The sequence below is a fragment of the Heteronotia binoei genome, chromosome 4 (assembly GCF_032191835.1).
Source record: "Heteronotia binoei isolate CCM8104 ecotype False Entrance Well chromosome 4, APGP_CSIRO_Hbin_v1, whole genome shotgun sequence".
Lineage (NCBI taxonomy): Eukaryota > Metazoa > Chordata > Lepidosauria > Squamata > Gekkonidae > Heteronotia > Heteronotia binoei.
In genome coordinates this window covers 184,366,997-184,509,700 of record NC_083226.1, presented here as the reverse complement: position 1 = coordinate 184,509,700, position 142,704 = coordinate 184,366,997, and the positions used below count along the sequence as shown (strand labels likewise).

The following is a 142,704-nucleotide window of genomic DNA, read 5'->3' as shown; positions in this document are numbered from 1 at the left end:
GTGGCACTCTGTGAATCCACCAGAGAACCCACACAGGGGAGAAACCTTATTAATGCTCAGTGTGTGGAAAGAGATTCACTCGGAGCGGCACTCTTCAACAGCATCTAAGAACCCATAGAAGGTATGAAACAAGCAGGAAAAAAACCTATTAACTTGTCTAAAGTCAGTGAAGTACTCCAGAGAATAGATGAAAGCCCTGGAGCATTTGCTGAAAGATTAATACAAGCTTTTAGAATGTTTACGCCATTCGAACCTGAGGCTGCACAGAACCTGTGCATGGTAAATACAGCTTTTGTTGCCCAATCCTATGCTGACATTCGCAAAAAACTTTAGAAGCAAGATGGTTTTGCAGGAATGAATCTGTCCCAGCTGTTAGAGATTGCCCAGAAGGTTTATGCTAATCGGGATGTAGACCAGAGGCGGGAGGAAGAAAGGAAAATTAGGAAAAAAGCTGATTTACTGGCAGCAGCTTTGACTGGGCAGCCACCTAAAAGAGAAAGAGGGGCTCCTCGAGGGCAAGGAATGAATGGCAGAAATCAAAGAATGGTGATGACCAATTTGGATCCAAATCAGTGTGCCTTTTGTTTAGATTTTGGGCATTGGAGAAATTCATGTCCTAATCGACCCTCTCTCCGCACACAAGAAATTCAAAACGCTCCTAGACAGATGACAGGACTGGAGTTCAGAGGCCAGGGGAATAGAGGAGCCAGTGTGAGGGGAAGAGGAAAAGGCCAAGTCCAGAATGGCAGATATAGGAGAGACGAAGAAGAGGCAGTCCAGGGCTTGGTTGGGCTGGAAGGATGGGATGACTAGGACAGACCGGGCACCGACACTCCTGACCCTGCGGAGCCTATGGTCACAATTGATGTGGAGGGTCAGGAGATCGCATTTCTTGTGGATACTGGGGCTGCGCGATCTGTTGTGCCTGATAAGATTGCCCCTTCAATTTGCAAGTATATTAATATAATTGGAGCTACAGGGCATAGACAATTCAGACCACTTCTAACCAAAAGAACTTGTACAGTAGGAGGCCATGTGGTCTGTCACAATTTTGTCTATTTGCCTGATTGCCCAGTGCCACTAATGGGAAGATATTTGCTTTCCAAGTTAAGAGCCCAATTGACTTTTGAATCAGGAAGTCAAATGAACTTTGAGCTGCCTTATATAACTACAGAAGGCAAATTACATTATCAAGGTGTATATGTTCTAGAATGCCCCAGAGAGGAGGAGTGGAGGCTTCACCAATCAGCTTCTGCAATGGCCATGTCAGAAGTCTGGGTTCAACAATTTCCAGACGTATGGGCAGAAGAGAATCCGCCTGGGCTAGCAGTAAATCATGCGCCTATCAAAGTAGAATTAATCCCAGGGGCTGTTCCAGTCCGTGTCAGCAAAGGGTTCATTGAAGTTTCAAAATGATCAGACTTGTCTTTGTTAAAAACTAAGTTTCATTTATTGATAGCTACAATGTTACTCTCAGCATAGAAGCATTGGAACTGATAACGCATAGCAGGAACCATTGGCATTTATGGGCATACATCGAAGGATTGAGCCTTTAAACTACTTCTCATAATAAAACTACAGTCTGTCTCCGCAAGTAACACTTTCACACGCCTGCTTATCTTTTACATTAGATGGCTACACCCCCCTCCTGGTAGTGTCCTTGCTCGGCTCCAGGAGGCGCCTGGGAAGCTGGCCGAGCGCTTTGCACTTCAAAGACCTGGCTGACCTTTGGCATTTCAATCGTACGGAGAGCCAGTTTGGTGTGGAGAGCCAGTTTGGTGTAGTGGTTAAGTGTGCGGACTCTTATCTGGGAGAACTGGGTTTGATTCCCCACTCCTCCACTTGCACCTGCTAGCATGGCCTTGGGTCAGCCATAGCCCTGGCAGAGGTTGTCCTTGAAAGGGCAGCTGCTGTGAGAGGCCTCTCCAGCCCCACCCACCCCACAGGGTGTCTGTTGTGGGGGAGGAAGGTAAAGGAGATTGTGAGCCGCTCTGAGACTCTTCGGAGTGGAGTGCGGGATATAAATCTAGTATCATCTTCTTCTTCCAATATCTTCTTCTCCCTCCCCTCTGTACTATGCGGGCACTTGGGTTAGTAGTGCAAAGATTTATTGAGCATTCAGGTTAGTAGGCAGTAAATAAACAGTTCAGAAAACAGAGATAACTTCAATAGAACACAAGCTGACAGTCTGAAAACGCCAGCACCCGATCCTTAGGAAGGCAGTAATTGGCATCCAGAAACACCTTGACAGACTCCTTGAATATGGAATTCTTGTAGAATGTCAGTCTCCATGGAACAGTCCCCTTTTGCCAGTCCAGAAGCCGGGCACCCATGACTACAGACCAGTACAGGATCTTCGGTCTCTAAATTCTTGCACACAAACCTTGCATCCTGTCGTTCCAAACCCATATGTCTTACTGGGACTAATACCTGCCTCAGCCACTTACTTCTCAGTGGTAGATCTCAAGGATGCGCTCTTTTGTTTAAGACTGGCACTTGAAAGTCAGCCACTGTTTGCCTTCCAGTGAGGAGAAGAAAAGACTGGTAGAAAGCTACAATACACACGGACCTGTTTACCTCAGGGGTTCAAAAATTCGCCCACCCTTTTTGGTAATGCTCTCAGTAAAGACTTGAGCCGGTTCCCCACTGTGCCAGGAGAAGTTGTGTGCCTTCAGTACGTTGATGATATTCTGCTGGGGGCCAAAGACTTAGACATTCCAAGGTGCCACTGCTGCACTGTTAACACTTCTGACTGAGGCTGGATATAAAGTGTCTCAGAAGAAGGCTCAGCTATGCCAAGAGACAATGAAATTTTTAGGTTTCCATATATCCCAGGGCAAACAGCAGCTAGGCAGGGAGCGAAAAGAGACCATGTGTGCTATTCCTGCGCCTACTACCAGACGCAAGCGGAGAGAATTCTTAGGAGCAGCACAGTTCTGGAGAATTTGGATCCCCAATTTTGCCATAACAGCTAAGCCCTTGTACAAAGCCACTAACGGGGGAGAAAAAGCACCTTTTGAATGGACAGAGCAATGTCAAAATGCCTTTGAAGATTTAAAACACCAGCTCATGCAAACCCCAGCTCTGGAACAACCTGATACTGACAAGCTTTTTACTCTATATGTGCACGAGCAAGAAGGAATAGCTGCAGGCGTTTTAACTCAATTGCTGGGATCCTGGCCCAGACCAGTGGCATACTTGTCTAAGCAATTAGACACTGTAGCAAAAGGGTGGCCCCCTGTTTGCGCTCAGTAGCGGCTGTTGCAGAACTTGTAAAGGAGGCAGACAAGTTTACCTTTGGAAGTCAACTTGAAGCAAGAGTTCCCCACTATGTGAAAGTTCCCCACTATGTGAAAGTTCCCCACTATGTGAAGCAAGAGTTCCCCACTATGTGAAAGTCCAAAGGGAACTACTGGTTCACCAATGCCTGTATGTTCAGATATCAGGCACTTATGCGTGAAAATCCAAGAGTAAAAATAGTGACTGTGTCAGCTCTGAACCCAGCCTCTTTGCTGCCAATTTCTGATTATGCACTGGAGCATGATTGCTTAGAGGTTATGGAAGAAGTATTTTCCAGCCGGCCAGATCTGAAAGATGTCCCATGTTCAGATCCTTTTTTTTTTTTTTTTTCCCAAGTTTAAACGTTTATTAGAATCTTTTCATATACACCATTTATAGACAACATTGAAGAAAACTTCAGTAACAAGAAAAGAAAAGAAAAGAAAAAAAAAATCATACTTAATTATTTCTTATACATTTCTTTCCCCCAATAGTTCTTTGACCCTAAGTGGGGTGAGGACTGTGGTCTATACATCATCCATCGCCTATTATTATTCTAAACCCTTCAGATAACATGAAATTGAAATTTGTATTTGTTATATCACAATATTAATTATTTTCTAACCATAAATATAGTTTTTCCCATCTTTCTTTTGCTTTCTCTTTCGAATTACCCTTGATCATATTAGCTAAAATGTCCATTTCTACCATAGTCATAGTTTTTTGAATTATCTCCTCTCTCCTTGGGAGAGTTTTGACTTTCCAATACTGAGCAAATAAGGTTCTTGCCACCGTTATGATATATATTGCAATGAATTCATCTTCCCGCGGAATCGTATCTCTCACTAACGATAACAACATAAATTCTGGCTTCAAAACAAAATTAACCTTGAGTATTTCCACCAAAATCTTATAAATTTCCTTCCAGAATTTTTTTGACACATTACAGGACCACCATAAATGATAATAAGTTCCAATTTCCCTTTCGCATTTCCAACATAGAGGAGGTATAACTTTATTAATTTTATTTAATATGACCGGTGTTATGTGCCACCTATAGAAAAGCTTTATAAAATTTTCTCGGAGGTTTACTGGTTTGATTATCTTAAAATTATTCCTCCATAGGATCTCCCATTGTTCTATTGTAATGTTATGCTTCAGGTTCGTCGCCCACATAATCATTACATGTTTAACAGTCTCCTCTTCGAGTTTCATATGTAAAAGATAGTTATATACTTTCTTTATCAGTTTTCCGGTTTTCGCTGTTAATATTATATCAAAATCGAAATTTGATTTTGTGAATCCCTTATTCTTATCCAGACCATATTTAGCTAGGATTTGCGTCATAGTCCACCAATCTATATATAAACCACTTAATTCTAATTCCTCCTTTTTTCTTATTTTATCATTCTCGTCTAAAAGATCAATATATCTTACAATCCTCTCCGGTGACCACAATTGCGGCCGCATTGTTGCCTCCATTGGCGATATCCATCTTGGGGTTTTGTCATATATTTTTCTTCTGATTTTTATCCACACTTTCAATAATGATTTTCGTATTAGGTGACTTTGAAAATACTTTTGAGGTTTTTGGATGTACCACATGTTCGCATGCCATCCGGCCTGCAAATCGGCGCCTTCAATTGTAAGTACTCTTTTATCTTCTAAGGTAACCCAGTCAGTCAACCAAACTGCTGAACAAGCCATGTGGTATATCTCAAAATCAGGGAGGCCCAGACCTCCGTTTTCTTTTTTATCCGTTAGGTTGTTCCAACTTATTCTTGGTTTTTTCCCCTGCCATATAAAATTTTTAATCATTGCCTTTAGCCTAACAAAAAAAACATCCCTCACGGCAAAATTTGCCGTTTGAAACAAAAACAAAACTTTTGGGAGTATCACCATTTTAATAAGCGACACTCGCCCCATAAAAGATACTTTAAGATTAACCCATTTCTTAAATAGTATGTCAATTTCTTTCAATAAAGGTTCATAATTGTCTTCATAAATTGTACTGCATCTTTCTGATATGACTAATCCTAAATATCTTATTTTTTTAACTCTTTGGAAACCAGTTCTCCTTTCAAGTTCTGAGATCGCATAAGAGGTCATGTTTTTTGTTATAAATTTCGATTTGTTTATATTTATCTTTAAGCCGGCAACTCTTCCATACTCTCGTAGATGGTTTAAAACTAAATCCATCGATTCCAGGGGGTTTTTAAGAACAAAAACCATATCATCCGCATAACTTAAGATTTTATATTTTTCCCCTCTAACCTTTATACCTTCCACCTTGTTGTCTTTCCTGATTGTGTCCATTAAAACTTCTAAAGTAAAAATAAACAACAGCGGTGACAGAGGGCAACCTTGCCTTGTACCTTTACTTAGAGATATTTCCTCCGTCAAGTCACCATTGATTATTAACCTGGCAAATTGTTTGTCATAGATCGCCTTGATATTACTTACAAATTTTTCACCAAAATTAAATTTCTCTAGAAGTGCCAACATAAAAGTCCAATCTGCATTATCAAATGCTTTCTCCGCGTCAAGAAATAAAAATGCCAGTTGTTTTTGGCTGTTTTGCTCCGCGTATTCTAAAAAGTTGAATAACATCCTGGTATTTGTACGTAGATGTCTCCTTGGTAAAAACCCGGTTTGGTCAGAGTGTATGATTTCCCTTAATACCGTCTTGAGTCTATTTGAGAGAATCATCGCGAATATTTTATAATCAATGTTTAGTAGTGAAATAGGGCGATAATTCGTAATATCATCTACTTCTTTCCCAGGTTTTGGAATAAGGACTACATTGCTGTGGCGCCAAGACTCTGGAATTATGGCCCTATCCCAAACCTCATCCATTAACCCTTTAAATGGATCCAACAGATGTTCTTTAAAGGTTATGTAATATTCCGGGGGTATGCCATCCGGACCGGCTGCCTTGTTACCTTTAATTTTGTTCCACGCTTCAGCTATTTCAGCCATTGTAATCGGGCCCGACAATACATTTCTCTGGTCGTCCGTTATTTTTGTCCCAATCTTTTTCAGAAGGTATTCTCTCTGTTCATCCTCGTTTCTCTCCTCTTTGGTGTATAGTCTCTTATAAAAATCTTGAACTATTACTTTCATTTCTTCCAAAATAGAGGTATTTCGACCATTTTTATCCTTTAATGTTTTGATTATTTTCTTTTCTCTCTCTTTTCTTATCCTATATGCTAGCCACTTACCTGGTTTATTAGCATTTTCAAAGAAATATGCTTTGGCATAGGCAATCTTTTTTTCCATCTGTTCCAAATAAGCTAATTGTACTTTATGTTGTAAATTTCTAATCTCAACCCTGAGTTCCTTAAGTGTAGGATTAACTTTAAACAACCTTTCTTTGCTTTTTATTGACTCGGTCCATTTTGCAAGATTATAACTCTCCTCCCGCCTCTTTTTAGCACTATAACTAATGACCAGACCCCTGAAATAAGCTTTACTAGCTTCCCATACTGTTATCTTTGATATTTCTTTCTGCACATTTATCCGAAAATAGGAGTTCATTTCCTCCTCTATATATCTAATGAACTTTTTATCCTTCATTAAATTTACATTCATTCTCCATCCTGACTTCTTCATAATATTGTTTAATGTTAACATAATAGGGGAGTGATCGGCAATTGTGGAGGGCAAAATTTCCGTATCACGTACCTCTTTCATTAACCCTAACGTTATCCATATTGAATCAATCCTCGACCAAGATGTGTGTCTACTAGAATAATAAGTATAATCTCGCGTCTTAGGATTAAGAGTACGCCAAACATCGACTAAAGCATATTCTTCCACTAGTCTCAAAAACATTTCCGGGAGGATGTTACTCCTGTTTTTACTCCTAGATTTCTTTTTCTGATTTGTCGAATTTCTGTCCAATTCTGGATTTTCCACGGCATTAAAGTCTCCTATAATACAAAGATTGTCATACTGCACCTCGCTAACCTTAACGTATAATTCTTTATAAAAAACTTTTTGATTCTGATTCGGAGCATAAACATTGATCAACAAAAACTTTTTTGCATCTTTTATTATTTCAATTCCTTGTATTCTCGCTTCTTTTCCCTCAAAGATTAAATTCGCTTGTATACCCTCTTTTACATAAGTTACCAACCCTCTCTTTCTCTTGTCTTCCTCCGATGTAATGTATGCCTTACCTAACTTTTTGTTAATCAATAACTTCTCATCCTTTTTCCGCATATGTGTTTCTTGAATACAAAGGATATCAGCTTCAAGTTTACTTAACTGTAAAAAAATTCGTTTCCTTTTTCTGGGGGAGTTTAAACCATTAACATTAACCGAAATAATCTTTAGGTTGTTCATTATAGAATTTTTCATTATGGAATTTTTCTTAAGCAGTCTATTGAATTCTTTTTTTTTTCTGTAGTCTTGTTTCCCTTTTTATGTCTTCTGTTTGGAGAACTTCTCCTTCTTCTCGATCCTCTACATCTAGCAACTGATATTCTTTTTGTAGGTCAATTGGTATTAACTGACTCTCTCGTTCGCTTGATTTGCCGCCCTTATCATTGCCTTTATGCCAATTACTACTGTAAGTTCTGTTAAACTCCTCCAACTTCATCGTGGAGTCTATTTTGAATCTATTATTTACATACATAAACGAAAGACCCTCTGGGACTAACCACCTATAGGGAATTCCTTTTTTCTGGAGTGCCAGAGCCAAATGCATATATTCTTTCCTTCTCATCCTAACCGTCCATGGTACATCTTTCATCACCTTTATTTTGACCCCTTTTATCGTTAACTGCTGATCTCTCACTTCCTTCCACACTTTTTCTTTTAGCAACTTGCGGACAAATCTTAATTGGACCTCCCTACTAAGTCCGTTCCTTCTAGCATACGTAGTATTTACTCTGTGTACCCAGTCCAATTCTTTTTCAACCTCCGTCTGTTCTACTGACAACAGTTCCGCAAGCGCCTCACTCATGACATTAACCAAATTCTCACCCTTTTCCTCAGGTATATTTAAAAACCTCAAAACATAATCGGCTTGACTTACTTCCATTTGTATAGATTTCGTCTCAAGTTTATCCTGACTGGTTTCTAGTTCTTCCATTTTACCTTCCAACATTCTAAATTTGCCTTCTATTGATTTTGTCACTTTAACCACCTCGTTTATATCCTTCTTTGTTTCGACAAATTTGTTATCAAGATCTCCCATTTTAACTGCAAGCCCTTCTATCTGTTTTGTTAAGTCTTCCTTCATTTGGTTAAGTGCCTCTAAATAGTTTGCTTGCATGTCTTTCAATGTATCTTGTGATAATGCTGCCCCAACAGCCTTGGGTTGACCTGGTGAAAATTTTGTTTTCCCTATTTGGGACATTGTCTTCACTATTATAACACACTTAGGGTTAAGCTTATTAATATTATAATTAATTCTCTTAATATTTTTGTTAATTTTTTTTTTCTATTTCTGACAGTAAATAGACATATGTATCTATCTTGCTTTGAGCCAACCTTGAATGTTATTCTACTACTGCAACATTTTTTCCTTAGCCAACATAACTCATGACTTAACCAAACCAAAAACACAATACACACAACCTTTTCCCCCTCTTCTTCTCTTCCCAAAGTTCCTAATAAAATCCCCCGAACCGTCAAGTATCAAACTGTCTTTCAATTTTCCAATCTTGCTTTTCTCTTCCTTGCTTGTATTTTCTGTCCTCTGTCTTTATCTTATCTGTTTCACCTGATTCCGTTCCGCACAACGCCGTTTAGCCGCTCAGACTTCTCGCCTCTTCTCCCTCCTCTCCCGTCAGTGTACGTCCGTATACGTCAGCACGCAGCGCGTCGTCACCACGCCGCGTCACATTCACGAGAGTCAATTCTTTCTTTTTAACCCCTTACGCTCTTGTCCAGCCGCAAAACTCGAAAATTATTCCGACTTGGGCAAATTCCGACACTCCACTCCACCGCCTCTCTCCCACCGGTTAAACAGGCCCGCTCCCCAGCTCCGAGGCACCAGTCCTCCTCACGCGTCAGCTTCAAACGTCTGGGCCGACCGTCCTCCGACCGCGCCTCCGCTGCGCTGCGTCTCCTCTTAAATGCGACCCTCCCACAGCACCTCCGGGCGACTCCAGCAACGCGGATTCAACAGAAATCTTCTCCAAATATCGGGTAAACCGCAGAATAAACAGCTCTATCTCTGTCAGTTTCTCCTCCACCGCCCACCACCGTTCACCCCCGTTCTCCGGTGGCTGGGGCTAACTCGCCATACGGCGATTTCAACCTCGGTGTAAAGGACTGAGGTAGAACACTTGGAGGCAACACGCCTGGCCCCCACTATTCTCCTCGCTCTTTATACACACTTCCTCCTCCAACAGGAGTTTGTGCGGACCCTAGGGCCCCCCTATAAGGTTGAAATTGCGGTTTGTCTCGAGGAGCTCCCTCAAAACGCTACCGCTCCGCTCCGCCGGAACCGGAAACCCCCCCCCCCCCATGTTCAGATCCTGATGTTGAATATTATACCGATGGGAGTAGTTTTATCCAGAATGGAAAACGCAGAGTAGGATATGCAGCAGTTACTCTACAAGCCGCGATAGAGGCAGAACCTTTGCCAATTTCAACTTCTGCACAAAAAGCTGAATTAATTGCCCTTATCAGAGCACTACGATTAGCAGAAGGACCTAAAGCAAATATTTGCACAGATTCAAAATATGCTTTCATGACACTGCACGCTCATGGAGCCCTATACAAAGAGAGAGGCTTAATTACTGCAAATGGCAGGAATATCAAGAATAGTACAGAAATTTTGGAACTGCTAAAAGCTGTCTGGGCACCCCGGGACATAGCTGTCATTCATTGCAGAGGCCATCAGAAGCCCCTAAGTCCGGTAGCAAGAGGAAATCGGAAGGCAGATTTAACAGCTAAGGAGGCAGCACTAAAGCCTTATCAGGGAAGCACAGAACTTCTACCTGTTTTTCAAGTGTCCTTAACCCAATGGAGCCCTCGGTATTCACAAGCTGAGGAGCAGTGGGTTCAAACTCAAGGGGCAGTAACTAAAAGAAGAGAAGGCTGGTATGTTCTCCCCGATGGCAGAATTTATATTTCAGAAGCTGTTGCGTGGCCATTAATTCAGAAACTGCATGAGGGAACGCATTATGGGAAGACTGCACTAGAACACTCTGTGAGTCAGTGGGCATATATTAATCGTGTGAGTTCACTGACAGCCCAAGCCTCTGTACGATGTGTTACAAAGAATAATCCAAGGACGGGTCCCACTCAACTCCCTGGGAGTCAGCCAGTGGGAGCAGCACCTTAGTTGTGGATTTCACTGAGATGCCCAAAGCTGCACATTACCATTACGTGCTTGTATTTGTTTGTACAATGTCTAGATGGATTGAAGCTTACCGCACACGTACTGAGAAAGCCAATGAGGTTGTAAAAGCGTTATTGAAAGACATTGTGCCTAAATTTGGTTTACCTGTAATTATCGGGAGCGATAATGGACCATCGTTTATAGAGAAAACTGTACAGGGTGTGTCTACGTTGCTTGGTATAACCTGGAAATTGCATGCAGCCTACCGCCCACAGAGTCAGCAAAAAGTTGAAAGGGCTAATAGAACTTTGAAGAATGCCTTGTCTAAACTCTGTCAGGAAACCCATTTGCCATGGACTACAATGTTGCCAATTGCATTGTTTCGGTTGCACTGTTTGCCACACAAACGACTCCGTCTGTCGCCTTTTGAGATCGTTTATTGAAGACCCCCCCCCCCCCCCATAGTCCAAGGAGTTCGAGGTGACCTTTCAGTTGGGGAGCCTTATAAGTTTTGAGGAATTGCAAGCCTTGGGCAAAGCTGTAAAGGAGGTGAATAAGTATGTGTTTGAAACCTTGCCATATCAAATTCATTCTCCTGTACATGCTTACCAGCCAGAGGATAATGTCAGGGTAAAAAGCTGGAGGGCAAAGACCTTACAGCCTAGGTGGAAGGGCCCATTCACTGTCCTTTTAAGTTCCCCTACAGCCGTCAAGGTACAAGGCGTAGCAGCATGGATCCATTGGACACATTTAAAGCGAGCTGCAGATTGCTGGAAGGCTCAGCCAGTTCCAGGGAAACCATTAACTTTGAAACTTTATAAATACCCTACCCGGCCTTATGCCACTCAGTGAAGACTGTTAAAAGTCAAGATGCCCTGCTCCAGCCACACCTGGAAGCTGGTTGGTCCACGCACGGCTGAAGCCTGAGGAAGTCTTCTGGAGTCATACAGAGCTAGATATTCCTTTGTATTAGTTTGCTGAATTTCTTGAATTACTTATTTTTCTGTATTGAATATATTATTACAATAGTGCTATTTTGCTATAAGCATTTGCTGTAGGACTTAAAGAATCATGCATGCTTCAAAGGCTTTTATTGCTGCGCTTTTTTGCTGTATTTTTGTCAGTATGCTAATGTTCTGTGCTCAAGCAGTGATATATTAGATGCTGGGAAGGAAAGGATTCTAAACGTATGTTGCGTGTTCAATCTAGGGGAGTGCATGGAGTTTGCATAGAACCTAACACTCAGTTTGTGTAGAACGTGGAATGTCTTATTATCAAGCAAAAATAGAATACCCTGGATCAAGCAGAACAATAACCTTTAGAGGAAGTTTCCGCTGCCCAATGTCACAGTGGTGTCAAGTCTGCTTTAACTCTGGTCAAGCCTGCACTCAATCTTTGGTTCAGGAGAGAAGCATCCTGGGTAAAGCCATACTGTATGCCAATGCTGCTAGCTTGAACTCTCCTCACCCCCCTCCTTTCCTTTGTTATGTAGTTGTGCTTTGAAATGGGAATGTGTGAAAGAGATTATAGAGCCTTCTCAGGCTGGGCATCGGGGGAGGTTGGAGCCGAAAGAGACGCTCAAGGCCAAAGCAGGTCTGAGACGAAATTGTAACATCAATGTGTGAATGTGCCCTGCATAGTACCCCTCCCTCAAGAATCCCTTTGAAGTGTACCTTATATGATTGCATTCTACTGTATGATCTTTAGTCTTTCAATCTTCTTGTAGTCAAGAACCATGATATCAATAAACTAGCTACTTTGTCATCAACAAAGCCTCGTTATTGAATCCACCGACTTGACAAGTGGGTATGCTGGCCAGTTGATTTAAAGTCAAACCAGGTTAAAAAGCACAACCCTAAGCCTAAGCTACTTGTCCAGGAGAATTAAGAAAATTTTGTATAAGACTGTGTTAAATGATGCTCAGGATGAAAAATTTGTCATTCCAGAACCTGGGAGTAATCTTTTTATAGCCTTAGCTGAGCAAATAGCCGCCTCCCTAAATATTTCAAACTGTTGGGTGTGTGGAGGTCCACTCTCTCTCTCTCGGCTTGGCTTCGCGAACGAAGATTTAAGAAGGGTGCAATAGTCCACGTTTGCTGCAGGCTCGCTGGTGGCTGACAAGACCAATGTGGGACAGGCAGGTCCGGCCACAGCGGCTGCAGGGAAAAGTCTGATTTAGCGTTGGTCCTGTAGCAGTGCGATTCTTCCTCAATCTCCTTTTGTCTTCAAGACCAGCTATGCGTGTGTTCTCAAAGGAAGAGACAGCCTGGTGGATGGTGTGCCTCCATGCTTTGCGATCTGAGGCTAGGTCAGACCACTGGTGATGGTTGATGTGACAGGTGCTAAGGGATTTCTTCAGGGAGTCCTTGTACCTCTTCTTTGGTGCCCCTCTATTTCGATGGCCGGTGGAGAGTTCGCCATACAGGGCAATCTTGGGAAGGCGGTGGTTTTCCATCCTAGAAATATGCCCTGCCCAGCGCAGCTGCGTCTTCAACAGCAGTGCCTCGATGCTGGTAACCTCTGCCCGCTTGAGGACTTCAGTGTTGGTCACAAAGTCACTCCAGTGGATGTTGAGGATGGTGCGAAGGCAGCGCTGATGAAAGCGCTCAAGGAGTCGCAGGTGATGACGGTATAAAACCCACGATTCGGAGCCATAGATGAGGGTTGTCATCACAACCGCTTTGTAAACATTGATCTTTGTGCCTTTTTTCAGATGCTTGTTGCTCCACACTCTTTTGTGCAGTCGGCCAAATGCACGGTTTGCCTTTGCCAGCCTGTTGTCAATCTCCTTGTCGATCTTGGCATCTGAGGAGATGATGCACCCCAGGTAGCTGAACTGCTGGACTGTCTTCAGAACTGATTCACCCACAGTGATGCAGGGAGGGTGATAATCTTCCTGGGGTGCAGGCTGGTGGAGAACTTCTGTCTTCTTCAGACTAACTTCTAGGCCGAATAGCTTGGCAGCCTCTGCAAAGCAGGACGTCATATGCTGCAGAGCTGATACCGAGTGGGAGACGAGTGCAGCATCATCAGCAAACAGTAGCTCTCGGATGAGTTTTTCCATTGTCTTGGAGTGTGCCTTTAGTCGCCTCAGGTTGAACAGGCTGCCATCGGTGCGATAGCGGATGTAGACACCATCGTCCTCATCTAGATCTACTGCGGCTCTTTGAAGCATCATGCTAAAGAAGATCGTAAAGAGAGTTGGCGCGAGAACGCAGCCTTGCTTTACACCTGTGCCTATTGGGAAGGGCTCCGAGAGGTCGTTGCAGTGTCTGACTTGGCCTCGCTGGTCTTCGTGTAGCTGGATGATCTTGCTGAGGAACCTTGGGGGACATCCTAAACGTTCCAAGATTTGCCACAGGCCTTTCCTGCTAACGGTATCGAAAGCTTTGGTAAGGTTGACAAAAGTCACATACAGACCCTTGTTCTGTTCCCTGCATTTCTCTTGGAGCTGCCTGAGAACAAATACCATGTCGGTGGTGCTCCTGTTAGCTCTGAAGCCGCACTGGCTCTCTGGGAGGAGTTCTTCTGCAATGGTGGGCACCAGTCTGTTCAGGAGTATTCTGGCAAGGATTTTGCCTGCGATGGAGAGCAGGGTTATCCCCCGGTAGTTGGAGCAGTCTGACTTTCCCCCTTTGTTCTTGTATAGGGTGATGATGATTGCATCGCGAAAGTCCTGTGGTAATTTGCCTTGTTCCCAGCAGGTGACAAGTACTTTGTGAAGTGAGCTATGTAGTACTGTGCCCCCATGCTTCCAGATCTCTGGTGGAATTCCATCAACTCCTGCTGCCTTGCCACTTTTCAGTTGCTTGATGGCTTTAACAGTCTCTTCTAGGGTGGGGATCTCATCCAACTCTGTTTTCACCGGTTGAAGTGGGGTGAGGTGGATTGCTGAATCTTGAACTACGCGGTTGGCACTGAAGAGAACCTGAAAATACTCCGACCACCGGTTCAGTATGGATGCCTTGTCTGTGAGGAGCACTTGGCCGTCTGCACTATGCAAGGGACTCTGAGCCTGATATGATGGACCATATACTGCCTTCAGGGCTTCGTAGAACCCTCTTAAATCACCAGTGTCTGCACACAGCTGGGTTCTCTCTGCAAGCTTGGTCCACCACTCGTTCTGAATGTCTCGAAGCTTGCGCTGGAGGTTGCTACATGCAGCGCGAAAGGTTGCTTTTTTCCCAGGACAGGAGGGCTGAGCAAGATGTGCTTGGTAGGCAGATCTCTTTTTTGCCAGTAATTCTTGGATCTCTTGATTGTTCTCATCAAACCAGTCCTTGTTCTTCCTTGTGGAGAACCCGAGGACTACTTCAGAGATCTGCAGGACGGTAGTTTTTAGGTGTTCCCAGAGTGCTTCTGGAGAAGGGTCTGTGGGGCAACTGAGGTCCTCAATTCTTGACTGGAGTTTTGCCTGGAAGGCAGCTTTAACTTCGGCTGACTGGAGGCTGCCAACCTGAAACTTCCTCCGAGGGATACCTCCTCTCCTGGGTGTGGGTTTAAAGTGAAGACGGAGATTGCAGCGTACAAGACGATGATCCGTATGACATTCTGCGCTGGGCATTACTCGGGTGTGTAAGACATCTCGAAGGTCTCTCTGGCGCACCAGAATGTAGTCGATAAGGTGCCAATGCTTGGACCGTGGGTGCATCCAGGTTGTCTTCAGACTGTTCTTCTGCTGGAAGATAGTGTTGGTGATGGTGAGCTGGTGCTCCATGCAGAATTCTAGCAGGAGGCGCCCGTTGTCATTGCAGTTGCCAATGCCGTGTTTGCCAAGTACTCCTTTCCAGGCTTCCGAGTCTTTACCTACTCTGGCATTGAAGTCGCCAAGGATGATCACCTTGTCCTCTGTAGGGGTCTTCCGTACGAGGTTGCGTAGATCAGCATAGAACTTGTTCTTTTCTGCAGGATCTGCTTGAAGGGTTGGGGCATACACACTGAAGAGTGTTGCATGCTGCTTGTTTTGAAGTGGGAGGCGCATGGACATGATGCGATCTGAGTGACCTGTTGGAAGGTTTTCGAGTTTGGAGGCAATGGAGTTCCTGACCATTAAGCCAACGCCAGAAAGGCGGCTCTCAGCCTTTGACTTACCCGACCAGTAGAGGGTATAGCCAGCACCGTGTTCTTGAAGACTACCTTCCTCAGGGAAACGGACCTCACTGAGAGCTGCTATGTCGATATTCAACCTGAGAAGTTCGTGGGCAACTAGAGCAGAGCGTCGTTCAGGGCGACCACTGCCTACTGTGTCAGGCATGGTTCTGATGTTCCAACACGCTAGCTTTAGTCTTTGCACACTTTGTGAGGCAGGTGCATGCCTTTTCTTTGTTGTTATTTTTCGACCGCAAGTAAGGATGCCCGTTGACCGCGGCTAGCCAACTGGGGTGGGGGAGACGAGCTTTGTTTAGGCCACCTTTTCTAGGCCCCTCTCCGTGTGGAGCAAGCAGTGCTGTCCCTAGATAAGGCTGCTTGGTCGTTCAAGGTGCTGCCGAAAGATGCTTTCGTCTCCGGGTTAGCATCAGGCGACCAATATCCTGAACCGCCTACATGCAGGATCGGGACTGCGGCTTCCAGTGGCACCTTCCACCTGCCGTTTCGCCCCTTGCCTATCGCTGCAGGACTTGATGCGTTGTGGGTTGTGTGTGTGGATATGCCCTTCAGGCCTGCGCAGAGGAATTTTTTAGGTGAAGCGCAGTGTGCGCGGTACTGGCTCCACCCTTTCACCTGGGGGTCATCTGCCATGGCCCAGTAAGCCGGGACGCCGGCAGTGAGTCCTTCAGGTGGTAGGTGTTACATTAACGAGCTCTATCTGCCCGGGTTTGATGTTAGAGTTTTCCTTCTCTTAGGCTGACGAAGTTGGTGGGCCCAGCCTGCCCATCCGGTTATACCGCCGGACAATTCGGTCGCACCATGACGTAGCAAACTCTGTGAAAACGGGGGGGACCAGCGAGAAGGTGTTGCTACGGATGCAATAATGCAGGAGAGGCCATTGCAGTGACCATCTGCCAGGCATAGCCAGACAGTGACCACGCGGTGTTCACTACACCGGGAGAGGAGAGGCTATGTATTGCGCATGCACTTTCCCTGGGGGGGTAGGATTCCCAGAGGGAGCCCACCCCCCACCCCACCCCCCACTAATGAGTGAAAGATGGCCTTGGGTTGGCATTGAGATCTTGCCTTCTGACCTAGTCCGATGAAATAAACCTAGATCAGAGTCAATGCCAGAAGAGAGAAAGGTCTGGGAATTGCAGACTGTGGTGAATGGAGAATTACGTATTTCTCGGGCTGTTCTGTGGACAAATGGAAAGCACGTTGGGCACACTTTGTGCCATCGAACTCTGTTAGTTAACTCTACTAAGGAAAAACCGAAATGGGTAGAGGCAAAGGGCACTGTTGAAGAGGATTTCAAGCCATGGGAAAATGTTAGCAGTCTAAATAAATATTTCCATGTTGGTTCAGATTCCTCTGAGCAATGGATGGCTCCTGAAGGGTTATATTGGATTTGTGGTAAAAGGGCTTAAACACTCCTGCCCAGGAGATGGCATGGGACGTGCATAATTGGAACAATACTTCCCAGCTTCTTTCTTCTGCCATTAAATGCAGGTTCTGCTTTAGGGACCCCAGTGTTAGATCAAAACGTTCCTTGGACATCGGAGGGAAGCAGTGGGGAGATGAATGGCCCCCACAGCGGATCATTGAATACTATGGCCCAGCTACTTGGGCACAAGATGGGCCTTGGGGATACAGAACACCGGTGTATATGCTTAACCGTATTATTAGATTGCAAGCTATGGTAGAAATCATTACAAATCAAACAGCCCTGGCTTTAGAACTGTTGGCAAGACGGCAGACCCAGATGCGTGCAGCCATATATCAGAACCGTTTGGCTCTGGATTATATGCTGGCTGAAGAAGGTGGTGGCTGTGGGAAATTTAATCTCTCAAATTGCTGTCTTAATATAGATAATAATGGAGAGGCTGTACAGAATATAGCTTCTGAAATTCGTAAAATTGCTCGTACCAGTTCAAACATGGAAAAATTTGGATGCATCATGGTTTGGAAAAATTGTGGGAGATTGGAAGCGGATTTGGGAGATTGGAAGCGGAGAGCCGGTTTGGTGTGTGGAGAGCCGGTTTGGTGTAGTGGTTAAGTGTGCGGACTCTTATCTGGGAGAACCGGGTTTGATTCCCCACTCCTCCACTTGCACCTGCTAGCATGGCCTTGGGTCAGCCATAGCTCTGGCAGAGGTTGTCCTTGAAAGGGCAGCTGCTGGGAGAGCCCTCTCCAGCCCCACCCACCTCACAGGGTGATTGTTGTGGGGGAGGAAGGTAAAGGAGATTGTGAGCCGCTCTGAGACTCTTCGGAGTGGAGGGCGGGATATAAATCCAATATCTTCTTCTTATTCTTCTTCTTCTTAATTGGCATTTCCTTAGGAGGCTTAGGGTTATTGCCATGTTTAATTCCTGTTATGAGGTACAGTATTAAAAATGCTGTAAAAGCACTTACTCCCTATGAAAAAAATGCCAGCATCTTGTACATGTCTCCAGAGGAAAGGAAACAATATTTCATTAATTTGTGTAATAATAGTCATACTCTTAAATAAGCTGTCAGAGTTTGAAAGGGGGGAAATGAAGGGAAGACCCCTGAATAATTAATGAATAACTCTAGAAAATAATAAATGAAAATATACTCTTGTGTTTAAAAAGCAAAAAGGGTGTCTGATGTAATATTGAAGAAGTTGCAATGTGATAAGAACCCAGGCAGGCCTTCAGTGGGTAACAGATGTGTATTGGTGGCAGACACTCCTATAAGGAAACTCCTTGTTGAATAAAGATAAGCAGACACACTGGAATGCTGCCAGGGAGAAAGGGGAGGGGGGAAGTGAATCAGATAACGTGTAAGGGGCCGGGCTGCAGGCTCGCTTTCGCTTAAAGCTGATGGTTTGAGAAGTGTCCAGGGTTCATTATTTTTGGGAGCCTTGATGCTCAAATGAACCTTCCTATTGGTGCCAAATACTAAAATATGGCGTCGTGTTGCCTCTGCCAAGCGAGGTGTGGATGGAGGGAGGAGGCAGGGCGATGTGGCCGGGACAGCCGTGTTCCTTCCCTGGGCATCCAGTCTGCATAACACTGCTGCAGGTGGGTAGGTATGCAACCCCCCATCTGTGGCATTGCCTGGTTTCTTTAGCCCAGGACTCCTGTGGCTCAGGCCACAGTCCTCACAGTGGGGTATGCCCAGATGCCATTTGTTCCTGCTGGCCTCCTGTCTCTGAGAGGCTGGTGCCAGGGGTGTGGCCACATTAGCATGCCCCGCCCCTCTCTGCCTGGCACAGGGGAGTTGCCCGGTGCTGTGATAGGTGGGCATTGAAGTTGCTCAGGGATTCATCGTCTCTCCCTGCATTCCCCTCTCCCTTGTCCTGGAATACATGCCCACCAGTGTTCCCTCCAAGCTGAGTTAGTGTGAGCTAGCTCACAGGTTTTTAGCCTCCAGCTCACACATTTTTGTTTTAGCTCAGGAAAAATGGCCCCAGAGCATACTAATTCGTGCAGGAACTCCCAACTTTAATGCCAGTAGCTCACAAAGAAGAATTTTTGCTCACAAGACTCTGCAGCTTAGAGGGAACATTGATCCCCACCCGCCACATACAAATTTCAATTCCAGAGGGGAGGGCAAAAGGTGTTCCGGGTGGGGTTGCTAACCTCCAGGTGGGATCTCCAGCTCTCTCCCCAGGATGACCACCTATCTCCCGCTGGGAGAGACCAGCTCCCAGCGAGGAAACCCTGGCACCGAGGGGGGGGGCATTGAGGCACTGTCTCGGGTTCCCCTCCCACAGCTGGCCCTTCCCACCATGCACCCCCTCCCCCAATGCCCAGAGACTTCCCGCCCGGGAGCTGGCAGCCCCCTCCCTCCCTCAACCTGCAAGCCTGGGACTCCCCTCCAAAGCCCCCTGCCCGACACCCTCCGGCTGCTGCTCTAGAGGGGAGGGCAGGAGTGCCTGGTGGGGTTGCCAACCTCCAGGTAGGTCTCCAGTTCTTCCCCCAGGATGACCACCCACCTCCCGCCAGGAGAGACCAGCTCCCCGGGAGGAAACCCTGGCACCAAGGGGGGAGGGCTTTGCAGCACTGGCTGTCCCAGTCTTGGGTTCCCCTCCCCCAGCTGGCCCTTCCTGCCATGCACCCCTCCCCAAACGCCCAGGGACTTCCCGCCCGGGAGCTGGCAGCCCCCTCCCTCCCTTGACCTACAAGCCTGGAACTCCCCTCCTGTAGCAGGGAAATAACAAGGCGCACACTTAGTGATTGAAAACGAGATATTATCTCTCCTGACCTGGGGTCTGGGTGGGAGGAAGGGCATTCTTTTCCCAGGCAAGAGAGAGGGGCAGGCCCCTGGCCAGCACAGCATCTCCAGAGGCAGGGCCTCATGTCTTGCTATGGGGGCTGCCAGCAAGAATACGAAGCTCACCTTTTGGTGGTTAGGAGGCCCAGAAGGGAGTCCAAGGTGGGATCTAATGGGAAGACTTATTGGATGGTCCAAATGCCAAGGATTTTGGCTTCCCCTTCCCCCGCAGTGGAGAATGGAGTGGTGAGAGCCAGTTTGGTGTAGTGGTGAAGTGCACGGACTCTTATCTGAGAGAACCGGCTTTGATTCCCCACTCCTCCCCTTGCAGCTGCTGGAATGGCCTTGGGTCAGCCATAGCCCTCACACTGTCCTTGAAAGGGCAGCTTCTATGAGAGCCAGTTTGGTGCAGTGGTTAAGTGCGCGGACTCTTATCTGGGAGAACCGGGTTTGATTCCCCACGCCTCCACTTGCACCTGCTGGGATGGCCTTGGGTCAGCCATAGCTTTCATAGAAGCTGTCCTTGAAAGGGCAGCTGCTGTAAAAGCACTCTCAGCCCCACCTACCTCACAGGGTGTTTGTTGTGAGTGGGCGGGAAGGTAGAGGAGATTGTGACTGCTCTGAGACTCAGAGTATAGGGTGGGATATAAATCCATAAATCCCCCTGTCTATAATTTTTCCACTTCACAGATATATTTATTAAGCAACCAACTGCACCAAGTCACTTAGCTTTCCACTCACACAAAAGCAACCACATTTACTCTTTTCTCTCTCCTGCTTCCAATTACTGCCACCTTAACGTGTTATCATCTCATGCTTCCATTTAAAGTCCAAAATGTTTTCATTAAGTCTTCTCTCTTCCTCTTCTACCTTCCAGGGCCACAGAAAACAGTTCCACACCATCCTCTCTATGACAGCCCTTCAAGTCCTTGAAGATGGTGATCCTATCACCTCTCAGCCGCCTTCTCTCCAGGCTAAACATCCCCAGCTCCTTCAGCCTTTCCTCATGTTTATGTTGCATCTGGTTGAAAACCTGGTTGTGACATGAGTGTGCCAAGAAACGCTCTGAAAACTCATTCCTACTACTGAATCTGGGCTGAATCTGAATCACATCTGGGCTGAATCTGATGGTGACATGTCATGTGATGTCATTCCCCCCTCCCCACCCTGTTTTCCCTCCCTCTAGGCCAGACAAAGATCTCGAGGTCTGGAATATGTTGGCAGCAGGGCTTTTTTTGAAGAAAGGTTGAAGGAGCTGGGGATGTTTAGCCTGGAGAGGAGGCGGCTGAGAGGTGATAGGATCACCATCTTCAAGGACTTGAAGGGCTGTCATAGAGAGGATGGTGTGGAACTGTTTTCTGTGGGCCCGGAAGGTAGAAGAGCAAGAGGAAGAGAGAAGACTTAATGAAAACATTTTGGACTTTAAATGGAAGCATGAGATGATAACACGTTAAGGTGGCAGTAATTGGAAGCAGGAGAGAGAGAAAAGAGTAAATGTGGTTGCTTTTGTGTGAGTGGAAAGCTAAGTGACTAGGTGCGGTTGGTTGCTTAATAAATATATCTGTGAAGTGGAAACATTATAGACAGGGGGATACAGTGAATTGGTGGAACTAGATTTATGATAGTTAAACTATAAACTGTAGAAGGGACAAGGTGGGTGTCAAGCATCTGTCAGACTCTGGAAAATTACTGTACTGAAATGCTTAGCTTAAATGAATGTAATGAAATGCTTAGGCCAACTGACTCCATTTTCTAGCATATGTTACTAACCATGGGAAGAGACCTTGCATATCAAAGTAGGAGTATAGTATTTACTAACATTGGTGTGAATTCCTGTCCCGGGAACTAACAAAGGCAATTCCCCTTTGAAGATAAAATGCCTCCAGGGATGGCAGCTTGGCCATGCCTGGGAGATCAAGGACCGCATAGAGATAAGAGAAAGTAGCTGTGTGAAAAGTAACACTTCATATTAAAGAATGCCTGGGAACGTAGTTTTGTTTAGAAAACCTTTGATGTACAAGTCCTTAAAGTGACTCCTCACCGGGGAGAATGTATCAGTTCCAATCTTTCTACGCTCACAAACTATGAACTATCAAAGCCTTAAACTTTGTATCCAATGGAGTCTGGTTGATTTGAGGTTCCATCATCTGACAGCATCGATATTTCGCAATAATCAAGCGTTTGTTCTTTAATCAAAAACTTGCTTTATTGTAAAACTCCATAGCTTGCTCCAAGGACAGGTTCCTTGGAAGTAATGGCATACATAGTATTGAATAGTATCTTATAGGCAAAGTTCAAAAGGTAGGGTAACAGATAACTTCAAAAGAACAACATAAAGATGCAAATTGAGTTGAAGGTTCAAAGGCTACTCACTAGTGTCTCTTTTATGGCTAAGGAATGTTAGCTAATGACAACATCTCAATTTCTCACACATTCTCTCCGAGCTGATAAGGCACGGCTGTGTGAATCTGGGGGAGAGGCATTCTGCACCATTAATAAAAGGTTACACTAAACATCCTGGGTGCAGATGGATTTATTATGCATCCAAAGGGGGGGAAAGCAGAGGAAGAGGGAGAAGAAAGGGAAAAAGACATGAACATGAACATCTCACTGAGGTCTGAGAGGAGCAGAGCAGCTCTGATAGCTGAGACAGCTGGAAAAATTGCTGAGAATTTCTGAGTTTTGACGGACTTCATTCTAAGGTTTGTGGGGCTGCCTAAAATTCTAAGGTGTGATAGCTGGGGAACTGCTCTTTGTTTGGTTGACTGGCCTAAGGGTGAAAGAGATTGAGAATGATTGCTGCTGATTGCTGAGGAGTGCCTCTGCTCCACCTCTTTGCATTTTAACCTGCGCCTTGCCAAAGGCGCGAGCCTTTGGCGTGAGACGAAGGGCGAGAGCTAAAGGGCTCTTTGCCTGGGGGCTCCCTAAGAACCAGGAACCCAGATCCCTGATTTCCTTGTTCTCCCAATAAGGTAAGTTCCCAATAAGGTAAGTTGAGGTAAGGTAAGTTGACCCTCCAGAAGGGGAGCCACTTAAACAAACAGCATTTAAAGAGGACTGTATATTTTTATATATATATATATATATATATATATATATATATATATATATATATATATATATATATATATATATATATATATATATATATAATGAAGATAGAATGCCAGCAGGGGGTTGGGGGCTTTCCAGTGTTTTGCACTGAGTGTCACATGTATGACTATCTGCCCAAAGGACAGAAGTCTTGGGTGTGTGCTCAATGCAAGGAGCTCCTGGTCCTCAGGGAACGAGTTCGTACCCTTGAGGCCGAGGTGACTGCCCTGGAGAAGCAGAGACGGTCAGTTAGGCACATGGGAAATACTTTCGGGGGCGTATTAGATGAGCCCCGCTCTGAACGTAGCAGCCCCGTTGCTGCCAGAGAGCGTGAGGGTCGAGAGGGAACAGGGCATCGTGCTGAGGACAAGGGGAATGCGCCCTCAGAAGGGACCTCTTCTTCGGTTGGTGAGCGGGAATCCTTTCGCGCCAAGGAACCATCCCTGAACAGGGGAAGAGGGGGGGGGGGTGGGTAGTTGGTGATTCGATCCTTAGGCAAGTAGACAGCTGGGTGGCGAAACCACGTACTGACCGTATGGTGACTTGCCTGCCTGGTACGAAGGTAGCGGACATTACGCGTGTAGTAGATAGACTGATAGTGCTGGGGAGGAGCCTGTGGTCGTGGTGCATGTTGGCACCAACGATGTGGGGAAATGCAGTCGTGAGGTCCTGGAGGAAAAATTTAGGCTGCTAGGCGGGAGACTTAAGGCCAGAACCTCCAAGGTAGCCTTCTCGGAAGTGCTACCTGTTCCACGTGCAGGGCAGGAGAGACAGGCACAAATTAGAAGTCTCAATGTGTGGATGAGACGATGGTGTAAGGAGGAAGGGTTTAAGTTTGTTAGGCACTGGGATGCTTTCTGGAACAAGCGGGAGCTGTACAAAAGAGACGGTCTCCACTTGTCCCCGGATGGAACCAGGCTGCTGGCGCTTAAAATCAAAAAGGTGGCAGAGCAGTTTTTAAACTAAATCTTGGGGGAAAGCCGACAGGAGATGAAATGTCTGGTTCGGGAGGAGTCGTCTCAAAGAGATGAAGGGTTAGCTGCTATTTTTCTACCGGGTAACGGACCAGAGTTGTCCACTGTGAAGGTGACAAACAATATGGACTGTCTGCCAGAGTCTCGAGGCAGCAGGAGGAGGCAGCCTAGCTCGCCTGGGAAATTATAGATGTTTGTATGCAAATGCTAGAAGTGTTCGAAGTAAAATTGGTGAATTGGAATGTTTAGTGTTGGGAGAAAACATAGGCATTGTGGGAATTTCAGAAACTTGGTGGAATGAGGAGAATCAGTGGGACACGGTGATTCCTGGATGTAAGCTATATCGGAAGGATAGGGAGGGAAGGGTTGGAGGTGGGGTGGCTCTGTATGTCAGAGAGGATATACGGTCCAGTAAGACTGAGATCAGAGAATTAGACTCACTTTTAGAAATGCTTTGGGTTGAAATAGAGGGCCCAAAAGGAAATTTAACTATGGGAGTTTGTTATCGCCCACCAAATCAAAAGAGAGAGGACGATTATAATATGATGGAAGGCTTAAAGATAGCAGCTAAATGTAAAAACTGTGTCGTAATAGGTGATTTTAACTACCTGCAAATTGATTGGGTCAATATGTGTTCTGGTCGAGAGAAAGAGATTGAGTTTCTTGATGCTCTCAATGACTGTGCTATGGAGCAGATGGTCTCAGAACCTACCAGGGGTGAGGCGATCCTGGATTTGGTCCTAAGTAATGCCCAAGACTTGGTGAGAGATGTAAAAGTGATTGCGCCACTTGGGAGCAGTGACCATAATGTTACTGATTTCACCGTTTGTATAAATAGCGAGTTGTCCAAAAAGACCGCCACAACCACGTTTAACTTTAAAAGGGGTAAATACACTGAGATGAGGAGGCATGTGAGGAGGAAACTGAAAGGAAAGGTACATAAGGTCAAAACCCTTGGGGAAGCTTGGACGCTATTTAAAACTATAATCCTAGAAGCTCAGATAAAATACATACCACAAGTTAGGAAAGGCACAAACAGGTATAAGAAAAGGCCTGCGTGGTTAACAAACAAAGTAATGAAAGCTGTAAAAGGTAAGAAGGACTCCTTTAAGCGGTGGAAAACCAGTCCAAGTGAGATTAGTAAAAGGGAACACAGGCTGTGGAAATCGAATGCAAGACTGTGATCAGGCAGGCAAAAAGGGACTATGAGGAGCATATTGCAAAAAACATAAAGACCAACAATAAAACTTTCTTCAAATATATTAGAAGTAGAAAACCAGCCAGGGAGGCAGTGGGGCCCTTGGATGACCATGGGGTAAAAGGATTACTGAAGGAGGATAGGGAAATGGCTGAGAAGCTAAATGAATTTTTTGCCTCTGTCTTCACTGTGGAAGACGAGAACTTTTTGCCCGCCCCAGAACCACTAATTTTGGAAGGGGTGTTGAAAGACCTGAGTCAGATTGAGGTGAGAAAAGAGGAGGTCCTACAACTGATAGACAATAAAAAACTAATAAGTCACCGGGTCCGGATGGCATACATCCGAGAGTTCTGAAAGAACTCCAAGTTGAACTTGTGGATCTTCTAACAAAAATCTGTAATCTTTCATTGACATCTGCCTCCGTTCCTGAGGACTGGAAGGTAGCAAATGTCACCATCTTTAAAAAGGGTTCCAGAGGAGATCCGGGAAATTACAGGCCAGTCAGTCTGACTTCAATACCGGGAAAGTTGATAGAAACCATTATCGAGGACAGAATGAGTAAGCACATTGATGAACACGGGTTATTGAGGAAGCATGGGTTCTGCAAGGGAAGATCTTGCCTCACTAACCTGTTACATTTCTTTGAGGGGGTGAACAAACATGTGGACAAAGGAGACCCGATAGATGTTGTTTACCTTGACTTCCAGAAAGCTTTTGATAAAGTTCCTCATCAAAGGCTCCTTAGAAAGCTTGAGAGTCATGGAGTAAAAGGACAGGTCCTCTTGTGGATCAAAAACTGGCTGAGTAATAGGAAGCAGAGAGTCAGTATAAATGGGCAGTCTTAGCAGTGGAGGACGGTAAGCAGTGGGGTGCCGCAGGGCTCGGTACTGGGTCCCATGCTCTTTAACTTGTTCATAAATGATTTAGAGTTGGGAGTGAGCAGTGAAGTGGCCAAGTTTGCGGATGACACTAAATTGTTCAGCGTGGTGAGAACCAGAGAGGATTGTGAGGAACTCCAAAGGGATCTGTTGAGGCTGGGTGAGTGGGCGTCAACGTAGCAGATGCGGTTCAATGTGGCCAAGTGCAAAGTAATGCACATTGGGGCCAAGAATTCCAGCTACAAATACAAGTTGATGGGGTATGAACTGGCAGAGACTGACCAAGAGAGAGATCTTGGGGTCGTGGTAGATAACTCACTGAAAATGTCAAGACAGTGTGCGTCTGCAATAAAAAAGGCCAACGCCATGCTGGGAATTATTAGGAAGGGAATTGAAAACAAATCAGCCAGTTTCATAATGCCCCTGTATAAATCGATGGTGCGGTCTCATTTGGAGTACTGTGTGCAGTTCTGGTTGCCGCACCTCAAAAAGGATATTATAGTATTGGAGAAAGTCCAGAGAAGGGCAACTAGAATGATTAAAGGGCTAGAGCACTTTCCCTATGAAGAAAGGTTGAAACGCTTGGGACTCTTTAGCTTGGAGAAACGTCGACTGCGGGGTGACATGATAGACGTTTACAAGATAATGCATGGGATGGAGAAAGTAGAGAAAGAAGTACTTTTCTCCCTTTCTCACAATACAAGAACTCGTGGGCATTCTATGAAATTGCTGAGCAGACAGGTTAAAACGGATAAAAGGAAGTACTTCTTCACCCAAAGGGTGATTAACATGTGGAATTCACTGCCACAGGAGGTGGTGGCGGCCACAAGTATAGCCACCTTCAAGAGGGGTTTAGATAAAAATATGGAGCACAGGTCCATCAGTGGCTATTAGCCACAGTGTATGTGTGTATATAAAAAATTTTGCTGCTGTGTGACACAGAGCGTTGGACTTGATGGGCCGTTGGCCTGATCCAACATGGCTTCTCTTATGTTCTTATATGAAGCTGCCTTATACTGAATCAGACCTTTGGTCCATCAAAGTCAGTTATTCATGCCTACTTGCCTGGACCCTTTTTAGTTGGAGATGCCAGGGATTGAACCTGGGACCTTCTGCTTCCTAAGCAGATGCTGTACCACTGAGCCACCGTCCCTCCCCAAAAGTGATACTCTACTTTAATTCTGGTCTGTTTACTAGGTACAGTACTTAGAAATAGCATGCTTGACATACTGCCCCCCCTAAGATCTTCGAAGTTTGGAAGGGTGAGCATTATAAAACTTCTTTGCTAACAGAAGAAGAAGATGATATTGGATTTATATCCCGCCCTCCACTCCGAAGAGTCTCAGAGCGGCTCACAATCTCCTTTACCTCCCCCCCCCACAACAGACACCCTGTGAGGTGGGTGGGGCTGGAGAGGGCTCTCACAACAGCTGCCCTTTCAAGGACAACCTCTGCCAGAGCCATGGCTGACCCAAGGCCATTGCAACAGCTGCAAGTGGAGGAGTGGGTAATCAAACCCGGTTCTCCCAGATAAGAGTCCGGACACTTAACCACTACACCAAACAGGCCTCTGTCTATTGCCTTTTGTTGGAAGTCTCTTCTCAGTTGTAAAAACCTTGCTGCCCTTTCTCCTCCTCTCCAGCATTCACAGCTTCTTCGCCATTAAGGCATCCGCAACAACCCGGGCTTTAGGGATACCAGGAGGCTCAAAATGGAGCCGACAGCCCCAGCTCGACCCTTCTCTTGCTCCCCCTGCCTTGAGAACCCCCCGACTGGGGTCCTACTCGGTCTACCTGCTTCTGGTGACCCCAAAAGCCCATCTCCCGCAAGAGCGATCGGGAATGTGACTGCTCGTCACCATGCTGAAACTGGAAGCTTTTTGTGTAACTTCTTTCTGAGCTTTCATTGTGTAAAACAATTTTATTATTCTGTAATATATATAAATATTCATAAAACAAATTAATACCTTACATTTTCCTTCTCTCCTTCCCCCTTTCCATGACTCCCGCCAGTGTTTTCTTACTTAAATTTCTAAATACAATGTAATTTATCAATTATAGAATCTTCATATTAAAAACCTTATACCAAATAACTGAAAAATACGAAGATAAGTATATAAAAAATCCATATAAAATAATTATAAAAAAATAATTATAATCCATCTTCATTCTTATCTTTTATCTCTTATTGTAAGTAACATAATAGAAAACAAAAGAAAAGTGTTCTTTTAATTTTAGTCCATTCTTCCTCAAAACTTCAACTATTGTCAAAAACTATTTTCTGAGCTTTCAACACCTGGGTGTCTAAAGAAGCCCCTTTTCAGAGCCAGATATAGGAGTGTTTCACCCCTCTATAGTTCCTCTGAGGAAAATGACAGTCAGATCTGTGCTTCAAGCTCTTGCAACAACCTGAGCATTTATGAGGTTGCACCCTTGTGTGGACTCCTCCAGGCTAAGGAGATGTGAACTGGTCTTGAATCTCTTTCAATCGGCAGAGCCCGTCCCTGTGTTCTTCCCGGTGAGATCTATCTGAGGGCTTCAAAAATGGCTGAAGCTCCTTCCACAATCCAAGCATTTTTAACATTTCTTCCTAGTTAGGGTAAGATTTCTGTGTAGATTCAAGCTTTGCACAAGAGTTAATATAGTGTCAATGGCCTTTTGATAAGGTTCCACATACTACCCTTGTTGACAAGTGGGTAAAATGTGGTTTGGATCTTGTTACCATTAGGTGGATGTGTAACTGGCTGACAGATCGCACCCAAAGAGTGCTTGTGAGTGGTTCCTCATCCACAAGGGGAGTGCCTCAAAGATCTGTCCTGGGACCTGTTTTATTCAAAATCCTAATAAATTATTTGGATGAAGGAATAGAGGGACCATTTACTAAATTTGCAGATGATACTAAATTGGGAGGGATTGCAAATACAGTAGAACAGGGGTGGCCGACGGTAGCTCTCCAAATGCTTTTTGGCTAAAACTCCCATCAGCCCCAGCCAGCATGGCTGATGGCTGGGGCTGATGGGAGTTGTAGGCAAAAAACATCTGGAGAGCTACCTTTAGCCATCCCTGCAGTAGAAGACAGAAACAGGATCCAGGATGATCTTGAGACGCTGGAAAACTGGGCTAAAACCAATAAAATGAATTTTAACAGGGATAAATGTAAAGTTCTGCATTTAAGTAGGAAATGTTCGAAGGGACCTCCAGGGTCATCTAGTCCAACCTCCTGCACAATGCAGGAAACTCACAAACACCTCCCTCTAAATTCACAGGATCCTCATCGCTATCAGATGGCCATCTAGCCTCTGTTTAAAAACCTCCAAGGAAGGAGAGCCCACCGCCTCCTGAGGAAGCCTGTTCCATTTAGGTAGGAAAAATCCAATGCATGGTTATAGGACGGGGGAGACTTGTCTTAGCAGTAGTATGTGTGAAGAGGGGTCTTACATGAGTCAGCGTATGTTCCACTAAGACCCCTAGATCCTTTTAGCACATACTACTGCTAAGACAAGTCTCCCCCAACCTATAACCATGCATTGGATTTTTCCTACCTAAATGGAACAGGCTTCCTCGGGAGGTGGTGGGCTCTCCTTCCTTGAAGGTTTTTTGAGAGGCTAGATGGCCATCTGACAGCAATGCGGATCCTGTGAATTTAGGGGGCGGTATTTCAGAACTTCCTGCATTGTGCAGGAGGTTGAACTAGATGACCCTGGAGGTCCCTTCCAACTCTATGATTCTAAAGTTTTATATGAAGAGTAGGTGTAAAATATGAAGAAAGACCTTTTTATGGGTGTGGAGAAACGCCATCTTAGTTGGGAGGGAACATGAAACTGCTAAGCAGGCTTTGGCCTAGCCTCCTTTCATTCCACCCCCCTCCCTTCCAGAGCCAAACCAGCAACTCTAGAGGGAAAGCCTCCTAGAGCGGCAGGAAGTTCTTTTGTTCTTTGTACTGGAGTTAGCAGGAAGAGAGGCAGTTTTGCAGCTGGCCCTCCAGGAGAGAGGTGATGAGTCTGTGGGCTCCTGACTGTGCGGGCGGCCTAGTCAGGAAAAGGAGGCCCCCAGGCAGTCAGACCAAGTAAGTCATCAACAAGGCAGGGCGAGTTTCGACCAGGGACAGTAGGATGCGTTTATAACCACCTTTTCTTTGTCATGCTGTTTGCTGTGCGGGTGCTGTGCTGTGCTAACCTTTTACATGCAACTGTTTTTGTTGTGCTTTTCTTTTCTTTTCTTTTTCTCTTTTAATTAAATATTTTTGCTGTTTTGAATGCTGGCAGTCAAACTCTGTACCACATAGATCCCCAACTGCTTTAGACCACGCTGCCTTATGAAGGGGGCCCCGGGGAATGGGGAAGGCATGCAGTTGGATAAGGTGCCAATCCTCCAGGGGTTCCCCAAAGAAGTGCTGAGGTCTCTGTGATACCCAAGTACAGGGTGGCAGAGGACCTTGAGGTCGGGCCTCATAGCTGGAGAGGGGGATTGGGAGTCCTGTTCCTCTCAATCTGAACCCCTAGACTGAGCAGGTGGTGGCAGCGAGCCCAAGTGGCCGGAGGAGAAATAGCTCCCTCCAGGAGTTGGCGACTCAATAGGGAGTTGACGGGACCGGGTCTGAAGGCAGAATTGGGCCGGTTCCGTCACAATGGGGTAAGTATTTTCATTGTTTCTCTTTGTGGTGGTTCTTAGATTCTCTAGACGATTTCCATGCTGAGTTAAACTGCACATTCTGAGCATTTTTCCTCTGTATTGCCATTGAAGACTTCTATTGTTAATCAGTCTCCTATCGTTAATCAGTCACTCTGAGCACTCAAAATGTTTCTTCCCTGTTTCTTAGGTCTGGTGAACAATAGCCACTCCAAATGAATTTCTTTTCACGCTCAGAGAATTAAAAGGGTTTCTCCCCGTATGGGTTCTTAGATGCTGCTGAAGAGTGCTGCTCCGAGTGAGTCTCTTTCCACACTCTGAGCATTCATAAGGTTTCCCCCCTGTGTGGGTTCTCTGGTGGATTCACAGAGTGCCACTTTCACGGAATCTCTTTCCACACTCTGAACATTCAAAAGGTTTCTCCCCTGTGTGGATTCTTTGATGTTCTTGAAAACTGCTATTCTGACTGAATCTCTTAACACACTCTGAGCATTCAAAGGTTTCTCCCTTGTGTGGATTGTTTGGTGCCTTTGAAGACTGCTATTCTGACTGAATCTCTTCCCACACTCTGAGCATTCAAAAGGTTTCTCCCCTGTGTGGGTTCTTTGATGGTATTCAAGATGGCAACTCTGACTGAATCTCCTTCCACACTCTGTGCATTCAAATGGTTGCTCTCCCGTGTGGATTGTTTGGTGCCGTTGAAGACTGAGCTTCTGACTAAATCTCTTTCCACACTCGGTGCATTCAAAAGGTTTCTCTCCTGTGTGGGTTACTTGATGCCGTTGGAGATTGCCACTCCAACTGAATCTCTTCCCACATTCTGCACATTCAAAAGGTTTCTCCTCTGTGTGCATTGCTTGGTGCTGTTGAAGATACCCACTTGTACTGAATCTCTTCCCACACTCTGAGCATTCAAAAGGTTTCTCCCCTGTGTGGGTTCTTTGATGCTCTTGAAGACTGCTACTCTGTCTGAATCTCTTTCCACACTCTGTGCATTCAAAAGGTTTCTCTCCTGTGTGGGTTCTTTGATGCTCCTGAAGATGACTACTCCGACTGAATCTCTTTCCACACTCTCTGCATTCAAAAGGTTTCTCTCCCGTGTGGGTTACTTGATGCCGTTGGAGATCGCCACTCCGACTGAATCTCTTCCCACACTCTGAACATTCAAAAGGTTTCTCCCCTGTGTGGGTTCTTTGATGCTCTTGAAGACTGCTACTCTGTCTGAATCTCTTTCCACACTCTGTGCATTCAAAAGGTTTCTCTCCTGTGTGGGTTCTTTGATGCTCCTGAAGATGACTACTCCGACTGAATCTCTTTCCACACTCTCTGCATTCAAAAGGTTTCTCCTCTGTGTGGGTTCTTTGATGCTTTTGAAGACTGCTACTCCGACTGAATCTCTTCCCACACTCTGAGCATTCAAAAGGTTTTTCCCCTGTGTGGGTTCTTTGATGCTTTTGAAGACTGCAACTCCAACTGAATCTCTTCCCACACTCTGAGCATTCAAAAAGTTTCTCGTCTGTGTGGATTGTTTGGTGCCGTTGAAGACTGTGACTCTGACTGAATCTCTTTCCACACTCTGAGCATTCAAAAGGTTTCGCCCCTGCGTGGGTTTTTTGATGCTCTTGAAGACTGCGACTCCAACTGAATCTCTTCCCACACTCTGAGCATTCAAAAGGTTTCTCCCCTGTGTGGATTGCTTGGTGCTGCTGAAGATACCAATTTGTACTGAATCTCTTCCCACACTCTGAGCATTCAAAAGGTTTCTCCCCTGTGTGGGTTCTTTGATGGACTTGAAGATTGCTACTCTGACTGAATCTCTTTCCACACTCTGTGCATTCAAACGGTTTTTCTCCCGTGTGGATTGTTTGGTGCCATTGAAGACCGGTCCTCTGACTGAATCTCTTTCCGCACTCGGTGCATTCAAAAGGTTTCTCTCCCGTGTGGGTTACTTGATGCCGTTGGAGATTGCCACTCCAACTGAATCTCTTCCCACACTCTGCGCATTCAAAAGGTTTCTCCTCTGTGTGGATTGCTTGGTGCTGTTGAAGATACCCACTCTTACTGAATCTCTTCCCACACTCTGAGCATTCAAAAGGTTTCTCCCCTGTGTGGGTTCTTTGATGGTATACAAGACTGCTACTCTGACTGAATCTCTTTCCACACTCTGTGCATTCAAAAGTTTTCTCCCCTGTGTGAGTTCTTTGATGCTTTTGAAGATGACTACTCCGACTGAATCTCTTCCCACACACTGTGCATTCCAAAGGTTTCCCCTCTGTGTGGATTGCTTGATGCTGTTGAAGATACCCACTCATACTGAATCTCTTCCCACACTCTGAGCATTCAAAAGGTTTCTCCCCTGTGTGGGTTCTTTGATGGTATACAAGACTGCTACTCTGACTGAATCTCTTTCCACACTCTGTGCATTCAAAAGGTTTTTCCCCTGTGTGAGTTCTTTGATGCTTTTGAAGATGACTACTCCAACTGAATCTCTTCCCACACTCTGAACATTCAAAAGGTTTCTCCCCTGTGTGAGTTCTTTGATGGTATTCAAGACTGCAAGTTTGATTGAATCTCTTTCCACACTCTTTGCATTCAAAAGGTTTCTTCCCTGTGTGGGTTACTTGATGCCGTTGGAGATTGCCACTCCGACTGAATTTCTCCCCACACTCTGCGCATTCAAAAGGTTTCTCCCCTGTGTGGGTTCTTTGATGGTATTCAAGATTGCTACTCTGACTGAATCTCTTTCCACACTCTGTGCATGTAAAAGGTTTCTCCCCTGTGTGAGTTCTTTGATGCTTTTGAAGATGACTACTCCGACTAAATCTCTTTCCACACTCTGTGCATTCAAAAGGTTTCTCCCCTGTGTGGGTTACTTGATGCCGTTGGAGAGTGTCACTCCGACTGAATCTCTTTCCACACTCTGAGCATTCAAATGTTTTCTCCCCTGTGTGAGTTCTTTGATGCTCTTGAAGATGGCCACTCCTCTTGAATCTCTTTCCACACTCTTTGCAGGAAAATGGTTTCTCCCCTGTATGAGTTCTCTGATGTTCTCGAAGATTTCCAAACCTCCTGAATTTCTTTCCAGACTCTGTGCATTTGAATGGTTTCTCCCCTGTGTGGGTTCCTTGGTCCATAAGGAGCTGCGATCTACTTCTGAAGTACTTTCCACACCGAACTAATAGACTTGCCTTCATTATCCTTTGCTTAGTTATGTTACGCTTTCTTCCATCTTGATTGTCACCCATATGGCCACAGTACTTTTTCTTAGGTAGGCCTTCATAACTGCCATTTTCTTTCAAGCCTTCATTTTTAACTCTGATTGGCATTTGCTGATGAAGTTCCTCGTTGTCCTCATTTCTCTGATTTTCCTCTGCTGGAATAAATAGAGAGGCCCTTTTAGTAACTGGGAGGTTTATAAGGTCCAAAGACATCTACATGACTGCAGAAGGAAAGGATTGACAGCCTCTTGGCCTCATCCAGCCTGGATGATCTTAACCAACTTTCCCCAGAATATCTAGTATTGAAGGATACCTCACACTCCCCCAAGAGCCACAGCAGAGCTCTTGCCCAGAATGAGTTTCTGCACCTCCAAATTTCAGTCCCCAGAAGGCCGCCCTCCCTCTCTCCCTCCTTACTCAGAGGGCTTTATGATCGTTGCTCAGAAGTGAATCAGAAATCCCCTGTGCCTATTCCCTGCCTCTTCCCTTGACATAACCATAAAGGATACTCACTCTCAGCCAGCTCATTTGGGAAGGAAATATGCTCTTCGGATTCTCTTGTTGAACTCTCCAGCCTTTCTTTGGATGCAAAGCCATAGTCTGTTTCCACCACTGTCTTTATTATACTTCTCATTTCTATTGCAGAAAAAGAGAGAGAGAGAAAGAGAGAGACTGATCATTCTTATATGGGAAAGGAAAGAAAGTCAAGAGTAAAAATTCTTCTGGAAGGATGAAGTCATGATGAAGATCAAAGTAAAGGAGGAGGAGATTGGATTTATACCCTGCCATTCACTACCCAAAGGAGTCTCAGAGCAGCTTACAATCTCCTTTTCCTTCCCCTCCCCACAACAGGCACCTTGTGAGGTGGTGGGGCTGAGAGAGCTGTGACAGAAACTGCTCTTGAGAGAACAACTCTGACAGAGTTAAGAATGACCCAAGATAACTCAAACAGTTTATCCTGGAAGAGTGGGGAATCAAACCTGGTTCTCCCAGATAAAAGTCCACTCACTTAACGACTACACCAAACTGGCTATAAGGGATATGGATCTCTGAGGCAAAGCACCCCCTCCCAAAGGGCTAATGTGATTATTAAGTCACCTGGTCCAACTTTCAGGTGTTTACAATTTGTGTCTTTCTGCAGCATTGTCTTTTTCAGGGCCAGACTACAGAATGTGGCAATTGGTTAATCATGAGAACCAGTAGTGTAACCAGGAGGGAGGTGGGATTAGGAGGGTGCTGACAACCTTTGGAAGATTCCATCAAGAAGGACCCTTGATTGGGTCGTTAGGATCACCTGAGGTAAAGGTACAACGTATACTATGGGTATCGATCAGAGGGAAGCCATGCTAGTACACCTTGATATTATCCTGCTTCATCATTATGGATAGTTTTATGTAGAGTAACTTAGGCTACAGCTGGTATATTCATGCTACAAGAGATGTCATCTAATACAAAGTATTTCATGTATTAGATAGTTTAGCCGGTTTTGCGGGTCAGCCAGGCCTCAGCAGTAGTGAGGACTCCTCAGAAGCCCCCTGTAGCCAGCCGGCTGACCAGAAGGAATATGAGCTGCAGGCTTGTCAGGATTCACAGCCAACAGCTAGGGCAGAGCCACCGAAATCCTCAGCAGGTAACCCTCAGTTGGCTGTCCCCAGCCTTCCAGTATCACCCACAAAATCAGAGCGTTGCAGACGGAGGCTGAGAACAGAGCTACAGACGAGACGGCGAAGTGCGCCGTCTCCTGGCCTGATGCCAGCTGCTTGCTAATAACAAAGATAGGTAGTTGCAGGACTACTCCCAGGCACCTCGCTGCAAGCATGATCCTTAGCTGTAAGCTATAAAGCCAGCCAAGAGAGGCTGTTAGGCATGGACGCAATGTGTACGAAAGATGCTAAGCCACCAACACTACCTTGCTTGGCTTCTGGAGCCCGGACCTTGAACCAAAGAATCCTGTCTTGCTCAACTTCTGGAAACTGATACTCGTAGCCTGCAAGCCAGTGCAACTAGCTTTTCTTCCTTTTTTATTGCTGAGCTGCAGAAATAGTGCTGTTTAGCGATGTCTTATTTAAAAGGAGGTGGTGGTGGCTACAAGCATAGCCAGCTTCAAGAAAGGATTGGATAAAAATATGGAGCAGAGGTCCATCAGTGGCTATTAGCAAGTGTGTGTGTGTATTGGCCACTGTGTGACACAGAGTGTTAGACTGGATGGGCCATTGGCCTGATCCAACATGGCTTCTCTTATGTTCTTTAATGAACTTTTATATATCTAAAAAGAGGGTCTGCATTACTTGTGCACACTCTCCTCCTGTGCCCACTGAACTGGGTGCTGCTTCGGTACAAAGAGTGAGGACTCAGGGAGACCCAGGCTTCCGTTCTGCACATGACCGTTTCCAGATCACAGGCAGGTGTGTTGTAAAGTTCAGCCACAGAGAAATAAGGATTTCTGAGGGTTCTCATCCCCTTTGGCTCAAGCCAGGGCACCTTCTCCGGTTGAGGGATGGCCACAACACTGGCCTCAGTTGCCCCTGGGCAAGTACACACACACTCAAACACATGAAGCTGCCTGCTACTGAATTAGACCCTTGGTCCATTGAAGTCAGTCTTGTCCGCTCAGTCTGGCAGCAGCTCTCCACAGTCTCAGGTAGAGGTTTTTCACATCACCTCCAACCTGATCCTTTTAACTGGAGCTGCTGCTGGGGGTTGAACCTGGGACCTCCTGCGTGCCAAGCAGAGGCTCTGCCAGTGAGCCACAGTAGCGGGACAGGCCTCAAAATGCTGTGTTGCTATTGAATCTTTTGATTCATGCCTCATCACAATGGCAGCAATTTGAAGAAGATTTTGGATTTATATCCCGCCCAATACTATGAATCTCAGAGTCTCAGAGCAGTCACAATCTCCTCTACCTTACCCCTCCCCACAACAAACACTCTGTGTGTTAGGTGGGGCTGAGAGTGCTTTTACAGCAGCTGCTCTTTCAAGGACAGCTGTGTGAGAGATATGGCTGACCAAGGCCATCTCAGCAGGTGCAAGTGGGGGATCAAACCCGGTTCTCCCAGATAAGAGTCCGCGCATTTAACCACTACACCAAACTGGCTCTCAAACTTGCACCTTTGGCCCCTATGAAAGATCCTTACCCAGAAAGGCCACGCTCCCATAGTTCTCCAGCATGACTTCCCTGTACAGAGCTCTTTGTCCTGGATCCAGCAGGGCCCACTCAGCCTCCGTGAAAGAGACGGACACCTCCTCAAAGGAAAAGGGACCCTGGAAGAAAAAGCAGATTCACTCCTCAAGACATCACGCCAGGCAGAGGTGGCACCTTGGAAGGGAGTCGTCTGGGAAGGTACAGGGACGGACAGAAGGAACAGGGTTCAGAGGAACTCTCACTCACATACCTTGTAGTGGCTGCAGGAGCAAAAGCCCCACCCCCCGAAAGGAAGAGGGACCCAGGCTGTCCTCCCTCCCTGCTCATCTCCCCTACCTGGACTGGAGCTGCAGCAGTCGTTTTCACATCTCTGAAAAGAGGAACACTCAACAGCATCTCTTCACTGCTTGTTACTGAGATAAAGGAAGAAGGAAGAGTGTTTGCTTGTTTCTTCCCTGCTTCACACACCTCCCCCCCTCCCCAGGAGTCCGAAACCTTCCCTGAGCAAATTCTTTAACACTTTTTACTACATTATGGGAGAGGCAGAAGAGAAGCACCAGGGACCTAGAGCAAGTCAGAGCACTTCCTCAATAGAACAGGCTTCCTCCTCGGGAGGTAGTGGCTCTCCTTCCTTGGAGGTTTTTAAGCATAAGCTAGATGGCCATCTGACAGCAATGAAGATCCTGTGAATTTAGGGGGAGGTGTTTGTGAGGTGCCTGCATTGGGCAGGGGGTTCGACTAGATGACCCTGGAGGTCCCTTCCAACTCTTCTATGATTCTAACAGACTTCCTTTTCGGGAGGTGGTGGGCTCTCCTTCCTTGGAGGTTTTTCAACAGAGGCTAGATGGCCATCTGACAGCAATGAGGATCCTGTGAATTTAGGGGGAGGTGTTTGTGAGTTGCCTGCATTGTGCAGGGGATTGGACTAGATAACCCTGGAGGTCCCTTCCAACTCTTCTATGATTCTAACAGACTTCCTTTTCGGGAGGGGGTGGGCTCTCCTTCCTTGGAGGTTTTTAAACAGAGGCTAGATAGCCATTTGATAGCAATGAAGATCCTGTGAATTTAGGGGGAGGAGTTTGTGAGTTTCCTGCATTGGGTAAGGGGTTGGACTAGATGGCCCTGGGGGTCCCTTCCAACTCTAGGATTCTATGACCTATGAGCCTTGGGGATTTGAAATGCTGCCGACATATTTCAAACCATTGTAAGATGTGGGGCTGGCCTGGGTGGAGTGAAGGGGGTGGGGGATGTTGAAATGACATAGCATGAGATGTTACCATCACATTCACAATCTACCAGAGAGAGGGCCTTCTCGGTAGCAGCCCCCTACTGGTGGATCCAGCTACAGGAGGACGCAAGGGCCTTGAGGGACCTCGCCCAGTTCTGCAAGGCCTGTAAAAACACACTCTTCTGGCTAGCCTTTAACTGATCTAGAGTTACTGTATTGTGGGAGCAAATGTAAGAATACTGAAGCCAGCGGAAGCGAAACAACTACAAATGATCTCAGCACCAGATTGTTTTAATGATTGATTTTTAAATGGTCCTATTAATGTCATGCTGTTTTAAAATCGATTGTTTTTGTTTGTTGCTGCGAGCCGCCCTGGGCCTGCTTTGGCGGGGAGGGCGGGATATAAATAAAATCAAATAAATTCAGCCCAGATGTGACTTGAGTGCATCTGGAAACTTGAGAGTAACAGGAATGAGTTTTCAGAGTGTCTTTTGGCATGCTCATGTTACAACCAGAGACATCCATCTGCCTCAACAATGGACAGGGCCTTTTCAGCCTTGGCCCCTGCCTGGTGAACATATGAAGCTGCCTTATACTGAATCAGACCCTTGGTCCATCAAAGTCAGTATTGTCTTCTCAGACTGGCCGCGGCTCTCCAAGGTCTCAAGCTGAGGTTTTTCACACCTATTTGCCTGGACCCTTTTTTGGAGATGCCAGGGATTGAACCTGGGACCTTCTGCTTCCCAAGCAGATGCTCTACCACGGAGCCACCGTCCCTCCCCATGGTGGAATGAGCTCCTCCTGTGAGATCCAGGCCCTGCAGGATTTAATTCAGTTCCGCAGGGCCTGTAAAACAGAGATCTTTCACCAGGCTTTCAGCTGAGACAATGAATATCACCCATCACTCCTTATTGGCCTTACCCCTTTCAGTCCATCCCTGCTAGACCTGGACAAGAGGCCATATTTGTGAGGCAGAATCTGCCATTCTAGTCGCTATTGTTTTCTGAAATTTTGGATATTTTATATATATTTTAACTGATTTTAATTGTTGGTTGTTTTTATGATGTATCCCACTCTTAAGAGAACATAAGAGAAGCCATGTTGGATCAGGCCAATGGCCCATCCAGTCCAATACTCTGTATCACACAGTGGCCAAAAATTTATATATATATATACACTGTGGCTAATAGCCACTGATGGACCTCTGCTCCATATTTTCATCTAACCCCCTCTTGAAGCTGGTTATGCTTGTAGCCGCCACCACCTCCTGTGGCAGTGAATTCCACATGTTAATCACCCTTTCGGTGAACATGTACCTCCTTTTATCCGTTCTAACCCGACTGCTCAGCAATTTCATTGAATGCCCACGAGTTCTTGTATTGTGAGAAAGGGAGAAAAGTACTTCTTTCTCTACCTTCTCCATCCCATGCATAATCTTGTAAACCTCTATCATGTCACCCCGCAGTCGACGTTTCTCCAAGCTAAAGAGCCCAAAGTGTTTCAACCTTTCTTCATAGGGAAAGTGTTCCAAACCTGTAATCATTCTAGTTGCCCTTTTCTGCACTTTTTCCAATGCTATAATATCCTTTTTGAGGTGCAGTGACCAGAATTGCACATAGTATTCCAAATGAGACCGCACCATCAATTTATACAAGGGCGTTATGATACTGGCTGATTTGTTTTCAATTCCCTTCCTAATAATACCCAGCATGGCGTTGACCTTTTTTATTGCAATCGCACACTGCCTTGACATTTTCAGTGATTTATCTACCAAGGCCCCAAGATCTCTCTCTTGGTCAGTCTCTGCCAGTTCACACCCCATCAACTTGTATTTGCAGCTGGGACTCTTGGCCCCAATGTGCATTACTTTGCACTTGGCACCACTGAACCTCATCTGCCACATTGACCCCCACTCACCCAGCCTCAACAGATCCCTTTGGAGTTCCTCAAAATCCTCTCTGGTTCTTACCACCCTGAACAATTTAGTGTCATCCGCAAACTTGGCCACTTCACTGCTTACTCTCAACTCCAAATCATTTATGAACAAGTTAAAGAGCATGGGACCCAGTACTGAGCCCTGTGGCATTCCACTGCTTACCATCCTCCACTGAGAAGACTGCCCATTTATACTCACTCTCTGCTTCCTATTAATTAGCCAGTTTTTGATCCACAAGAGAACCTGTCCTTTTACTCCACGACTCTCGAGGTTACTAAGGAGCCTTTGATGAGGAACTTTATCAAAAGCTTTCTGGAAGTCAAGGTAAACAATATCTATCGGGTCTCCTTTGTCCACATGTTTGTTCACCCCCTCAAAGAAATGTAACAGGTTAGTGAGGCAAGATCTTCCCTTACAGAACCCATGCTGAGTCTTCCTCAATAACTTGTGTTCATCAATGTGCCTACTCATTCTGTCCTTGATAATGGGTTTCTACCAACTTTCCCGGTATTGAAGTCAGACTGACTGGCCTGTAGTTACCCGGATCTCCTCTGGAACCCTTTTTAAAGATGGAGGTGACATTTGCTACCTTCCAGTCCTCAGAAACGGAGGCAGATGTCAATGAAAGATTACATATTTTTGTTAGAAGATCCACAAGTTCAATTTTGAGTTCTTTCATAACTCTTGGATGTATGCCATCCAGACCTGGTGACTTATTAGTTTTTAATTCGTCCATCAGTTGTAGGACCTCCTCTCTTGTCACCTCAATCTGGCTCAGGTCTTTCAACACCCCTTCCAATAGAAGTGGTTCCGGAGCAGGCAAACACTTCTCATCTTCCACAGTGAAGACGAAGGCAAAAAATTCATTTAGCTTCTCAGCCATTTCCCTATCCTCCTTCAGTAATCCTTTGACCCCTTGGTCATCCAAGGGCCCCACTGCCTCCCTGGCTGGTTTTCTGCTTCTAATATATTTGAAGAAATTTTTATTGTTGATCTTTATGTTTTTTGCAATATGCTCCTCATAGTCCCTTTTTGCCTGCGTGATCACAGTCTTGCATTTGATTTGCCACTGCCTGTGTTCCCTTTTATTAATCTCACTTGGAGTCACTTTCCACCGCTTAAAGGAGTCCTTCTTACCTTTTACAGCTTCCATTACTTTGTTTGTTAACCATGCAGGCCTTCTCTTATACCTGTTTGTACCTTTCCTAACTTGTAGTATATATGTTATCTGTGCTTCTAGGATTGTAGTTTTAAATAGCCTCCAAGCTTCCCCAAGGGTTTTGACCGTATTTACCTTTCCTTTCAGTTTCCTCTTCACATGCCTCCTCATCTCAGAGAATTTACCCCTTTTAAAGTTAAACGTGGTTGTGCAGGTCTTTTGGGGCAACTCCCTATTTATACAAATAGTGAAATCAATAACGTTATGGTCACTGCTCCCAAGCGGTGCGATCACTTTTACATCTCTCACCAGGTCTTGGGCATTACTTAGGACCAAATCCAGGATCACCCCACCCCTGGTAGGTTCTGTGACCATCTGCTCCATGGCACAGTCATTGAGAGCATCTAGAAACTCAGTCTTTTTCTCTCGACCAGAACACATATTGACCCAATCAATCTGCGGGTAGTTAAAATCACCTATTACGACACAGTTTTTTCGTCTAGCCACCATCTTTAAGCCTTCCATCATATTATAGTCATCCTCTGTCTTTTGATTTGGTGTGCAATAACAAACTCCCATAGTTAAATTGCCTTTTGGGCCCTCTACTTCAACCCAAAGCATTTCTAGAAGGGAGTCTAATTCTCTGATCTCAGTCTTACTGGACCGTATGCCCTCTCTGACATACAGAGCCACCCCACCTGTGCGTGTCCTACAGGAAGGGCAGGCTAAAAATGGAACAAAATAACTAAGTAAAGCCACCTTGAGTTTCTCTTCTGGAAGGAAGGTGAGATATGAATATTTAAATGAATAGGAGGAATCACCATGAATTTGCGTGATCTCCTTTTTGTGGCACCACAGTGAGTGGACATGGAGTGCCACAAATTAACTCTGTGTTGCTTGAAGAAGGATTTTAATTCTCTTTCTCACCCCCAACTAGTTTCTCCCCATCAAATTCACAGTGTGCCACAGTTGCACCCAGCCACGACAGGTCTTTACCACAGCAGAGGGCATCTTGGGCCTGCTCCGTGGCCGGCACCCTCTCCCCTTGCTCCAAAGAAGCTCCTTCTGCCTCAGGAATTGCAGCTTCTGTCTTCACGGATGGTGCCCACATCTGAAACAGCAGCGAAGGAGAGGGGTAAGAGATGGAATGGAAGAGAGACCAAGGAAGAGATCTTGCCCCACTCCCAGACTCTGCACCCTCCCATCAGCAGATCTGGTCAGTTATCTGGAGGGATCAGAAATTCTCTAGTAGAAGAGTCTGCTGAAAGAGCCTGTTCAAAATCCCATTTGGATGATTAGCACTTGGACAGATGTCTGGCAGGGAACCTTTAGGAGAAGGCCAGATATCATTGCTGGAATTGGACATACCTGGATGGAGTCCCCTCACCTGTTCTGCCTGCCTCTTCTCCTCTGCCTGACTCAGGAGGAAACCTTCAGCCAGGGCCACCGCCTGGGAACTGGTCTCCGGCCCACATTCCCTGACCCAGCTCTGCATTGCCTGCGGCAGAACAGTCAGGAACTGCTCCAGGATCACCAGGTCCACAATTTGCTTCTTGGTGCGCCTCTCCGGCCTCAGCCACTGGCTGCAAAGTCTATGGAGCTGGCTGCAGACCTCTCGGGGCCCATCGGCCTCCGGGTAGCAGAATTGCCGGAAGCGTTGGCGATGTACATCTGAGATGGCAGTGAGCTGATCATGGATTACTGGCTCCAAGCATTCCCAGAATTCAACATCACTCCCGGCTTGGGTGGGATGGAGGCCTGACATTGCTGCCTTGCCAGTCCCAGGTCCTTCTGGGTTCTGCTCTTCCATCTCTTTCCCCTTCTCTCAGGTCACCTCTGACCGGGTAATGATGCTTTTAGTCCCTTGGGTATGAAGAGAGGCGTCTTTCTGGAGGAAAGCAAAGTCACAGACAGTTACAGGGAAAGTCAAAGGGAATGGAGATACAGCACTGCATTCTTCACTGCAGGGGAAGGGGAATCCAAAGTGGTTCTGGTCCTACCTTCCGGGGCCACAGAAAACCATTCCACACCCTCCTCTATATCACAGCCCTTCAAGTACCTGAAAATGGTGATCGTATCAACTCTCAGCTGCCTCCTCTGCAGGCTAAACATCCCCAGCTCCTTCAACCTTTCCTCCTAGGTCTGGGTCTCCAGACCCCTCCCCATCTTCGTCGCCCTCCCCTGGGCCCTTCCAGCTGGTCTAGACCCTTCTTCAAATGTGGGGCCCCAAACTGATCCCCATTTGTCTCCAGCTCCAGCTGCCCCTTTGTCTCTAGCTGCAGACAGAGCCAAGGTGTGGCCAGGGAGGCGCTTCCTTCCGGACTCCCTCCCCCGCCCCCCACTGCAAACGGGGTTGCCAACCTCCAGAAGGGTGTCCAGCTCTCCCCCCGGAATGACCACCCACCTCCCGCCGGCAGAGGCCAGTTTTCTGGGGGGGAAGCCCCGGAGGGTGGGAGGGAGAAGGGTGGCTGTCCCTGTCTCGGGTTCCCCCCCCAGCTGGCCCTTCCCGCCATGCCCCCCTCCCCCAATGCCCAGGGCCTTCCTTCCCGCCCGGGAGCTGGCAACCCCTCCCTCCAGCTGCCAGCCTGGGACTCCCCCCGAGGCCCCCTGCCCGACACCCTCCGGCTGCTGCTGCCTGCTGGGGTTGCCAACCTCCAGGGGGGTCTCCAGCTCTCCCCCGGGAGGACCACCCACCTCCGCGGCTTCCCGCTCCTCTTCCGCGGGCTGCAGAGCCTTCTCCGCCCCCTCCCCGCCTCCCCGGTCCTCCCGCGGCCGCTCCAGCCGCCAACTCGGTGGCTTTAACCCTCTCGGCGCTGCAGAGGGAGGAAAGGGGCGCCCCGCCGTCTCCTGCGCCGAGAGGAGCTCCGGCTGCTGCTCAGGGCTTTGGGGCTCTTCTGCACCAGATCGGGGGAGGCTGCAGGGCACGAAGGGACGGAGAGCCACGAAGCAGACAGATGGACGGTGGTTGGATGCTGCTGCTGCAGCCCTCGCCCGGGTCAGGGGAAGGACCCAAGAGAAGCCCTGTTGCCTCCCGCCCCAGCACCAAGAATGCAGAGCATCCCTGCCCCAGACAGAAGAACATAAGAGTTGGATCAGGACAACTGGCCCCTCCACTCCAACACTCTATGCCACACAGTGGCCAAAACCCCAGATGCCATCAGGAGGTCCACCAGTGGGGCCAGAGCCTCAGAATCCCTCCTGCTGTTGCCCTCCACCCCGCCCGGGAGCTGGCAACCCCCTCCCTCGACCTGCCAGCCTGGGACTCCCCTCCGAGGCTCCCTGCCCGACACCCTCCGGCTGCTGCTGCAGAGGGGAGGGCAGGAGGCGTGCCTGTGCGGTTGCCAACCTCCAGGGGGGCCCTCCAGCTCCCCCCCCGGGAGGACCACCCACCTCCTGCCGGGAGAAACCAGCTCACCGGGAGGAAACCCTGGCACCGGGGGGGGGGAGCATTGAGGCACTGGCTGTCCCCGTCTCGGGTTCCCCTCCCCAGCCGGCCCTCCCCGCCACGCATCCCCTCCCCCAACGCCCAGGGACTTCCCGCCCGCCCGGGAGAAGGCAACCCCTCTCTCCCTGCCGCTGCCAGCCTGAGACTCCCCTCCGAGGCCCCCTGCCCGACACCCTCCGGCTGCTGCTGCCTGCTGGGGTTGCCAACCTCCAGGGGGGTCTCCAGCTCTCCCCCAGGATGACCACCCACCTCTCGCCGGCAGAGGCCAGTTTTCTGGGGGGGAAGCCCCGGAGGGAGGGAGGGAGGGAGGGAGAGGGGTGGCTGTCCCCGTCTCGGGTCCCCCCCCCAGCTGGCCCTCCCCGCCATGCACCCCTCCCCCAATGCCCAGGGACTTCCCGCCCGCCCGGGAGCTGGCAACCCCTCCCTCCCTGCCGCTGCCAGCCTGGGACTCCCCCCGAGGCCCCCTGCCCGACACCCTCCGGCTGCTGCTGCCTGCTGGGGTTGCCAACCTCCAGGGGGGTCTCCAGCTCTCCCCCAGGATGACCACCCATCTCCCGCCGGGAGAGACCAGCTCACCGGGAGGAAATCCTGGCACCGAGTGGGAGCATTGAGGCACTGGCTGTCCCCGTCCCGGGGTCCCCCCCCCAGCTGGCCCTTCCCGCCATGCACCCCCTCCCCCAACGCCCAGGGACTCGACCTGCAAGCCTGGGACTCCCCTCCGGCGGCTGCGCGGCTTCCCGCTCCTCTTCCGCGGGCTGCAGAGCCTTCTCCGCCCCCTCCCCGCCTTCCCGGTCCTCCCGCGGCCGCTCCAGCCGCCCACTCGGTGGCTTTAACCCTCTCGGCGCTGCAGAGGAACGAGCGAGAGGCGCCCGGTTGGGAGCAGACCCGAACCCGGTTGCAGGACAGGAAGGGACGGAGAGGCAAGAAGCAAGCAGATGGACAGTGGCTGGATGCTGCTGCTGCTGCAGCCCTCGCCGGGTCAGGGGAAGGACCTAAGAGAAGCCCTGTTGGATCAGCCCAGTGGCCCATCCGCTCCAACACTCTGTGTTATACAGTGGCCAGAACCCAAGCACCATCAGGAGGTCCACCAGTGGGGCCAGGACACTAGAAGCCCTCCCACTATTTCCCCCCAAGCACCCAGAATACAGAGCGTCCCTGCCCCAGACAGAAGAACATAAGAGAAGCCCTGTTGGATCAGGCCAGTGGCCCATCCGCTCCAACACTCTGAGTCGCACAGTGGCCAAAGCCCTGGGGTCTTCATGAGGTCCACCAGCAGTGTCATAACCTCAGTTTCCCTCCTGCTGTTGCCCCCCCCCCACCCCAGCACCAAGAATACAGAGTATCACTGCCCCGGACAGAAGAAAATAAGAGAAGCCCTGTTGGATCAGAACTGGCCCATCCAGTCCAACACTCTGTGTCACACAATGGCAAAAAAACCCCCAAGTGCCATCAGGAGGTCCACCAGTGGGGCCAGAACACTAGAAGCCCTCCCACTATTTCCCCCCAAGCACCAAGAATACAGAGCATCACTGCCCCAGACAGAGTTCCATTTATACCCTTTGGCTAAGAGCCAGATGGACCTATGCTCCAGATGTTTATCCAGCCCTCTCTTGAAGCTGGCTATGCTTGCAGCTGCACCCACCTCCTGTGGCCGTGAATTCCACGTGTTAATCACCCTTTGGGTGAAGAAGGACTTCCTTTTATCCGTTCTCACCCGACTACTCAGCAATTTCATTGAGTGTCCACCAGTTCTTGTATTGTGAGAAAGGGAGGAAAGTTCTTCTCTTTCCACCTTCTCTATCCCATGCAGAATCTTGCAAACCTCCTCCTCTAGCACCTGGGTGGCAAAGCAGCTTGTTGGGCCCCTCAAGCTGCGCTGAGAGAGTGGAAGGTGCCGGGGGTGGGGGGGGGCGGGGAGACTCCTGGTTGATTGAGCAGCAGAGGAAAAGGAAGAAGAAGAGGAACCTCCTGATGACACTTGGGATGGCTTTTTTGGCCACTGTGTGACACAGAGTATTGGACTGGAGGGGCCATTGGCCTGATCCAACAGGGCTTCTCTTATGTTCTTATGTGACACAGAGTATTGGACTGGAGGGGCCATTGGCCTGATCCAACAGGGCTTCTCTTATGTTTAAGAAGAATTGCAGATTTATACCCCTCCCTTCTCTTTGAATCAGAGGCTCAGAGCGGCTTACAATCTCCTTCTTTTATCTTCTCCCCCCACAACAGACAAGCTGTGAGGTGGGTGGGGCTGAGAGGGCTCTCACAGCAGCTGCCCTTTCAAAACTCCTGCCCCCCTCCCATGTGTCCCGCCAACATCTTCACCTCTGTTTCCCCGGCCTCCCATCTCTACTCCCTCCCCCAAGAGGGGCTGCTAGCGCTTCTCTCCCAGTTCCACTCCCCCCCCCCCACGCCCAACTGATGTGAAAGGTCCCTTTGCTCTAAAGGAAGGTCGTAGATCGTTTGTAAAATTAAGAGGCTGGCTGGAAGATGGGGTTGCCAGCTCTGGGTTGGGAAATTCCTCGAGATTTGGGGAGAGCAGGGAGGAACCTCCGTGGGGTCTACTGCCAGAGAGTCCCCCCCCCTCCAAAGCAGCCATTTCCCCCCAGGGAACAGATCTCTGTGGCCTGGAGATCACTTGCAATTCTGGGAGATCTCCAGGCCCCTCCTGGAGGTTGGCAACTCCCAAAGGGCAGGGTGCCAGCACACTTTGCAGAATAAGTGGTATCTTGGCACTTAGACCAGAGCCTCGCTTTTTGGCTCATCACTGGAAGTGCCCGCTTTCACGCCAAATGCCAGAAAAACTGCTACCGCATATGCCTCAGTCATTCGACTTTGACCCCCCCCCTGAAATATTTACAGTGAGTCTGAGTAGAAAATGTGAAGCCAGAGGGCCTGAGGCAGCATAAGGCAGCTTCATGAGTTCATGCATTACTGGGGAGGGGCTGAGCGGTAGAGCATCCGCTTGGCACGCAGAAGGTCCCCGGGTTCCATTCCTGGAATTCCCAGTAGAACAAAGCAGGAGTCCAAGAACAACTCCTGCCCCCCCCCCCCCGCATCCCTTTATTCTGGATTGCATTAGCGTGGGATCAAAGGTTTTCTGAATGTGTTAATTTTACAATTCTGCTATTGGATTTTCACTTGGTACCACTTTGCATTCTAAACCCCACCAGCTCCATGTAGTTCTGCTCACTGTACCCCATTCCTCGTCTGGAGAGGTGTGCTTCTAGCACACGAAAACTTCCATTCTAAATAAAACGTTGGTCTTCAAGGTGCCACTGGACTCCTGCTTTGTTCTACGGGAGAGCCAGTTTGGTGTCGTGGTTGAGTGCATGGACTCTTATCTGGGAGAACCCGGCTTGATTCCCCACTCCTCCACTTGCACCTGCTGAAATGGCCTTGGGTCAGCCATAGCTCTAGCAGAGGTTGTCCTTGAAAGGGCAGATGCTGTGAGAGCCCTGTCAGCCCCACCCACCTCACAGAGTGTCTGTTGTAGGGGGAGAAGATATAGGAGACTGTAAGCTGCTCTGAGTCTCTGTTTCAGAGAGGAGGTGGGGTATAAATCTTCCGTCTCTCCCCATATGAACCCCAGAGAGTGCTGAGGTCAGCTGGAAAAAAACAGTTGAACATCCCTGGGCCAAAGGAGGCCAGATTGAAGACCACCTGGGAACGGGCCTTCTCTGTCGCAGCTCCACTACTGTGGAACCAACTCTCGGAGGAAGTGCGGGCCCTGCGATGCTTAGACCAGTTTCTCAGGGCCTGCAAGACCACTCTATTCAAATTGGCCTTCACTTAATGCTGAGATAAGATAGATACGCTGAAGATGTTATTAGCCACTGAATCTTATAAGATCTATGTTATAGCACCTTAACGTCAATTTAATATAAGCTGTTCGAATGATGTTTTAAATGATGGTTTTATTTAAATGTATTATTATGTATAATGGTTTTATTGTATATTGTACTTATGTGTTGTAAGCCCCCCTAAGCCTGCTATGCGGGGAGGGTGGGATATAAATAAAAAGTTATTATTATTATTATTTCCATTTTTCTTCTACAGCTTCAGACCAACACAGCTGCCCGCCTGGATCTTTCATAGAATCATAGAGTTGGAAGGGTCCTCCAGGGTCATCAAGTTCAACCCCCTGCACAATGCAGGAAACTCACGAATTTCTCTCCCTAAATTCACAGGATCCTCATTGCTGTCAGATGGCCATCTAGCCTCTGTTGAAAAACCTCCAAGGAAGGAGAGCCCACCACCTCCCGAGAAAGCCTGTTCCACTGAGGAACCACTTTAATGGTCAGAAAGTTCTTCCTAATGTTGAGCTGGAAATTCTTTTAATTTCAACCCGTTGGTTCTGGTCCAACCTTCTGAGACCACAGAAAACAATTCCACCCCATCCTCTCTAGGACAGACCTTCAAGTACCTGAAAATGGTGATCGTATCACCTCTCAGCCGCCTCCTCTGCAGGCTAAACATCCCCAGCTCCTTCCACCTTTCCTCCTAGGACTGGGTCTCCAGACCCCTCTCCATCTTCGTCGCCCTCCCCTGGACCCTTCCAGCTGGTCTGGACCCTTCTTCAAATGTGGGGCCCCAAACTGAGCCCCATTTGTCTCCAGCTCCAGCTGCCCCTTTGTCTCTAGCTGCAGACAGAGCCAAGGTGTGGCCAGGGAGGCGCTTCCTTCCAGACTCCCCTTCCCGCGCCCCCGACTGCAAACGAGGTTGCCAACCTCCAGGGGGGGCCTCCAGTTCTTCCCCCGGGATGACCACCCACCTCTCGCCGGCAGAGGCCAGTTTTCTGGGGGGGAGGGAGGGAGGGAGAGGGGTGGCTGTCCCCGTCTCGGGTTCCCCCCCCCCAGCTGGCCCTTCCCGCCATGCACCCCTCCCCCAATGCCCAGGGACTCCCCGCCCTTCAGCCCGGGAGCTGGCAACCCCCCCTCCCTCCCTGCAGCTGCCAGCCTGGGCCTCCCCTCCGCGGCCCCCTGCCCGACACCCTCCGGCTGCTGCTGCCTGCTGGGGTTGCCAACCTCCAGGGGGGTGTCCCGCTCTCCCCCGGGAGGACCACCCACCTCCGCGGCTTCCCGCTCCTCTTCCGCGGGCTGCAGAGCCTTCTCCGCCCCCTCCCCGCCTCCCCGGTCCTCCCGCGGCCGCTCCAGCCGCCCACTCGGTGGCTTTAACCCTCTCGGCGCTGCAGAGGGAGGCAAGGGGCGCCCCGCCGTCTCCTGCGCCGAGAGGAGCTCCGGCTGCTGCTCAGGGCTTTGTGGCTCTTCTGCACCAGATCTGGGGAGGCTGCAGGGCAGGAAGGGGCAGATGGACAGTGGCTGGATGCTGCTGCTGCAGCCCTCGGCCGGGGCAGGGGAAGGACCCAAGAGAAGCCCTGTTGCCCCCCACCCCACCCCAGCACCAAGAATGCAGAGCATCCCTGCCCCAGACAGAAGAACATAAGAGAAGCCCTGTTGGATCAGCCCAATGGCCCATCCGCTCCAACACTCCGTGTCACACAGTGGCCAAAACCCAAGTGCCATCAGGAGGTCCATCGGTGGGGCCAGGACACTAGAAGCCCTCCCACTATTCCCCCCAAGCACCAAGAATACAGAGCATCACTGCCCCAGACAGAAGAACATAAGAGAAGCCCTATTTGATCAGCCCAGTGGCCCATCCGCTCCAGCGCTCTTCTGTCACATAGTGGCCAAAACCCAGGCGCCATCAGGAGGTCCTCCAGCAGGGCCAGAACCTCAGAAGCCCTCCTACTGTTGCCCCCCACCCCAGCACCAAGAATACAGAGCATCACTGCCTCAGATAGAAGAACGTAAGAAAAGCCCTGTTGGATCAGCCCAATGGCCCCTCCACTCCAACACTCTGTGCCACTCAGTGGCCAAAAAACCCAGGTGCTATCGGGAGGTCCACCAGTGGGGCAGGACACTAGAACCCCTCCCACTATTTCCCCCAAAGCACCAAGAATACAGAGCGTCCCTGCCCCAGACAGAGTTCTATTTATACCCTGTGGCTAAGAGCCACTGATGGACCTCTGCTTCAGATGCTTATCCAATCCCCTCTTGAAGCTGGCTATGCTTGCAGCTGCCACCACCTCCTGTGGCAGTGAATTCCACGTGTTAATCACCCTTTGGTTGGAGAACCTTTTTTGCTGTCAGATAGGGTTGCCAACTCTGGGTTGAGAAATTCCTCCAGATTTGCAGAGAGCAGGGAGGAACCTCAGTGGGGTCTAAAGCCAGAGAGTCCCCCACCCCCCATCCAAAGCAGCCATTTTCCCCGAGAGAACGGATCTCTGTCGTCAGGAGATAACTGGTAATTCCAAGAGATCTCCAGGCCCCACCTGGAGTCTGGCAACTCTCACAGGGCAGGGTGCTAGCACACTTTGCAGAACAGGTGGCATCCTGCCATCTAGAACAGAGCCCTACTTTCTGGCTTATCACTGGAAGTGCCCACCTTCACGACAAATGCCAGAAAATCAACAACTGCATACACCTCAGTCATTGAACTTTGACACACACAGGAAATATTTAGAGTCTGAGTAGAAAATATTAAACCAAAGGGGCTGAGGCAGCATAAGGCAGCTTCATGAGTTCATGCATAAGAACATACGAGAAGCCCTGTTGGATCAGGCCAATGGTCCATCCAGTCCAACACTCTGTGTCACACAGTGGCCAAAAAACCCAGGTGCCATGATGAAAAATGTCAAAAAAAGGTTGTTAGACCATTGTTTCAGGTAACTGAATATTTATCACAAAATGAAAGTATACCAAATAACATTTTGTATGCTAATTTGATATACTTTAAAAGTTTGAAACCATGAAAGTTATATATATTTGACAATTTAAAAAAGGTAAAGGTAAAAGTAGTCCCCTGTGCAAGCACCAGTTGTTTCCGACTCTGGGGCGACATTGCTTTCACAACATATGAACATATGAAGCTGCCTTATCCTGAATCAGATCCTCGATCCATCAAAGTCAGTCTTGTCTACTCAGACTGGCAGCAGCTCTCCAGGGTCTCAAGCTGAGGTTTTTCACACCTATTTGCCTGGACGCTTTTTAGTTGGAGATGCCGGGGATTGCACCTGGGACCTTCTGCTTACCAAGCAGATGCTATATCACTGAGCCACCGTCCCGCCCCAAACAATGTTTTCCGTTATGTTAATACAGGCTTTGTATTTTGTTTTGTATTTTCATTTTATTTGTAAAAACAATTTTTATTATACTACAACATATTATATCACTATTTCATTTACTTCTCTCAAATAAAAGTCAATATGTTGCATCACATTGTCACCTCCCCTCCTCCCTTTCAAGACTTCCCCAGTGTTACTTACAATATAAAAGCAATAAAGGTAATTTAACATTTTTTAAAAAAATGTTTAAAAAGAAAAAAGGAACTTATACTTCTTTATGGTTATTACCTCATTCAATTAATGATCCAATATATTACTAAATTAAGTCATATTATCTATCTTATTATAATCTTTTAAGAAAGAACAAAATATTTTCTCATACTCTCATTCTTGTCTCAGTAAATTAAAAATAGCTGACAAACAAGTTAGCCATTATCAAATATCACCAAGTGTCCTTTCACTCTCCAATGTTCTTCCACATAGTTCTGAAACTTTCGCCATTCATTATTAAATTTTTCCATATCAAGTTCCCTTAGTGTTCTTGTTAATTTGTCCATTTCACTCCAGTGCATAGTTTTCATAACCCAGTCCCATTTTCCTGGAATTTTATTTTGCTTCCACAACTGCGCATACAATGCAGCTAAAAGCATGTATCAAAGTAATGTTCTGTCTTGCTTCATTTTATGATGTGTTATGTAATATAAAAATTTAATAAAAATGGAAATGGAAAGAAAAAGAACTGCTCTTGAGAGAACATCTCTGAGAACTGCAGCTGACGCAAGGTCACCCAGCAGCTGCATATGGAGTGGGGGGAAACCCAGTTCTCCCGATTAGAGTCTGTCCTCCTAATCACTATACCAGGGGTGGCCACTGGCCAATGGTAGCTCTCCAGATATTTTTTTGTCTACAATTCCCATCAGCCCCAGCCAGCATGGCTGATGGCTGCGGCTGATGGGAGTTGTAGGCAAAAAACAATCAGCAACCGTTGGCCACCCCTGCACTATACCAAACTGGTTCAGAGGGGAAAGTGAGGTCCCCCTCCCCACAAAGTCCTGGAGGGCCTGACCTAGTGGGCAGCAGCTCAGAACTGGACTTTACTTTTCCAAGGTAGAGGATGCTGAATGGGGAGAGAGGAAGGAAGAAGGTATTGTTTATACCCCGTCCTATACTCTGAATCACAGAGTCTCTCACAATCTCTTTTACCATCCTTCCTCACAACAGACACCCTGTGAGGCGGGTGGGGCTGAGAGGGCTCTCACAGCAGCTGCCCTTTCAAGGACAACTCCTGAGAGAGCTATGGATGACCCACGGCCATTCCAGCAGCTGCAAGTGGAGGAGTGGGGAATCAAACTTGGTTCTCCCAGATAAGACTCTGTGCACTTCACCACTATACCAAACTGGAAAGATGAAGACAGGGGGGCAGAAAATACAGGTTGGCTATGGGGTGGGAAGGAGAGAAAAAAGCATGAGAAAAGGAGGTCTTTCACGAAAGCGAAATATGAAACAGCGTGTGTGTGGGGGGGAATGAGATGCATCCCCCAAGTCCTTGCCCACTTAGAAATAAATAAATGCAAAAGTCATGAGATTTCCACACCTATCAAACATATCTCTTTGAATAAGGGCTCCCTCCCCCCACAAAAAATCAGTCCTTAAAGCTATCTGGCAAGGTTGGTTAGTCTGAAAAAGTAAATTAGGTGGACAAGAACATCACTATCCAACGTATTTCTCTTTTAGCTGCATTGACACACTCAAACAGGGACTTTGGTTGCTTATCCCACTACATGTATTGAACCCCTCTCCCACTGTCATTGACAGACAATCTCACCTTTTGACATACTGCTGTTTTGTTGTTTTCGCATGCTCATGCTACTCAGATCAAAGGCTTGCTCCATTTGTTAATTCTAGTATTCTGTCATTGTACCCTTTTACATTCTAAACCACTGCCTACCAGATAATTTTACTTCACTGTCATTGGTTCTTAAATCTGTACCATATTTCCTTTCCTTCCTTCACCTTCCGTAAGGTTCACATGCCAACTCCACAGATACTATTCCATTTCCACAATGCTGGATAATACTGTGTGTGTGTGTGTGCGTGCGTCTGACCTCTTAGAACTTACTGAGTCGTTGGGTAAGGAGACACAAGGTTTTCTTTCCAACCCAAATGAATCCTATCGCCTGAACTCTTTGGGCTTCAAGGTAATAACACCCAAAAAACACACACAGCAAGCTGGACCGGGGAAATGATAGGGTTGTGTAATGCCTCTCAAGAGCTACTTGTCAGATTTAAAACGTTTCTGAACTAAAGCTGCCGGTTGGTCACACGATGTTTATGCCCGTAGCAGAGAGGCTGCAGGGATCTGTTATCGCCAACTCATCCATTTCCTCACAGGATTTGGAAAAGGAAATGTTTCTGCCAGTTTTGCAGATGTCAGAAAAACTTAGATTGGCATATCACATGAAGCAGCAAGTTTCACGGGGGGGGGGGGGACCACTAAAAAAGCCCTCCTTTGTGTAACTACTTTCTGAGCCTTCAGCACCTGGGTGTCTGAAGAAGACCCTCCGATCTGATCCATTAGATTGGCCTGCTTCCGACTCAAGGCTTATTTAACAAAAATGTTATATCTCCCCCTTTCCCTGCTCAGAATCATATTAAACTACTCAATTCTTTAGTTGGCAGGATCACGCTGTACCAACTTAAATTATCTGTTTCTTTTTTAAAGTAATCCATTACAGTTAATCAAATACTGATTACATCTTTAATTACAATTATAATAAAACTTAACCATTAATTACTTCTATTTTGCTGTGGTTAAACACCCAAAACCGTTCACAGTATCTCTCAGTAATAATAACTTCTATCTTCTAGTAATTAAACATTCACACCTATACACCATGCCTCTCATACGCTCCTCTCTTCAATCATGCTTTATCATTGCATCCTACACCAATCACTCATCCATGTTAACCCAAGCACTCCAACTTCCACTCTTTATCAGTCATCCCACACTCTGTTCTATACAGTCCAGCATCTCCTGAAATGTAAAGTTCAAATAAACACGTCTTGCTGTCAGCCACTTTGAATCTTCCAACCTTGTTCTTTCTTCCTTCTTCCCGCCTTGTTCCTTCTACAGTTTATAGTTTAACTATCATAAATCTAGTTCCACCAATTCACTGTATCCCCGTCTATAATTTTTCCACTTCACAGATATATTTATTAAGCAGCCAACCACACCTAGTCACTTAGCTTTCCACTCACACAAAACCAACCACATTTACTCTTTTCTCTCTCTCCTGCTTCCAGTTACTGCCGCCTTAACGTGTTATCATCTCTTGCTTTCATTTAAAGTCCAAAATTTTTCATTAAGTCAGGAGTGGCCATCAGCCATGCTGGCTGGGGCTGATAGGAGTTGTAGGCAAAAAACCATCTGGAGAGCTAAAGTCGGCCACCCCTGCATTAAGTCTTCCTCTTCCTGTTGCTTTTCTACTCTGCGTCCACTCGCTCTAGAATAAATGCCGCCAGCCAGTTCATTTAGTGTTTTGATTTCCGCTATTCTGTCCCTTCCAGAACACTGTCCAAATAGCACAAAAGCAGCAGTCAGTCACATACAATTATTTTTACAGCCCCAAAAATCTTGCAGTCAAAATTAATTGAATAGAAAGTTTGTCTTTATAAGAATAATCAGCTATAGGTCCATCAGCAGCCGCAATCTGCCTGCTAACCAAGTATACCAAATGCTAAACCTTTAATCCATTTCAGCTGTTGCCATCATCAGTTCCAAACTTCTCCTCTTCTCCATCGCTGCACTCAGTTCACCCCCCTTTCATCGCCCGACCATACATTCCAAGCCACTGCTTATTCTTTAGCACATAGTAAACCACTTAGCTCTGTCTATTGCCTTTTGTTGGAAGTCTCTTCTCAGTTGTAAAAACCTTGCTGCCCTTTCTCCTCCTCTCCGGCATTCACAGCTCCTTCGACATTAAGGCGTCCGCAACAACCCGGGCTTTGGGGATACCAGGGGGCTCAAAATGGAGCCGACAGCCCCAGCTCAACCCTCCTCTTGCTCCCCCTGCCTTGAGAACCCCCCGACTGGGGTCCTACTCGGTCTACCTGCTTCTGGTGACCCCAAAAGCCCATCTCCCGCAAGAGCGATCGGGAATGCGACTGCTCGTCACCATTCTGAAACTGGAAGCTTTTTGTGTAACTACTTTCTGAGCTTTCTTTGTGTACAACAATTTTATTATTCTGTAATATATGTAAATATTCATAAAACAAATTAATACGAAATTAATACAGTACATTTTCCTCCTCCCCTCCCCCCTTTGCATGACCCCCACCGGTGTTTTTTATTTAAATTTCTAAATACAAGGTAATTTATCAATTATAGAATCTTCATATTAAAAACCTTATACCAAATAACTGAAAAATACGAAGATAAGTATACAAAAATCCATATAAAATAATTATAAAAAATATTATAATCCATCTTCATTCTTATCTTTTATCTCTTATCAAAAGTAACATAATAGAAAGCAAAAGTGTTCTTTTGATTTTAGTCCATTCTTCCTCAAAACTTCAACTATTGTCAAAAAACTACTTTCTGAGCTTTCAACACCTGGGTGTCTAAAGAAGCCCCTCCTCAGAGCCAGATATAGGAATGCTTCACCCCTCTATAGATCCTCTGAGGAATATGACAGTCAGATCTGTGCTTCAAGCTCTTGCCACACCCTGAGCATTTATGAGGTTGCACCCTTGTGTGGACTCCTCCAGGCTAAGGAGATGTGAGCTGGTCTTGAATCTCTTTCAATCGTCAGAGCCCGTCCCTGCATTCTTCCCTGTGAGATCTATTTGAGGGCTTCAAACATGGCTGAAGCTCCTTCCAAAATCCAAGCACTTTTAACATTTCTTCCTAGTTAGAGTAAGATTTCTGTGTAGATTCAAGCTTTGTACAAGAGTTTATATAGTATCAATGGCCTTTTGATAAGATTCCACATACTACCCTTGTTGGCAAGTTGGTAAAATGTGGTTTGGATCCTGTTACCATTAGAAGATGAAGAAGAAGATATTGGATTTATATCCCGCCCTCCACTCCGAAGAGTCTCAGAGCGGCTTACAATCTCCTTTACCTTCCTCCCCCACAACAGACACCCTGTGAGGTGGGTGGGGCTGGAGAGGGCTCTCACAGCAGCTGCCCTTTCAAGGACAACCTCTGCCAGAGCTATGGCTGACCCAAGGCCATTCCAGCAGGTGCAAGTGGAGGAGTGGGGAATCAAACCCGGTTCTCCCAGATAAGAGTCCGCACACTTAACCACTACACCAAACTGGCTCTGTAGATCTGTAGGTGGATCTGTAACTAGCTGACAGATCGCACCCAAAGAGTGCTTGTGAATGGCTCCTCATCCACAAGGGGAGTGCCTCAAGGATCTGTCCTAGGACCTGTTTTATTCAAAATCCTAATAAATGATTTGGATGAAGGAATAGAGGGATCACTTACTAAATTTGCAGATGATACTAAATTGGGAGGAGTAGCAAATACAGTAGAACAGGGGTGGCCAACGGTAGCTCTCCAGATGTTTTTGCCTAGAACTCCCATCAGCCCCAGCCAGCATGGTTGACGGCTGGGGCTGATGGGAGTTGTAGGCAAAAAACATCTGGAGAGCTACCATTGGCCACCCCTGCAGTAGAAGACAGAAACAGCATCCAGGATGATCTTGACACACTGGAAAACTGGGATAAAACCAATAAAATGAATTTTAACAGGTATAAATGTAAAGTTCTGCATTTAAGTAGGAAAAGTTGGAAGGGACCTCCAGGGTCATCTAGTCCAACATCCTGCACAATGCAGGAAGCTCACAAACACATCCCCCTAAATTCACAGGATCCTCATCAGATGGCCATCTAGCCTCTGCTTAAAAACCTCAGTCAGTCACATTTTATTTATATCCCGCCCTCCCCGCCAAAGCAGCTCAGGGTGGCTAACAGCAAGAATTTAATACATACATTGTACAATAATAATAATAATAATGAATAACATTTTAACTACAATTAATTAAAATCTATTAAAATTCTAAAAAAACATTGATGTATTTGGTGCTATAGCTAGGAAAAATCCAATGCATGGTTATAGGACGGGGGAGACTTTTCTTATGTAGTATGTGTGAAGAGGGGTCTTACATGAGTCAGCGTATGTTCCACTAAGTCCCCTAGATCCTTTTCACACATACTACTGCTAAGACAAGTCTCCCCCGTCCTATAACCATAAATTGGATTTTCCCTACATAAATGGAACAGCCTTCCTCAGGAGGTGGTAAGCTCTCCTTTCTTGGAGGTTTTTAAAGAGAGGCTGGATTACCATCTGACAGCAATGTGGATCCTGTGAATTTAGGGGGCGGTATTTCCGAACTTCCTGCATTGCGCAGGAGGTTGAACTAGATGACCCTGGAGGTCCCTTCCAACTCTATGATTCTAATGTTTTATATGGAGAGTAGGTGTAAAATATGAAGAAAGACCTTTTTATGGGGTAAGCATTTTCATCGTTTCTCTTTGTGGTGGTTCTTAGATTCTCTAGACAATTTCCATGCTGAGTTAAACTGCACATTCTGAGCATTTTTCCTCTGTATTGCCACTGAAGACTTCTATTGTTAATCAGTCTCCTATCATTAATCAGTTACTCTGAGCACTCAAAATGTTTCTTCCCTGTGAGTTCTTAGGTCTGGTGAACGATGGCCACTCCAAATGAATCTCTTTCCACACTCTGAGAATTAAAAGAGTTCCTCCCCGTATGGGTTCTTAGATGCTGTTGAAGAGTGCCGCTCCGAGTGAATCGCTTTCCACACTCTGAACATTCATAAGGTTTCTCCCCTGTGTGGGTTCTCTGGTGGATTCAGAGTGCCACTTTCATGGAATCTCTTTCCACACTCTGAACATTCAAAAGGTTTCTCCCCTGTGTGGATTCTTTGATGTTCTTGAAGACTGCTATTCTGACTGAATCTCTTAACACACTCTGAGCATTCAAAGGTTTCTCCCCTGTGTGGATTGTTTGGTGTCGTTGAAGACTGCTATTCTGACTGAATCTCTTCCCACACTGTGGAGAAACGCCACCTTAGTCAAGGTTGGTGCTTCATTGGGAGGGATCATTAAACTACTAAAGTAGGCTTTGGCCTAGCCTCCCTCCAACCCCTCCTCCCTTCCAGAGTTAAACCAGCGACTCTAGGGGGAAAGCCTCCTAGAGGGGCAGGAAGTTCTTTAGCCTTCCCCTCATTCCCTCCTCCCTTCTGGAGTTAAGCCAGCAACTCTAGGGGGAAAGCCTCCTAGAGGGGCAGGAAGTTCTTTTGTTTTATTTAGTTGAGTTAGGCAGGAAAAGGTCAGTCCGCAGCTGGCGCTGAAGGAGAAAGGTTGGTAGCCTGGGCTCCTGCCTGTGGGGGTGGCCCCAAGGCAGTCATTCACAAGGTAGGGCCAATTTACACCAGGGATGAGCAGATGCGTTTAAATCCACCTTTATTTGTCCTCTGGTTGCTATACAGGTGCTGTGCTAAACTTTTACATGTAACTGTTTTTGTTTTTTTTATTTTCTTTCTCTTCTTATTAAACATTTTTTTCTGTTTTGAATGCTGGCAGTCAAACTCTGTACCACATAGATCCCGACCGCTTAGACCACGCTGCTTTATGAAGGAGGCCCCGGGGAAGGGGGAAGGCCTGCAGTTGGATAAGGTGCCAATCCTCCAGGGGTTCCTCGAAGAAGTGCTGTGGTCTCTGTGATACCCAAGTACAGGGTGGCAGAGGACCTTGAGGCCTGGCCTCATAGCTGGAGAGGGGGATTGGGAGTCCTGTTCCTCTCAATCTGAACCCCTAGACTGAGCAGGTGGGGGCAGCGGGCCCAAGTGGCCGGAGGAAAAATAGCTCCCTCCAGGAGTTGGCGACTCAACAGGGAGTTGACGGGACTGGGTCTGAAGGCAGAATTGGGCCGGTTCCGTCACACACACTCTGAGCATTCAAAAGGTTTCTCCCATGTGTGGGTTCGTTGATGTTCTTGAAGACTGCTACTGTGACTGAATCTCATTCCATACTTGGTGCATTCAAAAGGTTTCTCTCCCATGTGGGTTACTTGATGCCGTTGGAGATTGCCACTCCAACTGAATCTCTTACTACATTCTGCACATTCAAAAGGTTTCTTCTCTGTGTGCATTGCTTGGTGCTGTTGAAGATACCCACTCATACTGAATCTCTTCCCATACTCTGAGCATTAAAAAGGTTTCTCCCCTTTGTGGGTTCTCTGATGCTCTTGAAGACTGCTACTGTGACTGAATCTCTTTCCACACTCTGTACATTCAAAAGGTTTCTCACCTGTATGGGTTACTTGATGCCGTTGCAGAGTGTCACTCCGACTGAATCTCTTCCCACACTCTGTGCATTCAAAAGGTTTCTCCCCTGTGTGAGTTCTTTGATGGTATTCAAGATTGCTACTCTGATTGAATCTCTTTCCACACTCTGTGCATTGAAAAGGTTTCTCCCCTGTGTGGATTGTTTGGTGCCGTTGAAAATGCCCACTCGTACTGAATCTCTTCCCACACTCTGAGCATTCAAAAGGTTTCTCCCCTGTGTGGGTTCTTTGATGGCCATGAAGATGGCCACTCTGACTGAATCTCTTTCCGCACTCTGTGCATTCAAAAGGTTTCTCTCCCGTGTGGGTTACTTGATGCTCTTGAAGACTGCTACTCCTACTGAATCTCTTTCCACACTCTGAGCATTCAAAAGGTTTCTCCCCTGTGTGGGTTCTTTGATGGTCTTGAAGACTGCTACTGTGACTAAATCTCTTTCCACACTCGGTGCATTCAAAAGGTTTCTCTCCTGTGTGGGTTAATTGATGCCGTTGGAGATTGCCACTCCAACTGAATCTCTTACCACATTCTGCGCATTCAAAACGTTTCTCCTCTGTGTGCATTGCTTGGTGCTGTTGAAGATACCCACTCGTACTGAATCTCTTCCCACACTCTGAGCATTCAAAAGGTTTCTCCCCTGTGTGGGTTCTTTGATGGTCTTGAAGACTGCTACTATGACTGAATCTCTTTCCACACTCTGTGCATTCAAAAGGTTTCTCCCCTGTGTGGGTTACTTGATGCTGTTGGAGAGTGTCACTCCGACTGAATCTGTTCCCACACTCTGAGCATTCAAAAGGTTTCTCCCCTGTATGAGTTCTTTGATGCTCTTGAAGATGACTACTCTGACTGAATCTCTTTCCACATTCTGTGCATTCAAAAGGTTTCTCCCCTGTGTGGGTTCTTTGATGGACTTGAAGACTACTACTCTGACTGAATCTCTTACCACACTCTGTGCATTCAAAAGGTTTCTTCCCTGTGTGGGTTCTTTGATGGCCTTGAAGTCTGCTACTGTGATTGAATCTCTTTCCACACTCTGTGCATACAAAAGGTTTCTCCCCCGTGTGGGTTACTTGATGCCGTTGGAGATCGCCACTCCAACTGAATCTCTTCCCACACTCTGAGCATTGAAAAGGTTTCTCCGCTGTGTGGATTGTTTGGTGCCGTTGAAGCTGCCCACTCATACTGAATCTCTTCCCACACTCTGAGCAGTCAAAAGGTTTCTCCCCTGTGTGGCTTCTTTGATGGCCTTGAAGACTGCTGCTCTGACTGAATCTTTTTCCACACTCGGTGCATTCAAAAGGTTTCTCTCCTGTGTGGATTACTTGATGCCGTTGGAGATTGCCACTCCAACTGAATCTCTTCCCACACTCTGCACATTCAAAATCTTTCCCCCCTGTGTGCATTGCTTGGTGCTGTTGAAGATACCTACTCGTACTGAATCTCTTCCCACACTCTGAGCATTCAACAAGTTTCTCCCCTGTGTGGGTTCTTTGATGGCATTCAAGAGTGCTACTCAGACTGAAACTCTTTCCACACTCTGTGCATTCAAAAGGTTTCTCCCCTGTGTGGGTTACTTGATGCCGTTGCAGAGTGTCACTCCGACTGAATCTCTTCCCACACTCTTTGCAGGAAAATCGTTTCTCCCCTGTATGAGTTCTCTGATGTTCTAGAAGATTTCCAAACCTCCTGAACCTCTTTTCAGACTCTGTGCATTTGAACGGTTTCTCCTCTGTGTGGGTTCCTTGGTCCACAAGGAACTGCGATGTACTTATGAAGCAGTTTCCACACTGAACGGATTTACTTGCCTTCATTATCCTGTGCTTAGTTATGTTATGCTTTCTTTCATCTTGATTGTCAGCCATATGGCCACCGTACTTTTTCTTAGGTAGGCCTTGATAACTGACGTTTTCTTTCAAGTCTTCATTTTTAACTCTGACTGGCATTTGCTGATGAAGTTCCTCGTCGTCCTCATTTCTCTGATCATCCTCTGCTGAAATAATTAGAGAGGCCCTTTTAGTACCTGGGAGGTTTGTAAGGTCCAAAGGCATCTATGTGACTGCATAAGGAAAGCATTGACAGCCCCTTGGCCTCATCCAGCCTGCCTGATCTTAACCAACTTTCCCCAGAATATTTAGTATTGAAGGATACCTCAGCCCCTCAAGAGCCACAGCAGAGCTCTTGCCCAGAATGAGTTTCTGCACCTCCAGATTTCAGTCCCCAGAAGGCCACCCTCCCTCTCTTCCTCCTTACTCAGAGGGCTTTATGCTTGTTGCTCAGAAGTAAACCAGAAATCCCCTGTGGCTCTTCCTTGCCTCTTCCCTTGACATAACCATAAAGGATACTCACTCTCAGCCAGCTCATTTGGGAAGCAAATATGCTCTTCGGATCCTCTTGTTGAACTCTCCAGCCTTTCTTTGGATGCAAAGCCATGGTCTGTTTCCACCACTGTCTTTCTTATACTTCTCATTTCTTTTGCAGAAAGAAAGAGAGAGAGAGACTTATCATTCTTATATGGGAAAGGAAAAAAGTCTAGAATAAAAATTCTTCTGGAAGGATGAAGGCGTGGTCAAAATCAAAGTGAAGAAGAGGAGGAAAAGGAGATTGGATTTAAACCCTGCCATTCACTACCCAAAGGAGTCTCAGAGCAGCTTACAATCTCCTTTTCCTTCGCAGTGGAGGACGGTAAGCAGTGGGGTGCCACAGGGCTCAGTACTGGGCCCCATGCTCTTTAACTTGTTCATAAATGATTTGGAGTTGGGAGTAAGCAGTGAAGTGGCCAAGTTTGCAGATTTTGGGGTCGTGGTAGATAAGTCACTGAAAATGTCAAGATAGTGTGCGTTTGCAATAAAAAATGCCAATGCCATGCTGGGAATTATTAGGAAGGGGATTGAAAACAAATCAGCCAGTATCATAAAGCCTCTGTACAAATAGATGGTGCGGTCTCATTTGGAATACTGTGTACAATTCTGGTCACCGCACCTCAAAAAGGATATTATAGCACTGCAAAAAGTCCAGAAAAGGGCAACTAGAATGATTCAAGGTTTGGAACACTTTCCCTATGAAGAAAGGTTAGAACGCTTGGGGCTCTTTAGCTTGGAGAAACGTCGACTGCGGGGTGACATGATAGAGGTTTACAAGATTATGCATGGGATGGAGAAAGTAGGAAAAGAAGTACTTTTCTCCCTTTCTCACAATACAAGAACTCGTGGGCATTCAATGAAATTGCTGAGCAGTCAGGTTAAAACGGATAGAAGGAAATACTTCTTCATCCAAAGGGTGATTAACATGTGGAATTCACTGCCACAGGAGGTGGTGGCAGTTACAAGCATAGCCAGCTTCAAGAGGTGGTTAGATAAAAAAAATGGAGCAAAGATCCATCAGTGGCTATTAGCCGCAGTGTGTGTGTGTTTGTGTGTGTGTGTGTGTGCGCCACTGTGTGACACAGAGTGTTGGACTGGATGGGCCGTTGGCCTGATCCAACATGGCTTCTTTTATGTTCTTATGTTCCCCTCCCCACAACAGATGCTCTGTGAGGTTGTGGGGCTGAAAGATCTCTGACAGAAACTGCTCTTGAGAGAATAACTCTTACAGAGTTAGGAATGACCCAAGGTCACTCCAACAGTTTAACCTGGAAGAATGGGGAATCAAACCTGGTTCTCTCAGATAAAAGTCCACTCACTGAACCACTACACCAAACTGGCTATAAGGGATATGGATCTCTGAGGCAAAGCACCCCCTCCCAAGGGTTAATGTCACCTGGTCCAACTTTCAGGTGTTTGCGATTTGTGCCTCTCTGCAGCATTATCTTCTTCAGGGCCAGACTACAGAATGTGGCAATTGGTTAATAATGAGAACCTGTAACCAGTAGTGTAACCAGGAGGGGGGTGGCATTAGGAGGGTGCTGACAACCTCTGGAAGATTCCAACAAGAAGGGCCCTTGATTGGGTCATTAGGACCACCTGAGGTAAAGGTAGAACGTATACTACGGGTATAGATCAGAGGGAAGCCATGCTAGTACACCTTGATATTATCCTGCTTCATCATGATTAATAGTTTTATGTAGAGTAACTTAGGCTACAGCTGGTATATTCATGCTACAACAAGAGTTGTCATCTAATACAAAGTATTTCATGTATTAGATAGTTTAGCCGGTGTTGAGGGTCAACCAGGCCTCAGCAGTAGTGAGGACTCCTCAGTACAACAGGAGCCCCCTGTAGCCAGCCGGCTGACCAGAAGGAATATGAGCTCCAGGCTTGTCAGGATTCACAGCCAACAGCTAGGGCAGAGTCACCGAAACCCTCAGCAGGTGACCCTCAGTTGGCTGTCCCCAGCCTTCCAGCATCACCCACAAAATTAGAGCGCTGCAGACGGAGGCTGAGAACAGAGGTACAAACAAGACAGCAAAGTGCATGGTCTCCTGGCCTGACGCCAGCTGCTTGCTGATAACAAAGATAGGTAGTTGCAGGATTGCTCCCAGGCACCTCGCTGCAAGCATGATCCTTAGCCGTGGGCTATAAAGCCAGCCAAGAGAGGCTGTTAGGCATGGACACAATGTGTACGAAAGATGCTAAGCCACCAACTCTACCTTGCTTGGCTTCTGGAGCCCTGACCTTGGACCAAAGAACCCTGTCTTGCTCGACTTCTGGAAACTGATACTTGTAGCCTGCAAGCCAGTGCAACTAGCTTTTCTTCTTTTTTTGTCGCCGAGCTGTAGAAACTGTGCTTTTTAGCAATGTCTTATTTAAAAGGAGGTGGTGGCGGCTACAAGCATAACCAGCTTCAAGAAAGGATTGGAAAAAAATATGGAGCAGAGTTCCATCAGTGCCTATTAGCCAGTGTGTGTGTGTGTGTGTGTGTGTGTGTGTGTGTGTCTGTGACATGATAGAGGTTCACAAGATTATGCATGGGATGGAGAATACAGAAACTCGTGGACATTCAATGAAATTGCTGAGCAGTTGGGTTAAAACGGATAAAAGGAAGTCCTTCTTCACCCAAAGGAATTCACTGCCACAGGAGGTGGCGGCGGCTACAAGCATAGCCAGCTTCAAGAGGGGATTGGATATAAATATGGAGCAGAGGTCCATCAGTGGCTATTAACCACAGTGTGTGTGTGTGTGTGTATTGGCCACTGTGTGACACAGAGTGTTGGACTTGATGGCCCATTGGCCTGATCCAACATGGCTTCTTTTATGTTCTTATGTTCTTTAATGAACTCTTATATATCTTAAAAGGGGGTCTGCGTTACTTGTGCACACTCTCCTCCTGTGCCCACTGAACTGGATGCTGCTTGGGTACAAAGAGTGAGGACTCAGGGAGACCCAGGCTTCGGTTCTGCACATGACTGTTTCCAGATCACAGGCAGGGAGAGCCAGTTTGATGTAGTGGTTAAGTGTGCGGACTCTTATCTGGGAGAACTGGGTTTGATTCCCCACTCCTCCACTTGCACCTGCTAGCATGGCCTTGGGTCAGCCATAGCTCTGGCAGAGGTTGTCCTTGAAAGGGCAGCTGCTGTGAGAGCCCTCTCCAGCCTCACCCACCTCACAGGGTGTCTGTTGTGGGGGAGGGAGATAAAGGAGATTGTGAGCTGCTCTGAGACTATTCGGAGTGGAGGGCGGGATATAAATCCAATATCTTCTTCTTCTATCTTCAGGTGTGTTGTAAAGTTCAGCCACAGAGAAATAAGGATTTCTGAGGGTTCCCATCCCCTTTGGCTCAAGCCAGGGCACCTTCTCCGGTTGAGGGATGGCCACAACACTGGCCTCAGTTGCCCCTGGGCGAGTACACACACACTCAAATACATGAAGCTGCCTGCTACGGAATTAGACCCTTGGTCCATTGAAGTCAGTCTTGTCCGCAGCTCTCCACAGTCTCAGGTAGAGGTTTTTCACATCACCTCCAACCTGATCCTTTTAGCTGGAGAAGTTGCTGGGGGTTGAACCTGGGACCTCCTACGTGCCAAGCAGAGGCTCTGCCAGTGAGCCACAGTAACAGGACAGGCCTCAAAACAATGTTTGGCTATTGAATCTTTTGATTCATGCCTCATCACAATGGCAGCAATTTGAAGAAGATTTTGGATTTATATCCCGCCCAATACTCTGAATCTCAGAGCGGTCACAATCTCCTCTACCTCCCCCCCCCCCGCAACAAACGCCCTGTGAGGTAGGTGAGGCTGAGAGTGCTTTTACAGCAGCTGCTCTTTCAAGGACAGCTGTGTCAGAGCTATGGCTGACCCAAGGCCATTCCAGCAGGTGCAAGTGGAGGAGTGGGGGGGTCAAATCCGGTTCTCCCAGATAAGAGTCCGCGCATTTAACCACTACACCAAACTGGCTCTCAAACTTGCACCTTTGGCCCCTATGAAAGATCCTTACCCAGAAGGGCCACGCTCCCATAGTTCTCCAGCATGACTTCCCTGTACAGAGCTCTTTGTCCTGGATCCAGCAGGGCCCACTCAGCCTCCGTGAAAGAGACGGACACCTCCTCAAAGGAAAAGGGACCCTGGAAGAAAAAGCAGATTCCCTCCTCAGAGATCATGCCAGGCAGAGGTGGCACCAGGGAAGGGAGTCGTCTGGAGCCGCCCTGAGCCTGCCTTTGGCGGGGGAGGGCGGGATATAAAAATAAATTTGACTTGACTTGACTTGACTGGGAAGATACAGGGACAGACAGAAGGAACGGGGTTCGGAGGAACTCTCACTCACACACCTTGTAGCGACTGCAGGAGCAAAAGCCCCCCCCCCGAAAGGAAGAGTGCCCCAGGCTGTCCCCCCTCCCTGCTCATCTCCCCTACCTGGACTGGAGCTGCAGCAGTCGTTTTCACATCTCTGAAAAGAGGAACACTCAACAGCATCTCTTCACTGCTTGTTACTGAGATGAAGGAAGAAGGAAGAGTGTTTGCTTATTTATTCCCTCCTGCACACACCTCCCCCCTCCCCAGGAGTCTGAAACCTTCCCTGAGCAAATTCTTTAACACTTTTTACTACATTATGAGAGAGGCAGAAGAGAAGCACCAGGGACCGAGAGCGAGTTAGAGCAATTCCTCAGTGGAACAGGCTTCCTCCTCGGGAGGTGGTGGGCTCTCCTTCCTTGGAGGTTTTTAAACAGAGGCTAGATGGCCGCCTGACAGCAATGAAGATCCTGTGAATTCAGGGGGAGGTATTTGTGAGTTGCCTGCATTGGGCAGGGGGTTGGACTAGATGACCCTGGAGGTCCCTTCCAACTCTAGGATTCTATGACCTATGAGCCTTGGGGATTCGAAATGCTGCCAACCTATTTCAAACCGTTGTGAGATGTGGGGCCAGCCTGGGAGAAATGAAGGGGTGGGGGATGTTGAAATGACATAGCATGACATGTTACCATCACATTCACAATCTACCAGAGAGAGGGCCTTCTTGGTAGCAGTCCCCTACTGGTGGATCCAGCTAGCAGAAGACGCAAGGGCCTTGAGGGACCTCACTCAGTTCTGCGAGGCCTGTAAAACCACACTTTTCCGGCTAGCCTTTAACTGATCTTGAGTTATAGTATTGCGGGAGCAAATGTAAGAATCCCGAAACCATCTGAAGCGAAACAACTACAAATGATAGCAGCACCAGATTGTTTTAATGACTGATTTTAAATGGTCTTATTAATCAAAGATTTCAGGTTTTCACGGCTGGCATCATCATTAGGGTTTGTAGAATCTTTCGGGCTCAAGTGCCGTGTTCTACTGGAGAAAGTTTTTCTTCCAGATGTTTCGTTCTCATCTTCCGAGAACATCCAAGTGGCGCTGCAACGCCACTGAGGATGTTCTCCGAAGCTGGGAACGAAATGTCTGGAAGAAAAACTTTCTCCAGTAGAACGCGGCACTTGAGCCCGAAAGATTCTACAAACCCTAATGGTCTTATTAATGTCATGCTGTTTTAAAATGGATTGTTTTCGATTGTTGCTGCGAGCCCCCCTGGGCCTGCTTCGGCGGGGAGGGCGGGATATAAACACCCACGCCCATACCCAGCACACACGAGCAGCAGTGGGCAGGCGAGCAAAGAGATCGGGCGAGTGACTAAGCAGAGGCGGGTGAGCGACTGGAGACCTCTGCGGCTACGCGACGTGGGCGCCGAGTAGGGGCGCAGCCGGGGCGATTGATAGTGGCGACTGGGGCTGCTACCGACGGAGGGAAGTCTGCGGTGGCGCCTCCGAAGCCATGAGCCACCCTGGTGGATCAAGGGTCCCAGACTGGACTGGCCAACTTCCACTGTGGAGCCCTAAGGTGTGACTGGGAGGCACGGGGGGGGGGGTCACCTCCCTGGACCTGCCGGGTCGCGCCAGGGGCATTGGCCGAGAACTCATGGTCCTCGTCATATGCTACATCCCACCCTCGACCGCTGCCCCCGGTGTAGCACACTGCCTGCACCCACCTTCACACTTTATTTATCTACCCAGCACCTTACTTAGCACTTTACCTATTCAGCACCTACTTAGCACAGACCTCCACTGACTTGCACTATAGCACTTTCCTTTTCAACATCCTACCTCCATCCATCCACAACCGACTATTTATAGCAAAATTTTTGCCAATTAACTCGTGATTTGTGATTATTATATTGATTGGGTTTGGTTTTTATATGTTATTTGGCAAATAAATTGAGGGTTATTAGGGAGGGATTATATTAATTATTGCCACTGATTTATAATATGTATTTTACCAATTAATATAAAAGATTTGGGGTGGGTTCAATCGGGTTGATTTGGAATTAGGATTAGTGGTGTGAAACGGATTGGGGAGTAGTTAAGGGTGATGCTAAGGGTTTTTAGAAGTGGCGGCTACGATAACAACCACCTACCACCAGCGGGGGATGACAGGCCAGGGATACCAGTGCTCATGGGGAGGGGGAGGTACGGCGGTGGGAACAGACAACGATATAAGGGAAGGGGACAGAGACCAATTAGGGCTGGGTCACCTTCCAGTCTGTGTCCCATCCCAAGGGTGGCAGGTAGTAGGGCCAGATTAAATAAATGGTGTTATGTAATGCCAGGTCCATTAATAACAAGACCTCCGTCCTCCGAGAGTTTTTAATTGAGCAGGACGTGGACCTGGCTTGCGTGACCGAGACCTGGGTACAAGAGGGAGATTTGGTAGCCCTCTCTCAAACAGCTCCCCCAGGTTACTCGGTCTTTAACCAATCGCGGACTAGTGGGCGGGGGGGGAGGAGTGGCGTTGTTCATACGTGAGGCTTACTCCTTCAGGGCACTCCCGGCTCCAAAGATCGAGGGTATTGAATGTGCTGGCCTGGCGTGGGAGGTTGGGGAGGGGATGGCGATTTGGCTGGTGTACCGTTCGCCTAGCGCACCAGCCAACGCCTTACTGACCCTGCTTGAGGCCGTGGCAGGCTGGACATTGCAGCACCAAAGGCTGATGATCCTGGGTGACTTCAACGTCCATGCGGACGACCCGACCTCTAAGCCGGCGATGGACCTAGTGTTATCCATGGCAACACTCTCTCAATTTGTCACAACCCCCACCCACCAGGCTGGTCACATGTTAGTCCTGATCTTTGCAGCCGGGGTTATGGTGGACGATATAACTACAGAAGTGGTGCCATGGTCGGACCACCTCGCTCTCAGGTCTCGTATGGACATGCTGTCCCAAACCTGCTTAGGCGACGAGCGTATTATGGCTCGCCTGCGGAGCCAAATGGACCCGGAACGGTTCCAGATGGCTCTACGGGATCCCTGGCCCTCTGGCGATTCCCTCGATGGCCTTATTGAGTCTTGGAATAGCCGGCTCTCTACGGCCATCGATGAGATCGCACCTCGGCGCCCTCTGCGACCTCGGACTAGGCTGGCTCCGTGGTATAACCCGGAATTGCGCCAGCTGAAACAGGGCCTCAGACGGCTAGAGAGGCAATGGCGGCGTACTCGTGACGAAGCGACTAGAGCATCTTATAGAGAATTTATGAGGTCCTATGAGATGGCAGTCAAGGCCGCAAAGAAGACATACTTTGCGGCTAAGATTGCGTCTGCAAATTCGCGCCCGGCACAATTATTTAGAACAATTTGGACTTTAACTACACTCCCGCAAGGCAAGCCAAATGTTAAGGAATTGGAAATAGGCTGTGAGGCTTTTGCGAAATTTTTTGCAGACAAAGTCCATTCGTTCCGCCGCGACTGCCCCGCTAAGCTGGATACAGTAAGTGGACTCGAGGCTCCGTGCCTGCCTTCTGGTTTGACCCTGGATCGTTTCGACCCCCTCAGCTTGGAGGAAGTTGACAGAATCCTCTCGGCTGCACGCCCAACAACCTGCGATCTGGACCCCTGCCCCTCCTGGTTAATTAAAGCTTGCCAGGAGGAGTTAAGATGTCCTATACGGGACATCATAAATAGATCTCTTTCAGAGGGTTTCTTTCCAACTCCCCTGAAGGAGGCAGTGGTCCGCCCTCTCTTGAAAAAAGTTACATCAGATCCGGCCGAATTGGCGCATTACCGGCCAGTCTCAAATTTGCCCTTTTTGGGCAAAGTAATAGAGAGGGCTGTGGCGTTGCAGTTGCAGAGTTTCCTGGATGACGTTTCCACCTTAGATCCTTTTCAGTCCGGCTTCTGCCGGGCCACAGGACAGAGATGGTGCTGGTCGCCCTCATTGATGATCTCTGGCGACATCTGGATCGAGGCGGTGTGGTGGTATTACTGTTGCTAGACCTATTGGCGGCGTTCAATGTGGTCGACCACCAGCTGCTGACCTGCCGCCTCACCGATGCAGGGATTCAGGAGTTAGCCTTACAGTGGCTTTCCTCTTTCCTTGAAGGTCAGGGACAAAGGGTTGCGATTGGAGAGCGGACTCAGAGGCACCCACTTAATTGCGGAGTGCCTCAGGGGGCGGTTCTCTCTCCAATACTATTTAACATCTTTATGCGCCCCCTTGCCCAGATTGCCCGGGGACATGGGCTGGGTTGTCACCAGTATGCTGACGACACCCAGCTCTATCTATTGATGGGAGGCCAAGCCGCTGATGCCCCTACGCAGCAGCCAGGCTACTAGTGGGACTACCTCGGTGGGAACACGTGTGGCCTAGGCTGCGGGAACTGCACTGGGTGCCAATTGTATACCGGGTTCGTTACAAGGTGCTGGTTATCACCTATAAAGCCCTATATGGCCGAGGACCTGCCTACCTCAGGGACCGCCTCTCTCCATATGTTCCCCAGAGGGCACTGTGCTCCAGTTCACAAAATCTTTTGGAAAATCCTGGGCCTAAGGAGGCCAAACTTAAAACGACCAGGGAGCTGGCCTTCTCTATAAAAGCCCCCCAATGGTGAAATCAGCTACCAGAGGAGGTGCGGGCCCTGCGGGACCTCAACCAGTTCCACAGGGCCTGCAAAACTGCCCTCTTCCAAGAAGCCTTTAAGATGTAACCAGAATAAATATTACGCTGCCGGATAAATAGCACCACTGTATTGTTTTAACTTTTTATAATTATTTATATTTGTACTTATATTGTTATTGATTTTATCTGTTATTATGATATCATGATTTCGTATCATGTCCTGTAAGCCGCCCTGAGCCTGCCTTGGCGGGGAGGGCGGGGTATAAATAAAAATGTATTATTATTATTATTAAATCAAATAAATTCAGCCCAGATGTGACTTGACTCTCCCCAGTGGAATGGCTCTCCCCAGGTTTGTCTGCCTTTTCTCTCTAAAGCGGCCAGCATACCTTCGGGACCGCCTCTCCCTGTATGAGCCCCATAGGTCTTTAGGATCAGTGGCCCAACTCCTCTTGGTGATACTCGGCCCCAGAGACGTCCGTCTAGCCTCAACAACGGACAGGGCCTTTTCAGCCTTGGCCCGCCTGGTGGAATGAGCTCCTCCTAGGAGATGCAGGCCCTGCAGGATTTAATTCAGTTCCGCAGGGCCTGTAAAACAGAGCTCTTTCACCAGGCTTTCAGCTGAGACACTGAATATCACACATCACTCCTTATTGGCCTTCCCCCTTTCAGTCCATCCCAGCTGGACCTGGACAATAGGCCATGTCTGTGAGGCAGAATCTGCCATTCTAGAAGAAGATGATGAAGAATAAGATATTGGATTTATATCCCACTCTCCACTCCAAAGAGTCTCAGAGTGGCTCACAATCTCCTTTCCCTTCCTCCCCCACAACAGACACCCTGTGAGGTGGGTGAGGCTGGAGAAGGCTCTCACAGCAGCTGCCCTTTAAAGGACAACCTCTGCCAGAGCTATAGCTGACCCAGGGGCATGCCAGCAGGTGCAAGTGGAGGAGTGCGGAATGAAACCCGGTTCCCCAAATAAGAGTCCACACACTTAACCACTACACCAAACTGGTTCTACTGTTTTCTGAAATTTTGGATATTTTATATATATATTAACGGATTTTAATTGTTGGTTGTTTTTATAATGTAGCCTACCCTGCGCCTGTCCTATGGGAAGGGCGGGCTAAAAATCAAACAAAATAACTAAGTAAAGCCACCTTGAGTTTCTCTTCTGGAAGGAAGGTGAGATATGAATATTTAAATGAATAGGAGGAATCACCATGAATTTGCGTGATCTCCTTTTAGGGGCATCACAGTGAGTGGACATGGAGTGCCACAAATTAACTCTGTGTTGTGTGAAGAAGGATTTTAATTTTCTTCCTGACCCCCCAACTACTTTCTATCCATTACATTCACAGTGTGCCACAGTTTCACCCAACCATGACAGGTCTTTACCACAGCAGAGGGCATCTTGGGCCTGCTCCGTGGCCTGCGCCCTCTCCCCCTGCTCCAAAGAACCTCCTTCTGCCTCAGGAATTGCAGCTTCTGTCTTCACGGATGGTGCCCACATCTGAAACAGCAGCGAAGGAGAGGGGTAAGAGTTGGAATGGAAGAGAGACCAAGGAAGAGATCTTGCCCCACTCCCAGACTCTGCACCCTCCCATCAGCAGATCTGGTGAGTTATCTGGAGGGATCACAAATTCTCTAGTAGAAGAGTCTACTGAAAAAGCCTGTTTAATCTCCCATTTGGATGATTAGCACTTGGACAGATGTCTGGCAGGGAACCTTTGGGATAAAGCTAGATATCATTGCTTGAATAGGACATACCTGGATGGAGTCCCCTCACCTGTTCTGCCTGCCTCTTCTCCTCTGCCTGACTCAGGAGGAAACCTTCGGCCAGGGCCACCGCCTGGGAACTGGTCTCCGGCCCACATCCTCTGACCCAGCTCTGCATTGCCTGTGGCAGAACAGTCAGGAACTGCTCCAGGATCACCAGGTCCACAATCTGCTTCTTGGTGCGCCTCTCTGGCTTCAGCCACTGGCTGCAAAGTCCATGGAGCTGGCTGCAGACCTCTCGGGGCCCATCAGCCTCCCGGTAGCAGAATTGCCGGAAGCGTTGGCGATCTACATCTGAGATGGTAGTGAGCTGATCATGGATAATTGGCACCGGGCAGTCCCAGAATTCAACATCACTACCGGCTTGGGTGGGATGGAGGCTTTCAGTTGATGCCTTGCTAGTCCCAGGTCCTTCTGGGTTCTGCTCTTCCATCTCTTTCCCCTTCTCACAGGTCTCCTCTGACCGGGTAATGATGCCTTGGATATGAAGAGCGGCGTCTCTCTGGAGGAAATCAAAGTCACAGACAGTCACAGGGAAAGTCAAAGCGAATGGAGATACAGCACTGCATTCTCCACTGCAGGGGAAGCCAAAGTGCTTGGCATTCCGGCCAGCCAATCAGCATGAATAAGTCATCCCATTAGATACCATTTGGGCCTCCTTTCTGCATTGAAGTAGGAAAAGTTGGCAGGGACCTCTGGGGTCATCTAGTCCAACCCCCTGCACAATGCAGGAAACTCACAAATTGTCCCTAAATTCACAGGATCCTCATTACTTTCAGATGGCCTTCTAGCCTCTGTTGAAAAACCTCCAAGGAAGGAGAGCCCACCACCTCCCGAGGAGGAAGCCTGTTCCACTGAGGAATCGCTCTAACGGTCAGGAAGTTCTTCCTTATGTTTAGCTGGAAACTCTTCTGATTTAATTTCAACGCATTAGCTCTGGTCCGACCTTCCAAGGCCACAGAAGACAATTCCACCCCATCCTGTATATGACAGCCCTTCAAGTTCTTGAAGATAGAGATCGTATCACCTCTCAGCCGCCTGCTCTCCAGGCTAAACATCCCCAGCTCCTTCCACCTTTCCTCTTAGGACTTGGTCTCCAGACCCCTCCCCATCTTCGTCGCCCTCCCCTGGACCCTTCCAGCTGGTCTAGACCCTTCTTCAAATGTGGGGCCCCAAACTGAGCCCCATTTGTCTCCAGCTCAAGCTGCCCCTTTGTCTCTAGCTGCAGACAGAGCCAAGGTGTGGCCAGGGAGGCGCTTCCTTCCAGACTCCTCTCCCCCACCCCGCCCGCACTGCAAACGGGGCTGCCAACCTCCAGGGGGGTCTCCAGCTCTCCCCCGGGATGACCACCCACCTCTCGCCGGCAGAGCTGAGTTTTCTGGGGGGGAGGAGGGGAGGGAGAAGGGTGGCTGTCCCCGTCTCGGGTTCCCCTCCCCAGCTGGCCCTCCCCGCCATGCACCCCCTCCCCAAATGCCCAGGGACTTCCCGCCCTTCAGCCCGGGAGCTGGCAACCCCCCCTCCCTCCCTGCAGCTGCCAGCCTGGGCCTCCCCTCCGAGGCCCCCTGCCCGACACCCTCCGGCTGCTGCCGCCTGCTGGGGTTGCCAACCTCCAGGGGGGTCTCCCGCTCTCCCCCGGGAGGACCACCCACCTCCGCGGCTTCCCGCTCCTCTTCCGCGGGCTGCAGAGCCTTCTCCGCCCCCTCCCCGCCTCCCCGGTCCTCCCGCGGCCGCTCCAGCCGCCCACTCGGTGGCTTTAACCCTCTCGGCGCTGCAGAGGGAGGCAAGGGGCGCCCCGCCGTCTCCTGCGCCGAGAGGAGCTCCGGCTGCTGCTCAGGGCTTTGGGGGCTCTTCTGCACCAGATCTGGGGAGGCTGCAGGACAGGAAGGGGCAGATGGACAGTGGCTGGATGCTGCTGCTGCAGCCCTCAGCCCGGTCAGGGGAAGGACCTAAGAGAAGCCCTGTTGCCTCCCGCCCCAGCACCAAGAATACAGAGCATCCCTGCCCCAGACAGAAGAACATAAGGGAAGCCCTGTTGCATCAGCCCACTGGCCCCTCAACTCCAACACTCTGTGTCACACAGTGGCCAAAAAACCCAGGGGTCCTCAGGAGGTCCACCAGCAGGGCCAGAACCTCAGAATCCCTCCTGCTGTTGTCCCCCCCCCCCCCGCACCAAGAATACAGAGCATCTCTGCCCCAGACAGAATAACATAAGCCCGGTTGGATCAGCCCAGTGGCCCATCCAGTCCAACACTCTGTGTCACACAGTGGCCAGAACCCAGGGGCCTTCAGGAGGTCCACCAGCAGGGCCAGAACCTCAGAATCCCTCCTGCTGTTGTCCCACCCCCCCAGCACCAAGAATACAGAGCATCCCTGCCCCAGACAGAAGAACATAAGAGAAGCCCTGTTGGATCAGGCCAATGGCCCATCCAGCCCAACACTCTGGGTCACATAAGAACATAAGAGAAGCCCTGTTGGATCAGGCCAATGGCCCCTCCAGTCCAACACTCTGTGTCACATAAGAGAAGCCATGTTGGATCAGGCCAGTGGCCCATCCAGTCCAACACTCTGTGTCACAGAAGAACATAAGAGAAGCCGTGTTGGATCAGGCCAATGGCCCCTCCAGTCCAGCACGCTGTGTCACATAAGAACATAAGAGAAGCCCTGTTGGATCAGCCCAGTGGCCCATCCAGATGGCAAAGAAAAATTTCAGAGTTTGTGTGGGCAGGGAAGAAAACAAGAATTAAAATGAAAATTTTAACAGATGCAAAAGAGAAAGGCGGATTTCAATTACCAGACTTAAAATTATATCATGAAGCAGTTTGCTTAGTATGGATAAAAGAATGGATAATGTTGTTAAACAAAAAACTCTTAGCGTTGGAAGGTCATGGAAATAAATTTGGCTGGCACACTTATATGTATTATGGGGGAAAAAAGATAGACGGCTTTTTTTCTCACCATTATATAAGAAAGCTTGCTAAATACATGGATGAAATATTAAGACATATGGAGATGAGAGAAAACCGTTATGGATAGTGCCAGCCGAAGTGATAAAAATAACAGCTGAGACGGGTGAAGAAAAGTGGCAAAATAGAACTGAAAACTGCTGAAGAGCTGAATAATAAATATGATTGGTTTCAAATGCAACAAATAAAAAGCTTGGTGGAGAATTACATTAAAACTGAAGGAATAAGAAAAGAGCAAACAGAAATGGAAAAAGTTCTGCTTGGAGACAACGAAAAATTAATTTCAAAATTATATAAATTATTTTTAAAATGGTCTACGGAAGGTGAAGTAGTGAAATCTCAAATGATTAAGTGGGCAATTAATGTAAATAAAGAAATACAGATGGAAACTTGGGAATATTTGTGGAAGAACTCTATGAAGCTTTCAATGTGTCATAGTATTAAAGAGAACTGTTTTAAAATGATGTATAGATGATATATGACTCCTAAGAAATTAGCAAAGATGAATAATAAGATGCCAGACAGATGTTGGAAATGTAAAAAACATGAAGGTTCTTTCTACCATATGTGGTGGACTTGTGAAAGAGCAAAAAAGTATTGGCAGATGATTCAACAAGAAATTTCTAGGATCCTGGGATATGAATTTAAGAAAGTTGCAGAGACTTTTCTGTTGGGATTACAAATGGAAAAATTTCCAAAAGAAGATAGAGCTATAATCTGGTACTTGCTTTCAGTTGCTAGGACATTATATGCGCAGTTGTGGAAGCAAGAAAAAATACCAGAGAAATGGGATTGGATTGTAAAAGTTATGACATGGAGTGAAATGGAGAAATTAACAAGAGTTTTAAGAGACTATGATTTGTAAGTTTTTAAGATGGAGTGGAAGAAAGTTCAGAAGATATGTAGAAAAAGAGTGGAAAATAAAAGGACATTGGACAATTTTTGATAATTAAGTCTTAGAAAAAAGAATATTAATTTTTGTTTTTATTAGTTAAGGGTACCTTTAAACGTTAATACTTTAAGTAAATAACACTGGGGGGGGATCAAGTAACGGGGGGAGGGGTGGGTAGAAAGTAATATATGGGATAGATAAAAGAAGTTATTAATGATGCAAGAAATATAATTTGTTACCATATGTTACCAAATAAAATTGTTTTAACCAGAGAGAAGGGGGGGTATAAATCTGCAATTTTTCTTCTTCTTCTTCTTTAGATCAACACGGCTGCCCACCTGGATCTTTCATAGAATCAAAGAGTTGGAAGGGACCTCTAGGGGCATCTATTCAAACCCCCTACACAATGCAAAAAACTCACGAATTCTTCTCCTTAATTCACAAGATCTTCATTGCTGTCAGGTGGCCATCTAGCCTTTGTTGAAAAACCTCCAAGGAAGGAGAACCCATCACCTCCTAAGGAGGAAGCCTGTTCCACTGAGGAACTACTTTAATGGTCAGGAAGTTCTTCCTAATGTTGAGCCGGAAACTCTTTTAATTTCAACTCGTTGGTTCTGGTCCAACCTTCTAGGACCAAAGAAAACAATTCCACACAATCCTCTAAATGACAGCCCTTCAAGTACTTGAAGATGGTGATCATATCATAGAACCATACAGTTGGAAGGGGCCTCCAGGGTCATCTAGTCCACCCCCTGCACAATGCAGGAAACTCACAAACACCTCCCCCTAAATTCACAGGATCCTCATTGCTGTTAGGTGGCCATCTAGCCTGGGTTTAAAACCCCCAAGGAAAGAAAGCCCACCACCTCCCGAGGAGGAAGCCTGTTCCACTGAGGAATCGCTCTAACGGAGCCAGCATCTAATGCTCCTTCTGCATGAAATTCCCCATAGAAAAGGACCTGATGGTGGGGGTGGGGTGGGGGGTTCGGGATAATGGGAAAGCCCTGGGCTGAGACGTTGCCAGTCTGAGTAGAGGCAGGCCTGGCCTGAAGGGACAGAGTGGGGTTGTCTGGTTCAGTAGAAGAAGGCAGCTTCATGAATCCATCTAGGATCGCTTCAGCTTTTGCACCTCCTTTCTTGGGCCCTGAGCATTTTGAGCACTGGTGAGATGCGGCTGTAGCCAGCCAGCCTGGGAAAGCAGCTGGGTTCAAAAGCCCAGTATATTATAGTGGATTCTATGCATCAATGAGGCGAAGTGGTAGTCAGCTCTTTATTGATTTCAGCATAGTACAGGTGAAGAAGAAGACTGAAGACAAGGCCAACAGAGCCAACTATACACACGCACACATCATGTTATGCGAAAAGGATCTAGGGGTCTTAGTGGATCATACGCTGAACATGAGTCAACACTGTGATGCGGTGGCTAAAAAGGCAAATACAATTTTGGGCTGTATCAACAGATGTTTAGTGTCCAGATCACATGATGTGATGAGATCGCTTTACTCTGCTCCGGTAAGACCTCACCTGGAGTATTGTGTTCAGTTTTGGGCATCACATTTTAAGAAGGATATAGACAAGCTGGAAGGGGTCCAGAGGAAGGCGACGAAGATGGTGAGGGGTCTGGAGACCAAGTCCTGTGAGGAAAGGCTGAAGGAGCTGGGGATGTTTAGCCTGGAGAGGAGGCGGCTGAGAGGTGATAGGATCACCATCTTCAAGTACTTGAAGGGCTGTCATATAGAGGATGATGTGGAATTGTTTTCTGTGCCCCAGAAGATATGACCAGAACCAGTGGGTTGAAATTAAATCAAAAAAGTTTCCGTCTCAACATTAGGAAGAACTTCCTGACCGTTAGAGTGATTCCTCAGTGGAACAGGCTTCCTCGGGAGGTGGTGGGCTCTCCTTCCTTGGAGGTTTTTAAACAGAGGCTAGATGGCCATCTGACAGCAATGAAGATCCTGTGAATTTAGGGGGAGGTGTTTGTGAGTTTCCTGCTTTGTGCAGGGGGTTGGACTAGATGACCCTGGGGATCCCTTCCAACTCTTCTATGATTCTAACAGGCTTCCTCCTCAGGAGGTGGTGGGCTCTCCTTCCTTGGAGGTTTTTAAACAGAGGCTAGATGGCCATCTGACAGCAATGAGGATCCTGTGAATTTAGGGGGAGGTATTTGTTAGTTTCCTGCATTGTGCAGGGGGTTGGACTAGATGACCCTAGAGGTACCTTCCAACTCAGGAGGTGGTGGGCTCTCCTTCCTTGGAGGTTTTTAAACAGAGGCTAGATGGCCACCTGACAGCAATGAGGATCCTGTGAATTTAGGGGGAGGTGTTTGTGAGTTTCCTGCATTGTGCAGGGGGTTGGACTAGATGACCCTAGAGGTCCCTTCCAACTCTATGATTCTATGATCACATCAGGGTTCCCGCACAAGCACTCTATTGGTCCATTCGAACCAGCAGGGGACCTGTGATTGGAGCAGGGCAGCAGGGATTAGATTGTTCCCAAATTCCCAAGCTCTGGTCGTCTGGCTCCAATGAGCCAGGCAGGAACACCCCATTCAGTTCTCACTGGAGTCCACACACACAACACCCGGCTTCGTCCTCCTGAAGCAGCACTGGGGGCCCTGCCATGCTTCTCAGCCCAGCCTGCCTTGCAGGGCTGTTGCAGGGAGAGAGGAGGCGGAAGATCCCCAGGGCCCCTCCCAAAACCCATAGCAGAATCAGCGTCAGTTGGAAGTCTTTGCTCGCTCCACTGAGCAGGCCCTCCTGGCAGGGCAGCGGCAGCCCAAATCCGGGGATCGGAGCCAGCCAGGGGCCACTGGGCTCTGGACTGGCTTCAGTGGTCAAGAGAGGCAGAAAGCCAAGGGGGCACCTGGCAGGATGGGGCTGCTGGCTCCCTTCCACCCTGTCGGGCTGCCCCATCTTCTCCTGCGCCTCCTCCTCTGGGCGCAGTTCTCGGGTGGGCGGGTGCCCCATTGGAAGGAGGGGGTGGTAGCCAGCCTACTGGGAGGGTGTTTCCCCCCTTTGGGGGTCAGCGAGTAGGATCTCCCAGGAGGCACGGTGGCTCAGTGGTAGAGCATCTGCTTCGTAAGGGGAAGGTCCCAAATTCAACCCCCGACATCTCCAACTAAAAAGGGTCCAGGCAAGTAGGCATGAAAAACCTCCCTTCGGACCCTGGAGAGCCATGAATGGGGCTGTGGCTCAGTGGTAGAGCATCTGCTTGGTAAGCAGAAGGTCCCAGGTTCAATCCCAGGCATCTCCAAAAAAGGGTCCAGGCAAATAGGTGTGAAAAACCTCAACTTGAGACCCTGGAGAGCCGCTGCCAGTCTGAGTAGACAAGACTGACTTTGATGGACCCAGGGGGGTCTAATTCAGCAGAAGGCAGCTTCCTATGTTCATATATATGTTCAGGAAGGCTCCTGGCTGTGCTAAAAGTGCCCCCACCCACGGCACTCCAGTTTTCTCCTGAAATCTCATGCTTTAAGGGTGAAATAACCCTCCCCCCACCTTTACATAAGCAGCACCTGAAAGGTGAGATTAGAGGAGAGCCGTGGGTTGCCCTCCATGGGCAGCGCTGGAGGGATTCCCGTCTGGAGGCGGCCTTTCCCAGCCCTACCAAAAAAGCGACCACACAGGGCAATCCCTCCTGGGCGTGCCCACTGTAAGAGACTGTTGGGATCCCCTCCTGGGCTGTTTTGGCAGGGCCGCGAAAGCCCCCCCTCCCCACCCGTGGTGACCTGAGGCCCTGCAGTGCGCCCACCAACTCTGGCAGTGCAGTGGTCTCCTAAAAAATCACTTCCAGAGACCCCAAGAAGACAAGATTTCAGGACAGCCTTCCCTTCCCTTGGAGAGGTGTGCTGTGCTGCTGGAGCGCTCCCTGGCCCAGCAAGAGGCCATTGGATTGTGCGCGTGAAAATTCACTCCTAGAGCCTTTTGCACCCTTGCCAAAACTTACTACTTCCGCCACCCCCCACCCCCCCGCTCCCTTCTATCCTAAGAGCCCACAGAATAAAACGGAGGAATCGGGAGCCTCAGGGTGACACCAGAGAAGGGGGTTAAAGTTTAAATCCCCTCCTCTAGAGGTGGGCCGCAGCGGAGGCCTGATCCCGCCATTCTATCCTATTGGCCCATAGAAAAGAATAGAGTCCTACTGCAGATTTAATGAAGCCAAAATTGTAAAAAACGCACTAAGCACAGAAAACACAAAGTCTGATTTCCCTGATGCAAATCACCATCTCTTTAATCTGAGCTGTGACCCTTCCCAAACTGAGTTTTGTTTTCAAGGGTGGCCCACTGCCTGGAGGGGGGTGGGGGCGGGGAGAGGCATTATGGGCTGTTTCACTCTTCAGATGCCCATTTCCACCTATGAAGCCTCTGGGGAAAAGACAGGATTTCCTCCCACCCTTTCAGGCCTGTTAGCAACCCCAAATGCAGATGCCTTTCCAAATTAAAGCAGTGAGATGGAATCTCTCACCCTGCTGAAAGGTCATCATCTCCAAGGAGGAATTCAAGGGGACCTCTGAAGAGTCAGAGGTGGGGAGTAACCTTGGTCCAGGGCAATCTCCGGGGCATTTCTGGTTTTAGGGGGAGGGGGAAGGAGCGGGAGGAGAGAAACTTGCTTCTCCTTCCTGGGAAAATCTGGGGGTGGGAGAAGAATCGGGATTAAGGAACGTGTTTCCCTTCCACGCGGTTCACCTGCCAACTCCAGGCAAACCATAGAAATATTGTTCACACAAAGAAATTCTCAGTCCAACCCTTCTGAAGACAGTTCACAGTACTCTTGTGAACATTTCTACGTCTTGCCTGTCCTTATTGTGATAAATATTGTATGCATTTTAGTAATTTTGGCCACAGTAACCTTTGGGTTTATGTTGTTAGTTGCAGGGTTTTCTGGATGATGCTTCTGTCCTAGACCCTTGCCAGTCCGGCTTTCGTCCGGGTCATGGGACGGAGACAGTGCTGGTCGCCTTGGCAGATGACCTCCAGCGGCATCTGGATTGAGGTGGTGTGGCGATGCTGATGTTGTTAGACCTGCCGGCTGCGTTCGACAGTCGACCATCGGCTACTGACCCACTGCCTCGCCGATGTTGGGGTTAGGGGGTTGGCCCTACAATGGCTCTCCTCCTTCCTCGAGGATCGGGGACAAAGGGTGGCAATCGGGGGTGAGCTGTTCCAGAGGCGCACACTACATTGTGGAATGCCTCAGGGAGCAGTTCTCTCACCGATGCTATTTAATATCTATATGCGCCCCCTTGCCCAAATCGCCCGGAGGCATGGGCTTGGGTGTCACCGGTATGCGGATGACACCCAGCTCTATCTAATGGACGGCCAGCCTGGCTACGTCCCAGAGAATTTGGACCTGGCACTGCAGGCCGTGGCAACTTGGTTAAGGCTGAGTGGGCTGAAACTGAATCCAGCAAAGACAGAAGTCCTTTGCCTGGGTCGGGGCACTCTGGGAAGGGAAATACCTCTCCCGGTTTTCGACAGGGTGCCGCTGAAAGTGGCGTGCTAGGTCAGGAGCCTGGGAGTTTTACTGGAGCCCTCACTATCAATGGAGGCCCTGATAACAGCCACTGCCAAGTCAGCCTTTTTCCATCTGAGGCGGGCAAGGCAGTTGGCTCCCTTCCTAGAGCGTCAGGATCTGGCAACAGTGATTCATGCAACGGTCACCTTGAGACTAGATTACTGTAATGCCCTCTACATGGGGCTGCCTCTGTGCCGAACCCGGAAGCTGCAGCTGGTACAGAACGTGGCTGCTAGATTGTTGTTGGGGCTCCCAAAGTGGGAGCACATACAGCCGGGGCTGTGTGAACTGCACTGGCTGCCAGTTACATACTGGATTCATTACAAAGTGCTGGTTATTACCTTTAAAGCCCTATATGGCTGAGGACCTGCCTATCTTAGGGACCGTCTTTCCCCATACGAACCCCAGAGAGCACTGAGGTCAGCAGAGAAGAACCTGCTGACTATCCCCGGGCCGAAAGAGGTAAAACTACACAGTACCCATGCTCGGGCCTTCTCTGTTGTGGCTCCAAACCTATGGAACCAGCTTCCGGAAGAAATGCGGGCCCTGCGGGATTTCGAACAGTTCCACAGGGCCTGCAAGACCATCCTTTTTCGGATGGCCTTCACCGACTAAAGAGAGAGACTGCTAAGTAAACTTACCATCCGTTGTAATAGCACCAGCATATTAATTTTATCAATTTTAGAATTTTAATTAGAATTTTAATTAAATTGTTAAATTAGTCTTTGTTTTAAATATTACTGTATAACTAATGTATGGATTTATGTTGTTAGCAGCCCTGAGCCTGCTCCGGCGGGGAGGGCGGGATATAAATAAAATGATGATGAAAATGATGATGATGAGAGAGGCTGCAGATATGTTATCCCAACTCATACATTTTCTCACAGGATTTGGAAAAGGAAATGTTTCTGCCAATTTTGTAGATGTCAGCAAAACTTAGATTGGCAGATAACATGAAGTAGCAAGTTTCACTGGGGGGCGGGGTTGTGTAAGTACTTGTGTGACCCTCTTTTGTGTAACTACTTTCTGAGCTTTCAACATTTGGGTGTCTAAAGAAGACCCTCCTCAGAGCCAGCTATAGGAATGTTTCACCCCTCTATGGACACTCTGAGGAATATGACAATCAGATCTGTGCTTCAAGCTCTTGCCATACCCTGAGCATTTATGAGGTTGCACCCTTGTGTAGACTCCTCCAGGCTAAGGAGATGTGAGCTGGTTTTGAATCTCTTTCAACCGGCAGAGCCCAACCTTGCATTCTTCCCTGTGAGATCTATTTGAGGGCTTTAAACATGGCTAAAACGCCTTCCACAGTTCAAGCATTTTTAGCATTTCTTTCTGGTTCAGATTTTAACATTTTTAACATTTCTTTCTGGTTCAGATTCAAGCTTTGTACAAGACCTTATACAGTGCTCTTTTTATGGGCTAAGCAATTACACCATTTCTCCATGTGGTGGTTCTCAGATCTTGTAGAAGATTTTCATCCTGAGTGAAACTGCACATTCTGAGCATTTTTCCTCTGTGGGTGTTCCGTAATGCCATTGAAGACTTCTATTGTTTGATTATTGAAGACACCTATTGTTAGTCAGTTGTAAGCTGGTCTTCCCCATGGGTTTTTAGGTCTGGTGGATGATGGTCACTCCAAATGAATCTCTTTCCACACTCTGAGAATTCGAAGAGTTTCTCTCCGCATGGGTTCTTACATGCTGTTGAACAGTGCCACTATGAGTGAATCTTTTTCCGCACTCTGAGCATTCATAAGGTTTCTCCCCTGTGTGGGTTCTCTGGTGCACTCTGAGTGCCATTCTTATTAAATGGCATTCTTATTAAAACTCTTTCCGCACTCTGAACATGGAAATGGTTTCTCCCCTGTGTGGGTTCTTTGGTGCAGTTGAAGAGTGCCCCTCTGAGTGAATCTCTTTCCACATTCTGTGCATTCAAAAAGTTTCTCCCCTGTGTGACTTCTTCAATGGATTTGAAGTGTGGAAATAAGACTGAATCTCTTTCCACATAGTGCACATTCATAAGGTTTCTCCCCTGTGTGAGTTCTCTTATGCTTTTGAAGAAAGGAAAGCACACCAAATTTCCTTCCACATGCTGAGCATTCAAAAGGTTTCTCTTCTGCATGAGTTCTCCAATGATTCTGAAGATGGCCACTCAACCTGAATTTCTTTCCACACACTGAACATTCAAAAGGTTTCTCCCCTGTATGGGTTGTTTGATGCAGTTGAAGATACCCACTCCTACTGAATCTTTTCCCGCACTCTGAACATACAAAAGGTTTTTCCCCTGTGTGAGTTTTTTGATGCTCTTGAAGATGGCTACACTGACTGAACCTCTTTCCACAATCTGTGCATTCAAAAGGTTTCTCCCCTGTGTGGGTTACTTGATGCCGTTGGAGAGTGCCACTCCGACTGAATCTCTTCCCACACTCTGAGCATTCAAAAGGTTTCTCTCCTGTATGGGTTACTTGGTGCCGTTGGAGAGTGCAACTCAGACTGAATCTCTTTCCACTCTCTGCATTCAAAAGGTTTCTCCCCTGTGTGAGTTCTCCCATGCCCCCGAAGTTGACCCCTGAACCTGAATCTTTTCCCACACCATGCATTCAAATGGTTTCTTCCCTGTGTGAGTTCTTTGATGCTCTTAAAGATGGCCACTCCTCCTGAATCTCTTTCCACACTCTTTGCAGGAAAATGGTTTCTCCCCTGTATGAGTTCTCTGATGTTCTTGAAGATTTCCAAACCTCCTGAATCTCTTTCCACACTCTGTGCATTCGAATGGTTTCTCCCCTGTGTGGGTTCTTGGGTCTAGAAGGAGCTGTGATCTATTTCTGAAGTACTTTCCACACTGAACGGATTGACTTGCCTTCATTATCCTGTGCTTTGGAAAATGTACATTCTGCTTTCCTCCATCTCGATTCTCAGCCATATGGCCACAGTACTTTCTCTTAGGTAGGCCTTGATAACTGACATTTTCTTTCACAGCAGCTGCACTTTCAAGGACAACTCCTGCGAGAGCTATGACTGACCCAAGGCCATTCCAGCAGTGGAGGAGTGGAGAATCAAACCCGATTCTTTCAGATAAGAGTCCATGCACTTCACCACTACACCAAACTGGAAAGCTGAAAACGGGGGCAGAAAATATAGGTTGGCTATGGGGTGGGAACGAGAGAAGGAAGCATGAGAAAAGGGGGTCTTTCAGGAAAGGGAAATATGAAAGAGTGTGTGTGTGGGCGGGAATGAGATGCTTCCCCCAAGTCCTTAATAACATAAGATAAGATAAAGTTTTATTTATATCCCACCCTCCCCCGCTGAAGCAGGCTCAGGGCAGCTAACATCAACATAAAAATACAATGGGTTAATAAAACATTACATTAATAGACATTAAATTAATCTTAAAACCAGTTAATACATCAATTAAAACCATTATTAATCTAGTTACCTCAAATTGAATCTGACCGTAATATTATCTTGGACGCTATATCTATCTATTGGTGTTAATGGCGGATGTTTCCTTATAGTGCACTTGTCGTTCAGCTGTTCCTAAACGGCAGTATGAAGAGGGTAGTTTTGCAGGCCCTGCGGAACTGATCAAGGTTCCGCAGGGCCCGCACCTCTTCTGGGAGCTGGTTCCAAAGTTGTGGGGCCGCAGATGAAAAGGCCCGTGTGCGGGTGTTCTGGAGTTTAATTTCTTTTGGCCCCGGGGTAGTCAATCTGTTTTTTCCTATTGACCTCAGTGCTCTCTGCGGCTCATACGGGAAGAGTCCTTGTCCACTTAGAAATAAATAAATGTAAAAGTCATGAGATTTCCACACCTATCAAACATATCTTTGAATAAGGGCTCCCCTCCATTAAAAAAATCAGTCCTTAAAGCTCTCTTGCAAGGTCGGTTAGCCTGAAAATGTGACCTGCTATAGGGTACTCAAAGTCCTTCCAAGCCTCCTGTGGATTTAATGAAGACCAACTCATTAAAAACCTGCTGAACATAGAAAACAAAGTCTGATTTGCCTGGTGCAAATAATCATCTCTCTAATCTGAGCTGTGCCCCTTCCTGAGTTTTGTTTTCTAGGGTTGCTCACAGCCTGAAGGCGGAAAAAGCATTCTCTCCTTTTAACAGAGACACGATGGGCTGTTATTTATCTCTTCAGATGCCCATTTCCACCCACAAAGCCTCTGGGGAAAGAAAGGATCCCCCCCCACCACCATTTCAGGCCTCTTAGCAACCCTAATGCAGAGACCTTTCCAAATTAAAGTAGTGAGATGAAATCTCTCACCCTGCTGCATGGTCATAATCTCCAAGGAGGAATTCAAGGGGACCTCTGAAGAGTGAGAGGTGGGGAGTTACCTTGGCCCAGGGCTTCCTCTGGGGCATTTCTGGCTCATGGTTTTAGGGGGAGGGGGAAGGAGCAGGAGGAGAGAAACTTGCATATCCTTCCTGGGAAAATCTGGGGGTGGGAAGAGAATCAGGATTAAGGAACATGTTCAGCAGTACTGCAGTACTCTGGTCAGAACTCTCTGCTCACGACCTGAGTTCAATTCCGGCGGAAGGTGGATTCAGGTAGCCGGCCCAAGGTTGACTCAGCCTTCCATCCTTCCGAGGTCGGTAAAATGAGTCCCCAGCATGCTGGGGGGGGAAGTGTAAAAGACTGGGGAGGGCCATGGCAAACCACCCCGTAAAAAGTCTGCCATGAAAACATTTTGAAAGCAACGTCACCCCAGAGTCGGAAACGACTGGCGCTTTCACAGGGGACCTTTCCTTTCCTTCCTTCACCTTCCACAAGATTCACATGCCAACTCCACAGATACTATTCCATTTCCACAATGCTGGATAATACTGTGTGTGTGTGTGTGCATGTCTGACCTCTTAGAACTTACTGAGTCGTTGGGTAAGGAGACCCAAGGTTTTCTTTCCAACCCAAATAAATCCTATCACCAGAACTCTTTGGGCTTCAAGGTAATAATACCCCAAAAACACGCACAGCAGGCTTGATGGGGGAGATGATAGGGTTGTGTAATGCCTCTCAAGAGCTACTTGTCAGATTTAAAGTTTCTGAACTAAAGGTGCCGGTTGGTCACACAATGTTTATGCCCGTAGCAGAGAGGCTGCAGGGATCTGTTATCCTCAACTCGTCCATTTCATCACAGGATTTGGAAAAGGAAATGTTTCTGCCAGTTTTGTAGATGTCAGATAAACTTAGATTGGCAGATCACATGAAGCAGCAAGTTTCACTGTGGGGGGGGGGGGGAACCACTAAAAAAGCCCTCCTTTGTGTAACTACTTTATGAGCCTTCAGCATCTGGGTGTCTGAAGAAGACCCTCCGAACTGATCCATTAGATTGGCATCTGACTCAACGCTGTCGCTAGGTATATTTGCATACCGGTTTGCCACTCTTCAACGATCTGTGAAATCACAACATGCGCTGGTTCAGGGATCCCCGGTAAGGGTGTCGATCTCTCTGTCTTACACATCTCAGACAGGCTGAGTTTATCTCCTACACCTTAATTTACTTATTTAACAAAAATGTTTTATCTCCCCCTTTCCCTGCTCAGAATCAAATTAAACTACTCAATTCATTAGTTGACAGGATCACGCTATACCAACTTAAATGATCTATTTCTTTTTAAAAGTAATTAATTTCAGTTAATCAAGTACTGATTACATCTTTAATTACAATTAGTTATAATCAAACTTAACAATTAATTACTTCTGTTTGCAGTGGTCAAACACCCCAAACCGTTCACAATATCTCTCAGTAATAATTACTTCTAATTTCTAATAATTAAACATTCACACCTATACACCATGCCTCTCATATGCTCCTCTCTTCACTCATGCTTTATCATTGCATCCTACACCAATCACTCATCCATGTTAACCCAAGCACTCCAACTTCCACTCTTTATCAGTCATCCTACATTCTCTTCTATACAGTCCAGTATCTCTCCTGAAATTGAAAGTTCATCTTGCTGTCATCCACTTTGAATCTTCCAACCTTGTTCTTTCTTCCTTCTTCCCGCCTTGTTCCTTCTATAGTTTAACTATCATAAATCTAGTTCCACCAATTCACTGTTTCCCCCCGTCTATAATTTTTCCACTTCACAGATATATTAAGCAACCAACTGCACCTAGTCACTTAGCTTTCCACTGACAAAAAACCAACCACATTACTCTTTTCTCTCTCTTCTGCTTCCAGTTACTGCCACCTTAACGTGTCATCACCTCATCCTTTCATTTAAAGTCCAAAATGTTTTCATTAAGTCTTCTCTCTTCCTCTTCCTGTTGCTCTTCTACTTTCCGTCCACTCGCTCTGGAATAAATCTCACCAGCCAGTTTCATTTAGTGTTTTGATTTCCGCTATTCTGTCCCTTCCAGGACACCGTCCATGTAGCACAAAAGCAGCAGTCACATACAATTATCTTTACAGCCCCAAAAATCATGCAGTCAAAATTAATTGAATAGAAAGTTTGTATTTATAAGAATAATCAGCCAGAGGTCCATCAGCAGCCGCAATCTGCCTGCTAACCAAGTATACCAAACGCGAAACCCTTAATCCATTCCTGCAGTTGCCGTCTTCAGTTCCAAACTTCTCCTCTTCTCCATCGCTGCACTCAGTTCACCCCCCCTTCATCGCCCGACCATAAATTCCAAGTCGCTGCATATTCTTTAGCACATCGTAAACTACTCAGCTCTCTCTATTGCCTTTTGTTGGAAGTCTCTTCTCAGTTGTAAAAACCTTGCTGCCCTTTCTCCTCCTCTCCGGCATTCAGAGCTTCTTCGCCATTAAGGCGTCCGCAACAACCCAGGCTTCGGGGATACCAGGAGGCTCAAAATGGAGCCGACAGCCGCAGCTCGACCCTCCTCTTGCTCCCCCTGCCTTGAGAACCACCCGACTGGGGTCCTACCGGGTCTACCTGCTCCTGGTGACCCCAAAAGCCCATCTCCCGCAAGAGCGATAGGAAATGCGACTGCTTGTCGCCATTCTGAAACTGGAAGCTTTTTGTGTAACTTCTTTCTGAGCTTTCAACACCTGGGTGTCTAAAGAAGACCCTCCTCAGAGCCAGATATAGGAATGTTTCACCTCTCTATAGATCCTCTGAGGAATATGACAGTCAGATCTGTGCTTCAAGCTCTTGCCACACCCTGAGCATTTATGAGGTTGCACCCTTGTGTGGACTCCTCCAGGCTAAGGAAATGTGATCTGGTCTTGAATCTCTTTCCATCGGCACAGCCCGTCCCTGCGTTCTTCCCGGTGAGATCTATTTGCGAGCTTCAAACACAATCCAAACATTTTTAACATTTCTTCCTAGTTAGGGTAAGATTTCTGTGTAGATTCAACTTTGTACAAGAGTTTATATAGTGTCAACAGCCTTTTGATAAGGTTCCACATACTACCCTTGTTGACAAGTTGGTAAAATGTGGTTTGGATCCAGTTACCGTTAGGTGGATCTGTAACTGGCTGACTGATCACACCCCAAGAGTGCTTGTGAATGGCTCCTCATCCACTTGGAGTGGAGGGACAAGAGGAGTGCCTCAAGGATCTGTCCTGGGACCTGTTTTATTCAAAATCCTAATAAATGATTTAGATGGAGGAATAGAGGGACCACTTACTAAATTTGCAGATGATACCAAATTGGGAGGGGTTGCAAATACAGTAGAACAGGGGTGGCCAACGGTAGCTCTCCAGATTTTTTTTTGCCTACAACTCCCATCAGCCCCAGCCAGCATGGCTGATGGCTGGGGCTAATGGGAGTTGTAGGCAAAAAACATCTGGAGAGCTACCGTTGCCCCCCCCTGCAGTAGAAGACAGAAACAGCATCCAGGATGATCTTGACACACTGGAAAACTGGGCTAAAACCAATAAAATGAATTTTAACAGGTATAAATGTAAAGTTCTGCATTTAAGTAGGAAAAGTTGGAAGGGAACTCCAGGGTCCTCTAGTCCAACCTCCTGCACAATGTAGGAAACTCACAAACACCTTCCCCTAAATTCACAGGATCCTCATTGCTATCTGATGGCCATCTAGCCTCTGTTTAAAAACCTCCAAGGAAGGAGAGCCCACCGCCTCCTGAGGAAGCCTGTTCCATTTAGGTAGGAAAAATCCAATGCATGGTTATACGACGGGGGAGACTTGTCTTAGCAGTAGTATGTGTGAAGAGGGGTCTTACATGAGTCAGCGTATGTTCCACTAAGACCCCTAGATCCTTTTCGTACATACTAATGCTAAGACAAGTCTCCCCCGTCCTATAACCATGCATTGGATTTTTCCTACCTAAATGGAACATGCTTCCTTGGGAGGTGGTGGGCTCTCCTTCCTTGGAGGTTTTTAAAGAGAGGCTAGATGGTCATCTGACAGCAATGAGGAGCCTGTGAATTTAGGGGGCGGTATTTCCGAACTTCCTGCATTGTGCAGGAGCTTGAACTAGATGACCCTGGAGGTCCCTTCCAACTCTATGATTCTAATGTTTTATATGAAGAGTAGGTGTAAAATATGAAGAAAGACCTTTTTATGGGGTAAGCATTTTCATCGTTTCTCTTTGTAGTGGTTCTTAGATTCTCTAGACGATTTCCATGCTGAGTTAAACTGAACATTCTGAGCATTTCTCCTCTGTTTTATATGAAGAGTAGTTGTCTTTTAGGAGTAAAATATGAAGAAACACCTTTTTGGGGGGTAAGCATTTTCACGGTGTCTCTTTCTGGTAGTTCTTAGATTCTCTAGATGATTTCCAAGCTGAGTTAAACTGCACATTCTGAGCATTTCTCCTCTGTATTGCCATTGAGGACTTCTATTGTTAATCAGTCTCCTATCGTTAATCAGTCACTCTGAGCGCTCAAAATGTTTCTTCCCTGTGGGTTCTTAAGTCTGGTGAACAACGGCCACTCCAAATGAATCTCTTTCCTCACTCTGAGAATTAAAAGGGTTTCTCCCCGTATGGGTTCTTAGATGCTGTTGAAGAATGCCATTCGAACTGAATCTCTTTCCACACTCTGTGCATTCAAAAGGTTTCTCTCCCATGTGGGTTACTTGATGCCGTTGGAGAGTGTAATTCCGACTGAATCTCTTCCCACACTCTGAACATTCAAAAGGTTTCTCCCCTGTGTGAGTTCTTTGATGGTGTTCAAGACGCCATCTCTGACTGAATCTCTTTCCACAATCTGTGCATTCAAAAGGTTTCTCCCCTGTGTGGGTTCTTTGATGGTGTTCAAGACTGCGACTCTGACTGAATCTCTTTCCACAATCTGTGCATTCAAAAGGTTTCTCCCCTGTGTGGGTTCTTTGATGCTTTTGAAGATTGGTACTCTGACTGAATCTCTTCCCACACTCTGTGCATTCAAAAGGTTTCTCTCCCATGTGGGTTACTTGATGCCGTTGGAGAGTGTAATTCCGACTGAATCTCTTCCCACACTCTGAACATTCAAAAGGTTTCTCCCCTGTGTGAGTTCTTTGATGGTGTTCAAGACGCCATCTCTGACTGAATCTCTTTCCACAATCTGTGCATTCAAAAGGTTTCTCCCCTGTGTGGGTTCTTTGATGGTGTTCAAGACTGCGACTCTGACTGAATCTCTTTCCACAATCTGTGCATTCAAAAGGTTTCTCTCCTGTGTGGGTTCTTTGATGCTTTTGAAGATTGGTACTCTGACTGAATCTCTTCCCACACTCTGTGCATTCAAAAGGTTTCTCCCCTGTGTGGATTGTTTGGTGCTGTTTAAGACGCCCACTCGTACTGAACCTATTCCCACACTCTGAGCATTCAAAAGGTTTCTCCCCTGTGTGGGTTCTACGATGCTCTTGAAGATTACTACTCCAACTGAATCTCTTCCCACACGCTGAGCATTGAAATGGTTTCTCCCCTGTGTGGGTTACTTGATGCTTTAGAAGAGCGTTACTCCAACTGAATCTCTTTCCACATTCTGAGCATTCAAAAGGTTTCTCCCCTGTGTGGGTTCTTTGATGGCCTTGAAGACTATTACTCTGACTGAATCTCTTTCCACATTCTGTGCATTCAAATGGTTTCTCACCCGTATGGATTGTTTGGTGCTGTTGAAGACTGAGCCTCTGACTGAATCTCTTTCCACACTCTGTGCATTCAAAAGGTTTCTCCCCTGTGTGGATTGTTTGGTGCCGCTGAAGATGCCTACTCATACTGAATCTCTTCCCACACTCTGAGCATTCAAAAGGTTTCTCCCCTGTGTGGGTTCTTTGATGGACTTGAAGACTGCTTCTCTGACTGAATCTCTTTCCACACTCTGTGCATTCAAATGGTTTTTCCCCTGTGTGGGTTCTTTGATGCTCTTGAAGATTGCTACTCTGACTGAATCTCTTTCCACAATCTGTGCATTCAAAAGGTTTCTCCCCTGTGTGGATTGTTTGGTGCTGCTGAAGATGCCTACGAGTACTGAATCTCTTCCCACACTCTGAGCATTCAAAAGGTTTCTCCCCTGTATGGGTTCTTTGATGCTCTTGAAGATAGCCACTCCTCCTGAATCTCTTTCCACACTCTGAGCATTCAAATGGTTTCTCCCCTGAGTGAGTTTTTAGATGCTCTTGAAGATGGCCACTCTTCCTGAATCTCTTTCCACACTCTGAGCATTCAAAAGGTTTCTCCCCTGTGTGGGTTACTTGATGCTGTTGGAGAGTGTAACACCGACTGAATCTCTTTCCACACTCTGTGCATTCAAATGGTTTCTCCCCTGTGTGGGTTATTTGATGGTATTGAAGACTATTACTCTGACTGAATCTCTTTCCACACTCTGTGCATTCAAAAGGTTTCTCCCCTGTGTGCATTGTCTGGTGCCGCTGAAGATACCCATTCGTAATGAATCTCTTCCCACACTCTGTGCATTCAAAAGGTTTCTCCCCTGTGTGGGTTAGTTGATGCAGTTGGAGAGTGTCATGCCGACTGAATCTCTTTCCACACTCTGAGCATTCAAATCGTTTCTCCCCTGAGTGAGTTCTTTGATGCCCTTGAAGATGGCCACTCTGACTGAACCTCTTTCCACACTCTGTGCATTCAAAAGGTTTCTCCCCTGTGTGGGTTACTTGATGCCGTTGGAGAGCGGAACGCCGACTGAATCTCTTTCCACACTCTTTGCAGGAAAATGGTTTCTTCCCCGTATGAGTTCTCTGATGTTCTTGAAGATTTCCAAACCTCCTGAATCTCTTTCCAGACTCTGTGCATTTGAATGGTTTCTCCCCTGTGTGGGTTCCTTGGTCCACAAGGAGCTGCGATCTACTTCTGAAGTACTTTTTACACTGAACGGACTTACTTGCCTTCATTATCCTGTGCTTTGGAAAATGTACATTTTGCTTTCTTCCATCTCGATTGTCAGCCATATGGCCACAGTACTTTCTCTTAGGTAGGCCTTGATAACTGACATTTTCTTTCAAGCCTTCATTTTTAACTCTGTCTGACATTTGCTGATGAAGTTCCTCGTCCTCCTCATTTTTCTGATCATCCTCTGCTGGAATAAATAGAGAGGCCCTTTTAGTACCTGGGAGGTTTGTAAGGTCCAAAGGCATCTATGTGACTACATAAGGAAAGGATTGATGGCCCCTTGGCCTCATCCAGCTTGGCAGATCTTAACCAACTTTCCCCAGGATATCTAGTATTGAAGGATATCTCAGCCCCTCAAGAGCCACAGCAGAGCTCTTGCCCAGAATGAATTTCCGCACCTCCGGATTTCAGGCCCCAGAAGGTTGCTCTCCCACTCTCCCTCCTTACTCAGAGGGCTTTATGGTTGCACCAAACCAAATGGCGCTCAGAAGTAAATCAGAAATCCCCCATGGCCGTTCCTTGCTTCTACACTTGACATAACATGAAGGATACTCACTCTCAGCCAGCTCGTTTGGGAAGGAAATATGTTCTTGGGATCCTCTTGAGGAACTCTGCAGCCTTTCTTTGGATGTGACACCACAGTCTGTCTCGAACAGAGCCTCTCTTACATTCCTAGCTTCTATTGCAGATTGAGAGAAAGAGAGAGAGAGAGAGAGAGGGAGAGAGAGAAACTGATCATTTTTTGGCCTTTCTTTCGTTGCGAGGTCATTGTCTTTCTCCACCATAGTCTCTCTTATATTTCTAGTTTTTTCGCAAAGAGAGAGAAAAAGAGACTGACCATTTTAATATGAGGAAGGAAAGAAACTGAAGAGTAAAAATTCTTCTGGAAGGATGGAAGTCATGGTTAAGATCAAAGTGAAAAAGAAAAAGATTTATTTATTTACGTTATATTTATATCCCGCCCATTCTGTACAGACTCAAGGCGGCTAACAGCATAAAATAGACAGTAAATAAAAGCAATATTAAAACAATAAAACAACAAAATAATCAGATAAATGGCAATGGTGCTACTTCAAACACTTCATGTAATATTTTCTTTCTCACCCGCACAGATCCTGGGCAGTTAGTAATAAAAGCGCTATGGATCCAGAAGTGGTGGCAGCCCTCTCCCATAAGATGTCATATGCCATCCGAAACAGTTCAGTCTCGCAGGCCCCGCGGAACTGCAATAAATCCCACAGGGCCCTGATGGCTTCTGAGAGAGTGTTCCAAAGTATTGGGGCCGCCACCAAGAAGGGTCTTGCTCTGGTGGAGTTGAGCCTAGCCTCCTTTAGCCCAGGGACAGCCAGATTTTGAGAGCTTGATTGCAGTGCTCTCTGGGGAACGTGGGGCAAGGCAGTCCCGCAGATAGGTAGGTCCTAGTCCATATAGGGATTAGAAGGTTAATACCAGGACCTTGAAATGAATTCGGTCCGCAACAGGCAGCCAGTGCAGCACTCTCAGCACAGTTTGAATGTGCTCCTGACAGGGAAGCCCCATTAGTAGCCTGGCTGTGTCATGGCTCAAGTCTCATATAAGGAGCGACGGCTGCCAACGTCCCGGCAGCTGGCCAGGACTCTCGCAGCCGGCTAGGGAGCAGTGCAGGGGTGATCGTAAACAGTCCAATTACTCAACACCGTAAATCAGTCCGGCCGAAGGATGAAACAGAGAGCGTAGTCACAGGAATGCAGAGGGTCGGGAGCCAGAGAAAGCAAAGCCAAATACAGTTCAAATACCTAAGCCAGTCCACAAAGCAGAGTCAAAGTCCAGAGTTTCAAGGTCAAGGTTCAAGCCGGTTCAGGAGTACACGGGTTCTCTCAGCAAGCAAGAGGGTGCAGAGCGTGGTCACGTCCCAGTAGGATCGTTCGTTGCCAGCACAGTTTGCCCTAGGGCCAAGATTACAGATATACTGTGCTGGCTTGTTATCTCATTAGTATACCGGGCTTAGATCTCTTTTCCCCCGCATGCGTGCCTCACTTCTTCTGCTTCGTATCTCCTGCCGTCTCCTTTCACGGAGCCGGCTAACAGGTGGTGGTGATTCCGGAGGGGATGAGCTGGGGCCCGGCGTGGCCTGATCAGTTCCAGGTGGCTCCTGCTGCCGGCTTGCTTCTTCGGGACTTACGTCCAGGGCTGTTAAAGGCGCCTGCTCTGAGCTAGCAGGGGCTGGGTCAGGGGCAGGCATGACACTATCCCCCCCTCAGGCCCCCCCTCACCCAAGCCGCCTGGCTTATCAGGGTAGGCCTCATGGAATCGCTGGAGCAGGTCAGGGGCATGCAGGTGGGTAGCTGGTTCCCAGGAACGATCTTCGGGGGGGTAGCCCTCCCAGTCCACTAGGTACTGGAGCTGACCTCGGTGCAGCCGGGAGTCCAGGATCTGATGGACCTCGTACTCCTCCTCATCATCCACCAAAACCGGTGGCGGAGGTGGTGGTGGAACGTTCCGGTTAGGGTCCGGCGCAGCCGCAGGTTGGAGGAGGGAGCGATGGAAGACCGGGTGTATCCGGAGGTGGACGGGAAGGCGCAGGCAGAATGCCACCAGGTTGATTTGCGCCTCGATTGGAAAGGGGCCGATGAAGCGAGCGGTTAGCTTGGAGGACCGGCCAGGGGTCCGGAGATACCGGGTAGAGAGCCAGACGGAATCCCCGACCTTGAGGGCGGCCCCTTCCTGGCGGTGCTGATCTGCGGCCTGTTTATACGCGTCTTTGGCGCGTTGGAGCTGTGCGCGCAGGAGGTCATGGAGCGCGTGAAGTTCCTCGATCCGGTTGTCTGCTGCGAGAACACCGGCGGAGGGGCCGAGCAGAGGGAAGAATCGGGGGTGCTGTCCGTAGTTGGCCGCAAACGGTGTGGTCTGCGTGGAGCTGTGTACGGCATTGTTGTAAGCGAACTCTGCCAGTGGTAGCAGAGAGGCCCAGTTGTCTTGTTGGTAACTGGTGTAACAGCGTAAGTACTGCTCCAGGGTCGCGTTGGTGCGCTCCATCTGGCCGTCGGTCTGGGGATGGTAGGCGGAAGACAAATGAAGCTCCGTCCCCAGAGCTTGCTGGAAGGCTTGCCAAAAGCGGGAGGTAAATTGCGGGCCCCGATCCGAGACAATCTGCTTGGGTAACCCGTGCAGGCGGAAAACATGGTTCAGGTAGAGCTGGGCGGTTTCCGGCCCTGACGGCACTTTAGCGCAGGGGACAAAATGGGCCATCTTGGTGAACAGGTCCACCACGACGAAGATGCACGTGTGTCCTTGGGATCGGGGTAGGTCTACAATGAAGTCCATTGACACAACGTCCCAGGGACCGGAGGGAGTAGGAAGCGGCTGCAGGAGACTGGAGGGTTTGGCAGGTATGTTTTTAGCTCGGCGGCAGACCTCACATGAAGCCACGTACCGACTAATGTCCGCTCGGACGCGAGGCCACCAAAAGTCTCTGGTCAGCAGATGGGCTGTTTTGTGTTGCCCGAAGTGGCCGGCCGGGGGTGCGTCGTGGGTGAGGCGGAGGATGCGGGATCGGAGGGGCCCTGGAGGGACGTACGACTGCTCCCGATGGTAGAGCAGCCCATCCCGGGTGGTCAGTTCTCCGGCAGGGTCTTGCTGAGGTTCCTGCAGGTGTTTTTGGGCCCAGGGGTCGGTGGCCTGACTGGCCTGTATCTCTGCAACTAAGGATGGTACAGTCAGGGTGGCGGCAAAGACCGTAGGTGGCAGGATGCTAGCCTTGGGGGCTTCTGTAGCACTAGGGGTGCCATAGTCTGGCCGGCGGGACAGAGCGTTGGCTTTCTGGTTTTGGGTGTGCGGGACGTAGGAGATGGTGAAGTTGAAACAAGAAAAGAACAGGGACCACCGGATCTGTCGCTGGTTCAGCCGGCGGGTGGTCTGCAGGTGCTCCAGGTTCCGGTGGTCTGTGAATACCTGGACCGGGTGTCTTGCTCCTTCAAGGTGGTGCCGCCAGACCTCGAAAGCCACCTTGATGGCCAAGAGTTCGTGCTCCCATATGGTATAGTTGCGTTCGGCGGTGGAGAGCTGCCGGGAGTAGTACGCGCAGGGTTGCCATGGCTGACTGGGGTCGTCTCGCTGGGAGAGCATGGCCCCGATGGCCACATTGGAGGCGTCTGCTTCCACCATGAAGGGCAAGCGGGGGTCAGGGTATCGCAACAGGGGACTGGAGGAGAAGCGGCGCTTGAGATCGCGGAAGGCCTGGTCAGCTTCCAGGGTCCATTGGAAGGGTTCTTTGGGACAGAGGAGCTGAGTCAAGGGCTTGGTTAGGTTGGCATAACCAGCGATGAACTGCCGGTAGTAGTTGGCGAAGCCCAGGAGGCGTTGGACATCCTTCCGATTCTGAGGGGCCTGCCACTGAAGGATGGCGTCAACCTTCTTTGGATCCATCTGAGTCCCTTGGGGAGAGATGATGTGCCCCAAGAACTCAACCGACAGGAGATGGAAGGCGCATTTCTCCAGCTTGGCATAAAGGCGGTGAGCTCTGAGCCGCTGTAGCACCTGTCGTACGTGTTGGACGTGTTCCTGCACAGAGGTGGAGTAGACCAAAATGTCATCCAGGTAAATAATCAGGAACCGGTCCAGCAGGTCGCGGAACACGTCATTCATGAATCGTTGGAACACGGCAGGGGCGTTTGTGAGCCCAAAGGGCATGACCAGGTGCTTGTACTGGCCATACCTGGTACCAAAAGCGGTCTTCCATTCGTCTCCGGCCTTAATACGAACTAAGTTGTAGGCCCCTCGAAGGTCGAGCTTAGTGTAAATGGTAGCCCCTTTTACGCGGTCGAGGAGCTCTGGAATCAGTGGAAGCGGGTAACGGTTCTGGATGGTGATTTTATTGAGTGCCCGGTAGTCATTGCAGAGCCGCAAGTCCCTGGTTTTCTTTTTCACGAACAGGACGGGCGAGGACACGGGCGAGGTGGAGGGTCGTAGGGCCGATGTGGGGGAAGCTGGTCGGCTTCCTTTTCGTCGAAGACGTCTGCGAACTCCTGGTAGGGAGCTGGTAGTGTGGTGGCAGCCCCCAGTTGGCTGGTGGGGAGCGAGGGGCTGGGTAGCCTATCGGGAGGCACAGTAACCGGATCTGGTTGTAGCGTGGAACATGACGTAGGGGTACCTGGAAATCGCAGGTCTCGTTGTACCCAGTCCACCTGAGGGTTGTGGGCCTGGAGCCAGGACAGGCCTAGTATGACGGGAAAACGTGGCATGCGGGCAAGGTCAAAGGTTTGTTTCCCTTGGTGTTGCTGGACCCATAGGACGAGTGGTTGAGTCTCGTGAAGGACGGGTCCAGAGCGCAGCAGGCGACCGTCTACGGCCTCGACCAGGATAGGGATCTTCTTTTCCCGGATGGGGATGCCATGTTCCTTGGCGAAGAGGTTGTCCATGTAGCAGCAGGCAGCCCCTGAGTCCAACATGGCATGTACAAAGATCCACCGGCCGTTGGGGAGCTGCAGACGAATCGGGATCAGGAACGGGGTAGGTGGTGGATAGACGGAGCTGGAGGAACTCAAGAAGGGCCCCAGGTCAGGAGCTCCAACTAGACCTGGGGCTGGCCTTTTACCGAGGAAGCAGAGCTTGTGGGGCGCTTGGATTTGGCCGGACAGGTGCTGGCAAGCTGTCACGGCTCAAGTCTCAGATAAGGAGCGACGGCTGCCAACGTCCCGGCAGCTGGCCAGGACTCTCGCAGCCGGCTAGGGAGCAGCGCAGGGGTAATCGTAAACAGTCCAATTACTCAACACCGTAAATCAGTCCGGCCGAAGGATGAAACAGAGAGCGTAGTCACAGGAATGCAGAGGGTCGGGAGCCAGAGAAAGCAAAGCCAAATACAGTTCAAATACCTAAGCCAGTCCACAAAGCAAAGTCAAAGTCCAGAGTTTCAAGTCCAAGGTTCAAGCCGGTTCAGGAGTACACGGGTTCTCTCAGCAAGCAAGAGGGTGCAGAGCGTGGTCACGTCCCAGTAGGATCGTTCGTTGCCAGCACAGTTTGCCCTAGGGCCAAGATTACAGATATACTGTGCTGGCTTGTTATCTCATTAGTATACCGGGCTTAGATCTCTTTTCCCCCGCATGCGTGCCTCACTTCTTCTGCTTCGTATCTCCTGCCGTCTCCTTTCACGGAGCCGGCTAACAGGTGGTGGTGATTCCGGAGGGGATAAGCTGGGGCCCGGCGTGGCCTGATCAGTTCCAGGTGGCTCCTGCTGCCGGCTTGCTTCTTCGGGACTTACGTCCAGGGCTGTTAAAGGCGCCTGCTCTGAGCTAGCAGGGGCTGGGTCAGGGGCAGGCATGACAGGCTGCAGCTTCTGAATCTGAGTCAAGGGCAGCCCCGTGTAGAGAGCATTACAGTAATCGATTCTTGAGGTGACCGAGGCGTGATTGCCATTGCTAAGTCGCTACGCTCAAGGTAGGGGACCAACTGCCGTGTTCGCCAAAGGTGAAAAGAAGCAGCTCTGGCAACGGCTGTTACTCGGGCCTCCATAGTTAAGGAGGACTCCAGAAGCTCTCCCAAGCTCTTAACTTTCAACGCTGGCGTCAATGGTGCCCCATTGAAGGCTGGTAGGGGAATCACCCTTCCCGGGCCTCTGCGACTTAGATAGAGAACCTCTGTCTTAGAACCTCCATATCCCACCTTTCTGAAGGAGTCTCAGAGCAGCTTATTATGCTGCGCCTTGCCAGAGGTTGAGCACATTTCAGAGAGCTGTGAGAGAGAGCATAGAAGAAGTGCTACAAGGGTGAGGTTTGGCTTTCTAAGCAGCTGGGGAAGTTGCTGAGAATTTCTGAGTTTGGGTGACTGTGCGATTGCTGAAAATTCTGAGTTTGTAGTTGCTGGGGAACTGCTGTTTGTTTGGTTTGAGTGGGCTGAAGGTGATTGTTGCTGATGGATTAGGAGTAACTGTGTTCCCCACTCTCTTTGCATTATTAAGCTGTGCCTTGCCAGAGGCGCGAGCCTTTGGTGGGAGCCGAAGGGCGAGAGCTAAAGGGCTCCTGGCCTGTGGGCTCTGTAAGGACCAGGAACCCAGATCCCTAATTTCCTTGTGTTCCCAATAAGGTAAGTAGACCCTCCAGGAGGAGAGCCACATAAACAAACAGGATTTAAAAGGGGACTGTATATTTTTGAAAAAAGCTATCATGAAGGTAGAATGCCAGCAGGGAGGTGGGGGCTTTCCAGTGTTTTGCACTGAGTGTCACATGTATGACTATCTGCCCACAGGACAGAAGTCTTGGGTGCATGCTCAATGCAAGGAGCTCCTGGTCCTCAGGGAACGAGTTCGTACCCTTGAGGCTGAGATGACTGACCTGGAGAAGCAGAGACAGTCACTTAGGCACTCAGAGAAGACTCTCGGGGACGTATTGGATGAGCCCCACTCTGAACGTGGCAGCCCCGTTGCTGCCAGGGAGCATGAGGGTCGAGAGGGAACAGGGCACCGTGCTGAGGATAAGGGAAATGCACCCTCAGTAGGGACCTCTTCTTCAGTTGGTGAGCAGGTATCCTTTTGCGCCAAGGAACCATCCCTGGGCAGGGAGAGAGGGGGGGGTGGTCTTGGTAGTTGGTGATTCGATCCTTAGGCAAGTAGACAGCTGGGTGGCAAAACCACATACTGACCGTATGGTGACTTGCCTGCCTGGTGCGAAGGTAGCGGACATTACGTGTGTTGTAGAAAGGCTGATAGACAGTGCTGGGGAGGAGCCAGTGGTCGTGGTGCATGTTGGCACAAACGATGTGCGGAAATGCAGTCCTGAGGTCCTGGAGGAAAAATTTAGGCTGCTAGGCAGGAAACGTAAGGCCAGGACCTCCAAGGTAGCCTTCTCGGAAGTGCTACCTGTTCCACGTGCAGGGCTGGAGATACAAGCACAAATTAGAAGTCTCAGTGTGTGGATGAGATGATGGTGTAGGGAGGAAGGGTTTAAGTTTGTTAGGCACTGGGATGCTTTCTGGAACAAGGGGGAGCTGTACAAAAGAGATGATCTCCACTTGTCCACAGATGGAACCAAGCTGCAGGCGATTAAAATCAAAAAGGTGGCAGAGCAGTTTTAAATCTTGCGGGAAAGCTGACAGGAGATGAAATGTCTCTGGTTCAGGAGGGCTCATCTCAAAGAGATGAAGGGTTAGCTCTTACTTTTCTACCGGGTAATGGATCAGAGTTGTCCACTGAGATGGTGACAAACAGTATGGAGTGTCTGCCAGAGTCTCGAGGCAGCAGGAGGAAGGTTGTGGGCCTAACTTGCCTGGGAAATTATAGATGTTTGTATACAAATGCTAGAAGTGTTCGAAGTAAAATTGGTGAGTTGGAATTTTTAGTGTTGGAGGCAAACATAGACATTGTGGGATTTTTTTTTTTTTTAAATTTTAAATTTCAATTTTATTGTAAAAAAAATGTTACAAACAAGAACTTAAATTATGCTTATACAAAAGTTATATCAAAGTTTGGTTTTACAAAAAAGAAGCATAGATCAATCAATTACAGAACAATAAAGTTCAACAATTCAGGAGGCAATATTTCTTCTACAGAGGCAATTGAGTTCACATATTCAAGATATGGAAACCATTTTTCAAAAAAGTTATTCTTATAGTTCGGTGTTTCCATGATTAAAAGCTGTGTGGACAATTTATCTTGCACAATAAGCTCCCTGACTTTCGCAAACCATTCATCCATAGTAGGAAGATTAGTTTTTTTCCACTTCTGAGCTACTAAAATTTTACCTGCCAGTATCAAGTAAGCAATAAGCTCTTTGCGTTGAGGAGTGGAAAAACTATCTGGCCAGAGATTTAAAAGTACTGATTCTGGTGTTGAAGGTACCATACAGCCAACTATTTCAGATATTTTCGCTATCAACCGAGCCCAATACTTTTGAATTTCCGGGCATAGCCACCAACAATGAAGAAAGTTGCCCTCCTTACCGCACCCTTTCCAACATTCCGCGTTATTATTAAGTTTACTTCGAAAATTTTTTAAAGGAGTCAAATACCAATGTGAAAGGAGTTTAAATTGTTGCGTATGAATATTGATAGCTCTGCTCTTTAAAAGAGGCGAGTTCCAAATCTGAACCCAGTCGTCTTCAGTAAATTGTGTATCGCAGTCTCTTTGCCATGCATTTTGCTGTGAGGTAGGTAGCAGCCATATTTTATCCATCAAAATTGTATAAATTATTGAAATAATGCCTTTCAAATTTGTTCTTCCTGATTTTAGCACTTTTTCAAAGTTATTCAGTTGTTTAGTTTTATAAATTAGTGGAATTACATGGTGAAAAGCCTGATGGATTTGATAGTATTGGAACCATGAAATAGTAATATGGTGTTTCTCCTCTAGTTGTTCCCTAGTTCCTAATTTACCTGCAATTGCTAGGTCATTTAACCTATATAAGCCCTTTTTTCTCCATTCCCCAAAAGTTAAAGAGGCTTTTCCTGGGACAAACCAGGTTTGCCCCAGAAATGCCATCATTGGAGAGGTTGGAGGGGCCAACTGGCCTCTTACTTTATCCCATAATTCTAAGGTAAATTTCAAATACGGGTTATGTACCTCCTGCCATCTCCTATCTTTTTTATCATTCCAAAGGACTTCATTTAAAAAGGGATGGGCAAGAGAGGACTGTTCAATTTGGGTCCAAGATATCTGCTGGGTAGGGCTGGCAAAAGACACTATATGCCGAAGGTTAGCTGATATATAATATGTATAAAGATCTGGAAGGCCTAAACCACCTCTTTTAGTAGGTCTAGTTAATAGTTGTGTGGATATCCTTGCTTTTTTCCCATTCCATAGGAATGAGAGAATTAATTTCTGCCATTTTTTAAAAAAGGTCCCAGGGATTGATATTGGAATATTTTGAAATCTAAAAAGGAATTTAGGAAACAGAAAGGATTTAATCAGATCAATTTTTTCCACCAAGGAAAAAGAAAGTTTGGCCCAGTCTATAATAGTGGAATGCATTTCTTCTGTTAAGGGGTTGAAGTTGCAGCTAAATAATTTTTGAAGGTTAGTAGGGATAAGTATTTCCAGATGTCGCCATTTCTCTTTTACCCATTTAAATGGGAAAGATTTAGAAATATTGTCCTTAGTATTATCCCCTTTATCTTCAAGATAAATGGGATATAACTCTGACTTATTGTAATTGATTACAAACCCTGAATATGTGCTAAATTTATCAATTTCTTTCATGACGTTAGTCAAAGAAGAGATTGGCTGAGATAGATAAAATACTGCATCGTCTGCAAAATAACTTGCTTTATAAACTGTTTTATTGACTTCTACACCATGAATTTCAGTGTCTGAACGAATAACATAGGAAAGAGGTTCCAAAGATAAAGCAAATAAATAAGGAGAGAGGGGGCAACCCTGTCTGGTTCCTCTATAAAGAGGGAAGTCTTTTGAAAGATAGCCATTCAAGCTAATGCTTGCAGTTGGTTTTGAATATATTGCAGCTATAGACCTTAAAAATTTAGGGCCAAAATCCATCACCTTTAATAGAGTTTGCAAATAAACTGGTTCCACTCTGTCAAATGCTTTATCCGCATCCAGTGACAATATAACTGAAGGTACTTTTCTAGCTCTACAATACGTGATGAGATTTAAGGTTTTCCTTACATTGTCAGATAACGATCGGCCCGGAATAAACCCTGTTTGATCCATATGCACATACTGATCTATTATGGCACTCAGACGACTTGCTAGTAGTGTTGAAAAAATCTTGAAGTCGTGGTTGAGTACCGAAATCGGTCGGTATGAAGTTGGGTATTCTTTATCTCTACCAGATTTATGAATGACTACCATACGTGCTTCCAACCAGGAAGGGGGTACCTTACCAGATTCCATTACATGATTACAGATGTCAACTAAGGGCTGAAGCAGACTTGTTTTAAACTTCTTATAGAATTCTACTGGGTATCCATCCCTTCCTGGAGCCTTATTATTTTTAATTAAAGAAAGAATTTTTTCTAATTCCGGAACTGTGACTGGCTTCTCAAGCAGCCCCAGATGGTCTGAGGATAGTTTTCTATTAAAATTAATGGAGTCTAAATACTGTCTTATGTCTTGGGGTTTGGGATTTGTTGTAGAGTAGAGTTGTTTATAATAGTTCACGAATACCTCCGCTATGTCTTTAGAAGAAATGACTGACTTGTTTTGCTGATTTTTAATAGAATAAATCAAGGTATTAGCTTTCTTTTTCTGTATTCTGTATTTTAATAATTTCAAAAATTTTGGAGTTTTAGTTATAAATCTCTGCTTAGCATATATAATATCCTTCTGAATTGAATCAGTCTCCAATAATTCCAATTTAGAACGAGCATTATTCAGTTTCTTCAAAGTACGTTTACCTCCCTGCTTCATATGTTTTTTTTCTAAGCTTGGTATTTCCAATTGCAACTGTAATTGTTTCTTATTTTTCTCTTTCTTACAAGCCGAAGAAAGAGAGATCAGACTGCCTCTTAATGTGGCCTTAAAGGCCTCCCACACATTCTCTTGGGAAGCACCACAGTCAGAATTAAATAAAAAATATTCTTTTATGTTTTTCTCAATTACTCCCCCCTTTCAGGAGACAAACTAAATGAACTTGTAATCCAAGAATGGTCTGATATAGTCCTAGACCCTATATCAATAGAGACCATATTTTTGACAAAAGAAGTTGAAGCTAAAATGAAATCGATTCTGGTGTAGGTGTCATGAAGGTGAGAATAATAAGTATACTCACGGGTCCCTGGATTAAATTCCCTCCAGACATCAGTGATGTTAAAAGTAGTCAGAAGTTTCCCCAGTTCCGTCATTTGAGTATGCCTAGCCTCTTTCCTTGTTTTAAAAGATTTATCAAGATTAGGGTTACCGTAATTATGCAGTTTAAGTCACAGCCAATGATAAGTTCACCTGTTTGGAAAGACTGCAAATCATTTAAAGTTGACTGTAAAAACTGGATCTGGCCTTCATTGGGAGCATATATTGATGCTACCGTTATCAAATGGCCATCCAACTTTCCTGCTACAAAAATATACCTACCATTAGGATCAATTTTAGTATTTAAACACTTGAAAACAGTAGTTTTGGAAAATAGGACCGCAACCCCCCTAGCTTTGGAGGAGCCTGTAGCATAATAGGACTGCGATATCCAATTTGATTTTAACAGCTGAGTTTTCACCTTTTTAACATGCGTCTCCTGAAGACAAATGATATTTGGTCTTTCCTTTTTAATTAGATTCGAAATTCTTTTTTGTTTTATTGGATTTTTAAAGCCTCTGCAATTCCAAGATAAAACCTTATAGTTAACTGGCATAACTACCCTCTTTTAACACTGAGGGTGCAAACAATTAAAAATGGTATCTAACAAATTATAAATGATAACTGATGTCCACAGAATAGACCTTTTAGTAGACAAAAATCAAATAACAGTTAGTTGTACTTAAAAAACCACCACACACCCCCGTCTCCAACTGGGGGGAAAGTTTCCAGTCCCTTCACTTAGGAAGGGAATATAGAGACTGAATACAAAGAGAGTCCCTATGTGGAAACAGAATATAGTTCAGGAGGCACCAAAGTAGAACTATTTAACTTTAAACCTTATATTTTCTCCCTCCCTTCCACATCAAAATTAATATCGGGCTGTTTTTTTAAAAATAAACTGTTATCGATCGCATGAAACAGCCACCTGTTACCCTAAAAGTCAAGCACTAGTAATATGAGGTCATATTAATTAAACACAGTGAAGCAACACTTATAGTATAATCTAACACATATCACAACTTTGTTCCTATTATATTAATTTCACTTATGAATTGATCTTATCATATTTTCCAACCCAAAAAGCATCAAAATGTATATTTGTCTAATCAATCTATTACCCTTATAAAACCTATAAACAGTCATTTTTCATCATACCCTCCTAATCATACTCTTATAAATTCATCCATACGTCAACACTCAAAACCTTCAAAAAATATCTAACTTCTACCTAAACATTGATTTCAACTTTGAATTAAGCTGATCATAAAATCTATTTGTATAAATAAATAAATATACACATACACACACCCATACCTACACCCACACATACATACATACATACATAAAACCAACATAGCAATAATTAATCCTATGAACTTAAAGACAATCATCTTAAACCCAATTCACACATATATTTTCTTATATTTTCAATCACACTACATCTCCCCCATTCATCACTCAACTTTCTCCCCCCACATTCTGAATTAAATCCACTCCAAATAACACACTCCTCTTACAACAAATACTAAAAGCATAAACTTCAGTTTCCAGATGGATGGACAAAAAAACCTTGCTGAGAAGAGCAACAAGATATTAGTTATAAGCAGTCATCTAATAAAGCACTTTAGCTCCAACTGGTGGGCTGTTCTCTTAGGTACAGTAAAATAAGTGATGGCAAGATTAAAATCCTTTCAAGTAGAATTATATATGGCTTGGAGCTCTTTTTCTTCCTCCTCTGGGAGTTTGATATTGAGTTGAGAGAGCACTTCTTTCCCGGTGGTTATTGAGTCAATCTTAAGTGTTGAGCCGTTTCTGTGCATGAGAATATCTGAAGCATTGTTCCATTTAAACTTGATGTTGGTTTTAAACAGTTTAGCCGCGAAAATTTTTAACCGTCTGCGTTTCTCCAGAGCCTCTTGTGAAAGATCCAGTAAAACCAGAACTCTCCGGTCATTATGCATTAGTGTTCCTTTGGATCTAACCTCCTGTAGAATCCTGTCCCTTGCTCTTGGATAGATGAACTGAACTAAGATATCCCGAGGTCTGTGTTTCTTTGCCAATGATAGGGGGCCCAGTCTATAGGCTCGTGCTATAACCGGGGATGAGCCTTCCTCCAGCGAAAGAGCACGTGCTAGCCATTTTGCCATGTATACTGATAAATCAGATCTTAACTCCACGCCCTCCTCAATCCCCCTAAACTTCAAGTTCAGATTCCTCCATCTCTGTTCCAACATAATAATTCTCTCCTCTAAATGTTGTTCTTTTGTTTTTATAGTTTGTATCTCCGTTTTTAAACCCAGAGAGGCTTCTGCTGCCTGCTCTGCCATTTTCGCGGTCACATCTAACTCCGTTGTCAACTCAGTTAACTTTTTGTTAATGGGTTCTAAACAGCTAGCAATAGCGCTTTTAAAGTCATTATTCAAATCTTGCCTTAAGAGAAGGAGTTCTCCTTTTGTTATTGAGGCAGAGTCATCATTCGTTTGCCCCAGGGTATTGCTATTCTTTGTGGCCGTCATTTTCTTATCAGAGGTCTTTCTTGCCCTCCCTGCTGCTGCTGAGTTTCCTGCACCGAAAAAGTCTTAAGCTTTCTTGCACTCCGTTTGACTTTCGAAGCCTTTTCCATTAAGATAAGCTATTTTAGCCCGATGTTTTCCAAGTTGTCGTCACAAAAGTAAAGTAGAGAGGGAGAGCACTGCAATTAAGCGTCCGCCATTGCTTCGTGACGCTCCGCCCCCCCGACATTGTGGGAATTTCAGAAACTAGGTGGAATGAGGAGAATCAGTGGGACACGGTGATTCCTGGATATAAGTTATATCGGAAGTATAGGGAGGGAAGGGTTGGAGGTGGGGTGGCTTTGTATGTCGGAGAGGGTATACAGTCCAATAAGACTGAGGTCAAATAATTAGATTCCTTTCTAGAAACGCTTTGGGTTGAAATAGAGGGCCCAAAAGGAAATTTGACTATGGAAGTTTGTTATCGTACACCAAATCAAAAGATAGAGGGCGATTATAATATGATGGAAGGATTAAAGACAGTGACTAAACATAAAACTCGTCCTCCTCATTTCTCTGATCATCCTCTGCTGGAATAAATAGAGAGGCCCTTTTAGTACCAGGGAAGTTTGTAAGGTCCAAAGCCATCTATGTGACTACATAAGGAAAGTATTGACGGCCCCTGGGCCTCATCCAGCTTGCCTGATCTTAACCAACTTTCCCCAGAATATCTAGTATTGAAGGATACCTCACACTCCCTCAAGAGCCACAGCAGAGCTCTTGCCCAGAATGAGTTTCCGCACCTCCAGATTTCAGTCCCCAGAAGGCCACCCTCCCTCTCTCCCTCCTTACTCAGAGAGCTTTATGCTTGTTGCTCAGAAGGAAACCAGAAATCCCCTGTGGCTACTCCTTGCCTCTTCCCTTGACATAACCATAAAGGGTACTCACTCTCAGCCAGCTCATTTGGGAAGGAAATATGCTCTTCGGATCCTCTTGTTGAACTCTCCAGCCTTTCTCTGGATGCATAGGCATGGTCTGTTTCCACCACTCTCTTTCTTATACTCATTTCTTTTGCAGAAAGAGAGAGAGAGAAAGAGACTGATCATTCTTATATGGGAAAGGAAAGAAAGTCAAGAGTAAAAATTCTTCTGGAAGGATGAAGTCGTGGTCAAGATCAAAGTGATGAAGAAGAGGAGGAGGAGGTTGGATTTAAACCCTGCCATTCACTACCCAAAGGAGTCTCAGAGCAGCTTACAATCTCCTTTTCCTTCCTCTCCCCACAACAGATGCCCTGTGAGGTGGTGGGGCTGAGAGAGCTCTGACAGAAACTGCTCTTGAGAGAACATCTCTGACAGAGTTAGGACTGACCCAAGGTCACTCCAACAGTTTAACCTGGAAGAGTGGGGAATCAAACCTGGTTCTCCCAGATAAAAGTCCACTCACTGAACCACTACACCAAACTGGCTATAAGAGATACGGATCTCTGAGGCAAAGCACCCCCTCCCAAGGGTTAATGTGATTATTAAGTCGCCTGGTCCAACTTTAAGGTGTTTGCGATTTGTGTCTCTCTGCAGCATTATCTTCTTCAGGGCCAGACTACAGAATGTGGCAATAGTGAGGACTCCTCAGTACAACAGGAGCCCCCTTTAGCAGAAGGAATATGAACTGCAGGCTTGTCAGGATTCACAGCCAACAGCTAGGGCAGAGCCACCGAAACCCTCAGCAGGTGACCATCAGTTGGCTGTCCCCAGCCCTCCAGTATCACCCACAAAATTAGAGCGCTGCAGACGGAGGCTGAGAACAGAGCTACAGACAAGACGGCAAAGTGCACAGTCTCCTGGCCTGACGCCAGCTGCTTGCTGATAACAAAGATAGGTAGTTGCAGGATTGCTCCCAGGCACCTCGCTGCAAGCATGATCCTTAGCCATGGGCTATAAAGCCAGCCAAGAGAGGCTGTCAAGCATGGATACAATGTGTACGAAAGATGCTAAGCAACCAACTCTGCCTTGCTTGGCTTCTGGAGCCCTGACCTTGGACCAAAGAACCCTGTCTTGCTCGACTTCTGGCACCTGATACTTGAAATCTGCAAACCACCGCAACTAACTTTTCTTCTTTTTTTTGTTGCCGAGCTGCAGAAACTGTGCTGTTTAGCGATGTTTAAAAATCTTTAATTAACTTTTATATATCTTAAAAGAGGGTCTGCATTACTTGTGCACACTCTCCTCCTGTGCCCACTCAACTGGGTGCTGCTTGGGTACAAAGAGTGAGGACTCAGGGAGACCCAGGCTTCGGTTCTGCACATGACCGTTTCCAGATCACAGGCAGCTGTGTTGTATAGGTCAGCCACAGAGAAATAAGGATTTCTGAGGGTTCTCATCCCCTTTGACTCAAGCCAGGGCACCTTCTCCGGTTGAGGGCTGGCCACAACACTGGCCTCAGTTGCCCCTGGGCAAGTACACACACACTCAAACACACGAAGCTGCTTGCTACTGAATTAGACCATTGGTTCATTGAAGTCAGTCTTGTCCGCTCAGTCTGGCAGCAGCTCTCCACAGTCTCAGGCAGAGGTTTTTCACATCACCTCCAACCTGATCCTTTTAACTGGAGATGCTGCTGGGGGTTGAACCTGGGACCTCCTGCGTGCCAAGCAGAGGCTCTGCCAGTGAGCCACAGTAACATTGTGAGGGCTATAGCTGACCCAAGGCCATTTCACCAGGTGCAAGTGGAGGAGTGGGGAATCAAACCCGGTTCTCCCAGATAACTGTCCGCACACTTCACCACTATACCAAACTGGCTCTCAAACTTGCACCTTTGGCCCCTATGAAAGATCCTTACCCAGAAAGGCCACGCTCCTAGAGTTCTCCAGCATGACTTCCCTGTACAGAGCTCTTTGTCCTGGATCCAGCAGGGCCCACTCAGCCTCCGTGAAAGAGACGGACACCTCCTCAAAGGAAAAGGGACCCTGGAAGAAAAAGCAGATTCCCTCCTCAGACATCACGCCAGGCAGAGGTGGCACCAGGGAAGGGAGTCGTCTGGGAAGGTACAGGGACAGACAGAAGGAACGGGGTTCAGAGGAACTCTCACTCACACACCTTGTAGCGACTGCAGGAGCAAAAGCCCCCCCCCACCCCCAGAAAGGAAGAGGGCCCCAGGCTGTCCCCCCTCCCTGCTCATCTCCCCTACCTGGACTGGAGCTGCAGCAGTCGTTTTCACATCTCTGAAAAGAGGAACCCTCAACAGCATCACTTCACTGCTTCTTACTGAGATGAAGGAAGAAGGAAGAGAGTTTGCTTGTTTCTTCCCTCCTGCACACCCCCCCCAGGAGTCTTAAACCTTCCCTGAGCAAATTCTTTAAAACTTTTTACTACATCATGGGAGAGGCAGAAGAGAAGCACCAGGGACCTAGAGCGAGTTAGAGCGATTCCTCAGTGGAACAGGCTTCCTCCTGGGGAGGTGGTGGGCTCTCCTTCCTTGGAGGTTTTTAAACAGAGGCTAGATGGCCATCTGACAGCGATGAAGATCCCGTGAATGTAGGGGGAGGTGTTTGGAGTTTCCTGCATTGTGCAGGGGGGTGGACTAGATGCCCCTGGAGATCCCTTCCAACTCTATGATTCCTTAGTGGAACATGCCTCCTTGGGAGGTGGTGGACTCTCCTTTCTTGGAGGTTTTTAAACAGAGACTAGATGGACATCTGACAGCGCTGAAGATCCCGTGAATGTAGGGGGAGGTGTTTGTGAGTTTCCTGCATTGTGCAGGGGGTTCAACTAGATGACCCTAGAGGTCCCCTCTAACTCTATTATTCTATGATTCCTGAGCATTAGAGCAGTTCCTCAGTGGAACAGGCTTCCTCCTCGAGAGGTGGTGGGCTCTCCTTCCTTGGAGGTTTTTAAACAGGGGCTAGATGGCCATCTGACAGCAATGAAGATCCTGTGAATTTAGGGGGAGGTGTTTGTGAGTTTCCTGCATTGTGCAGGGGTTCCGACTAGATGACCCTAGAGGTCCCTTCTAACTCTATTAATCTATGATCTATGAGCTTTGGGGATTCAAAATGCTGCCAAAATATTTCAAACCTTTATGAGATGTGGGGCTGGCCTGGGAGGAGTGAAGGGGGTGGGGGATGTTGAAATGACATAGCATGACATGTTACCATCACATTCACAATCTACCAGAGAGAGGGCCTTCTCGGTAGCAGCCCCCTTCTTGTTGAACCAGCTATCGGAGGACGCGAGGGCCTTGTGGGACTTCGCCCAGTTTCGCAAGGCCTGTAAAACACACTCTTCCAGCTAGCCTTTAAATAATCTAGAGTTATCGTATTGCGGGAGCAAATGTAAGAATACTGAAGGCATCGGAAAGGAAACAAACTTATATCAGCACCAGATTGTTTTAATGATTGATTTTTAAATGGTCCTATTAATGTCATGCTGTTTTTAAATGGATTGTTTTCATTTGTTGCTGAGAGCGGCCCTGAGCCTGCTTCTGTGGGGAGGGCGGGATATAAATCAAATCAAGCAAATTCAGCCCAGATGTGACTTGAGTGCAACTGGAAACTTGAGAGTAACAGGAATGAGTTTTCAGAGTGTCTTTTGGCAGCTCATGTTACAACCAGGCTTTCAACCAGATGCAACATAAACACGACATCACACCTGCCCCAAGCCCCCCCCCCAAAAAAAAACAACTGCTAGGGTGTACCGTACGCCTAACGCACCGGCCAACGCCTTACCGTCCCTGCTCGAGGCGGCGACAGGCTGGGCGCTGGAGCACCCAAGGCTGATAATCCTGGGTGACTTCAACGTCCATGCTGATGACCCGTCCTCCAGTCAGGCGACACTGGGACTCTCTCAATTTGTTGTAACCCCCACTCACCAGGCAGGACACATGTTAGACCTGATCTTCGCGGCCGGGATTGTAGTGAGCGATATAACCGCAGAGGTAGTGCCATGGTCGGATCACTTCGCCCTCAAGGCCCGTGTAAATATGCCCCCCCAAACCTGTTTAGGCGAAGAGCCGATTATGGCTCGCCCGCGGAGCCAAATAATAATAATAATAATAATAATAATAATAATAATAAGTTTTTATTTATATCCCGCCCTCCCCGCCGGGGCAGGCTCAGGGCAGCTTACAAAGACATGATGTGATATCATGAAATAACAATACAGGTAAAATCAATTCATAATATAATTACAAATACAAATATAAATTAATGTTAAAAAGCTAAAACAATACGATGGTGCTACAGTCTCTATTTAACCAGGCAGCGTTGTATTCGGTCTGGTCACGTCTTGAAGGCTTCTTGGAAGAGGGCAGTTTTGCAGGCCCTGCGGAACTGATTGAGGTCCCGCAGGGCCCGCACCTCTTCCGGCAGCTGATTCCACCATTGGGGCGCTTTTATAGAGAAGGCCAGCTCCCTAGTTGTTTTAAGTTTAGCCTCCTTAGGCCCAGGGATTTCCAAAAGATTTTGCGAACTGGAACGCAGTGCCCTCTGGGGAACATATGGAGAGAGGCGGTCCCTGAGGTAGGCAGGCCCTTGGCCATATAGGGCTTTATAGGTAATAACCAGCACCTTGTAACGAACCCGGTATACAATTGGCAGCCAGTGCAGCTCCCGCAGCCTAGGCCACACGTGTTCCCACCGAGGTAGTCCCACTAGTAGCCTGGCTGCTGCGTTCTGCACTAGCTGTAGTTTCCGTGTTCGGTACAAGGGCAGCCCCATGTAGAGGGCATTACAGTAGTCTAATCTCGAGGTGACCGTTGCATGGATCACTGTTGCCAGGTCACCTCGCTCCAAGAAGGGGGCCAACTGCCTTGCCCGTCTAAGATGAAAAAAGGCGGATTTGGCAGTGGCCGCTATCTGGGCCTCCATTGTCAAGGAGGACTCCAGTAGCACTCCCAAGCTCCTGACTTCACGCACTGGTACCAGTGGCGTCCCGTCAAAAGCTGGAAGGGGAATCCCTCCTTCTGGGGCGGTGCGGCCTAAGCAAAGGACCTCTGTCTTCGCTGGATTCAGTTTCAACCCGCTCAGCTTGATCCAATCAGCAACGGCTTGCAATGCCCGGTCCAGATCTATAGGGGCATCAGCGGCCCGGCCTCCCATCAATAGGTAGAGCTGGGTGTCATCAGCGTACTGATGACAACCCAACCCATGTCCCCGGGCGATCTGGGCAAGGGGGCGCATAAAGATGTTAAATAGGATTGGAGAGAGAACCGCCCCCTGAGGCACCCCACAATTAAGCGGGTGCCTCCGAGACAGCTCTCCCCCAATCGCCACCCTTTGTCCCCGACCTTCAAGGAAAGAGGAAAGCCACTGTAAGGCTAACCCCTGAATCCCTGCGTCGGCCGCAGGGCCGGAACGGTTCCAGATGGCTCTGCGGGATCCCTGGCCCCCTGGCGACTCCCTCGATGGCTTGATTGAGACCTGGAATAGCCGGCTCTCTGGGGCCATCGAGGAGATCGCACCTCGGCGCCCTCTGCGACCTCGGACTAAGCTGGCCCCGTGGTACACCCCGGAATTACGCCAGCTGAAACAAGGCCTTAGACGGCTAGAGAGGCAATGGCGGCGTACCCGTGACGAGGCGATTAGAACATCCTATAGGAAGTTTATGAAGTCCTATGAGATGGCAATCAAGGCCGCAAAGAAAACATACCTTGCGGCTAAGATTGCATCTGCAAATTCGCGCCCAGCCCAATTATTTAGAATAATTCGGAACCTGACTACATTGCCTCAAGGCAATTCAAAAGCTAAGGAATTGGAGATAGGCTGCGAGGCCTTTGCGAAATACTTTGCAGATAAGGTCCAATCGCTCCGCCCGGACTGCCCCGCCAATTTAGAGGCAGTAAGTGGACTCGAAGCCCAATGCGTGTCTTCGGATTTAACTCTGGATTGCTTCGACCCGCTCAGCTTGGAGGAAGTCGACAGAATTCTTGGCACTGCACGATCCACGACTTGTGACCTGGACCCATGCCCCTCCTGGCTAATTAAGGCCTGCCAGGAGGAATTAAGATATCCTATACGGGATATTATAAATCGATCCCTTTCAGAAGGTGTTTTTCCAACACCCCTGAAAGAGGCATTGGTCCGCCCTCTCTTGAAAAAACCGTCATCAGACCCGGCCGAATTGGCACACTACCGGCCGGTCTCAAATCTGCCCTTTTTGGGCAAGATTATCGAGAGGGCAGTGGCGATGCAGTTACAGGAATTTCTGGAGGACGCTTCCGTCTTAGATCCATGCCAGTCCGGCTTCCGCCCGGGTCATGGGACGGAAACAGTCCTGGTCGCCCTCATGGATGACCTCCGACGACAACTGGATCGAGGCGGCTCGGCGGTATTGCTGTTGCTAGACCTATCGGCTGCGTTCGATATGGTCGACCATCAGCTGCTGACCCGCCGCCTCGCCGACGCAGGAATTCGGGGGCTAGCCTTACAGTGGCTCTCCTCCTTTCTTGACGGTCGGGGACAAAGGGTGGCAATCGGGGGGGAGCTGTCTCAGAGGCACCCACTTCATTGTGGAGTGCCTCAGGGAGCAGTTCTCTCCCCGATGTTGTTTAACATCTTTATGCGCCCCCTTGCCCAGATTGCATGGAGGTATGGGCTGGGTTGTCATCAATATGCAGATGACACCCAGCTCTATCTACTGATGGACGGCCGGACTGGTGATGTCCCAACAAACTTGGACCGGGCATTACAAGCCGTGGCTGACTGGCTCAGGCTGAGCGGGCTGAAGCTGAATCCGGCGAAGACTGAGGTCCTTTGCGTGGGCCGCGGCGGGCCGGGAGGGGAGATTACCTTACCGGCCTTTGACGGTGCGCCACTGGTGCTACTGGAATCCTCTCTATCAATGGAGGCCCAAGTAGCTGCCACTGCTAGATCCGCCTTCTTTCATCTTAGGAGAGCGAGGCAGTTGGCCCCCTTCTTGGAACGCACCGACCTAGCAACTGTGATCCACGCAACGGTCACTTCGAGATTAGACTACTGCAATGCCCTCTACATGGGGCTGCCCTTATACCGAACACGGAGGCTTCAGGTAGTCCAGAACGCGGCGGCCAGGCTGCTGGAGGGACTACCACGGTGGGAAACTGCATGGCCTGGGCTGAGGGATCTACATTGGCTGCCGGTTGTTTACCGTGTTCGCTATAAGGTGCTGGTTATCACCTTTAAAGCCCTATATGGCCGAGGACCTGCCTACCTAAAGGACCGTCTCTCCCCATATGTGCCCCAGAGAGCACTGAGATCCAGCTCACAGAACTTACTGACAATCCCTGGGCCAAGAGAAGCCAGGCTGAGGGCCACTAGGGAGCAGGCCTTCTCGGTGATAGCCCCTCGTTGGTGGAACGACCTTCCGGAGATGGTGCGAGCCCTGCGGGACTTGAACCAATTCCGCAGGGCTTGCAAAACATGTCTCTTTCAGCTGGCCTTTGAGATGGAACCCGACTAATCTGATGAATGGACATCTAGTCATCTTGTGGATATCACGACTACAGCATTTAGCACCCATTTTATATATGTATTGAATTTTTAAATAATTTTACTGTAATTGATATTTAAAATTGTTTATGTTGTTTTATGATTCATGGGATTCCCATGTTTGTTAGCCGCCCTGAGCCCGCCTCGGCGGGGAGGGCGGGATATAAAAATAAAATATTATTATTATTATTATTATTAGGGGGAGCAGACCATCCCCTTCCATAGTTTAGCTTCCTGTTTCCCACAGCAGGCTGCCAGATGCCCTTTTAAGTTTGGGCTCAGAAGCCGCATTCCCCCATTATTACTGGACCCCGGAATCTGGTTTTCAGAGCTCTGCTGCCCCAGAAAATGGGGGCTCCTTTGGTTTACTGAGTGGAATGGCTCTCCCCAGGTTTGTCTGCCTTTTCTCTTTAAAGGGGCCAGCATACCTTCGGGACCGCCTCTCCCTGTATGAGCCCCATAGGTCTTTAGGATCAGTGGCCCAACACCTCTTGGTGATACTCGGCCCCAGAGAAGTCTGTCTGGCCTCAATAACGGACAGGGCCTTTTCAGCCTTGGCCCCTGCCTGGTGGAATGAGCTCCTCTTGGGAGATCCGGGCCCTGCAGGATTTAATTCAGTTCCGCAGGGCCTGTAAAACAGAGCTCTTTCGCCAGGCTTTCAGCTGAGACAGTGAACATCACCCATCACTCCTTATTGGCCTTCCCCTTCTCAGTCCATCCCTGCTAGACCTGGACAAGAGGCCATGTTTGTGAGGCAGAATCTGCCATTCTAGTCTCTATTGTTTTCTGAAATTTTGGATATTTTATATACATTTTAACAGATTTCAATTGTTGGTTGTTTTTATGATGTAGCCCACTCTGGCCTGACCTACGGGAAGGGTGGGGTAAAAATGGAACAAAATAACTAAGTAAAGCCACCTTGAGTTTCTCTTCTGGAAGGAAGGTGAGATATGAATATTTAAATGAATAGGAGGAATCACCATGAATTTGCGTGATCTCCTTTTAGGGGCATCACAGTGAGTGGACATGGAGTGCCACAAATTAACTCTGTGTTGCTTGAAGAAGGATTTTAATTCTCTTCCTCACCCCCAACTAGTTTCTCCCCATCAAATCCACAGTGTGCCACGGTTGCACCCAGCCACGACAGGTCTTTACCACAGCAGAGGGCATCTTGGGCCTGCTCCGTGGCCTGCGCCCTCTGCCCTTGCTCCAAAGAAGCTCCTTCTGCCTCAGGAATTGCAGCTTCTGTCTTCACGGATGGTGCCCACATCTGAAACAGCAGAAAGGGAGAGGGGTAAGAGATGGAATGGAAGAGAGACCAAGGAAGAGAACTTGCCCCACTCCCAGACTCTGCACCGTCCCATCAGCAGATCTGGTCAGTTATCTGGAGGGATCACAAATTCTCTAGTAGAAGAGTCTGTGAAAGAGCCTGTTTAATCTCCCATTTGGATGATTAGCACTCGGACAGATGTCTGGCAGGGAACCTTTGGGAGAAGGCCGGATATGATTGCTGGAATTGGACATACCTGGATGGAGTCCCCTCACCTGTTCTGCCTGCCTCTTCTCCTCTGCCTGACTCAGGAGGAAACCTTCGGCCAGGGCCACCGCCTGGGAACTGGTCTCTGGCCCACATTCCCTGACCCAGCTCTGCATTGCCTGCGGCAGAACAGTCAGGAACTGCTCCAGGATCACCAGGTCCAGAATCTGCTTCTTGGTGCGCCTCTCCGGCCTCAGCCACTGGCTGCAAAGTCCATGGAGCTGGCTGCAGACCTCTCGGGGCCCATCGGCCTCCGGGTAGCAGAATTGCCGGAAGCGTTGGCGATGTACATCTAAGATGGCAGTGATATGATCATGGATAATTGGCACCAGGCGTTCCCAGAATTCAACATCACTCACGGCTTGGGTGGGATGGAGGCTTTCAGTTGCTGCCTTGCCAGTCCCAGGTCCTTCTGGGTTCTGCTCTTCCATCTCTTTCCCCTTCTCCCAGGTCACCTCTGACTGGGTAAAGATGCCTTTAGTCCCTTGGGTATGAAGAGTGGTGTCTCTCTGGAGGAAAGCAAAGTCACAGACAGTCACATGAAAAGTCAAAGGGAATGCAGATACAGCACTGCATTCTCCACTGCAGGGGAAGCCAAAGTGCTTGGCATTCCGGCTAGCCAATCAGCATGAATGAGTCATCCCATTAGATCCCATTTGGGCCTCCTTTCTGCATTAAAGTTGGAAGGGACCTCCAGGGTCATCTAGTCCAACCCCCTGCACAATGCAGGAAACTCACAAACACCTCCCACTAAATTCACAGGATCCTCATTGCTGTTAGATGGCCATCTAGCCTCTGTTGAAAAAACTCCAAGGAAGGAGAGCCCTCCTCCTCCCAAGGAGGAAGCCTGTTAGAATCATAGAAGAGTTGGAAGGGACCTCCAGGGTCATCTAGTCCAACTCCCTGCACCATGCAGGAAACTCACAAACACCTCCCCCTAAATTCACAGGATCCTCATTGCTGTCAGATGACCATCTAGCCTCTACTTAAAAACCTCCAAGGAAGGAGAGCCCACCACCTCCCGAGGAAGACTGTTCCACTGAGGAATCACTCTAACAGTCAGGAAGTTCTTCCTAATGTTGAGCTGGAAACTTTTGATTTAATTTCAACCCACTGGTTCTGGTCCTACCTTCCGGGGCCACAGAAAACAATTCCACACCCTCCTTTATAGGACAGCCCTTCAAGTCCTTGAAGATGGTGATTGTATCACCTCTCAGCCTCCTTCTTTTCAAGCTAAACATCCCCAGCTCCTTCAACCTTTTCTCACAGGACTTGGTCTCCATACCCCTCGCCATCTTCGTCGCACTGCATTCTCCACTGCAGGAGAAAGGAAAAGGAAAGGTCCCCTGTGCAAGCACCAGTCGTTTCTGACTCTGGGGTGACGCTGCTTTCGCAACATTTTCACGGCAGACTTTTTACGGGGTGGTTTGCCATTGGAATGGCCTTAGGTCAGTCATAGCTCTCGTAGGAGTTGTCCTTGAAAGGGCAGCTTCTGGGAGAGCTCTCAGCCCCACCCAACTCACAAGGTGAAACACTGGAACGGCTGCAAGTGGAGAAGCGGGAAAATCAAACCCGGTACTCCCAGATAAGAGTCCGCACACTTAACCACTGCACCAAACTGGCTCTCACAGAAGCTGCCCTATCAAGGGCAATGTGAGGGCTATGGCTGACCCAAGGCCATTCCAGCAGGTGCAAGTGGAGAAGTGGGGAAATCAAACCCAATTCTCCCAGATAAGAGTCTGCACACTTAACCACTGCACCAAACTGGCTCTCACAGAAGCTGCCCTTTCAAGGACAATGCGAGGGCTATGGCTGACCCAAGGCCATTCCAGCAGCTGCAAGTGGAGGAGCGGGGAAATCAAACCCGGTACTCCCAGATAAGAGTCCGTGCACTTCACCACTACACCAAACTGGCTCTCTCTCTTTTTTTCTCTCTCTTTCAAACAATTTTATTAATATTTTTCAAGGTTAGGGTTAGAATAAAAGAAAAGAGATAAAAATAGAACAATGGAATGATGGATAAGAAGAATTTGTCATGCAGAAAACATGACAAATAGCATTGCAAAATGAGACTAAAGAACATTTTTAACCAAATATAGAGTTTAAGTCTGTATAGAAAGCATAACATAACTCAAAAGGAGACCTTTAAAGATATAAAATCAAAATCATTTATATCGGATGTAAATATGTAACAGTAATAGAACTTGGGGAGGTGGTGAACTATAGACAATTTGCAGAAGGGATGAGGCAAAAACAAAGAAAAGGATAAAAGAAAAGAGAATAGAAGAAAAGAGAAACAAACAAACAACAATAAAACTAAACAAGATCAGGAATAATTGTGAAGCAGTAGGAGCCACTCCTGTGTCGAGAAAAAAGAATAAGGGACAGAGGTAGGATAATCACAGATTAAAAGTAAACCACAGACATTTGTGAAGAAGTATAAGGAGGAATTTCCTGAGAGGTAATATAATCAACAAAAGAAAACTGCAGCAGAGAAATTAGAGGGGTTAAGAGTGTCGTAGGTTGGACTAGATCTTTTCCATGCTGAAATGCTCCCCTACCTTAGCGAGCCAGATGGTAACAGAGGGAACTGCGGACACCTTCCAAAAAGTAGCTTTGGCTGCTACTAACAAGCTAACAATTCGCTCCTGTCGCACTTTGGGGATAGAGAGAGAGTCCCAAAAATTTAGGAAGCTGAGAGCAGGATTAAATGGAACCTGTTGAGATGTAATAAATTCGATCCAGTTTAAGACATCAGTCCAAAATGTCACTATCACTGAACATCCCACATCTGCGGCACTGCCTGGTTTCTTCACTGCAGAGGTGCTGCGGCTCGTGTGGGGGTCCTCCCAGCGATGTGCACCCGGTGTAGGAGGTGTGGCTATATCAGCATGCCCCGCCTCTCCGAGGGGAGTCACCTGGGGCTGTGATTGAGGGGCATTAGTGGATCATTCTCAGCTCTCTGCACCTTCTCAGCCAATTCTGAAACGTTTCCCCTCCCTTCTGCTGAGTGGGCCTTGGAGACCGGCTGGCAGCCCACCGTGGGAGCGCATCTGGGTCACAGGAAGGGGATGGGGGCGATTCCTATGCAGGCAGGGCCTCCCAAACCCCCCTTCATTGCTCATCTGACAAGGGAAAGGCCTCCTTTTCGTTTCTTGGGGGGAAGCTTTTTGCAGGTTAAGAGGAGCCGCAACCAAATGTCAGACGCATGCCTCAGGAAAGAGCCAGCCTGACCCAATTTTGTGGCCACGGAGGCGCTTTCTTCTCGACTCCCTTTCGTTCCCTCCCCCCAGTGCAAACGTGCCACCTAACGGGGTTGCCAACCTCCAGGTGGGGCCTCCAGTTCTTCCCCCGGGATGACCACCCACCTCTCGCCCGCAGAGGCCAGCTTTCTTGGGGGGAAGCTCTGACCCCGGAGGGAGGGAGGGAGGGTGGAAGAGGGGTGGCTTCCTCCTCTCAGGTTCCCCTCCCCAGCTGGCCCTTCCCGCCCTGCACCCCCTCCCCCAATGCCCAGGGATTTCCTTCCCGCCTGCCCGGGAGCTGGCAACCCCTCCCTTCCTCCCTCCACCTGCCAGCCTGGGACTTCCCTCCGAGGCCCCCTGCCCGACACCCTCCGGCTGCTGCTGCAGAGGGGAGGGCAGGAGGAGTGCCTGCTGGGGTTGCCAACCTCCAGGGGGGGGGTCTCCAGCTCTCCCCCGGGATGACCACCCACCTCCGTGGCTTCCCCCTCCTCTTTCCCAGGGCTGCAGACCCTTCTCCGCCCCCTCCCCGCCAAAACGGAAAAGGGCATCTTCATTGCTGTCAGATGGCATCCAGCCTCTGTTGAAAAACCTCCAAGGAAGGAGAGCCCACCACCTCCCGAGGAAGCCTGTTAGAATCACAGAATCATAGAGTTGGAAGGGAACTCCAGGGCCATCTAGTCCAACCCCCTGCACAATGCAGGAAACTCACAAATAAAAAAGTGGGGCCTCCAGCTCTCCCCCCCCCCCCCCCGGGATGACCACCCACCTCTCGCTCGCAGAGGGCAGTTTTCTGGGGGGGGAAGCCCGGGCCCCGGAGGGAGGGAAGGAGGGAGAGGCGCGGCTGTCCCCGTCTCGGGTCCCCCCCCCAGCTGGCCCTCCCCGCCATGCACCCCTCCCCCAATGCCCAGGGACTTTCCCCCGCCCGGGAGCTGGCAACCCCTCCCTCCCTCTGCCAGCCTGGGACTCCCCTCCGAGGCCCCCTGCCCGACACCCTCCGGCTGCTGCTGCAGAGGGGAGGGCAGGAGGAGTGCCTGCTGGGGTTGCCAACCTCCAGGGGGGGTCTCCAGCTCTCACCCGGGATGACCACCCACCTCCGTGGCTTCCCCCTCCTCTTTCCCAGGGCTGCAGACCCTTCTCCGCCCCCTCCCCGTCAAAACGGAAAAGGGCATCTTCATTGCTGTCAGATGGCATCTAGCCTCTGTTGAAAAACCTCCAAGGAAGGAGAGCCCACCACCTCCCGAGGAAGCCTGTTAGAATCACAGAACCATAGAGTTGGAAGGGAACTCCAGGGCCATCTAGTCCAACCCCCTGCACAATGCAGGAAACTCACAAATAAAAAAGTGGGGCCTCCAGCTCTCCCCCCCCCCCCCGGGATGACCACCCACCTCTCGCTCGCAGAGGGCAGTTTTCTGGGGGGGGAAGCCCGGGCCCCGGAGGGAGGGAGGGAGAGGGGTGGCTGTCCCCGTCCCGGGTCCCCCCCCCAGCTGGCCCTCCCCGCCATGCACCCCTCCCCCAATGCCCAGGGACTTTCCCCCGCCCGGGAGCTGGCAACCCCTCCCTCCCTGCAGCTGCCAGCCTGGGCCTCCCCCCGAGGCCCCCTGCCCGACACCCTCCGGCTGCTGCTGCCTGCTGGGGTTGCCAACCTCCAGGGGGGTCTCCCGCTCTCCCCCGGGAGGACCACCCACCTCTCGCCGGCAGAGCCCAGCTTTCTTGGGGGGAAGCTCTGACCCCGGAGGGAGGGTGGGAGAGGGGTGGCTTCCTCCTCTCAAGTTCCCCTCCCCCCAGCTGGCCCTTCCCGCCATGCACCCCCTCCCCCAATGCCCAGGGACTCGCCCTGCAAGCCTGGGACTCCCCTCCGGCGGCTGCGCGGCTTCTCGCTCCTCTTCCGCGGGCTGCAGAGCCTTCTCCGCCCCCTCCCCGCCTTCCCGGTCCTCCCGCGGCCGCTCCAGCCGCCAACTCGGTGGCTTTAACCCTCTCGGCGCTGCAGAGGGAGGAAAGAGGAGCTCCGGCTGCTGCTCAGGGCTTGGGTGGCTCTTCTGCACCAGATCTGGGGAGGCTGCAGGGCAGGAAGGGGCAGAGAGCCACGAAGCAGACAGATGGACAGTGGCTGGATGCTGCTGCTGCAGCCCTCGGCCGGGTCAGGGGAAGGACCTAAGAGAAGCCCTGTTGGATCAGCCCAGTGGCCCATCAGCTCCAACACTCTGTGTCACACAGTGGCTAAAACCCAGGGTCCCTCAGGAGGTCCATCAGTGGGGCCAGGACACTAGAAGCCCTCCCACTGTACCCCCCAAGCACCAAGAATACAGAGTGTGACGGAACCGGCCCGAAGTAAAAGGATTACTGAAGGAGCATAGGGAAATGGCTGAGAAGCTAAATGAATTTTTTGCCTCCGTCTTCACTGTGGAAGACGAGAACTTTTTGCCCACCCCAGAACCACTAATTTTGGAAGGGGTGTTGAAAGACCTGAGTCAGATTGAGGTGACAAAAGAGGAGGTCCTACAACTGATAGACAAATTAAAAACTAATAAGTCACCGGGTCCGGATGGCATACATCCGAGAGTTCTGAAAGAACTCAAAGTTGAACTTGTGGATCTTCTAACAAAAATCTGTAATCTTTCATTGAAATCTGCCTCCGTTCCTGAGGACTGGAAGGTAGCAAATGTCACCCCCATCTTTAAAAAAGGTTCCAGAGGAGATCCAGGAAACTACAGGCCAGTCAGTCTGACTTCAATACCAGGAAAGTTGGTAGAAACCATTATCAAGGACAGAATAAGTAGGCACATTGATGAACACGGGTTATTGAGGAAGACTCAGCATGGGTTCTGTAAGGGAAGATCTTGCCTCACTAACCTGTTACATTTCTTTGAGGGGGTGAACAAACATGTGGACAAAGGAGACCCAATAGATGTTGTTTACCTTGACTTCCAGAAAGCTTTTGATAAAGTTCCTCATCAAAGGCTCCTTAGAAAACTTGAGAGTCATGGAGTAAAAGGACAGGTCCTCTTGTGGATCAAAAACTGGCTGAGTAATAGGAAGCAGAGAGTCAGTATAAATGGGCAGTCTTCGCAGTGGAGGACGGTAAGCAGTGGGGTGCCGCAGGGCTCGGTACTGGGTCCCATGCTCTTTAACTTGTTCATAAATGATTTAGAGTTGGGAGTGAGCAGTGAAGTGGCCAAGTTTGCGGTTGACACTAAATTGTTCAGGGTGGTGAGAACCAGAGAGGATTGTGAGGAACTCCAAAGGGATCTGTTGAGGCTGGGTGGGCGTCAACGTGGCAGATGCGGTTCAATGTGGCCAAGTGCAAAGTAATGCACATTGGGGCCAAGAATCCCAGCTACAAATACAAGTTGATGGGGTGTGAACTGGCAGAGACTGACCAAGAGAGAGATCTTGGGGTCGTGGTAGATAACTCACTGAAAGTGTCAAGACAGTGTGCATCTGCAATAAAAAAGGCCAACGCCATGCTGGGAATTATTAGGAAGGGGATTGAAAACAAATCAGCCAGTATCATAATGCCCCTGTATAAATCGATGGTGCGGTCTCATTTGGAGTACTGTGTGCAGTTCTGGTTGCCGCACCTCAAAAAGGATATTATAGCATTGGAGAAAGTCCAGAGAAGGGCAACTAGAATGATTAAAGGGCTGGAGCACTTTCCCTATGAAGAAAGGTTGAAACGCTTGGGACTCTTTAGCTTGGAGAAACGTCGACTGCGGGGTGACATGATAGAGGTTTACAAGATAATGCATGGGATGGAGAAAGTAGAGAAAGAAGTACTTTTCTCCCTTTCTCACAATACAAGAACTCGTGGGCATTCGATGAAATTGCTGAGCAGAAAGGTTAAAACGGATAAAAGGAAGTACTTCTTCACCCAAAGGGTGATTAACATGTGGAATTCACTGCCACAGGAGGTGGTGGCGGCCACAAGTATAGCCACCTTCAAGAGGGGTTTAGATAAAAATATGGAGCACAGGTCCATCAGTGGCTATTAGCCACAGTGTATGTGTGTATATAAAATTTTTTGCCACTGTGTGACACAGAGTGTTGGACTTGATGGACCGTTGGCCTGATCCAACATGGCTTCTCTTATGTTCTTATGAAGTTCAGACCCGGTCCCGTCAACTCCCTATTGAGTCGCCAACTCCTGGAGGGAGCTATTTTTCCCCGGCCACTTGGGCTCCCTGCCACCACCTGCTCAGTCTAGGGGTTCGGATTGAGAGGAACAGGACTCCCAATCCCCCTCTCCAGCTATGAGGCAGGCCTCAAGGCCCTCTGCCACCCTGTACTTGGGTATCACAGAGACCACAGCACTTCTTTGGGGAACCCCTGGAGGATTGGCACCTTATCCAACTGCATGCCTTCCCCCCTTCCCCGGGGCCCCCTTCATAAAGCAGCGTGGTCTAAGCGGTCGGGATCTATGTGGTAGAGTTTGACTGCCAGCATTCAAAACAGAAAAAAAAATGTTTAATAAGAAGAGGAAAAAAAACAAAAAAAAACCAAAATCAAAAACAGTTACATGTAAAAGTTTAGCACAGCACCTGAATAGCAACCAGAGGACAAATAAAGGTGGATTTAAACGCATCTGCTCATCCCTGGTGTAACCTGGCCCTACCTTCTGAATGACTGCCTTGAGTCCCACAGGCAGGAGCCCACAGGCAGGCAACCCCTCTTCCTGAGCGCCAGCTGCGAACTGCCTCTCTTCCTGGTTAACTCAAATGCAAAGAACAAAAGAACTTCCTGCCGCTCTAGGAGGCTTTCCCCCTAGAGTCGCTGGTTTGGCTCTGGAAGGGAGGATGGAGTGAGGGGCCGGCTAGGCCCCAAAGCCTGCCTAGCAGTTTCATGTTCCCTCCCAACCAAGATGGCGTTTCTCCACACGGAGCATCACTGCCACAGACAGAGTTCCATTTATACCCTGTGGCTAATAGGCACTGATGGACCTCTGCTCCAGATGCTTATCCAATCCCCTCTTGAAGCTGTCTGTGCTTGCAGCTGCCACCACCTCCTGTGGCAGTGAATTCAATGTGTTAATCACCGTTTGGGTGGAGAAGAACTTCTTTTTGGCTGGCAGATAGGGTTGCCAACTCTGTGTTGGGAAATTCCTCGAGACTTGCGGAGAGCACGGGGGAACCTCAGTGGGGTCTAATGCCAGACAGTCCCCCCTCCAAAGCAGCCATTTTCCCCAAGAGAACGGATCTCTATCGTCAGGAGATAACTTGTAATTCTGAGAGATCTCCAAGCCCCACCTGGAGGTTGGCAACTCTCACAGGGCATGGTGCTAGCACACTTTGCAGAACAGGTGGCATCTTGCCACCTAGAACAGAGTCCTACTTTGGCTTATCACTGGATGTGCCCACTTTCACGCCAAATGCTAGGACATCGACAACTGCATACGCCTCAGACTTTGGCACACACACAGAGGAAATATTTAAAGTCTGGGTAGAAAATATTAAACCAGAGGGGCTGAGGCAGCATAAGGCAGCTTCATGAGTTCATGCATAAGAACATAAGAGAAGCCCTGTAGGATCAGGCCAATGGTCCATCCAGTCCAACACTGTGTGTCACACAGTGGCCAACAAACCAGGTGCCACCAGGAGGTCCATCAGTGGGGCCAGGACACCAGAAGCCCTCGCACTGTTGCACCTCTGAAGCACCAAAAATACAGAGCATGACTTGCCCCAGACAGAGGGTTCCATCTATACCTTGTGGCTAATAGCCACTGATGGACCTCTGCTCCATATGTTCATCCCATCCCTTCTGGAAGCTGTCTAGGCTTGCAGCCACCGCCACCTCCTGTGGCAGTGATTCCACGTGTTAATCACCCTTTGGGTGAAGAAGGATTTTCTTTTATCCGTTCTAACCCGACTGCTCAGCAATTTCATTGAGTGCCCACGAACCCCAGGCGTTTTTAACCTTTCTTCATAGGTTAAAGTGTTCCAACCCTTGAATCATTCTAGTTCCCCTTTTCTGCACTTTTTCCAATGCTATAATATCTTTTTTGAGGTGCGGTGAGCAGGATTGTACACAGTACTCCAAATTTCATTTCATGTCATTTCATTTTATTTGATTTATATCCTGCCCTCCCCACCAAAGCAGCTCAGGGCAGCTCACAACACAAAAGTTCTAACATAGGATTAAGTTTTAAAATACATCAATTACATCAGTTAAAACAATAAAACAATATAGTAATAAAAACAATAAAATAGGACAAAGCGGTCTTCCAAAGTACTATACTACAGCCTTCCTTAGAAGTTTTTAAGTACCGATCAGTTATATGCCAACCGGAAGCGGACTGTCTTGCAGGCCCTGCGGAACTGCCCAAGGTCCCACAGGGGCCTCACCTCTTCCGGTAGCTGGTTCCACCAGCAAGGGGCTGTAATTGAAAAGGCCCTGTCCCTGGTCGACTTCAGACGGGCCTCCTTTGGCCCGGGGATTACAAGCAGATTTTGAGAACCCGATCTTAGCATTCTCTGGGGAACATGTGGGGAGAGACGGTCTCTAAGGTAGGCAGGTCCTAGGCCATATAGGGCTTTAAAGGGAAAAACCAGCACCTTGTACCGAACTCGGTATATTATTGGCAGCCAGTGCAGTCCCTGGAGCCCCGGCTGGATGTGCTACCATCTAGGGAGCCCTAATACCAGCCGGGCAGCGGCATTCTGCACTAGCTGCAACTTCCGGGTCGGCACAGGGGCAGCCCCATGTAGAGGGCATTACAGTAGTCCAACCTCAAGGTGACTGTTGCATGGATCACCCTTGCCAGATTGTCATGCTCCAGGAAAGGGGCCAACTGCCTCGCCCGCCTAAGATGAAAAAATGCAGTCTTAGCAGTGGCTGCTATTTGAGCCTCCATTGTCAAGGAAGGTTCCAATAGGACCCCCAGACTCCTGACCTTGTGCGCCGTTGTCAGTGGCGCACTGTCAAAGACTGGTATGGGAATTTCCCTCCCTGGGCCACGACGACCTAAGCAAAGTACCTCTGTCTTCCCTGGGTTTAGCTTCAATCCACTCAGCCTGAGCCATCTAGCCACGTCTTGTAACGCCAGGTCCAAATTTTCTGGGACACAGGCAGGCCGGCTGTCCATAAGTAGATAGAGCTGGGTGTCATCAGCGTACTGGTGGCAACCCAACCCATACCTTCGGGCAATCTGGGTGTAGTGTATTGCGATAGTACATGATTTCAACAATACACTATTACGTTATTACGCAAAGGCGTTAGTCTTAGCCCCGCGTGGCCATGCAGCGGAGGTGACTGGGGAAGTCCCCAGGCGACTCCGCGCAGCACGCGAAGTACCCCGCCTATCACCATCAGTGGCGGGAAGTTTAACTGGCCAGGATTGGACTGGCCAGCCTGGGAGGTTGTTTCGGGTAATGTATATAAGCGGGACCCGGCCTGCGTGTTCTCTCTCTTGTGATGTGCCTCCATTAAAGCATGTCGCCCTGCCATCGTCTCCAGTCTCGGTACATTACAGAGGCGACGAAGGTGGGATTTTAGCTACATCGGCTACATCGGAGACTCAAGGGCAACCCACAGGCCACGACCGCCGCCGCTGCCACCATGGCTACCCAGAGCGGAACCACCGGTCACGTCGAGGCGTTCAACCCCTCGAATCCAGAGGGCTGGGAGTCCTACTCGGAACGGGTTGAATGCTACCTGAGGGCCAACCGAATTACAGAGGACAGCATGAAGAGGGACGTTCTCCTGAGCGTCTGCGGGGCGGCCACGTTCGAGATCGCCAAGGGTCTCTCGGCCCCCGCAAGAATCACAGAGAAGTCCTACGAAGAAATCGTCAGGCTCCTCACTGGCCACTTCTTGCCTCAACCCTCATGGGTGGCCCGCCGTTTCCTCTTCCACCAGAGGGATCAGGCAGCAGGAGAATCGGCCGCCGACTACCTGGCGGCCCTATGCCAGATCGCAGGCAACTGCAGCTTTCCACAGCTGGAGGAGACCCTGGTGGATCGGTTCACGTGGGGCCTACGTGACGAGAGGCTCCAACAGAAGCTCTTCGCGAAGGAAGAGCTCACCCTCCAGAGCGCCTTCAGTGAAGCCGTGGCGTTCGAAAGAACCACAAGGACCTTCCCCAAGGCGAGAGCTGACACGGTCCACCAAGAGGAGCTGGACCCCGACCGACAGGATGAAGGAGAAGCATTCCAGCTGCGTCGCCCAGCAGGGGCAACCATCCGAGCACCACAGCGACCCCGGACGACGGAGAGACCGCCCACAATGAAATGCGCCAGCTGCGGCAACCCCCACGAGCGAAGGGACTGCCAGTACCGTAACTGGGACTGCCGGAGTTGCAGGAAGACCGGCCACATCGTGCGGGCTTGCCGAGCCAAGTCCAGCCGCAGGAGACCGACCACTCACCACGAGTCAGCGGAGACCCACACCACAGCATCTACCAGTCTGCAGGTACTGAACTTGCCCCTAGCCACCCCCGACAAGGTCAAAATGGCGGTCCTCATCGAGGGGGCGCCATGCCTTATGGAAGTGGACTCGGGTTCCTCTATCTCCATAATTTCGAAGGAAACCCTGAGGAAACTGTGCCCCTGCCACCGGCTCCAGTTGAGGCCGGCGGACTTTATATTGCGGGACTTTCAAAAAAACCCGGTACACATCATGGGGTGGGCCCGGGTACTAGTGGAGAGAGGGACTTTCAGAGGACCGCTGGACATCCTAGTGGTCAAGCGCCAGCTCACCACCCTGCTGGGGCTTGCGTGGTTTCGCCCCTTGGGGATCCGTTTGGAGGGAATGGGGCAAATCCAGACACCCAGGGGGTTCGGGGAGGTATGCCGCGAGTTCCCCGACGTTTTTGATGGGTCCCTGGGGAGCTACGAAGGGCCGGCTATCTCCCTTCCACTCGACCCGACGGTCAGGCCGATTCGGCTGAAGGCGAGGCGGGTCCCGTTCGCCTTGAAACCCAAAATCGAGGCAGAACTGGACCGCCTCACAGCCCAAGGGGTTCTGGAACCTGTGGACTATGCCACGTGGGAGACCCCCATAGTGACCTCAGTTAAGCCCAATGGGGAGGTGCGGATATGTGCCGACTACAAGTGTACCATAAACAAGGCACTGCAGGACAATCCCTACCCCGTACCGGTGGTCAGCCACATATTGGCAGCCCTATAATAATAATAATAATAATAATAATAATAAATTTTATTTATATCCCGCCCTCCCCGCCTAGGCAGGCTCAGGGCGGCTAACAACAGTTCAATAAAATTATACAATAATACAATAATATACAATATATAATAAATTTAAAACAGCATTTAGATTATACAGCAATTTAAAACAACAATATCTAAAACCAGTTCCGATTGTCTAAGTCGTTCCATAATTTAACAACGGCAGTGGTGTTCCTGATGTTATTCTGTGCATTTATATATAATGGCAGAGATCACTAGATAAAATCGTTGCTGGATTGAACAGCCATCTTATCAGCGGTCTACAAAGGCCTGCTTGAAAAGAATGGTCTTACAGGCCCTGCGGAATTGGTCCAGATTCCGCAGGGCCCGTACCTCCTCTGGGAGCTGATTCCAAAGGCACGGGGCTGTAACAGAGAAGGCCCGTGCCCGGGTACTCTGTAATTTTGCCTCCTTTGGCCCAGGGATAGTCAGCATGTTCTTCCCTGCTGACCTCAGTGCTCTTTGGGGCTCATATGGAGAGAGACGGTCCCTCAGGTAGGCAGGTCCTCGGCCATATAGGGTTTCAAAGGTGATAACCAGCACTTTGTAGCGGACCCAGTATGTAACTGGCAGCCAGTGCAGTTCACGCAGCCCCGGCTGTATATGCTCCCATTTTGGGAGTCCTAATAGTAGCCTGGCTGCTGCGTTCTGCACCAGCTGCAGCTTCCGGGTTTGACACAAAGGCAGCCCCATGTAGAGGGCATTGCAGTAATCCAATCTTGAGGTGACCGTTGCATGGATCACTGTTGCCAGGTCCCGGCGCTCCAGGAAAGGAGCCAACTGCCTTGCCCGCTTCAGGTGGGAAAATGCCGACTTGGCAGTGGCCTCTACCTGGGCCTCCATTGATAGTGAAGGCTCCAGTAGGACTCCCAGGCTCTTGACCCGGCCTGCCGCTTTCAGCGGCGCACCGTCAAAAACCGGGAGAGGTATTTCCCTTCCCAGAGCGCCGCGACCCACGCAAAGGACCTCTGTCTTCGTCGGGTTCAGCTTCAGCCCACTCAACCTAAGCCAAGTTGCCACGGCCTGCAGTGCCCGGTCTAAATTCACTGGGACGCAGTCAGGCCGGCCATCCATTAGCAGATAGAGCTGGGTGTCATCCGCATATTGATGACAACCCAGTCCAAAACTCCGGGCAATCTGGGCAAGGGGGCGCATGTAGATGTTAAATAACATCGGGGAGAGAACTGCTCCCTGAGGCACCCCACAATCTAGTGTGCGCCTCTGGGAGAGCTCACCCCCGATTGCCACCCTTTGTCCCCGACCTTTGAGGAAGGAGGAAAGCCATTGTAAGGCCAGCCCCCTGACCCCTATGTCAGCGAGCCGGCGGGTCAGTAGCTGATGGTCGACCGTGTCGAACGCTGCCGACAGGTCTAACATCAGCACCGCCACGCCACCTCGATCCAGTTGCCGCTGGAGGTCATCTGCCAAGGCAACCAGCACTGTCATCTGCCAAGGCGACCCCATAAAGCGGCCATCGCGGAACCACTCCACCGGCTGCTGGACAAACAAGCCCCTTGGGAATGGGGCAAGCGACAGGCCGCCGCGTTTCAGGCTGTGAAAGGCATCCTAGTCTCAAACGCAGTGCTCCACCATTTTGACGAGAGCCTCCCTGTAATCTTGGCTTGCGATGCGTTGCCATATGGGGTGGGCGCAGTCCTGGGGCACCAACTCCCGGACGGGAGGGAGGTACCGGTGGTGTATTACTCCCGTACGCTAACACCGGCAGAGCGTAATTACGCTCAAATAGACAAAGAGGCTCTGGCAATCGTAGCGGGGGTCCACAAATTCAATGATTATTTGTATGGGAGGAGGTTCACCATAGCCACAGACCACAAGCCACTCTTGGGTCTGCTGGCCCCGGACTGCCAGACCCCACAAATCCTATCGCAGCGTGTGTTGAGGTGGAACCAATTCCTCAACTCATACACTTACACCTTGGTTCACCGGCCCGGCAAGGCAATGGTCCACGCGGACGCGCTCAGCCGTTTGCCGCTTCCCGCCATGGACCCTGACCCAGCCCCAGAACACCATGTCATATTAGTTGAGACTCTCCCGGAGCCGCCCTTACACGCAGCGGAGGTTGCGAAAGCCACTGGGAAAAATAAAACACTGGCAAGGGTTCTCGACTGGGTGATAAGGGGGTGGCCGGATGGGAAAATGGGGGAAGAGTTCAAGCCATACAACATAAGGAGGGAGGAACTCGCCGCCCACAAAGGGTGCCTCTTGTGGGGAAGCAGGGTGATGGTCCCCCCCCCCCCGCTGCAGAAGCGAGTTTTAGAGTCGCTCCACGAAACCCACCCCGGAATAGTAAGGATGAAAGCCTTAGCGCGGAGCTATGTCTGGTGGCCGGGGATGGATGAGGAGATAGAGAACTGGGTTCGGAGGTGTAGCGTGTGCCAGGATTCTCGACCCGAACCGCCCAGCGCCCCCGCCACATGATGGGAAACCAACAGGAAACCATGGTCTAGGCTCCATATAGACTTTGCGGGCCCCTTCCAAGGTCAGATATTTTTGATTGTGGTGGACGCCTACACCAAATGGCTAGAGGTCATCCCAGTAGCGTCCACCTCATCGGCAGCCACAATCCAAGCGCTGCGCAGAGCCCTGAGCACACACGGCATCCCGGACACAATAGTCTCCGACAACGGAACGGCCTTCACCTCTGGGGAATTCCAGGCGTTCCTCCAGAGGTACCTAATCAAACATATACGGTCCGCCCCATTCCACCCGGCCACCAACGGCCAGGCAGAGCGCATGGTGCGCACCACTGAGGCCCTAGGTCGGATCGTGCAGGGCGATTGGGACCACCGGCTGGCCGCCTTCCTGTTCGATAACTGGGTCATCCCCAACCTAGTCACGGGGGTTAGCCCGGCGGAGCTCCTCATGGGGCGCAAGCTCACCACAAGGCTGGACAGGATGCACCCCGAGAGAGCCTTGGATGTCTGCGGGTCCCCCGAGATCAAGGACGCGGCCAGGGGTTTCTTTGCGGGTGATCCGGTGTACGCCAGGAATTACGCAAAGGGCCCTGAATGGGTTGCGGGACGAGTGCTACACGTACAAGGGTCCCGCCATTATGAGGTGTCAACAGAGGGGGGCCAGATTCTTAGACGGCACATTGATCAAATGCGCCGCCGCACATTGCCAGAGGAACCCACAGAGGCAATGGAAGCGAGGCCCAGGGACGAGCATACAACAGATCGGCCAGAAGCGGCAGCACCAGAGCCAATCCCGCCCGCGCACGATCCCCCAAGACCGGCAGAACCGGAGCACCCAGCCGAACCAGTCCGACAGCCGTCAGAGGCGTCACCCCCTGGGGAGACTCCCGCTAGTGAAGCCGCCCCGACACCACAAGCCGCCCCTAGGCGATCAACCCGGGAGCGCCGGGCTCCCGCCTACCTACAGGACTATGTACATCAACTGGGGGGGAGGAGTGTAGTGTATTGCGATAGTACACGATTGTAACGATACACTATTACGTTGTTACGTTATTACGCAAAGGCGTTAGTCTTAGCCCCGCGCGGCCATGCAGCGGAGGTGACTGGGGAAGTCCCCAGGCGACTCCACGCAGCGCGCGAAGTACCCCGCCTATCACCATCAGTGGGGGGAAGTTTAACTGGCCAGGATTGGACTGGCCAGCCTGGGAGGTTGTTCCGGGTAATGTGTATAAGCGGGACCCGGCCCGCGTGTTCTCTCTCTTGTGATGTGCCTCCATTAAAGCATGTTGCCCTACCATCGTCTCCAGTCTCAATACATTACACTGGGCAAGGGGGCGCATATAGATGTTGAACCACATCGGGGAGAGCACCGCCCCCTGAGGCACCCCACAATCAAGCGTGTGTCTCCTGGACAGTTCACCTCCAATCGCCACCCTTTGTCCCCGACCATCGAGGAAAAAGGAAAGCCATTGTAAGGCCAGCCCCTGAATCCCCGCGTCGGCACCAAATGAGGCTGCACCATCGATTTATACAGGGGCATTATAATACTGTTCTCAAGATCTCTCTCGGTCAGTCGTCTGCAGTTCACAGCCCATCATCTTGTATTTATCGTCAGAATTTTTGGCCCCAATATGCATCACCTTGCACTTAGCCACGTTGAACCTAATTTGCTACGTTGACACCCACTCGCCCAGCCTCGACAGATCCCTTTGGAGTGCCTCACAATCCTCTCTGGTTCTCACCACCCTGAACAATTTAGTGTCATCCGCAAACTTAGCCACTTCACTGCTTACTCCCAACTCCAAATCATTAATGAACAAGTTAAAAAGTATCGGACCCAGTACTGAGCCCTGCAGCACCCCACTGCTTACCACCGTCCACCGAGAAAATTGCCCATTTATACTCACTCTCTGTTTCCTATTAATTCGCCAGTTTTTGATCCACAAGAGGACTTGTCCTTTTACTCCATGACTCTTGAGCTTACTTAGGAGCCTTTGATGAGGAACTTTATCAAAAGCGTTCTGGAAGTCAAGGTAAATAACATCTATTGGGTCCCCTTTGTCCATATGTTTGTTCACCCTCTCAAAGAACTCTTAACAGGTTAGTGAGACCTTACAGAACCCACGCTGAGTCTTCCTCAATAATTTTTGTCCATCAATGTACCTACTAATTCTCTCTTCGATAATGGTTTCCACCAACTTTGCCGGTATTGAAGTCAGACTGACTGGCCTGTAATTTCCCTCTGGAGCCCTTTTTAAAGATGGGGGTGACATTAGCTTCCTTCCAGTCCTCAGGAACACGTCACAGGGGAGGGGCAGTGGTTGAGCTGCACAGCATCTGCTTGGCACGCAGGTGGTCATAGAATCATAGCGTTGGAAGGGACCTTGAGGGCCATCTAGTCCAACCCGCTGCACAATGCAAGAAACTCACAAATAACTCCCCCTAAATTCACAGGATCCGCATTGCTGTCAGATGGCCATCTAGCCTCTGTTGAAAAACCTCCAGGGGAGGAGAGCCCACAACCTCCCGAGGAGGAAGCCTGTTCCACTGAAGAACCACTCTAACAGTCAGGGAGGTCCCCAGGTTCAATTCCTGGAATTCCCAGTTTAAAAGGAACCAGGGAATCGTGTGTGTGTCAGGGGTGATGGGAAAGACCTTGGGCTGAGATGCTGCCAGTTGAGGCGGGGCTCAGTTTTGGCAGGGCCAGGAAAACCCCCCATCCCCCGTGGGGACCTGAGGCCCTGCAGTGCGCCCACCAACCCTGCCAATCCAATGGGTCTCTTAAAAAACCACTTCCGATGACCCCGAGAAGACAAGATTTTAGGACAGCCTTGTGTTCCCTTGGGTAGGGGTGCTGTGCTGCTGGAGCCCCTCCAGTCCCTGTGGTGGTGGAGGGCTATCTTGCCCAGCAAGGGGGCATTGGATTGCGCACTGGAAAATCACATCAAGGGCTGGCCCTAGAGCCTTTTGCGCCCTCGCCAAAACAAACGACTTGTGCGTCCCTCCCTCATTCTGTCCTATGAGCGCATAGAATAAAATGGAGGGACTGGGAGCCGTAGTGGAGGCCTGATCCCTCCGTTCTATCCCGTGGCCCCTACGAAAGAATGGAGTCCGTTCTTTCCTATGGGCCAATAGGCTAGAATGGAGGGAATTAAACTTACCGTCTCTTTCCCTCCCCCTCCCCGCAACAGACGCCCTGTGAGGTAGGTGGGGCTGAGGAAGCTCTTCAAGAACCACTCTTGATGAAAAATATCAAAAAAGGTTGTTAGACCATGGTTTCCGGTAATTGAACATTTATCGCAAAATGATATTATACCAAATAACCCTTTGTATGCTAACTTGATATACTTTTAAAGTTTGAAACCATGAATGTTATATATATTTGACAATCCAAGGAAAGGAAAGTTCCCCTGTGCAAATGCCAGTCGTTTCCAACTCTGGGGTGATGTTGCTTTCACAACGTTTTCATGGCAGACTTTTTTGTTTTGTATTTTTATTGCATGATGTGTTAGGTAATATAAAATGTAATAAAAATGGAAATGGGGAAAGAAAAAGAACTGCTCTTGAGAGAACATCTCAGAGAACTGCAACTGATCCAAGGTCACCCAGCAGCTGCATGTGGAGTGGGGAATCAAATCCAGTTCTCCCGATTAGAGTCTGTGCTCCTAACCACTATACCAAACTGGCTCAGAGGTGAAAATGAGGCTCCGCCCCACCCGCGAAGTCCTGGAGGGGCTGACCTAGTGGCCAGCAGCTCAGAACTGGGCTTTACTTTTCCAAGGTAGAGGATGCTGAACGGGGAGAGAGGAAGGCAGAAGATATTGTTTATACCCCGTCCCATACTCTGAATCTGAGTGGCTCACAATCTCTTTTACCGTCCTCCCTCACAACAGACACCCTGTGAGGCAGGTGGGGCTGAGAGGGCTCTCACAGCAGCTGCACTTTCAAGGACAACTCTTGCGAGAGCTATGACTGACCCAAGGCCATTCCAGCAGTGGAGGAGTGGAGAATCAAACCCGATTCTTTCAGATAAAAGTCCACGCACTTCACCACTACATCAAACTGGAAAGCTGAAGAGGGCAGAAAATACAGGTTGGCTATGGGGTGGGAAGGAGAGAAGGAAGCATGAGAAAAGGAGGTCTTTCAGGAAAGGGAAATATGAAACAGTGTGTGTGGGGGGGGAAATGAGATGCTTCCCCCAAGTCCTTGCCCACTTAGAAATAAATAAATGTAAAAGTCATGAAATTTCCACACCTATCAAACATATCTCTTTGAATAAGAGCTCCCCTCCCCCCCCAAAAAATCAGTCCTTAAAGCTATCTGGCAAGGTCGGTTAGCCTGAAAAAGTAAATTAGGTGGACAAGAACATCACTATCCAACGTATTTCTCTTTTAGCTGCATTGACACACTCAAACAGGGACTTTGTTTGCTTATCCCATTACAAATGAAAGGAGTGAGATGAAATCTCTCACCCTGCTGCATGGTCATAATCTCCAAGGAGGAATTCAAGGGGACCTCTGAGGTGTCAGAGGTGGGGAGTAACCTTGGCCTAGGGCTTCCTCCGGGGCATTTCTGGCTCATGGTTTTAGGGGGAGGGGGAAGGAGCAGGAGGAGAGAAACTTGCTTCTCCTTCCTGGGAAAATCTGGGGGTGGGAGGAGAATCAGGAGTAAGGAACATGTTCAGCAGTACTGCAGTACTGTGGTCAGAACTCTCTGCTCACGACCTGAGTTCAATTCCGGTGGAAGGTGGATTCAGGTAGCCAGCCCAAGGTTCTCAGCCTTCCATCCTTCTGAGGTCGGTAAAATGAGTCCCCAGCATGCTGGGGGGAAAGTGTAAAAGACTGGGGAAGGCCATGGCAAACTACCCTGTAAAAAGTCTGCCGTGAAAACATTTTGAAAGCAATGTCACCCCAGAGTCGGAAACGACTGGCACTTGCACAGGGGACCTTTCCTTTCCTTCCTTCACCTTCCACAAGGTTCACATGCCAACTCCATAGATACTATTCCATTTCCAGAATGCTGGATAATACTGTGTGTGTGTGTGTGCACGTCTGACCTCTTAGAACTTACTAAATTGTTGGGTAAGGAGACACAAGGTTTTCTTTCCAACCCAAATGAATCCTATCAACAGAACTATTTGGACTTCAAGGTAATAATACCCCAAAAACACGCACAGCAGGCTGGACGGGGGAGATAATAGGGTTATGTAATGCCTCTCAAGAGCTACTTGTCAGATTTAAAAAGTTTCTGAACTAAGGCTGCCAGTTGGTCACACGATGTTTATGCCCGTAGCAGAGAGGCTGCAGGGATCTCTTATCCTCAACTTGTCCATTTCATCATAGGATTTGGAAAAGGAAATGTTTCTGCCAGTTTTGCAGATGTCAGAAAACTTAGATTGGCAGATCAGATGAAGCAGCAAATTTCACTGGGGGGGGGACCACTAAAAAAGCCCTCCTTTGTGTAACTACTTTCTGAGCCTTCAGCACCTGGGTGTCTGAAGAAGACCCTCCGATCTGAACCATTAGATTGGCCTGCATCTGACTCAACGCTGTCGCTAGGAACATTTGCATACCGGTTTGCCACTCTTCAAGGATCTCCTGTGAAATCACAACATGCGCCGGTTCAGGGATCCCCGGTAAGGGTGTCGATCTCTCTGTCTTACTCATCTCAGATGGGCTGAGTTTATCTCCTACACCTTAATTTACTTATTTAACAAAAATGTTATATCTCCCCCTTTCCCTGCTCAGAATCAAATTAAACTACTCAATTCATTAGTTGACAGGATCACGCTATACCAACTTAAATGATCTATTTCTTCTTTAAAGTAATTAATTACAGTTAATCAAGTACTGATTACATCTTTAATTACAATTAGTTATAATCAAACTTAACCATTAATTACTTCTGCTTAAATCTTCGTTCGCGAAGCCAAGCCGAGAGAGAGAGTGGTCAAACACCCAAAACCGTTCACAATATCTCTCAGTAATAATTAATTCTATTTTCTAGTAATTAAACATTCACACCTATACACCATGCCTCTCATACCCTCCTCTCTTCAATCATGCTTTATCATTGCATCCTACACCCATCACTCATCCATGTTAACCCAAGCACTCCAACTTCCACTCTTTATCAGTCATCCCACACTCTCTTCTATACAGTCCAGTATCTCTCCAGAAATTTAAAGTTCAAATAAACACGTCTTGCTGTCAGCCACTTTGAATCTTCCAACCTTGTTCTTCCTTCCTTCTTCCCGCCTTGTTCCTTCTAGTTTATAGTTTAACTATCATAAATCTAGTTCCACCAATTCACTGTATCCCCCCATCTATAATTTTTCCACTTCACAGATATATTGATTAAGCAACCAACCGCACCTAGTCACTTAGCTTTCCACTCACAAAAAACCAACCACATTTACTCTTTTCTCTCTCTTCTGCTTCCAGTTACTGCCACCTTAACGTGTCATCACCTCATCCTTTCATTTAAAGTCCAAAATGTTTTCATTAAGTCTTCTCTCTTCCTCTTCCTGTTGCTCTTCTACTTTCCGTCCACTCGCTCTGGAATAAATCTCACCAGCCAGTTTCATTTAGTGTTTTGATTTCCGCTATTCTGTCCCTTCCAGGACACCGTCCATGTAGCACAAAAGCAGCAGTCACATACAATTATCTTTACAGCCCCAAAAATCATGCAGTCAAAATTAATTGAATAGAAAGTTTGTATTTATAACAATAATCAGCCAGAGGTACATCAGCAGCCGCAATCTGCCTGCTAACCAAGTATACCAAACACTAAACCTTAAATCCATTTCAGCTGTTGCCGTCATCAGTTCCAAACTTCTCCTCTTCTCCGTCGCCGCACTCAGTTCACCCCCCCTTCATCACCCGACCATAAATTCCAAGTCGCTGCTTATTCTTTAGCACATAGTAAACCACTTATTTCTGTCTATTGCCTTTTCTTGGAAGTCTCTTCTCAGTTGTAAAAACCTTGCTGCCCTTTCTCCTCCTCTCCGGCATTCACAGCTCCTTCGCCATTAAGGCGTCCGCAACAACCTGGGCTTTGGGGATACCAGGAGGCTCAAAATGGAGCCGACAGCCCCAGCTCGACCCTCCTCTTGCTCCCCCTGCCTTGAGAACCCCCCGACTGGGGTTCTCCTCCTCAGAGCCAGATATAGGAATGTTTCAACCCCTCTATAGATCCTCTGAGGAATATGACAATCAGATCTGTGCTTCAAGCTCTTGCCACACCCTGAGCATTTATAAGGTCAGGTCCTCTTGTGGATCAAAAACTGGCTGAGTAATAGGAAGCAGAGAGTGAGTATAAATGGGCAGTCTTCGCAGTGGAGGACGGTAAGCAGTGGGGTGCCGCAGGGCTCAGTACTGGGTCCCATGCTCTTTAACTTGTTCATAAATGATTTAGAGTTGGGAGTGAGCAGTGAAGTGGCCAAGTTTGCGGATAACACTAAATCTGGTGAGAACCAGAGAGGATTTTGAGGAACTCCAAAGGGATCTGTTGAGGCTGGGTGAGTGGGCATCAACGTGGCAGATGCGGTTCAATGTGGCCAAGTGCAAAGTAATGCACATTGGGGCTAAGAATCCCAGCTACAAATACAACTTGATGGGGTGTGAACTGGCAGAGACTGACCAAGAGAGAGATCTTGGGGTCATGATAGATAACTCACTGAAAGTGTCAAGACAGTGTGCGTTTGCAATAAAAAAGGCCAACGCCATGCTGGGAATTATTAGGAAGGGAATTGAAAACAAATCAGCCAGTATCATAATGCCCCTGTATAAATCGATGGTGCGGTCTCATTTGGAGTACTGTGTGCAGTTCTGGTCACCGCACCTCAAAAAGGATATTATAGCATTAGAGAAAGTACAGAGAAGGGCAACTAGAATGATTAAAGGGCTGGAGCACTTTCCCTATGAAGAAAAGTTGAAACGTTTGGGACTCTTTAGCTTGGAGAAACGTCGACTGCGGGGTGACATGATAGAGGTTTACAAGATAATGCATGGAATGGAGAAAGTAGAGAAAGAAGTACTTTTCTCCCTTTCTCACAATACAAGAACTCGTGGGCATTCGATGAAATTGCTGAGCAGACAGGTTAAGACGGATAAAAGGAAGTACTTCTTCACCAAAGGGTGATTAACATGTGGAATTCACTGCCACAGGAGGTGGTGGCAGCCACAAGCATGGCCACCTTCAAGAGGGGTTTAGATAAAAATATGGAGCAGAGGTCCATCAGTGGCTATTAGCCACAGTTTATGTTTGTATATAAATTTTTTTGCCACTGTGTGACACAGAGTGTTGGACTTGATGGGCCGTTGGCCTGATCCAACATGGCTTCTCTTATGCTATGTTCTCTTAAGGTCTTGAATCTTTTTCAATCGGCAGAACCCATCTCTGCTTTCTTCCCTCTGAGATCTATTTGAGGGCTTCAAACATGGCTGAAGGTCCTTCCACAATCCAAGCATTTTTAACATTTCTTCCTAGTTAGGGTAAGATTTCTGTGTAGATTCAACTTTGTACAAGAGTTTATATAGTGTCAATGGCCTTTTGATAAGGTTCCACATACTACCCTTGTTGGCAAGTTGGTAAAATGTGGTTTGGATCCTGTTACCGTTAGGTGGATCTGTAACTGGCTGACAGATCACACCCCAAGAGTGCTTGTGAATGGCTCCTCATCCTCTTGAAGTGGAGGGACAAGTGGAGTGCCTCAAGGATCTGTCCTGGGACCTGTTTTATTCAAAATCCTAATAAATTATTTGGATGAAGGAATAGAGGGACCACTTACTAAATTTGCAGAGGATACTAAATTGGGAGGGGTTGCAAATACAGTACAACAGGCGTGGCCTGGCATGGCTGATGGCTGGGGCTGATGGGAGTTGTAGGCAAAAAACATCTGGAGAGCTACCATTGGCCACCCCTGCAGTAGAAGACAGAAACAGGATCCAGGATGATCTTGACACACTGGAAAACTGGGCTAAAACCAATAAAATGAATTTTAACAGGTATAAATGTAAAGTTCTGCATTTAAGTAGGAAAAGTTGGAAGGAACCTCCAGGGTCATCTAGTCCAACCTCCTGCACAATGCAGGAAACTCACAAACACCTACCCCTAAATTCACAGGAGCCTCATTGCTATCAGATGGCCATCTAGCCTCTGTTTAAAAACCTCCAAGGAAGGAGAGCCCACCACCTCCCAAGGAAGCCTGTTCCATTAAGTAGGACGGGGGAGACTTGTCTTAGCAATAGTATGTGTGAAGAGGGCCTTACATGAGTCAGCGTATGTTCCACTAATACCCCTAGATCCTTTTCACACATACTACTGCTAAGACAAGTCTCCCCCATCCTATAGCCATGCATTGGATTTTTCCTACCTAAATGGAACAGGCTTCCTCAGGAGGCGGTGGGCTCTCCTTCCTTGGAGGTTTTTAAAGAGAGGCTGGATGGCCATCTGACAGCAATGAGGATCCTGTGAATTTAGGGAGCGGTATTTCCTAACTTCCTGCATTGTGCAGGAGGTTGGACTAGATGACCCTGGAGGTCCCTTCCAACTCTATGATTCTAATGTTTTATATGAAGAGTAGTTGTCTTTTAGATGTAAAATATGAAGAAAGACCTTTTTTGGGGGTA

At 48.3% G+C, this 142,704-nt stretch overlaps 3 protein-coding genes and 2 pseudogenes across 3 annotated transcripts in view; 1 reads left to right on the top strand and 4 right to left on the bottom strand.

Annotated features, from left to right (window-relative positions):
* Positions 1 to 9,365, top strand: part of LOC132570204 (oocyte zinc finger protein XlCOF6-like) — a gene marked incomplete at its 5' end in the record, with an annotated part of 11,558 nt that extends 2,193 nt beyond the window's left edge. The window contains one exon of the mRNA XM_060236635.1: positions 9,081 to 9,365. Coding sequence (XP_060092618.1) covers positions 9,081 to 9,365 — 285 coding nt within the window. The remainder of the gene's footprint in view (positions 1 to 9,080) is intronic.
* A 21,501-nt stretch (positions 9,366 to 30,866) lies between these two features.
* LOC132570203 (zinc finger protein 420-like) lies at positions 30,867 to 36,355 on the bottom strand (annotated as a pseudogene).
* Positions 36,356 to 42,256: 5,901 nt separating this feature from the next.
* LOC132569821 (zinc finger protein 213-like) lies at positions 42,257 to 44,137 on the bottom strand. Its single transcript, XM_060236264.1, has 3 exons — positions 44,058 to 44,137; positions 42,751 to 43,251; positions 42,257 to 42,474 (listed from the first exon to the last, which is right to left on the bottom strand). Exons 2-3 carry the CDS (start codon positions 43,171 to 43,173, stop codon positions 42,274 to 42,276), a joined length of 624 nt encoding a protein of 207 aa, XP_060092247.1. The 5' UTR covers positions 43,174 to 43,251; positions 44,058 to 44,137; the 3' UTR covers positions 42,257 to 42,273.
* Positions 44,138 to 44,161: 24 nt separating this feature from the next.
* LOC132570202 (oocyte zinc finger protein XlCOF6-like) lies at positions 44,162 to 62,123 on the bottom strand (annotated as a pseudogene).
* A 10,818-nt stretch (positions 62,124 to 72,941) lies between these two features.
* On the bottom strand, positions 72,942 to 120,933 carry LOC132570200 (zinc finger protein 420-like). The gene is made up of 12 exons (XM_060236633.1): positions 120,781 to 120,933; positions 118,228 to 118,728; positions 117,769 to 117,952; positions 111,408 to 111,484; positions 111,060 to 111,186; positions 109,173 to 109,292; positions 93,785 to 94,206; positions 91,769 to 93,724; positions 88,123 to 88,144; positions 75,028 to 75,248; positions 73,614 to 73,880; positions 72,942 to 73,112 (listed from the first exon to the last, which is right to left on the bottom strand). The coding sequence occupies exons 2-12, from the start codon at positions 118,648 to 118,650 to the stop codon at positions 72,942 to 72,944; spliced, it is 3,990 nt and encodes a 1,329-aa protein (XP_060092616.1). The 5' UTR covers positions 118,651 to 118,728; positions 120,781 to 120,933.
* Between the last annotated feature and the right edge of the window lie 21,771 nt (positions 120,934 to 142,704).

What these genes read in the sequence shown, in the direction of transcription:
- LOC132569821 (XM_060236264.1), bottom strand. Translation starts at nt 43,173, where the DNA reads ATGGAAGAGCAGAACCCAGAAGGACCTGGGACTGGCAAGGCAGCAATG. An exon ending in AGAAGAGGCAGGCAGAACAG is followed by an intron (nt 42,475 to 42,750) that starts GTGAGGGGACTC and finishes CTGCTGTTTCAG; the next exon opens with ATGTGGGCACCATCCGTGAA.
- LOC132570200 (XM_060236633.1), bottom strand. Translation starts at nt 118,650, where the DNA reads ATGGAAGAGCAGAACCCAGAAGGACCTGGGACTGGCAAGGCAGCAACT. An exon ending in TGGGGAGAAACTAGTTGGGG is followed by an intron (nt 111,485 to 117,768) that starts GTGAGGAAGAGA and finishes CCTTCATCTCAG; the next exon opens with TAAGAAGCAGTGAAGTGATG. An exon ending in CCGCTCTCCAACGGCATCAA is followed by an intron (nt 93,725 to 93,784) that starts GTAACCCACACA and finishes AGGTTCAGTCAG; the next exon opens with AGTGGCCATCTTCAAGGGCA.